Source organism: Zootoca vivipara, chromosome 3 (assembly GCF_965207765.1).
Source record: "Zootoca vivipara chromosome 3, rZooViv2.hap1.1, whole genome shotgun sequence".
Taxonomy (NCBI): Eukaryota; Metazoa; Chordata; class Lepidosauria; order Squamata; family Lacertidae; genus Zootoca; species Zootoca vivipara.
The window spans coordinates 71,212,880-71,356,651 of record NC_142586.1 but is presented as its reverse complement, the minus strand read 5'-3'; the positions used below and the strand labels follow the sequence as shown (position 1 = coordinate 71,356,651).

The window sequence follows — 143,772 nt, the reverse complement described above, 5'->3', positions numbered from 1 at the left end:
GTTCCAAAACCAAGGACCGCTTTCCCATAGAAAGTAATGCAAAACGGATTAATCTGTTCCAGACTTTTAAAAACAACTGCTAAAACATTAACATGAATTTTACTATCTATCTAACAAGACCATTGATCCATAAAATGAAAGCAATAATCAATGTACTGAACTATAAAATAAATAAGACAGTTGTGTAGATGATAAAAATTAAAATTATTATTTTCTTACCTGCACTGATGATAGTCATTGTTTGGATGGGGGGGCTTTTATCCATTTCCGCAGTCACACGATCAATCAATCCGTAGCTGAACTGGGTTCCACACAGTCACAAAAACAAACGAACCAAAAAAAGCCTCAAAAACAAAAAACGCAAAATAAATAGCAAAAACAAAAGCACCAAACTTAATCCGTTCTGGAAGATTGTTTGACTTCTGAAATGTTTGAAAACCAAGACACAGCTGCTTCATATATATATATATATAATTTTTGCATATAATTTCCAAACATCTTATTACATTCATTCATATACAATTTTTTGACTTCCCTCAGCCATGCCTGAAGATTTCCCCTCTTCATCACTTAGTCTTACATTTCATTATCTTCACTATTACTTATAAATACACCATAACTGGATGTGAGGGCGATCTGGCTGCAACATCTGTCACCCCATTGATCGCCAGGGTTGATTCGGCTGATCTGGCTGGCTAGGCGGGTGTCCCCTTCCTCCCTCACCGCTCCATGTGCGGCCCTCCCGAAGCTGCGTGCTCGGTGAAAGAGGACGACCATCCCAGATAGAAGGAGTGTACCGTTCTTTGGTCAAGGGTATACGATAGCTGCGCTCCCCTGCTAGAACCTCCAAACAAGCAAAACTCAATATCCATCCTAAATTTTCCCTGCAATATTTCATATAGTCCTCTTTACAGAACTTTTTGTAGTTCTTCTACTCGTGTGATCTGTTGTTTACAGCTATCTTTCAAATAGTAGGGACAGTGAATGGGATGGCTACCATCCAGTAACATCACCCAGGCACCTCCACTGGCTTCTTCTGCCTGGTGACTTTATCCGCTAGCTTCCATGAGTTTAATTTCTTTATGAGCATCTACCTTTCACACATCACACTCTCACACATAAACCATTTAGCCTTCCACACCTCAATTTCCTTTCACACATCACATTCCCACACCATACACACACCATTTCACTTTTCTCACATCACATTCATGCACGCATGCTTCATTTCACCTGGACCACTTTGGAAACCTCCCATTCACCCAAGGCAAGGTAAAAAAGGTAAAGGACCTCTGGACCGTTAAGTCCAGTCAAAGGCGACTCTGAGGTTGCGGCACTCATCTCGCTTTCAGGTTGTGGGAGCCAGTGTTTGTCCACAGACAGCTTTCCGGGTCATGTGGCCAGCATGACTAAACCGCTTCTGGTGCAATGGAACACCATGACAGAAACCAGAGCACACGGAAACACTGTTTACCTTCCTGCCACAGCGGGACCTATTTATCTACATGCACTGGTATGCTTTCGAACTGCTAGGTTGGCAGGAGCTGGGACAAAGCAATGGGAGCTCACCCTGTCGTGTGGATTCGAACCACCAACCTTCTGATCAGCAAGCCCAAGAGGCTCAATGGTTTAGACCACAGCGCCACCCGCGTCAAACATACACCCACACAAACATACGCCAACTGACAAGAACACCAGCAGGCACATTCACTCATCATTTACTCTCAATTCGTTCATATTTGTACCCCAGTTTCAACCCACAAATATCCACCCGCTTCTGTTGACTGGCTTCCGAAGGTGAGCTTCAACCAATTTGTATCCACAAACACCAGCTTGCTTCAACCATGAGACATCTAGCAGCTTCGGGATGCAAACTCCACTGGCTTCCACCCACCAACATTTGCCAGCTTCTGTTAGGTCCATCACTAGACACCAACCAGCTTCTGACCTTGGATTTCAGCAGCCTTCAAGCCACCGTCCCACTCAGCAAGTGCACTTTCCTTATTATTGCCCCATAGCATCCTGCTGCTGGATGATTGCCTCCTTCCGTTTGCCAATGTGCTTCCTCCAAGTGGAGGAAAACTGGGCACTGCTGAATGTCACAGTGGCTGCCAGCTGTATCCTGCTGGGGAACAGAAAGGGGCTTTCTCCTTGGCCTGCCTTTGTATCCACTCACCTGCCAAGTGCTTTTGTGACATCACAAGCAGCCCTCTGCCGATGGCAACAGCTGGGGAGGCATCATCTTCATCTCTTCAGACCTCACAATTGTGGGTGTACCTTGGGAGCGATTTGATTGTGTGCTTGTTCAATACGTAAAATAACTATGGCCCACTTTTGGACATCATAAAACTGGTGTGGGCGACGTTTTCCAACGCAACGCCTGCATTCCTTGCAGGGAACCGTCCCGAGTCTGTATGCCAGCGTTGGGCAGGGTCAGAGGCATTGGGGAAGTGGAGCAATGAATGTGGCTCTTGTTTTTGTACTGTGGGATCCATTCCAGCTGTGCAAAAGCCAGAGATTTCTACTCCCTCCCTCCCTCATCTCTCAATCCAGTTAAGCAAGAAGTATCACGATTCAAGGAAACTTTCCAACCAGACCAAATTATTCCAGACATAGCTGCCAAGTTATCCCTTTTTTTCAAGGGATTTTCCCTTATGCTGAATAGGCTTCCTCGTGAGAAAAGGGAAAACTTGGCAGCTATGATTCCAGAGTGCAAGGCAAGGCTGGCAAGGGGCCAGGCAGAGATGCGGCAGTGTGGGGGGAGCTGCATTTGGCCCACAGGGTAGAAGTTCTCTACCTCTGTCAAGAATAAAATAACTGTAGCTTGTTCAGGGGGCTGAGAGTTGTTAGGAGACTCTCTTTCCCCTCACAGACTTACATTTCCCAGAGCTCCCTGTGAAGAGGGATTGATTGTTAAGCCACTCTGAGAATGCAGCTGTGTGACCTAACATTTTATTAGGCAAAGTGACATCCGTGCTGATTTTTTCCCCCCAGCTTGAAAGATCAGTTCAGAGCTGTCCATATATGCATGGAAAGACTGGAGTGGCTTTTGCTTACCAGGTGTGCCATGACAGGTGCTGGAGAGGAGCAAGCGTCAGCTTTGAAATCAGTGTTTTGCCTCCCTGAAGATGAAGTTTAAGAGTTTGTCCAGCATTGTATGATGAGAAATATGGATTTTGGCTTCATCACGTCTCTGTGAAACTGAGGTAGTAGAAAGGACACATGTAGCCTGCCAGATGAAAGCCAACAAAAATGATCAAAAGTTTCCCCTTTTTAAATACGTAGTCATAAAGTAAGCCATGGCAGGGTTTTTAAGCATTTGAGAAATATAAGACATACCCCGAAAATAAGCCATACTTCTGCGCCATGGAAACCAACCCCCACAGGCACCTCCACTCACAGAGTCACTCCATGTGGCCGGCACTGCAGGAGCGCGATCAGCTGTGAAGCAGCGCTCCAAGAGCTCCACTTAACAGCTGATCGCACTCCCGCCTTGCTGGCTGCATCCCCGCACTCCACCTTCTCGTCCACCACCGTCCCTGCCACTTCCGTGCTTGCCGCCACCGCTGGGCTCAGTGCTTCTTCCTTGCCTGGCCCGGCCAAGGAGCTTGGAGCGCCCTGCAGCGGCGGGTGGAGCGGCCGAGCCAGCGGCCTCCGCCTGGCCCGGCCAAGGACGCCTGCCGCCCCGCCACCCAGAACCGGTGGCTGCTGCAGCACCAAGCACTCAAAAGAGCCCAGCAGTGCCCTGAGCCAGTGCCCTGAGCCGTAAAAACCGTACCGGTAATAATAAAAAAATAAGACATCTCACCGAAAGTAAGCCACCCTGTGGTTTTTTTGAGGAAAAAAAGTTATAAGATGGTGTCTTAAAAAAGGGACCGATATGCATGTGTAATCTTGACAAAGCAATCTGGGTCAACACATGCCCTGCAAACTCTAGTGCAGTGGTCTATTCATAAGAAGAAAGCAATTATTAATATTCTCCCCTAAATCCAGTTTACAAATCTCCTACCTTCCCACCTCTTTCTTAAAAGCAGCGATTATCATACCTCTCTGTCCCTTCTTCAGCTAGTAAGCAAACAGCTTACACCAAATGCTTGAAGGCAGCAGGTAAAAGTAAAGGTAAAGGACCCCTGGACGGTTAAGTCCAGTCCAAGGCAACGATGGGGTTGCGGTGCTCATCTCGCTTTCAGGCCGAGGGAGCTGGCGTTTGTCCACAGACGGCTTTCCAGGTCATTTGGCCAGCAGGACTAAACCACTTCTGCCACAACGGAACACCGTGACAGAAACCAGAGCGCATGGAAATGCCATTTACGTTCCCGCCACAACAGTATCTATTTATCTACTTGCACTAGTATGCTTTCGAACTGCAAGGTTGGCAGAAGCTGGGACAGAGCAACGGGAGCTCACCTCATCTTGGGGATTCGAACCGCCGACCTTCTGATCAGCAAGCCCAAGAGGCTCAGTGGTTTAGACCACAGCGCCACCTGCAACCCTTTGAAAGCAGCAGCTAGCGCAAGAATCACACTGGTGGTTGGCTGGCTTGTTTTTGTCAGTACGTATGTGATTGTACTAATGCCAGGAAAGAATAAATCCCTTGGCAAAGGGACAGGATCCTTGCATGCCAGACCTATCATCTCCACTGTGGTTATTAGAGGAGACATCTCATTAACAGCTTGTAGTGAGCATCAGTAAACCATGTGCTAGTAAATAATAAATATATGGTGGTTATCTGATATGGCAATTACAAGCCCACAGCTGACAGCGGGGGCTGTGCTGTTCTGGAATATTATCTCCAAGTGCAATCTTTAGCCAGATTTCAATAGCAAAGGTTCTCATTTCCTCAGGCTCCTGGCCTTTACAGCTAATCCCATGTGCCATTCCTTTTAGATCCCCTACACTGTGCTCCCTAATATCATCACCCCATGCAATGGGTGACAAACAGTACACTGAATACAGTGGACTATTTTGTGCAATCTCAGTTATGTATCTTGATACAAATATCTAAACTTCATCCCTTACATGGTCGATTCCAAACTGGGGTCTATATCTAAAAGCAATTAACAGAGAATCCTGTGAGTGTTTATTAAATGGGTAGGCTAACTAAGGCCTGGGGGCCGGATCTGGCCCAATTGCCTTCTAAATCCGGCCTGTGGACGGTCCGGGAATCAGCATGTTTTTACATGAGTAGAATGTGTGCTTTTATTTAAAACAAGCTGGCCCTGGCATGCGTTGCTGTGCGTTAGTCTGTCAAATGGAGGGTAATAGCCTCCCTTCAGATCCCACTGAGCCTCAGAGCCGCCCTGTTTTACAGGTGTTATGTTTAAACGGGTATCCCTGTGAGTCCCCCCACCCTATTCTGATCCATTAGTTATCCCGTCGCCTCTTCACCCCACCCCCCAGTTCATCCCTGTGATTGGGGTCATCCTGTCCTGAACCATGAGGTATTCGGACCCCATTCCCCCCCCCCAGGTAAGTCCCCACCTCCATTCAGTTGGTAATCTATATCATTCCCCCCAGGGGTGTCCGATGGATGAGGTCTCCCGTCCCCTCCTCTCCCAGGTTCGCAGGTCCTCCTTGTGATTCTCCTCCCCCTGTGTTGAGGTGTGAAGTATTCCATTCCCTCTCCCCATGAGTCATTCCCAGCCCCCACCACCACCATGTCCGGTGGTTTGACGTATTGTGTCCTCTCCTCCCCCCATTCCCCGGTTCCCTTTGAGTAACCATGTGTCGACAGTTGTGTCATTGGGCCGTGGGGGTTTCGGTGATGACGTCGGGGTGGTGTGTTTCCCGCGGTGGATATGGCGGGTGTGGCGGGGGAGGGGGAGCTCTCTGTTCTCAGGTTTGTGGGGGTGACTCCGACGGTTGGAAATGGTGTTCTGGCGAGGTTTGTGGTGGAGCTTGGGTGGGGCCATGGTCAGTTGTATCCGCCCCCGGAGACGCAGATTTTTTGGAATAATTCCCAGCTTCCCCGGGTATCTGAGTGGTGGGTTCCGAAATTTGCCGAAAACGGTGGTTTTTTCAACACAGGTATGGCATCTGACCACGGAAAGGGTATGGTGTCAATCTCATAGTGGCAAGTGAGGTTGTGGCCAAAGCTGAGGAGTATTGGTCCAGCGGTTTTTGTGACCATTCATGTGGAACAAGCAGGGTCAGTCTACATTTTTTTATATATAGATGCATCTCTGGGTTATTTGTGGGACATAGGAATTCGTTCACCCCCCCAAAAAAAATATAGTCCAGCCCCCCCCACAAGGTCTGAGGGACAGTGGACCGCCCCCCCCCCCCCGCTGAAAAAGTTTGCTGACCCCTGGTTTATTCAATTCAGTTTGCATTTAAAGTCAAATGTATCAAACTTGTACTAAAACAATATGAGATCTGAAACAAAGTTACCCTTTGCAATTCACTCTTATCTAAATTTTGTGGTGTAACCAATGTTTCAAAAAATGCATAGATTAGGGGAAAGTGAGCATTAAAAACTGCAGCCTTAGTTTTGAGTCAACACAATTAGAAGACAAAAGTGGCAGGCAGCAGGCAGGTAGGAAGTGCAATGCATAGCTGCCAAGTTCTCCCCTTTTTTTAAGGGAAATTCCCTTATGCTGAATAGGCTTCCTCGTGAGAAAAGGGAAAACTTGGCAGCTATGGTGCAATGCTCTTCTGCAACGCAAACACATGCTGCTGGCATCAGACATGTAGGAGAATTCCCAGGAGGACAGGCAAATGATTAAATTGTACACACTGGGGATTCACAGCACATTGAGCAAACCTGCAGTTCGTAACTTGACATGGGGAAAACTGCATCAAAACGCAGTATTTCAGAAAAAGCTTTAAGATACCTGTGGGTCATAGGCATGCTCTCTGTTCGGAATTCGAGTTGCTCCATTCCAACCTCTCTCCATCCAGTTTTCCATGCCACCAACAGCCAGTCAACATTCAGTGGCCACTGAGCACACACTGTGCGCCTTGCACTGTTTTTGGGATGCCCCCCCCTCGAGGTGTAACCCCCCAACCCTGAAAGCGATCGTTTGTACATCTGCAAATCTCAGGGTTCCTACTGTAGTGCTGTTTCGGCAATGTAAGAGCCAGTATTCAGAGAAGTGAGATTGCTTGTTACAGGTGGGTAGCCGTGTTGGTCTGACGTAGTCGAAACAAAAAATAAAAAAATTCCTTCCAGTAGCACCTTAGAGACCAACTAAGTTTGTCATAGGTATGAACTTTCGTGTGCATGTGAGATTGCTGTTATAATTATGATTGTTACGGAGTGCCAACACAGTGCAGCCCAAAGCAGACATTCAAGCTTGTATTCCCCCAGGTGGTTAGCCCAGTCCTCATTATGATGTGAAAGTAAATCAGGATGCTGGAATTTTGCTGAGCTTGATGTATCATGACCAGCCCCTATTTCACTCCAGTCATAAGAAAACTGCAAGCCAAACAATAATGCAACAAAACTCAGCTGGTAGAGCATGAGACTCTTAATTTCAGGGTTGTGGGTTCGAGCCACACATTCGGCAAAACAACTTCGCATTGCAGGGGGTTGGAGCAAATGACCCTTGTAGTCCCTTCCATCTCTAAAATTCTATGATTCTATGAACCTCCTCTGCATTTGGTGAAGGACCATGACACAATGAGAGGGTTTTGAGAAAGAACAGGGCCCTTAGGTAGGCTAGAACCTGCATTATATACAGACAAGAATTATATCACTGTAACTGTTATAGCCCCCCCCCCAAAGAATCATGGGAATTATAGTTTGGTGAGGAGATTTTGCTATTAGAGATTCCTCCCCCCCCCCCATCAGATACTACAATTACCATTTTGCTTAGAAGAGTCTTGGAAAAGAATTATGGTCTGAATACACATGAGCTTAACACCTTGTTGATGCTAAGGAGATCTGGGCCTCATCAGTGCCTGGATGGGGAATTGCCTGTGAACCATCTTTACATCACTATTCCATTATGGAAGAAATGCATTACATGAATAATCAAAAGTTTATAGCAGAGCTTTCCAAACTTTTCATGTTGGTGACACACTTTTTATATGTGCATCATTTCACGACACAGTAATTCACTTCTACTAGCAAACCAAACGTTAAACTAATCCCTTTCCTGCTCCGGGAGGAGCACAGGGAGCGTTCGTGTGACACACTTACACACTGCAGCTGACACACTAATGTGTCATGGCACACAGTTTGGAAAGCTCTGGTCTATAGGGTAGTTAGTCCTCTACTGCTTTATCAGGCACTGAAGTATCAGGTTTCAAGGCAGGCTGATAACCACTCTGTCATCATCATTACATGGAAGTCAGGGAGTTGCTCAATGTTGGTACAATAAAGTGTAAGTCCACACTTACAGGACAAGACTTGGGCACATGGCAAAGGATGTTCACTAGCCTAGTTTGCACATAAGGCTAAACCATAGTTTAGCAAACTATGGTTATACTAAACCATGGCTTAGTGTTATATACACATTCTGCCCAACAACTGAAGTATGGTTTGTTTGCTGCCAACAAACCATGATCTGAAGCTTGTTAATAATAATAATAATAATAATAATAATAATAATAATAATAATTTATACCCCGCCCATCTGGCTGGACTTCCCCAGCCACTCTGGGCGGCTTCCAACAGAACATTAAAATACAATAATTCATCAGCTGTTACAAGCTTCCCTAAACAGGGCTGCCTTCCTTATAAACTTATAAGCTTATAAACTTGATAGCCTTCCTTAACTATGATTTGTTTGGCCACCCTAGTCCAGATGTTCACCAGGTCACGAAGGAAAGTGAGATAAGTGCAGCTGGTTAAAAAAAGGAAAAAAAGAGCGGTTGTTTGTGAGACAATTCATCGCTAACTGTGGCTTGTTAAGCAAACCCTCAGGTTAAACAAACCATGGCTTAGTGTTATGCACAAACCAGATCACTGTATGCAAAGCTCAGCTTCCATTTGTTTAGTGGACAATCCAGCTCCCCAACGTCCACATTTCAGGATTGTGAACCAGCGCATATGGGAATCTTTGAAGTCTTTACTCTAAAGTACTCCCCCTAAGGAAGCAGGAAGTTCCATAAAAGAAATCCAAACACTTAAAACAAAGGTGGTGGCACAAGCTAATCATAAAACTGACATGGTTTGGGTTGTCACCAGCTCTCATTTCCTGTTGCTTCAGCAAGCAAATGGGAAACATTTAATGTTCCTTTTGAGGAGGTTTATATTATTTATGAACTTTGGGATGAACCTCTTGCCAGGCAAGTCTCCTTTCGTAAGCATGGACCATCTCTTCTCTGCTTACTTGCCCTTTCAAGTTGCTTATGTGCCCTTTGAAGTGTTGTCTAAGGACAGTTTTGTTGATGAGCTTCCTACAATATGCTCACTTTTAAATTCCTCGGAATTTTTTCAGCACTTGCTGGGAAGTTGCCATTTCCTCTACGGACACTCCCCCTACCCTGCCCCCGCTCCGTGGTCTCTTGTCTTTGGCTTAAGTGGCTGCTAGTTCTGCAGACACAGGCTTTGTCCAAGTTCTCCTCCCAGCTCTCCCAGTAACCTTTACAGGAAAAAGCATCCCATTAAATGGTAGGTGTTCACTGCTCTCCTGACCACATATTCCAAGATGTTTCCTGCCTATATTTCAGGAGCAGCCTTGAATGTCGCAACCCCCATAGGGGCCATTCTGTCAGTCCAGGCATTTAATTAGCTAATTACAACCTGCTGACATGAATACACCAAATATGGAGTTTGGAGAGCAATTTCTTTTTCTTTTCTTTTCTTTTTTTTGCAGTTCATTTATTATTAACCCCCCAGTAAACATCTGATATGCTCTTCCCTTAGGGGACAGAGTGGTAATTGGTCCCTTGAACACTAAGTTCTCTTACTAATCTGCCTGAGCTGGAACTGAGTGTCGCCATCTGTCCATATTTACACATACACCCCACCGTGCGCTTCACATTCTGGAAAAGAAAGCGAGAGGGGGAGAGAGAATGGAAAGGAGTCTCAGGGAAGTATTTTTAATTCAGTCAGGACCAGCCGCCTTTGTGTAGCACATTTCAAACATATGTGCCCAGACCAGGGGATGGTAGGTATGTAGGTAAGTAGGTAGGTAGATGATATAGATAGATAGATAGATAGATAGATAGATAGATAGATAGATAGATAGATAGATGATAATAAAAATAATAATAATGACCTGGCTATAATGTAGTTTCATTTCCCTTCTCCATTTCTAGTCTTGTGAAACATGTAAGTGAGGAAATGATTAAGTGCCCTTATGGCAGAATCATAGAATTGTAGAGTGGGAAGAGAGCATGCGGGTCATCTAGTGCTTGCCATGCTTTCAAAGGGAAAAGTGGGCCTTGGAAGTGTGACTTGGTCAAGGAGTGAAAATCAGGCAGACAGAATTAAGAGATTCCCATCCCAAATTAAGCCCCTTGGACAATCTGTTTGCACATCACCTACTATCCGATACAGCACAACTGCTTTAGTTCTGAAGGGGGGAGGGGGCAAATTAAAATGTGGACTAGCCAAATCAATAATTCAGAGGGTTGGATGAATAGCATTCAGTTCACTTAATGCTACGCCATTAATCAAGTCACACAATTAAACTATGGCAGCATATTGAATTTTTAAAATTATTATTAAATTGGACCACACAGGTTTTAGGGATTGCCTACCAAGAAGATCAAACCTATCCATTCTTAAGGAAATCAGCCCTGAGGCTCCAATACTTTGGCCATCTCATGAGAAGAGAAGACTCCCTGGAAAAGACCCTGATGTTGGGAAATATGGAGGGCAGAAGGAGAAGGAGACGACAGAGGACAAGATGGTTGGACAGCGTTCTCGAAGCTACGAACATGAGTTTGACCAAACTACGGGAGGCAGTGGAAGACAGGAGTGCCTGGCGTGCTCTGGTCCATGGGGTCACGACTAAACGACTAAACAACAACAACAACCAAGGCGCTGTGGGTTAAACCACTGAGCCTCTTGGGCTTGCCGATCGGAAGGTCGGCGGTTCGAATCCCTGCGATGGGGTGAGCTCCCGTTGCTCGGTCCCTGCTCCTGCCAACCTAGCAGTTCGAAAGCACGTCAAAGTGCAAGTAGATAAATAGGTACCGCTCTGGCAGGAAGGTAAACAGCGTTTCCGTGCACTGCTTTGGTTCGCCAGCTCCCTCGGCCAGTAAAGCGAGATGAGCACCGCAACCCCAGAGTCGTCCGTGAACTAGACCTAATGGTCAGGGGTCCCTTTACATTTTTACCAACCAGAAAGGGAAATGCATAGCCTGATCTTCTTCTTTTTACAGTAGTCTGAACAACAGAAACCAGAAGCTTTTCAAGCATAATGGATATACAGTGGTATTTTCAAACTTAATCCGTTCCGGAAGTCCATTCCAAAACTAAAGCGTTCCAAAAGCAAGGCGGGCATTCCCATAGAAAGTACTATAAGGTAAAATGGATGAATCCATTCCAGACTTTTAAAAACAACCCCTAAAACAGCAATTTAACATGAATTTTACTATCTGACGAGATCATTGATCCATAAAATGAAACTATAAACAATGTACTGCAGTCACACAACCAATCAACCAACCAATCAGTAGATGAACTGGGTTTCACACAGTCACGAAAACAAACAAAAAAAAGCCACAAAAATGCAAAAAAAGAGAGCAAAAACAGACAGACCTCAGTGTAACAGTCAAAACAGAAGTGTGGCACTCAAAACGGAAGTGTGACACTCAAAATGGAAGCATGACACTCAAAACGGAGCATGTTCGGCTTCCAAAAAAAAGTTTGCAAACCAGAACACTTCCAGGTTTGCAGTGTTTGGGTTCCAAGTTGTTTGAGTACGAAGGCGTTTGAGAACCAAGGTATGCAATACATGCTTCTAAAGTCTACCAAGCACATTATTATTAAAAGCATATGAGCCGGTCAAACGGATAATGCTGGCAGCCTTAAGAAGATCCAAGTCTAATATGGGCATTCAACTGCTTCATCTGTTGTCCAGCTTAAGACTCAACCCACATGCAGCACACTCTGTGGTGGGTGGCTAAATAAAATAAAATAAAAGCAGTATTTCTGGGGCTGCCCTCTGGCTTCTCAGGCAATAACTAAGTCCAGGTAAGAGCCAGAAGGAAATCTGGGTGTCACCTGGTCCAACCTGCTTCTCAATGCTAGAACTTCAATACAGGATGCAATCCCCCTGACAGGTGTTCCCATCCAGCCTCTGCTTAAAGGAGACCTCACCACCACCCAAGACAGTCTGTTCTGCTGCTGGGCAACACCTCTTACAATTAGTAAGTTTCCTCCCCAACCCCTAAGTTCACCATCAGAATGTTAACCATTAGGATGCTGCTGATGTGGTAAGTACACTTCTTTGCACAAGCTCAGAGACACTCTCTGATGTTGACAGACTGAGCCTGGCTGACATCAAGCTTTGTGAAAATCTACATAGTCAGATCTTTAGTCTCCAAATAAGAGTCAGTCTGAAATGCTACAGCAATGGCCCTGCTTCTCCACCCGCCTAGCCCTTAATCGTGGGCATGTCACACTGTGTTGCTAGCAGTAGCCCAAAAGTACTTAAGCTGGTTCCATCTCTAATGGAAAAACAAATGTGTGCCCCCCCCGCCAAAGCTATTTCCTGTTGTTCCATTATAATGGTTACATTCAAACAGGTCAGTTTCTGAAAGCTGAGCTCAAGATGGCAAGGGCAGGGCTGTTTTTGTTGATTATATATATATATATATATATATATATATATATATATATATATATGACATGAATTAATTATTTTCTGCCATGCTCGGCTGTATCAATTACCAGATCCTCAATAGGAGAGCTGCCACAGCTCTGTTACCATGTACACAGTAATAGCTCACTCTCCTGTTGTCCCCTTTGATCAGACACAGGTGGATGACAAGCCTAATACTTGTCTGTTGAAATAGGTGCGCATTGTTGTCAGGGTGATTATATCTAATTACGTCCCCGTTAATTATCAAACATGATTAATTATAGCAGAGCCACTTTACTTTGACGGGTGCATCTTCCAGATGTCACACTGCTGCCTGCATGGTACCAATTTCAAAGGGGTTCTTGGTTTTGTTTTCTTTTTGCAGTGTACCCATCGGAGAGAAATACAAGAACGCATGGTAAACAGCAAAACAATTCACTGTTATTCCTTTCTATGTCTCTCCCACCTGTATAAGCCACAGGGGAAGTGAATTTTCTAAGATTAAAAAAATGCAATCAAAGACCCCCTAGGTGAAACTCCTAGGCTGCCAGGATGTTCAGGGGTTTGATTTACACGAAACAGTTCGATGTTCTGCCTGATCAGGACTATTACGTAATCCAAATGTCAGTACATTCCTGCAAGAATAATATTAGGCAAGGTAATGCTGTTACCTAATTTATTTTATCACTAAAAAATATGCCTACTGCAACAGTAATTTTCTGCAAGGTAAGTTTTGCACAACTTGGTTTTCACAATATGTACCCTTTAAGAAGCACCTTTGGCAAGGAACGGGAAGGGAAGGGTAGAGATTCACTAATTAATTGATTAATTCTGGCCACACAACTGAATCATCTGGCAACTGCTTGGCTAGGAAGCAAATTGCAATGTTCACTGAATTTGGGAGAGGGGATTTAATTCTTCAGTTGCTACTGCTGCCTCATTTTATTCCTCCCTACCGCCAGGGTCGTAGGGGGCAGGGGGGTGGGGCGCCCTGGGCTCCACTCTGCAGGGGGCAGCGTGGCGCCCCCTCGCTACTGTGGTGGTGGCGCGACCGCCATCACTGAGGCCCCGATGTTTCTGGCCTTGCCCCTCGCTTCATCCTGGTGGGGCAGAGGCAAGGGGCGGCCAGAGAGCAGCGTGCCGCTCCGCCTCTGCCTGAGTAGTAAGAAGAGAAAGCGCACGGCAAGCTGATCCATAGCGCACTTTGTCTTCTTCCTACTCAGGCGGAGGCGGAGCGGTGAGGGGCGTCAGCGGAGATGCCCCTCACCTCTCCGCCTGAATAGGAAGAAGCACACGTCACGCTATGGAGCGGGTTGCCGGCGGCGGTGCTCCAGCGCCCCCTGGCAACCCGCTCCGTAGTGCAACATGTGCATTGTGTGTCATGATGCGCGAAGCATGCGCACGATGAACGCCCCACCCCCTGGCGGGGTGCCTTCTGGTTTGCCGCCCCGGGCAGCCAGAAGTCTAGCAACGCCGCTGCCTACCGCCTCCTTATACTGTAGATATTGTGTCAGGTGGCTTTCCCCTACAACTGGGGTGCCAATTGCTTGTTCTTTGATCAACAGTTTACCTAGAATCCCATGAACTGTCTACCTATGTTTGTAGTTGTTGTGGTTATGTTTTATGTTAGAACCACCACAGATTGCTCACTTCATTGGTGAAGAAGATGTAGATACAGAGCCTGAAAATCTTAGAATTGTAGAGTTGGAAGGGACCACACGGGTCATCTAGACCAGTGCTCCCCAACCTTTTTATCGCCGCGGACCAGTCAACATTTGATAATTTTACCGCGGCCCACTAAGGGGAGGACGTTGACTGTTTATATTTTAGATTGTTTTGATTTAATAATTTTAATTTAATTGTATTTAAATGTTCCTTGGGCGGCCCGGTATCAATTGATCCACGGACCGGTAGCAGTCCGTGACCCAGGGGTTGAGGACCACTGATCTAGACCAATCCCCTGCAATCCAGGAATTGCCCAATGTAGGGCTCAAACCCACGACTCTAACATCAAGAGTCTCATGCTTTGCTGACTGAAGAGCTCCTAGAAGGAAGTCCAATAACTCATTGGGGTTTATTTGGATAATCCTTGCCCTTCAGTGTTCAACCTGAAGATGCAATTATGGAGATAGAAAGATATAGATACTTTATTTAAAGAAAAGAAATAAGAGCATACTGTATATTTCCTCTTTAAAATCAGTCCTGCAATCTCACCTGGCAGGTGGTACTTACTCTGGTTAAAGGAGGAGTTTGTAGCAGGGGACATTGTGTTTTGGCATTAACTGTTTTTTATAAAGCAAGAAATACAGAACTGAGGCTTAAACCAGCAGCGGATCTTCTTTTTCAGTCCAGGAGCCACATTTTCTTGTGGGCAACCTTTGGGGAGGTGTGTGTGCCACGTGATGAGGGGGAGGGAAGAGGTAAAAATGTACAGAGCAACAGACACAACTTACCTTTGAACAGTAGGCTAGTGTCAGAGATTTCTGCACGCAGGCACACACTATTTATCCCACCAGGGGAGTGAGAGGTATTCCCATAGTTTGGGGACACATTCCAGCTGGGCCAAAACTCTCAAGGAAGTTGTGGAGCAGGACCAACAAGGAGGAAAGTCTTAAGGGCCAGACAGACATCCTTGGAAGCCTGCAATTGGCCTCTGGATGTGAGCTTGGCCTGAACCCTGACTAACTTTGGACATGTGACATTGTGGTGGCGGCCCAAAGGGCCACAATAAATGTGAAAATCCTGGAAATCCTTGAGTGTGCTTCTAATAGAGAAGTTATAGTAACCTGTTGCTTTATGAAACTGATGGTTTTGCAAGTTGCCGCCCCCATTGGGGCAGGAATACAGCTAATACAGTACAGTATGTGAATCACAAAGATACAGCTGAAAGCTAGAACATAAATGGCTACATGGTGCAAATGGCTACATGTAACACATGTTCCCAAGCGCACTAACACAGTGTAACAGAATGGTGGGAATCAGAACTGAATCAGCATAAATTGCCAGCACTTATTGCGCATGTGCATTAAACATGAAATGAGGTAATGATGTACAGTATATGACTGGTGAAAATTGAAATGCTTTGTTTGAAACTTTATAAATACCACTGCCTGAACCATCGGGCGGCGTTGCAGTTTAGCGGAACGATCCGACAGCAACCTATTGCTTTGCAATAAACAACATTGGACTCCTAACTCCTCATGTTTCTGAGTTTTATTGGCATAAACTCAGGACATAAGCCATTTTTGGCTTACAACAACATGACAAACAACACAAGACAGAACAACAAAGCAGCATGGAGGAGGCCTCTTGTTTCTCATCATCAATGTTGTCAATGTTGTCATGAGCACCATTTAATAGTTATCTTCTAACGGAAGATTTGCTGCTAAAGATGGCGCACTAAGGCTGTCTGTACCTTTAAAGCACATTTGAAGTGCATCCCCCCCCCACACACACACCTCAGAGAATTCTGGGCACTGTAGTTTACTCCTCATAGAGTTACATTTCCCAGCAGCCTTTGACAAACCACAGGGCCCAGAATTCTCTGAGGGGGAAGAATGCGCTTCAAACGTGTTTGAAAGCTATAGCATGGGATTCAACTAGAGTCACATCTGCGGAAGGCCTGCACAAGGACTTCTGCTTGCACAGCGGGGCTTCCCCCTTCTCCTCTTATTCCCCCCCCAGCCCAAAAATCGGCTCAGGAGGACCCCAGGAATGGGGGGGGCGGGGGAGAAGGGCATTGTTCCACCTGGCAAGCCTAAATGCTTGTCCTGGCACAATATGTGCCTCAGCACAACGTTGAATTCTTCTCACAACATGCGTGCAGTCTGAGTAACGCATCAAGAGTTAAGGGTTTTTTTTGGTGAGAGTGCTGATTTTCTCCTCCCCTCAGCTTGCACAGCCTACCTGAAGAAATCACACTCCAGCCCCCCCCCCCCCCCGGATAACAGTTTGGAGCACTGGGAAAATGTGATTTCCCCCACAGTGAATAATGTGCAAGCTGCCAGAAAGAGGCTTGCACCACCCTCCACGGCGCGCTGGAGGGGGTGGGGGGACATTTTGCTATTTTGCAACAACCACCGAGCGAGGCTCGCACGCTGCACTACCTGTGCAAATGGCAGTCGACAGCAAAAAGGGCCTTCATTTATTTTCTTCTCGTTTTGGAGAGATGAAAGACACCCAGCTTGCCACTTGCCCATCAGACGCAAAACATGGCACAATGCAGAAAGATGGGGAAGGTGCCAAGTCTGCATTCAGCCTGCCTTTGGCTGGAACAAAGCTGATGCAGATGTGTATGGGGACATAAAGAAGCCAGTGATGATTCCACCGAATTAATCCCCCCCCCGAATGAAAACGGCAACCAAGGAGAAAAGACAAGGCAAATTACCAACGCTAATCACAGTCTCTTGCTTTTGCTTTCTTCCCCTTTCTCTTGTATGATAATTATGATAATTAACAAGCTAACAAGCTCCTAGTAAAAACAGTTCCTGGTTCTCAATGTATAATTAATATTTACGTTCATAACAAGCTTCCATTTATAGTCTACTTAAGAGAGAAATCCCCTCAGAGGATGCACATTACAAATGCTACTCACATGCTTGATGCATTTATTAATTTAGAATGAGAAAAGCTGGCCTGATCTGCCAGTTTTCAGCATTTGAAGAAAACACGAACCCTTTGTATTGATGTCATTGCATTAATGCATTAGCATAGTCAATACATTAATTATTATTATTATTTATTAAATTTCCACACCACCCTTGTCCGAGGATCACAGGGCAGTTTACAATATAAAAACACAAAATATAATAAACACAACAATAACCCCCAAGGCCATTGATTGTTTATTTAGCCAAAGGCCAGGGAGAAGAGGAATGCTTTGGCCTGGCACCTAAAGATATGTAATGAAGGTGCCAGGCGAGCCTCCCTGAGGAGAACATTCCAAGTATGGGGCACCAGTGAAGCTTCTGCCTGGCTTAGGGAGGGAGGTGTGAGGCTCCGATGGGTCCAAGATCCATCCTGTCATCTTCCCCAAGCCCACCTGGCTTTTGGAAGGAGGCCTCCAGCATCCTGTCAGAGCCCTGGCACCTCCTTCGCAAAGTTCGGGAAGCTTCTGACTGGCTTAGGGAGGCGCGATGCTCACATGCATGACATTAGGACACCACAGTGTCACATGCATGACATTAGGACACCACAGTGTCACATGCATGACATTGTCCCCCCCCCCGCCATCGCAAGCTGGTGCCTCTGGCCCTAACTATTCCCCTATGAAAAATTTCACTGCGCACCACTGCTGACACTTCTCTATCCAATAAAAAGAAGTCATCCTAAACAAAAGGAACTCCTAGCTCCTCTTGTCTCTGAGTTTTATTGGCCTAACTCAGAAGAGAAGCCATTTTTGGCTTGCAACAATCCTATCTTTCTAAAACTGAAGTGTGGCAATCCAATGAAGCGGAATGTGGGTGGAGGATCCAGGACCGGCAAAAATAATTTATTCATACACATCTATTGCATTCACTGCCACAAGGTGTGAGGATGGTCACCAACTTGAATTGTGCATACGTTACCAGCTTTAAAACACAGGTAGGTTGTTCTTTTTCTCAATTCAACTGAAGCTTTTTTTTTTTTTAAAAAAAAAAGGGAAATGCAGTATTTCACACAGGACAGATGTGGATTGTGGCTAACCCGGTGTGTACACTGGATGTAGAGTAAATGAGGTGTTTACTCAGCTTTGGAAGGCTTGAAAAGTAGGTTAGACAAGTTCATGGAGGATAAAGTTGTCAGTGTGTACCAGCCGCCCTGGCTGTACTGGTTCCTGGAGATCCGCAGTGATAGAGGGTTATTGTGGTCATGCCCTGCTCGCCGTCATCCCACAGGCACCTATTAGCCCACTGTAGGAAGCAAGACTCTGCATCAGGTTGGGCTTTGTTCAACTCCAGCAGGGCGATTCTCATGTTCTCAAGTGGTTTAAAGCAATAAGGAGAATAATGTCATGGTCAAAATGGAAGGTACAAGTCCTCTTTCTAATGCTGGTTAATAACATTAGGCGAAATATCTTCCTGCGTTAAATGCTGGTATATAAATCTCAGTCTTGTCAGGAGATAAAGGACCAGCTGTTCCTTGACTCCTTCAAAAGCATCAAGAAATCCCCTGCCTATAGTGGGAAAGGTAATCAATAAATCAGCCCATGGCAAGGCCAAGATGCTTTTTCAAGTGTGCTTTTGTGTGCGAGAAAGATGGGATTAACTTTCTTCACCAAGTCAAAGCAATACCTTTGTCTGAACGTAAGCATAATTTGGAAAGTAGATCCATGGAAAAATAACTCAGATCAGATGCAAAGCCCACCTAGTTGTGCTATTCAATGATTTGTCCTTGCTTAGAAAACGACTTTTTAATAAAAAGAAGGTAGAACACTAACGTGCAGATAAATTCTCTGCAATGATTAAAAGGATGTTGAGAAGGGGCAGCAGGTGAACAGATGATAATTTGGCGAGTTATGGTACTGTACACATAGTGGCGCACCGTCCTAGGCAGTTTATCCAGCAGGCTATTGTGTACACAGCAAGCCAAAGAGAGAAACATTAACTAAATTGCAAGATTTGGATCATTTGTCTTATCGGCAGATGGGGGAATAGGTTATCTTTTGAGCGGGGCACACCTGCTCTCCTTTGTAAAACTGTAATCATGCCATTACAGGATGCATTGTGGTTTCTTGTTTAAACATTCTGTGGAACGCGCGCACACACGCACACACAGCATCATGTCAGCACAGGGCAGGGCACACAGTGGTGGTGGGGAAGAAGAGGAATCTCTCTATTTAAGTTTAAGATGGGGTAAGGAAGAAGTAAACATGGTTCATTGTTTGTTTATAGGTTAGCCTTAGGGGTTCCCAAATTGTGGTCCATCAGTTTCATTCAGTTGGTCCGTGGTGGAGTTTTGCTATTTTGAAAAACACTTCAGCATCTAGCATCTAGCCTGATAAACAGGCAGAAAAATGGTTAAGTGTTCCACTGAGATCCTCAGTAATTTTAAAGTTATGAGATGGGCAGGACTTTGGGAAACATTGGGATGGTTTGCAGTCCTAACCACATCTTCCCAGGAGTAGGCCCCATTGAACTCAATAAGACTTACATCTGAGTAGACATGGTTAGGCTAGCTCTGTTTGCCATGGGATGAAAAAGTATGAAGGGAAATGGAACAGCCAAGAGGGGATTTGAAGAAGTGAAGATCTCAATGAGGTTGGGGTTCGTATGGCCATATTCCCCTCTGTGAGGGTTTTTTAATTGAATATACATTCTAATTTATTTAATGGTATACTGAACTCTGATGATGCCTCTGTCTTGTCTGCATGATTGATAGAGAGGCGTGTGTGTGTATTTAGATAGTATCCTGCTATATGAATGCAAAAATTTACATATATATCTCTGCCCACTGGCATGTGATCCCCAGAAGGCTGCCTAGTTGGGAACCTGGCCCTTAGGTGGAAAAAAGGTTACCTGGCAGCAGCTGTCTAGGATTTTAGGAGAAATCCTTTCACAACCCTACATGGGGATGCTGGGGATTGAACCGGGAACCTCAGGTACCCTACCACAGAGTTACAGCCATTCCCTCACTTGTGAATAGGCCTCAGTCCACCACATGGAAAACATTGCCCCTGAAAAAATGTCAGCCTGCCTTCTGGTATTAGCACAATGACTGATGGTTTCGCCGGAGGCCTAGCTCAGGAAGTTATTTCAGAGATGGATACATTTTTATCAATGGTTTTATTTTATTTTTACAGTTATAACCTACCCCCTCCCATTTGCCTAAGGCAGCTTGCAATCAATAAAACAATAAAGTGCACAATAAAAGCCAGACAATGTCATTAGAGAGTAAGAATTCCAACAATATCTACAGCCTTTCCTCTCCCCCCCACTTTTTTTTCTTTTGCTGTTCGAACAGCTGCCTTGAGCATATTGAAATGGCAATGTTGCACTTGTTCTGTATTGAAGTTTGACTATTGGTGCTATTCCGTTTGCTGTAACGCATCTGATGTGCAATTTTCTCCCGGAAAGGCGGTACTGTACATGAATAAATAGGTGACTGGATGGATTGATCTCATTCCCTTTAGAGAAGAGAAGCTTAGAAATGAAGGTCTGATGGTCCAGGCTGTTTTTTTTTAATCTTATAAAATAGCAAAGCTCAGGGTTTCAATTCTCCATCCTTCTAGCTAGGGTTTTCCTGATCAAGGGGCCAAGTGATTAGTCTGAATTCAAATCAGCCTCCGATGGGAAGAGGACTATACAAGTACCTCACTCAATCCTACATCTAGGGAGACAAGGCAGGGGCTGAGCCACATCTGCACATTGTAACCATTACTTATTCTCCCCACACAAGCCATTATTCATCCCATGAAATATACCCCATCCGTATTTTTTTTTTACAACATAGGACTCAAGAGGCCAGAGACATGCCATCAATTTAATGGCTATCACTTCTGTAATTGTCCCTCAGCTGGCTCCCCAGAGATGTTTATCATATATGACAAATAAATGGTTGAGTCTTCAATGTTGGTTCACCCATTTGCCACATCATAATAACATACATAATACACCCAGCACGGAGGCAGAGGCTGACAATCCCAAGGACGTTTATTGTTCAACCTCATTTGCTTGTTCCACCCATTTTCATTTAAAACACGAGGGTGGCATCTTTTAATACACACTATGACTAGCCAAAAGTAAAGTGTTGCTCCAGGTGATGGTGGTGGGAAGACAGAAGCACAGATAAAGCAAAACTGAAGCCTAAAAATTAATGGTGTAAACTGCTCAAAACGGCCTCGGTCCAGTATACCTGAAGGAGCATCTCCACCCCCATTGTTCTACCCGGACACTGAGGTCCAACGCTGAGGGCCTTCTGGCGGTTCCCTCGCTACGAGAAGCCAAGATACAGGGAACCAGGCAGAGGGCCTTCTCGGTAGTGGCACCCACCCTGTGGAACGCCCTCCCACCAGAGGTCAAAGAGAACAACAATTACCAGACCTTTAGAAGGCATCTTAAGGCAGCCCTGTTTAGGGAAGCTTTTAATGTTTGATGGATTTCTGTATTTTAATGTTTTGTTGGAAGCCACCCATAGTGGCTGGGGGAACCCAGCCAGATGGGTGGGGTATAAATAATAAATAATAAATAATAAATAATTATTTATTTATTTATTTATTTATTATTATTATTATTATTATTATTATTATTATTATTAAATGCTTTCACTGGTTTTTTTTCTTTTTGGCTCACGACTCTGAGCTATTCTGAGTCCCACGCTAACCCTGCATGACTTTCATTCATTCTCACAGCCTGCTTGGTCTTCATTTCATTTTACTTTTTAATAGTTTTCAAACATAAGATTCAAGTGCAGTAAAATAGCTCACCGCCGCAGTGAATTGGTCTATCAATCTGTTATTGCTTTTGATTTCATCTGATCTTCTGTACAGCAGATTGAGCAGATCTGCCACCCAAGCTCAAGGTGGTGGCTGGGAGGGCAATGATCTTTATCTGCTAGGACAAGAGGGAGAAATAGGCATGCTTTCTGCAAACCATGGATGATGCGAGCCAGGGCAGTCCATCACAAATACTGCTGCTTAAAAACAAACAAACAAACAAACCAAATACTGCTGCTTGAGGCTAGACACATCACTGTGCAACCACCACATAAGCTTGTTCTTAGGATTCGGCAGTGCTGTAAAGATTAAATAGCACAATTCTGTGCTGATGAACAGCCAGAGATTTTAACTGCACTGAATATACAGCCAGTTTCCTAAAAATAGTATCCACTTGCAAAAATAGGGACCAATTTTTTGCTGCTTTATCTGTTGTGTTTGGGGTTTGGGAATGGAACGAGAAGCGAAAAAGAGCGACTTCGCTAGAATTTTTGAGAGGCTTTGCTGCTTATCTTACTGTGTTTCACCAGGATGTGCGGCTGGTGGGAAGCTGTGGACTGTGGCAGATTTTGGTTTCAAAATCCGGCACCCCTCCACCTCTTACCTTCCATTCTCCTCAATTCACTATGTCATAGTAGCGACGCCCTTCAGCGCTCCCTAGGCTCAGCACCTAGTGCATCAGAACCAGTCGTGCTGCCCTAAATTTGCTTTTGCTGTGGAGGGAGCCTTGGACCTATGCAAGCATTGCAGGGCTTTTTCAAAAACCAAGCAATGGGAAGAGAAAACTCTTGGCCACTTCATAATGTCAAGTGGCAACACCGTGAATATTTCAGACACGCTTCTCCCCTGCACACCATTTTTCCAGGAGGGTTTTGCCATCAAACACCTGAGTGGTTGAAAAATGTTTTGAATTCTTGGCGCAGCTTTGGCAGAAAGGGCTCGTGTGTGGGCTTCACACTTGTTATTTACCACCACACTCTTCCTCAGGAAAATGGTTCCTCAATGAAGGAGAGCAACCAATTATCAAAACAGTGAGTTTATTTGCTTTTTACCTTCTACCTTGGGCACTAGCATGTTGCTTCTCCAGCTGAAGGGGAGGACAAACCCCTAGAGAACACAGGATATCAGCTGAGGAGGAAGATTCAGAATTATTTTTTATACCTGTGGAGGCTTCAAGAGCCTTTAAAAAAAGTGTGGGGTTGCAAAAACCCTGGTGAGATTGCTCAAAGGAGGCATGTAATACTTGCCACAGGACCCTGGATGATGAGGGCTGCTGCTGCACCGTGGAAACGAAGTAGGGGAGAAGGTCTGTGCTGGAGCCAGGTGGAAGAACAGCATGGCTGTGTATTTGCATAGGCTGATATTCAACTGAGTTTTACTCAGAGGCAACCCACTGAAATTAATGGACACAACTAAGTTAGGTTAATTAAGTTCAATAGGCCTGTGCTGAGCAAAGCATAGTTGAATACCACCCATACAAGTTTGACCATGAGGGAGAGAGGAGCTAGACATATATAACTGGGAGCTACCAGATTGCCTGTTTATTGAGCACATCCATCATGGCTTGTCTGCACGGAGATTATACTATGTTGGCTATTTAATGAGCATTTGTTCTGATTTGTTTCCCGGGAGGTTATATGATGTGACGAAGCATTGTCCCACACTTCCCTTCCATGTCACTTCCCTTAACGGAAAAAGGTCTGGTCTTTGGGTGAAAGTAGATTTGTTGCACAAGGCCTTCCAGTCTACTGTAACTGCGCAACCTGAATTTGATTGAATTCCACCAAAAAAACAGCTACCATCTGGAAGCACCCCCAGTTAGGTTTGTTTATTTGGGAATAGGCATGGGGGGAATCTAGCATTTTAAGACAGCCGGGGGGGGGGAGAGAGAAACTGCTTCATAAAGTCTGAGAAACGCTTGATTAGCACTTTGTTAGAAAATGAGATCATCTCAATTAAGTGAATATTAGCAAATCATCTAAGTCAGGTTTACACATTTTATTTATTTCTATTTCACCTTTCCTCTAAATTGCCCATGGTGGTGAACATAGTTCTTCACCCCCTCCCCATTTTATTCACCAAACAACCTTGTAAGGTAGTTTAAGCTGAGAGAATATTGTAGAACATAAATTTCTGGCAGGGGGAAACTAAAATATGTTTGAGAGAGAAGCATGACTTGATTTCTTCCAGCACAAGAAAACAAAAGGAATTGAACATAGTGGTATTCCATTTTAAATTTGCAGGGGAGTGGGAAACATCCCTGTGAGGAAGGTCTATAGAATGTGAAGAAGAATTTGTCACCATTTGGGCAGGAACAGATGCAAAGGTGAAAAACTGTGATGTTATTTAAATTATGCAACATTGCCACCTTGTGCATATTCCTGTTAATTGCAGTTGTACCTTAACAGGCAAGATACAGTACCGTATATATGACAAAGCAGGATTTACGAGGGTAGCTGTCAGCAGATGCTGTAGAAGAGTGAACCTTTCCTTTGGCCGACAGGAATTAAACGAATATTGAATTTTAAAAATACAAAATCAATTTTTAAATATATTAATCAAAGAGTGGAAAAAGCAAAGAGGGACAGCATATGTCATGTTTGCCTTCTGATGGTACTTTGTTTCTCTCATCCACTCCAAAGGCAAGATAAAAAACAAAATCAAGGGAGTTTATTAAGAGAATTTTAAAAATGTGTCTTACACTCCTCTGAGTTGTCAGATTACATTCACGTTATTATAAAATACATTGCAGAGCAAATGAACAGTACCTTGTGAAAAAGGAGGAGTCAGGCTGATTCCCAGTTCTGGCTCGGTTAACATGTTCTTGGTCCACAAAATGTGATTATTCATCCTAATGGGGAAAAAGACACCTCCTGCAGACTGTTGCTGATTGTTAACTTTGGGCAATGTGAACTTGGGACAGGTGTAGAAACAGGTCAGACATGTCCATTAAACTGAAAGCTGCAAATGTCTAATGAGGCATACATTCATTACAAATTAGCCAACTGCACAAGCATTTGCTGCTTCCCTAAGAAAGTTCTGATTTTCAGCAAAGCGTCCTGCGTAAGCTCTGTCGTTTCTTCCCATTTATTTTTCCCCGGGCTTGTGTAAGTCACCAAATTCTCCGTGTACTTCAAGATCAGCTTTAGAAACCTGCGTGGAAGAGGAAATACAATTGTGACACCAAAAAAGAAAGCACTTTTTCAAAAACCATCAGACATTAAAATAGATTGCCAAACAGGTGCTTTCCCTGGAAAAATCCACCACTGCATCGCTTTTGCAGTGGCAGAAAGACAATTCTGAACCACGCTGCCCCCTTCCAGTGGCTGCAATTTGTAAAGGCGGGGAGGAAACACCCAGTCATGTTAAATGCTGTCACGCATTTAAAGCAACATCTTTATTCCAGGTCCTTTGGGAAGCCCGAACAACAACTAAGAGGTGTAGTATCTCAGTAAACCTCTTCTTGCACCAGAATGTTGAGTGGTGTAGTGAAGAGGGCTGAAAGCTCATTCCTCAAATTGCAGCTGATTAAGGAATGTCAAGGATTACAAATCACTAGGTGGAAACAGTCAGATAATAATCAGTGGTTGAAAGGAGCTTTGTGTATTACTTGACTAAAGCTAGAATGTACTCACTTTAGGTACCGTTGATATCCAGGAGCATTCTGTTCACCAGCAGTATGGACATGGATTAGTTCCAGCGTAATCAAGATTAAAATTAGTTGCAAGACCGGAGATAGAAATTTAATACTAGAAGAAAAAAAAAATTGAAAACAAAAGCCTTAGGAACGATCAAGCCAACGAGAAAACATTTTGTTATACTGTTCTTCTTGCTGTTATTAATTCATTGCCCCACGAGGGGTCTCTCCAAGCAGCGTACAGATTTTAAGAGCATAAAGTAAAAAAATGGAATAAAAATCATAAAAGACTCTGTAAAGCAGCAGCAAGCATATAAGTTATACTTTTTATCTGGCGCTGGAAGGATGTTAATGTCAAATACGGTAAATGGATTAAGTGGAGGTTATGTTAGTCTGGAACACCTGGCTCAAGACACTCGGCCAGGAGAGATTTTCTGCTGTTTGCTAACTGGCAATCTCTCTTTTCTCTCCCCTCAGATCTCTGCCTCTTTGTATCCCTTTAGCTACTTTCACTAAGCTTGCCCTCTTATCCTGAACATTTGTGCCTGCCTATCTGCCCTGGAGATACTTTCAGCATCAGTCAGAAACACAGAGCAATACCTGCAGAACACAAGCTTCATTTATTAGCTTATCTCTGTGTTATATAGATTGTGTAAGAATCTAGACTACATCGGTTGCAATTAGGCCCCGTCAAAATCAATGGGACAGGATAGTCATGACTCAAGTCCCACTTTCATTTTCAGTGGGATTAAGCAAGTCTTTGTGATATACATATATATGCACATGTGTATATGAATACAGATCTAGAATACTATAGGCACTTGCTCTGTCTATTCCTCTCTCTCTCTTGTAATACTTGAGATCTGTTTAACAAATGGTTTATTTTGAAAACATTTTCAATTACACGTTCATTCCCATTCCTTCAAAAGTAAAGGGGAAAAACCCACCTCCTTCTCATGCGCAGATAGTTGTGCCTCTGGCGTGATCTCAGCGATTTGTTTGCCCACTGCTTGTACCTGGTTTCACAAGTGGAAATGACTTGACATGACACTTGGTGGCACTGGCTGCTTATCTGACGAAGCACCACAACAATCTCTAGGACAGATCGTGGGCAGAAGAGGACATGAACATGCCTGCTGCAGAGATCAGCCAATAACCTAAATCACAAAATATATATTATGTCTTTAGTGTTCTTTTAGCTGCCATAAAATAGAACTAATGTTCACCATGATTGCCATAAATGCACACTAATTCTAGTGCAAACTACACCCATGGGATATAAAAAGAGGCAAACTGATTGTTTCTTCCAAATTAAATAAATTTGAAGAAATAATCACATTTGCCTCTTTTATAAGAAATGGGTACTGTTTGCCATCGATGCCAGCTAATTCCACCTGCATAATCTATTCCATCTATATAATCAGATAGAATGTTGGGATTTGAATGGCATGCTAAACTGTGGCCAATCTAAAAGGGATATGGGAGCTTCAAATCCCCTCCTTGTGGCTATGCTGTGGAGGAGGAGGAGGGAGGAGGAGCGTGCAAGCTCAGGGACACTGGACTTGTTAAACTGTGGTTTACTGTCATATATGAATGTAGACAAACCATAGTTTGCAATCTTTGTTTGGAGGGATCATTAAAGCTAGTTTGCTGGTCCAGTGGCTATGGCAAACTCTGACAAACCAAGAAGAGTTCTTGTATGCTCTGCATCTGAGGAATGTGCAGGAAAGGACGAAGGATGTGCTTGAAGGACTGGAGAACAGAGCATCTGAACACGGGCATTAATGTTCAAACTTATCTCATGAGGCAGTCCCTATATTTAATAGAAATGGAACTCCAGAGCTGACAAAAAGCATCGCCGAAAAGGTAAGTCATAGGGCTACAGTGTACTTTCAGATTTGACAAAAAGCAGCGAAAGTTTTACAGAACTTACTTCTCAGTTATAACGTCCTCCCCAGGATCACCTAGAAGTCTGATACTGTGAGACAAGTAGGGTTGTAGTTGAGATAAAATATCAGTAGTCGCAAACGTACAAGGAACATCATCATCATCATCTTTTCCTGACCTTAGAAACAAAAGAAAACCAAGATATTAATGATCGTTCTCAGAATCTTATTTGAGAGCTCTTCAAATATGTATTTCTTAGAACAAAAAGAGCTATCAAATAAATAGTAATTCTATTTTTGCATGACCTTAAATAAACCAATCTATTCATGGGTGTGTTATCCTTGGTTATCTCCCAAATTCTAAGATGATGAAATCTTAGACTGTGATGCTGACTGAGGCGGTGGCCTGATGTTATTTTTTAAAGGTTACATAGTCTTGTTGCTTTAACTCACTCAACATTTCCCTACCATGGTCACAGACAGCGGTCTCTTTCAGCATGACAGGTTGGGAGCCCCAAAGGTTCTAAATGATTGGGTGCATTGTCTGTTGACACGATCACTTGCTTTCACAGTGACCTGCCATGAGCTCTCAAGATAAGATGGGACAGACAACCTAAACACATACATATATTCAAACTAACCAAATGTCTTGCTCATCAGTTACCTCCACATTTTAATCCTTGTACTAGAGTCAAGGTCTAGTACTAGCAGTCTAGAATCATGTAAATAGAAAGAAGGGTTTGCAAGAAAGCGTAGACTTAGTAATTTCTCATCTGAAACCCAAACATACACCTCTAACCACAGAAAGGAACAGGCGAAACAGGCATTACCTTCCAATTTCTTGAACTTGCTCTTCAGGCATTATAGGAAGAACAGACCATGAATGAATGCTTTTTATGCACTTCAGTACCTAGAAAGTGATAAAGAGATCTATAAACAATTCCCCTCCCTTCTGACAGAAGTAGATGAAATTTGCAGGCCTATCAGCCGAAAGGGAGAGCTACAGTTTTCACTGCTCTTGCCTCCCATCTGCAACCCCCCCCCCCAATATCCCACATCACCACAAAAGGTCCCCTGATCTTCATGACTGGCTTTTTAGGCGATGTTGAGGCATGTAGTATGAAGAGATCAGAAAGCCTTATTATGAGAGCGTTGGTTCTTAGGATTCAGCCCAACACTTTTATTTGCCACTGACTTTTTAGCAGACCTTACTAACCTGAAGTCACATATGCTATGAGTCCATTCCTGATTAAACTTTTCTGACAGTCTATAACTTTCAATTGGGTTCTTTTGGTGAGTCATGTAGCTCACAAACCTCTTCTGTATGCACATGTTTGAGTCTCCTACTAACTTCAACAGGACGGTCGAAAGTCCATCTTCCCCCAAAGAATCTGGAACTGTAGTTTACCCCTCACAGAGCTCGAATCCCCAGCACTGGGGGAAGCAATGTGCTTTAACTGTATGGCGTGGATGTGGCTATTTTTCAGTCTATTTAAAAGCTCAAGAGAGATAAACTCACTACTGAACGACAAAGATGATGATAAAGGCAACATACCTGTTTCTTAAGTTGGGCTATTGGATGAAATTGGGAACAATAGCAATCTGCACAGCTCATAAGTGGTTTTAGGAATGAGTGTTCCTGGTTTGAAAATAAATTAAAATTCATGGTTAAAACGTAAATATATTTGAATTATTTTCTGTAGATAGTACTGCAATCAATTCCACTGAGGTTATTCAATATATGGAGTAATTTTATTGATCCCAACTGATTATTAATGGTTGTTAAGCTGGTATTGGCTAAATTGTAAAATTTGTATTCCTTTGGCTGTTTTATGTTGAATTGCTGTTTGATATGGGCCAATGGCCGAAATAAAATTTACTTACTAATTCCACTGAGGCTAACTGTGCTGTACTTAACAATGTTAAGGTATTTGGGGTATAAGGAAGCATAGGTTTAACATAAATAGGTCTTGCTGAACCAAAATTGGCCCCTACCTTGACTGCAGCTATGTCACCTTTGGGAAATCTGCACAGAAGGGTAATAGAAAATGCAAGAATCGAATTGGCTATTTCTCTCGGGAAAACATTAAAGCTGCTCTCTCCATGGCTCAGATGATCTCTAACACGTGGGCCTTCTTGGTGGTTCAAGAAATCCCACAGAAATTCCTACAAAAAACAAGTCAAGTAGTGTGAAATGTAAAAAAAGAAAAGAAAAAGCCCTTCTATGAAGGCAAGGTGCCTTTGATACCGGTATGTAGAAAAGCATTTCTAGATCCAATCCAGAGAGGGTGGAAATAAAGCCAGAGCAAACATTTGTTTGCTTCCCTTCTACAAGACCAAAATCCTACTGGAAGTAAAGTTTCCGATATAGATGATTATGAAAATCTGCTCAATAATGAGCATTTTGAAAACTCATTATTTCTCATTGTTCAATTGCTTAGAGCTGCCAGAGACACTTCTAACTCACATGCCAACTTGTTATCTGCAAATGGAGAATGCAACATTAATCCCTTTCACTATTAGGATGCAACATACAAAATCCCTGTTGAATAGTTTCAAAACCAGCAAAGGTGACATCGCTGTCGGTTTTGCTGACTTCATCATTACCATTTAACATTTTTTCCATACTAAAGCATTATAACAATCTTTTAATTCTATCCATGCTGCAAATATTCAGCACTGAACTGCTTGCTTAATAGAGAATGTAAGTTTAGGTACTTGAGTCCTACAGTATTTAAAGAGTTACTTATACCTTAGTGCTGCATGAATTAATGTTATAAAAATTAACATTGTGCTCACCCAAGATAGCCCAGCCGGGTTGGAAGAGTGAGTTGCCTTATTACAAAACACCCACAAGTGCAGTCCTATGCAATGTCAACTCAGAAGCAAGCTCTACCGGCACTTATTACTCAATAAATGAGCCCCGGAAGGCTATGGGCTTTTCATTTCAAATGCAATAAGCCAAAAGCCATCATCTTACCATTGCTGATTCACCAAGAGCTAAAGGAAGCTGATTGGCTTCTTCATTATGCAACTGTTTTGCTAGCATCTAGATATAAAAAATAGATACAAATGTCAAATAACCCAAAACACTAAAGACTGCCAGACTATTTCATTAATATAAAGCTTTATAACTAAGACATATTTATAAGGCATCCTGCATTTTTTAAAAAAACAGGTTTCTTTTTATAATTAGAACATCATTTTCTAAAAAACCATACTACTTCAACCAACCAACTATAGTGTCATGTCAAAAGGTAAAAGGTAAACGACCCCTGGACGGTTAAGTCCAGTCAAAGGCGACTATGGGGTTGTGGCGCTCATCTCACTTTCAGGCCGAGGGAGCCGGCGTTTGTCCACAGACAGCTTTCTGGGTCATGTGGCCAGCAGGACTAAACCACTTCTGGTGCAACGGAGCACCATGACAGAAACCAGAGCACACAGAAACGCTGTTTACCTTCCCGCCACAGCAGTACCTATTTATCTACTTGCACTTTTGGGTGTGCTTTCGAACTGCTAGGTTGGCAGGAGCTGGAACAGAGCTACAGAAGCTCACCCCACCACGGGGATTCGAACCACCAACCTTCTGATTGGCAAGCCCAAGAGGCTCAGTAGTTTAGACCACAGCGCCACCCGCGTCCCTAGTATCATGTCACGTACTCCAATGAACCACATGGTCAACTCACCTCATCGAAAGTGGTATAAAGAGAAGATGACTAGAAAAGAGAAAATAAAAATGTTACTACTGTTTAATTTCTGGAGGGAAAATACAGGTTGGTTTTAATTAAGTCATACTCTGGCCACATTCACACAATAATTTAAAGGGCTATGATACCACTTTAAACAGTTGTAGCTTTCCTCAAAGAATTCTGGGAGCTGTAGTTTGTTAAGGGTGATGAGAGTTGTTGGGAGACCCCTATTCCCCTCCAAGACAATTTCCACAACACTCTAAATAATGAATGAATCAAAATAAAATTGCTCACTATCCCAGCGCTAAGCTGATTTTTACCCTCTATTAAGGGGAAACTGTCGCTCAAGCTAACCAGAATCTGTGCACTGAGGAAGGGAATAGGCAGGGTGTGTGATCTCATCATTCATTCCTGGCTGCCAAACTATGGTTTAGCAAGCTGGGAGCTGTATATTCAAACTGGACCATTATGTAGTACCAGTTAATAACAGAGTCCAGGTAAATATGACGAGGTTTTTTTTAGAAGTGACCAACAAAAGGGGGGGATTACCTCCGCCATCATTGTAAACAATTAAAATTATTATTAGGACTGGAATGACACTTGTAGTTTAACGTTGGACTATGGTTGTAATGGAGATTCAATAGAATTGGATTAATAGAGAAGATGCAGGAAGAAAAAAGTTAACATAGGGACCCACAAAGGGAAGTCCATGGGAAGTTATGGAATTCTCTTTGTGTTTTGGTTGTGTGACAATTGTTTGTAAATTTTAAAATCTGAAAATTAAATGATTTTTTTTAAAAAAAAGAACAAAGAAATGAAGAGAAAAAATTACCTCAGCTGTTATTAGTCTGCTAGGACATTTATTAACTTTTGTGAAAAGCAACCTAAGCCCACTCTCCAGCTGAGGTAGTAACAGTATAACACAGTCTGCATACCTGAAAGAAATATACAGCGAGATTGATTTCCACTACACATTTCTCTTCTTTCATGAAAAACTGAAACATATGAACCTAACGAGCCTCATTTGGACTGGATATTGTTGTCTCAGATATTTGAAATAAAGGCACGAGGCGGGTAAGCAGTATGCAGTCACAGGGATGAGGAGTGAGTGAGTGAGTGAGTGAACAGCAGTGTTTACTCATTTCCACAGCTATTTTATGAGAGGTTCCCAGTCTTTGGGGGGGGGGCACATTTTCCCATAGCAAACGATTAGCGAGACCACCCTTGAGACTTCGTCTTGACAAAATTCCAAATGTGCTCATCAGCCCCCAAAGACTGGGAGCCCCTGCTATAGCCTTTGGTTTCAGAGAGGCCTAGAAGCCTGGGGCCATCCAAGAGGCTGCTTGAGGCAACGGGGAAACTCTTTGACTCTGTCCATGGGCACCTTGGACTTAAAGCTCAAGAGAGCATATTTACATCAAAGTGTTTCAAATGATACCTTGATGGGGCAGACCTTTTTGTGGAAAGCAAGAGCAACTTCCACGACAGTGCTGTAGCACAGTGGTACAGCATTTGCTTCGCAGGTAGGAGGTCCGAGACCCAGTCCGCCTACATCTTTAGGTAGTGCTGAGAAGGGCTCTCCATCGGAAACCCCTGAGAGCTCTCCTTCAGGGCAGTGTAGACATTAGAGAGCTAGGTGGCCCAATGCACCGACTCACTAGCAGGCAGATTCCTATGTTCCTATAGTAGGGTAGTCATGGCTCTTACATATCACATTTGATTGCTTGGGCTACTTGAATGTGGCAACCAATGACATGTTGGAGATTCATTCCCCGTGTGCAGTCATGGGTTTGTTGTCTATCACATGACTGTATATGTGTTTACTTTCCACAGGAATGGGAAGTGACGTAGACAGGATGTTTGCGTTACTGTGTTCCGTGAAGTGGGACTATTGTCCATTGTTCTTTTTCTTTGCTGTCTGATGCTAGAGAGAGAGGGAGCCAGGTTGCAGTGCTCCGAGTGTATTATATAAAAGTAGATTAGCCAAATGCTCTGCTACTGAGTTCTGTCACGCAACTGCGCAAACCTGTGCAGATCCGTGAAGTGTGCTGATGTCAGTTGGCATCAGTCACTGTGATGTTCGGGCTGGAGAAAGCCTTTGAAGCTCCCGAAGGATCTACCAGGGGGGAGTGAACATGCCAGTTGGGCATGTGTCTCTACCAAGGTTCTACTCGAGAGTAGAACATCCTGACATGACAAACAGGCAAACGAAGCCAGCAAATTGAACAGATGATGCCCAGGATCCTAATATAAATAAACCCAGTGCTTTTTTTTTCTAAAAAAAATGTTTAGGGGTACTCTCATTTTTCCTACTTATATTGAAATACTACCCCTCAATGAGGCCAAACTTAGATTCACAAAATGTTTAGGGGTATGCGTACCCCTGCGCCCCCCCACAAAAAAGCACTCAATAAATCTATGCTTAAACTGGTTTTATATATATTTCAAAAAAGAAGACTAGGAAAACATGCTACACTTCTTACCTGCGTTGTCTAAATGACGATAGTGCAGTAATCCAAAAAGGCAACATGGTTCTTAATACAATATTTGATTTGATTACTAATTCATCAGCCAAAGACAGCAATTCATGATTAAGATCTACAAAGAGCAGAAAATAACATGGGGTATAAAACTTTGTCACCTTGGATGGGAGTAACAAGACGTGTTAAATTTGACCTTGGATGAAGAGGAAATATCGTACTGTATGCTGAAGTGAATTTAAGACTGAAAAAAGAAGAAACGGAGACAAACCATTTCTACCTAGATTCCAACCACTAGAGGAAGATCTGTAGCCTAACAGCTCTTCAGTTAACTATGTAGAAACCTTTCAAAGTTAAACAGTGAGCTCTAATACTGCTGCTCAGTGAGGTCCATAGCAAAGAAACGAGAAGCGACAACTTACTGCTGCATTAATGGTGCATATATATTAGTGAAAATAACCTACAAAAAATCCTATTAGTGGAGTCTGCCTATACATATGTATATACTAGGAGGAAAGTGCACTGGAATGCTGCTAATTTTTTTAAAAAACAACCTTTGCAAACTGAAACAGAAATGGAGAACTCAAGAATGGAATAATGAAAAATTGAGAGGAACTGAAATAGACAGATTCATCCATCTGTGGGCTCGGATGGTTCCCAAGCTTGAATGGTCACTAGATCTTAAAAATGCATGCTAGAACAGCATAAATTTTAAACGTCTGAGGTTTTCTTAAATCTGGACAGGACTGTGTCGGGCACACACTGGCATTTTCCTTATAACAGATTTCTTAATACCCAGTACATAACTTGCATCCATAAACCTGGTTTTCCACAAAGACTAAAGTCTCTGGATCTGGGCAAAATGCTTATGAGAAACAGAAAATGTTCAAGAAGCATAATAGGTCCGAGTAAACCTTTACAAATGGTGAGCTGCAACAAACATGCTCACCTGGAAAAACGTGCAGCTCTTTCAAGTTGCTGAAAGACACGTAAGGTCGATGAACTAAAGTAGACCGAGTTTGCTGGAGGTAAGTCTTTAGCAGTTGTCCCAATCCTGCCGTTAAACAAAGCAGCATAGAGGAATATCTAGGCAAATTATGATATACAATAAAATTAGAAACATCCAGAAGAGGCTTTGCCAACCTGGTGCCGCCTCCAGATGTTGATGGACTTCCCTTCGCCCCAGCAAGCACACAGGTTGGCAAAAGCTGATCTAGAAACACACTGTTAAAACATCTCCCAAGCAATAGTGTTTGGGAAGCTTAAAGAGCAAGGCTGCAATCCTGCTCTCAGTTCAGGTGCTTTATATCTTCAATGGGATATGAGCGGTATAATCTTCTGCAGGACAGCAGACTCATATCTAGCATTCTTCCAGTGGTGCAACTGTGTTACTGCTATGACCAGTAAGAAAGAGACAACTCGCCCCACAAAAAACCCCACCCACAAATAAATAACTTGCAGCCTTACTTCACAGGAATTTCCTGGGGTGATGCAAATCCATGCCACAGAAGATTACGAAGATTGAGACCATCCGGAGATCCAACGAACACTCTGAGAACATCCATCTAATTTTAACAAAATATAGGAAACGGATTCAAACTCTGACATAACATCAGTGTCATGGATTGGAGGAGAGAGGCTGCTCCAGACATACAAACAGCTCCAGATTTTTAAGGACCTTGGACAGGCTACTGCTGGTGTGCATGCCGCCCCCATAGAGCCCCATGAGACAAATAGATGCTGTCACTCTGGCCTCCTCCTACTGCAGCATCCAACCTGCATTTGCTCCCACCTGAGCACAAAGGCATGGGGCAACCACCAGTCTCCCTCTTACTTAAGGACTTATATGGCAGTAACAGGGCTGTAATGAGCCGGATTCTGGCCCATCATAGCATTGCCGCCGCTGCGTAACCGTTGCTACTTGCTCAGTGGTGCTGTGACAAGCTGGGCTTGCAACTCATTGCAGTAGGGCCACTCCACTGTTGAAGTGGAAAGCAATTGGGGGGGCAGCAAGGCATCAGCCCTAGGAGGCCCTAGCAAATGTCAGGTGCTGGTGTTGGGTTGCAGCACACCGACAGCTCCAGCCCTCTAAAACCTCTTCACTGGGCACAAAGTGGTAGAAAAGAAGTGCCTCACAGGATCCTAGAAACACCAGTCAAAAGGTCTGGAGCGCTCTGCATTCCATAGTAATTTAAGCAGCAATGATGACACTGAGAGTCTTAAAACTCAAATGGACAAAAATTAAAAGCTTGTGAATAAAAATAAACAAGAGACTCACCACTGATTGCCCGAAGACTGTGGCAAGTTCCTGAGACACAAGCAAGTCTCGCAGGAGAAAAGGGCAGTCTTTGCCAAGTAATAAGAACACCTGAAGATCAAAACAAGAGAACACGTTTTCCCTTCTCAAAACATGCAAAATCAATTTACTTGTTTAAAGCATTGTGCAAAACATTTCTCTCTTTTTTGTTTAAAAGGCAATATGGGGGGGGGGGGAATCAGTCCCTGGCATCTCCAGGCAGGGCTGCGAATATCCCCGGTCTAAAATCTTGGAGAGCCACTGCCAGTCAACACAAACAATACCGAACTAGATGGACCAAGGACCTGACTTGGTCAGAGAAAGGACAAAGGAACTTATGTAAACCTTGATTTTATCTGTCAGGAAAGAAGATGTGAATCCTACCCAAGCATCTCCAGCACTAGTCCAAGATTATTGGACATCAATGGATTAAGAACATACGACTGATGTTCTTGACAAAGGGGCAAGTAATGGAAAAGGGTGGAGGGGACATGTAATGCAATCCTAAGCGGACTTACTAGTTCCACTGAAAATGGTGGAACCTATTCGTAAGTAAAAATGCAATTCTGATGCTCAGGGGTAAAACTGGACAAGCTTTGCCCAGCCCACAAGTAGTGTGGAGCAGGACTGGGTAAGGAGCAATAATACATCGTCATACGTAAAGACAAGGAAGGGTCCATTAAACAGTACTTGGCTGAGGATTTCCCACAGACGTGCTATGTAGTTACCCAGCAGAACCATTAAAAACAAAATCTACAAACCAGGGATCCCAGGTTTTAGTTTTCCATGTCTTGCGGACAGTCAATCAAAATGAAATTCTTGATGAAGTATGCAGGGATTTTCCATAAGCAACCAAGCGTCTATCTTATCTGAACACTCTTTCACACACATGCCCAGACCTCGACTACCGGTGAATGAGTTTAACAATACGGCACAAAATAATAACATCCCATCAATCCGGGCGTATGACATAAAAATTAGCAACAGTAACATTTGCTTAGAGGGCACTATGGAGAAAAGGACCGAACCGAAACTTAGGAATGTTTCTGAACAAAAAAAGGAAGTATCAAACAGATATTAGCACAGGAACATAGAAAGAAAAGCAAGAGGATTTTAACCTCTTAAAACTTATGAGAAGGGCTCCTTTAAGTGAGTTACTTTTTAATAGTCCAGCGTCCTGTTCTCAAAGTGACCAACCATGCACTGTGTGAAGGTGTGTTTTCTTTCACCCGTCCTGAATATCCCAACATTGGATGTCTACAAGTTCTAATGCTACAAGTCCCCAAAGATGAAACCTTTCCTCATAGAGGAGTTGCTCCACCCCCTTGATCATTTGGGCTGCCCTTTCCGGAACCATTCATGGAGGCTCTGCACATGGGCAAGCGAAGGGTATGGGGAGGAAGGGAAATGAGAGGCTAGACATCTCCTCCCTCTGCCCTACCACATCCCCTTTCTTCCGTTGCAGCAATCCTAGTCTATTCTTCAGAGTACCAAGGGAGGGAATGGGGGGAAGGGGCTTGCCCAGCATCTTCCCTCCACCCCTTAGGTTCACAGTTGCTCCTCCTCATCATGACAGCCAATGTCCCAGGCCCCTCTAGCTCCTGCTCCTGGAAGACATAGTGCAATTGGCATGCACCACTGGCAGACACATTGCTGCTCATCCAAGATGGTAGGGTCCCCTGCTCACATAGGCAACAAGTGACATCCTCCACAGATACTTCTACAGGTCTGCCTTAAGCCACAGTTACACTAAACTATGGTTTAAAATGTGAATGTGCACAAAACTGCAGCTTCTTACTCCGCTGCTAGCAGCTAAGGTTTGTTCTTGGCTTATCTGGGGAGAAACAAAGCATGAGCCTAAGCCAAACCATTACTTAGGTGCCAGCAGAATGGCAGGAGCAAGGGAGGAGCCAATCACCTGCGATTTCAGCAGTGTGTACCATCAGGCTACACGTTCACATTTGAACCAGTTTAGTTCAACCATGGTTTAGTGACATGCGAACAAGGTCACAGTAAACCTCTTTAAGCAAGCATCTCACAGCACTTAAATATGGAAACCAGCTGGAAATTATATTCAACCTGCAACCTTAAAACCATCAGAAAAAGAAGGGAGACACTGTTTCTTTGAGTGCAAAAAGACCTCAGTAACCTAAAGCTTGGCAGAGCCAAAGATTTTAGCACTTACATCACCCAAGGCTCGTTCCAAACATGCCGTAAGCTTCATTAAGCTCAGTGCAATGGCTGTAGCATGTGGACTCTTTATAGCGTCAAACGTTTCAAGAAATACCTGCCGTTTGGGAGAAAGGAAAACCAAGGGTAGTCATGTGCCACTTTCCTGCTACACATTTAAAGTGAGAGAACAGAACAACTATATAAACTTACAAATGCAGTTTCGGTTAAGAACAAAAATTCACAAGCATTTATTTATTGCCATTTCAAGTATTATGAAAGGAAAGAGTCTTCCCACTCCATAAATAATAATTTATTTGCATCCTAGTTTAATCTACCCTTTGGAATTCCCATGCCTTTAACACAGTTGACTTTTGGGCACCTACTGAAGACCTTCCTCTTTTAAGAGCCTTTTGAGTCGAGATCTTTCCCAGTCTGCATCTATATTGGAATGTTTTTAAGATGTTATTTACTGCCCTTTGGGAAGGAGGGCAAAATCTAAATTAAATAAATTATCTGTACATCACATGTGGAGAGCTACTAAGTCCTACTACAGCAACACCACAAAAGAGAGTCCAAAAATGCAAGCAACAGTGTTGGTCCAGAGAGAGAGAGGTAAGGGTCTCTATCTAGCTCTCTAGACTTATGTCATACCTCTGAGCAGTTTGTCCACTGGAACCAGATCACAAACCGGTCTTCAAATTGCTCCCTGGTAAGGGATTGTAGATGTAAGTGAAGAGATTCACACAAGGGTCCTAAAGATCTCACACTTTTTACATAATCCACAGTTTGATCTGAAAAACAAAAAAGCAGTGCCTAGTCAAGGAGGGCATCAATAAACTCATATTCTTATGAAGTATAAACATCCAAAAGAAAAGTTTTCCCCTGAATAATTATTCTTTCTAAAGCAGCGTCTGTGTAAAAGGAGGACATATTTGTTTGCTATGGTTATATTAACCCTTAATTCCATTAAATTAGCCCAAAATGATTGCCTGAAAACATGTAAACAAGCTCTAGGATCTGCAGTGCAATCCTCTGCATGTGTTTAATTCAAAAGCAAGTCTCACTGTGTCTAATGGGGACTACAGCACAAAACTGTACTTAGGAATTGCAGCCTTAGCTAACCAATCCACACACCATTTTAACACATACCTGGTTCTCCATACTGTATGTGTTCTGTGATTGTTCTCCAGTGTATCTCACCTTTGTCAGACACAATGCTACTAGTAGAAAGGTTTGCTTTTATCTCAAATCCAGCTTCACAAACCATATAGTGCACTGTAGGGGAAAGGCAAGTGGAGGCTGGATCAACTAGCAGCATCTGAAATGAGAAGTGAGAAATAATGAAAATAATATAAACAACACAACTGCTGTAGTGCTCTCTTAAATAGACCCACAACAGGCACAGCTGCAACACACCGTATAACATCAATATTGTAAATACTGTATATGTTTTTAAAATGTGGCATATGGCCAAAATTGCTGCCTTCAGGGGTGGCTAATTTGCAATCCTCCTGAAGTTGTTGGATCCCAACTCCCATCAGCCCCAGCCAACATGGCAAATAGTCAAAGATCATAGAATCATAGAGTTGGAAGAGACCACAAGGGTCATCCAGTCCAACCCCCTGCCAAGCAGGAAACACCATCAAAGCATTCTTGACATATGCCTGTCAAGCCTCTGCTTAAAGACCTCCAAAGAAGGAGACTCAAAGATGATGAGAGTTGTAATCCAGCAATATGACGGGCCAAAGGTTGGCTATCCTACTTTATACCACATTTATGTACTCTCAAACCTCAGCTACCGAACGCCTCTGTTTTGGAACGTTTTGGCTCCCGAACGCCAAAAACCTGGAAGTGTTCCAGTTTTCGAAGGTCTTTCGGAAGCCAAATGTCTGACACGGCTTCCGCTTGAGTACAGGAAGCTCCTGCAGCCAATCAGAAGCTGCGCCTCGGTTGTCGAACATTTCGGAAGCCGAACGGGCTTCCAGAACGGATTACGTTTGACAACCGAGGTTTGACTGTGTATTCACACGACCACCTTATAGCACAGTGGAGTTGTCATTCTCCCTGGTTTGTTTTACAGCTCTTCCCACTGGCTGTTCCAATTCATTTCTGTCTGTGTACACAGCAGCGGGTGTTGATGGAGCTCAGATCTCTTTACCCTATGCAATTGTTCACAACTTGACTAGAGACTGGATTAGGAACAGCTTAAGAACTGTAGTCAGTCAATCAGTCAGTCAGTATGAAGTTGGTTTGAGGAAGAACACATCAAATAGTAGCATTTTATAACGAAGTACAAGATGCAGATGCATTTTGCGTAACGTGAGCATGGATTAAAAATCCAGCCCTGGAAATGCGGTGAGTCGCATTTGTGACCCTGGTTTGCATCAGCCCTGCAGTGCAGTCCAGTATACCCCTACTTTGCAGGAGTCTCTGCTTTGCTTGGTGTATGAGTGAACACAACCACCTACTATGCTGATCTCCACACGTGTCAGAAGAAAGCAACTCTGCAGGCAGAGGCAGCTACCGGTATATACGCCCTCGCCCCTCAGGTTGACCGCCACAGGTTGCAGCAAGGCTAACGCGAGTTAAATATCCGCCCTCCCGCCCCCTTCCCGGACGGAGGGTGCGACTCTTCACTTTCTAGCTCTACACATTTACCTCCATTCTTTTGAGCTTCTCTCAGTTCCCGGCCGCTTCTGCCGCGGTTGGTGACGTCATCGAGGAAAGGGAAACCCTTCGAGCAACGCTCGTCCTATCAGGCGGTTTGGTCGGAAAGCTTGTGAGCGGCTGCCGCCCTCCGCCCCGCCCCTTTTTGCCTGAGCGAATATGGACAAAGCCATGGGCAAAGCCTTGAAAAGGAAGAGCAGTACCCCTTCTCACCACTCGGGGACGTCGAGGAAGCATAGTGAAGTACTGGGCCGGGTAAGCGGCGGTGAGCGCGGCTGTCCAAAGTGCGCATGCGCCTTGATTGGTTGAGCCTTGGGGCGGGGCAGAACGTTCTCCCCTGCTCCGCACGATGACGATTCCCTGCACTTTCCCTACTGCGATATTTATTGATTGCATTGATTGATCGATTGCATTTTTAAGTCACTTTTCGAACGTAGTTCTCCTCTAACAGCCCTGAGATGCCCAGACTGAGCTTCATGGCTAAGTGGTGATTTGAGTCCTGATAGACCCTACACGCTAACACGTGTTTATTGAGGAGTCAGTGAGGTGCTACGGTAGCTAGCAGTATTGAGATGCCACAGGTTCTGTCTTCCACGCAACGTTGTGCAACTTCCTTATACTGTACAGTACACGGCTGCCTTTAGATGGCTCGGGCGTTGGATAACTCCATACCCTCCAACATTTCCCTGATGAAAATAGGGACGTCCTATGGAAAAGCGGGACATTCCGGGGATCTAATCAGAAACTGGAATGGCTTCTGTAAATACAGGACTGTCCCTGGCAAATTAGGGATGCTTGGAGCGTCTGGGTGTGTATGCAGCCTGAGTCTACCTCTCTGCCTGCTACAAACAAAAGCTCCCCATTGATTTCAGTGTTGGAAACTGGATAAATATGTTGAAGATATATTTATTTAACTAAGATAACTAAAATATGTTGAAGATATATTTATTTAACTAAGAAGTTAAGAGATGACAGTGAAAGCCAAATGGACAATTTTGTTACCTTGCCTTATTTGATAATTCTTATAACCTTATTATTTTGAAGCCTAAAATGTGATAACTGATTCCTAAATTATTTATGGGGTATTCCAGCCTTCACTGATTGGGAGACACAGAGCTTCAAGCCATGAGATTCCAGGTTTTGACCCAGACGATGAGTCTCTTACAGATATGGCAAGACATGAGCTCTTCAAGGCTAGTTTTGCAAAACCAAAATATGCGAACACATACAGAATGGAACCCTATAGAAAATGTGAGGCTCATGTAATAAGGAAGAGAGCTGAAGAGATCTTAAAGGTACAGTTAAGATTTGTTATGGCTCACTAGTTCTGCTTCTAAACTTTATACAGTACACAGTATACAAACTCACTGCTAGCAGTTGCGCAATGCCTCAAAATTTATTTGACCATGCAAACTGGTTTATAATAGACTATTGTTTGCAATAGTAACAGCATCAGTCTCATTTTTAAAATTATGTTAATATGATGCATTTTGATTTTAAGGAACCATTCAAATTGTCTTGGTTTATGTACAAACTTTGTACTCAAAGAGAATATTTACATGAATTTGAAAGCCAGGGCAGGTTACAAAATGCCCTCTTCTGGGCCACCACCACCAGAACTTCTGAGGGCTGTGGAAATACCAAGAGAGTTCCCTCTGCTGATCTTAATACCTGAAAGGGTGCAGGAGGTGGTAGTGGACTTTTCCATTTAAAATAAAAGTCATTGTGCATAGAAATCTGAAGTACACCTTCTAGGAAGAACACTTTGCTTGAGGTAGTTTCACTGACTGAGCTAAACAAAATATTTGAATACTGTGGTTGCAAAAATGTACAAGACTTCTGTTGAATCGAGCCTCCACTTCGTGGAGTGAGGGTGTGAGTGTTCACTTATGAATATTACAAAAAGAAATTGTAAAAATCATTAGCAGGAGAACTATCATTATATATTTTTGTTAAAATGAGTGTAAAACTCCCACAGAGATGTGTTTTATGCGAATACCAGCAACTCTGTGTTTAATTCTCAATAGAGCAAACTTCAAGATTTTACATATGCTGGTCAGAATGGCTCCACGATATGTATAAGCCTCACAGAAGATTTATTAGCAGCTGTCAAGGATTTGAACTATGACCGTTACAAGTATGTGGTCCAAGTATTTCTTGTGGAAAAGACTGGTCAGTCAGTAAATGTGAGTAAAGAAATACTCTTGTTACAACCCCCTCCAAAAACCTAACTGCTTAAGAAATCCTTCATTCCTCTGCACCATAGCTGTGTCGAATAGTGCATCTCAGACGAGAGCTCATCAGGACCACCTGTCTCCTTATGCTACCCATTTAATTGCTCAGGTCTTCTGATGGGGCACCTTTGGTGGTTCCCCCCCCCCTGCCCCCGATGGCTTTTACCAGGCGCTGAGCCTTTAGTGCAGCAGGCCCTGCCTTGTGGGGCTCTTGTCAATAGAGGTTCAGCAGGAGTCATTTTTGCTTGTTTGTAGATGTCTTCTAAAAATTGTATCATTCAGACAGGCCTTTCAGACCCAAGGCTCGTTGCCAACCAGCTCTTACTGATGTGCTTGGCATTTATATTGAAATACTGTGGTTTTTGGTTTGCATACCGCCTTGTAATATTCTATATCTATATGAATGTGTGGTTTGTAAAGAAATAAACAATAAAAATAAGTGTTGTTTTTTTAAATAAAATACATGTTTTTTATAAAATGGCCACCATTTCACCAAAAGCATCAAAGTGATTTACACACACCAAAAACCACCTAAAACATTTAAAACAGATCACCTGTTGATATGCTCTAGTTATATAGAAATATTAAGTTACTTTACTACATTAGTAGCCCAGCATTTAGTTTCCAATAGATGTATCTGGGAGTTTGCATTCAGATGGTGGCCAGTCTCTGCTGCTTGTTCATTAGTAGCCCCCAGGAATTTGTATATATTTTAAGCCATCCCCACATCTTGTAGCGATTCTAGAAATAAATTCCATTCATTACATGTTATATGGAAAAATACTTCCATTGCAGGAGGAAAACATCTCCGTGGTCACATCCACACCATACACATGGTTTCCTGCAGAGATGAACTATAGTTCGCAGGATTCTTTGGGGGAAGCGATGTGATCTAAATGCATGGTGTGGCTGTGACCCACATCCACTCTCTGTACTGTTACTCTTTCCATAAACTTCTATCAATGTGTTTTCCCCCTGCGCTTTTCTAAATTGCCCTAAAGTAACTGTGTGATATGTGCCCTTTCCTTTAGTTAAAGCAGAAGCTATGAGCCAGAGATGCACATTGGATCAGTTCTTCCAGTTAATGTAAGGCCCATTATGGCAAATGATTGTATATGGAAGCCAAGAGATTCATGTATTTTGAGTGCATGTTGCAAAATAATTCCATGAGTCTGTGATCAGAATTTAAGATTGCTTGGGCTATCAAAACTACTTTAGCTTGATTTTGGAAATGCTAATTAATGCCCATCTGCAGGTGAAATGATTCAAGGTCCCTTCTGAAATGGGGCTGCTTGTAATTCACAGATAATTTTGTTAAAAAAAAAAAAAGTCCGTAAAGGAGTTGATCCTTTGTGCAAGATCTCCTGCTACAAGAAAGGTATTTGTTTTCAAATTTTTGTTGAGCTAATTGATCAATTATTTTCTCTTTTCCCCACTCTAGATTGCCAGCAGATGGGTCTGGGATGTTGCAAGGGACACGTGGGTTCAAGCTCAACATGAAACTGAGGATTTTGTTATAATAGCTCTGATCATTGCTTGCTATTATGAGTGACCCATCACAAACAACCACTGTAATAAGAGAACACTCCTGTGGCTCTATACAATCATATGCTATATTTTGCTCAAATAAATGTCATATTGGTTATTTCCCCCCCTAGACATGCTATTTGAGTGACTTTAATTCACAGGAGGGTGTTCCAACAACCTGGATACTAATAGTATTGTTGCATGTCACCCCAATCTCTTGAGTGGTACAAGATTCCAGGGGTTCCATGCGCTTACCCAGGGTTTGGTTTCCTTGGCATGAGAGACAGCGCACACTGTGGTTGTATGATATATAGTTTATTTACAGATTTACAATTTATTTATTTACAACCCGAGCCTAAAATGGAGGGGCTCACAGCATTCACACCCCAAAAGGTCTTGCTTGTCCCATAGTCATAGCCTTGGCTTCCCACAGAAAATAAGCATGGCTGTGTCTCTCTATCTTCTGCCTGCTCCTACGGTGGCTCTCAGCTCACAAACAACTGCCCTGATTATTGTCCTCCTAAGTACAAGCCAGGTGAAGAGGGGGAAAGCCCCCCCCATTTAACCAGAGGGCACAATCACTTATTTTTGTTATACTAACGGTGGTCCTTAAGTGGCAACTACTGTATGCATATTCTCTCACAAAGGAACTTCCTGCCTAGTTCAACCATGGAGTCCTCTGTTAGATTTTACCCCTTGCTGGATCTGGGACCCCAAGAATTAGAAGGGACTCAAGCATCATGCAGACCCCAAACTCACAACAGAATTCTGCACTTTTAATGCTGACTCCTCTTTTGCATAGTTTGTAAACATCTTTTGATTTTTTTAAAAAACTATTTATGTTCTTCATTTGCTTTATTGTGCACTTTGTCGTGAGAAATGGCTGTAACTATCCCATGCACACATACGGTGCAAATCACTATAGTAAACAAGGAGTCTGAAATGGTGCCAAATTAGTCACATATTTAACTAATACAGTGGTACCTCGGTTTATGAACACAATTGGTTCTGGAAGTCTGTTCATAAACTGAAGCGTTCATAAACTGAAGCGAGCTTTCCCATTGAAAATAATGGAAAATGAATTAATCCGTTCCAGACAGTCCGCGGAGTACTTAAACTGAAGCGTTCATAAACTGAAGCGAACTTTCCCATTGAAAGTAATGGAAAGTGGATTAATCCGTTCCAGACGGGTCCACGGAGTACTTAAACTGAAGCGTTCATAAACTGAAGCATGGGTGTAATTGGTTCCGGAAGTCTGTTCATAAACTGAAGCGTTCATAAACTGAAACGAACTTTCCCATTGAAAGTAATGGAAAGTGAATTAATCCGTTCCAGATGGTTCCGCGGCGTTCATAAACCGAAAATTCATAAACCGAGGTGTTCATAAACCGAGGTTCCACTGTATTGCTTTCTAGGCTTATGCTAGAAAACATTTCATAGTTTTTAAGGTGCCACAAACAATACTTTTTGTTGCTTTTGCTGCAACAAAGTAACATGGAAGTATTTCAAAGTTATGCATAGGAATACAGTATGTCATTTAAAAATGTATTTATACAAATGTTTATATACAACTAACTTGGATAGAAACAGTCATTTATGACCGCAATTCGTTCTGGGGAGCTGGTCGCTCCCCGAGTATGCCGTAAATGGAGCGGCTCTTATGTGCGAGCGCGAAGCGCCGATAGAGCGCTTCTGCCCATGCGCGCGCTGTGCAGATTGCTTCTGCGCATCCACGCGCCACGGAACCCGGATGTAAACACTTCCGGGTCCGCGGTGGTTGCAAACCGATCGGTTGCAAACCGTGGCGGTCGTAAACCGAGGTATGACTGTATACAGCAAATATAAAATCGTAAGGACCTGGCCAACCACATAAAAATACCTGGCGACCCTAGAAATAGTCTCTAGAAATATGAACACAAGATTTTCCATGGGGAAAGCATTCCATGTTGTAGGACCGCCCGCACTAAATGCTTGATTTCGCGTTGATACCATGAGTGCCTCATCCACTCTGGAGACAATAAACAGCATTCCTCCTGCATATCTCTATCATTGAGCTGGGATATAAGGGCCAATTTTTGCCACCTGTCCTAAATAACATAAGTAGGTTCCTGAGAAATGAGGGGCTGTCAAAATAGAATTCCCTGCACCGCCTTCTCTCCACCAGCCAGTCCTCCAGAAAAAGCTCCCCCGAAAGTTGGGGGCCCCTTCCAGATGGTGGGGGTCATGGCTGGGTGGGACGTGTGAGAAAGAGGAGGGAACCCCCACCACAGAATTGGGCCATAGGAAGCCAGGCTTGCACGCATGTATTTCTGGATCCTAACTAACAACATCAACAAGAGTTTGGAGAAAAGGGCAGTAAGTGCTAATGAAGCAGTGAAATAAAAATCAATGCAAACATTGGGAAGAGGGAGATCCTAACTATGGGGTTGGACTAGATGACCCTCGCGGTCCTTTCCAACTCTACAATTCTGTGATTCTACGATTCAACTCTGGACCCTGGTCCAGTAACCCTCCACCCCACGGTAGAGGCGGAGAAGGGAGCGCACCTGCTTCACAGACTCCGCCCCCAAGAGCCAAGAGAACGGGGTCGAGACTCGAGGCTGATTTCACGACGGCGGCTGCGCTGCCACCTCCAGGCGGGCAGGTGGCGCTGGCCTTCGACGCGGCAGGACTCCAGGAAAGAAACCGGAGGGGGGGCGGGGACAAAGAGCCTCTCTAGCCGCGCCAGTCCGTCCGTGGCCGGCGGCGGCGGCGGTGTTGGTGATGGCGGCCGTCTTGTCCCCGCGGGTGTGTGACAGCGACCCGGCCACGCCTGGAGCCCAGTCTCTCAAGGTGAGCAGGGCAGCAATAGCAGCAGCAGGAGGAGGCGGTGGCCGTCCTCTCTCAGGCGACTCGGCCTGCTGGGGCGGGAGAATAAATAGATAACGGGCGACCTCCGGCGAGAAACGGCAGGTTGTGAAGGACTCTCGACAGGGACCGGCCGAGCGGCCCTGTGTCCTCGGCCGTCTCCCCGCCCCCGGGCTCATCCTTGAGGAAACGAAAGGAGCCCACGCCCCTGCCGTTACCTTGGAGACGAGTCTCCCAAAAGCCTCCGCGCCCCCAGCCTCCCCTTCCAAGGCGGATGGGCAGGAGCGCTCTCCTTGAAGTTGCCGCTTCACCGCCTCCTTCGCTTTGTGTTTATTTCCCACCTGCCTCCCCACCTGCGAGGAGCGCAGGGCGTCCAGTGGTTCTTGTATCCAAGATCGCATTGGATCCGAAGCTGCTCGGTTTCTGCAAGGTTCCTTCATCATCATCGCGAGCCTTTAGGCTGTACCGCAGGGAGTAAGAGTTGATGCTGAGCGTATGACTACATAACTAGGGATGGGGAACCTGTGATCCTCCGAATGGCGTTGGACTCCCATCATTCCTGACCAGTGCCGGATTTACGTTTGAGCTAAACAAGCTATAGCTTACCCCCCAAAAAAATTTAAAGGAAAAAACAAACTGGATGCACATTTCCAAAATACAGGATAATACCACTCGTAATAGTAACATACATTTTCGACAATGTTTTCCTTTTACTGTCTAGCAGCTTGATCTCTATTTTTGATTTGGTACTACCAAACCCATTCTTCTTGTTATCTTCTTTATATATGTCCTGCAATTGGTGATACTGCAACCAGTTATCTTTCCTCTTAACTCTTCAAATGACTTTAGTTTTATTATCCACTTCTATCAGCAAATTTTTATATGTAGCTCAATCACTTCCCATGTTTTTCTTTACCACAAAAGCTTCCAATGGTGAAAGCCACCATGGAGTTTTGCGTTCTAACAACGTTTTGTATATATTCCAAACCTTATAAATTGATTTCCTTATAGTGTGGTTTAAGAAGCCTCTATGAACTTTAACCTTATCGTACCACAAATAAGCATGCCAACCAAATATGTTATCGTATCCTTCTAAATCCAATACATCTGTATTGTCCAAAAGTATCCAATCCTATAATGCCGGCTCTCTTGGCCAATGAAGCGAGATGAGCACCGCAACCAGAGTCGGTCATGACTGGACCTAATGGTCAGGGGTCCCTTTACCTTTTACTGTACTTTAATCATTGGTTTTGTCTTAGTGAGCTAGCTAGAGAGTGTTTGTTATGGCTTTACAAATGCAGTAAATAAATAAAACAAATAGTCAGATCCTAAACTATTTAAAGCAGAAGCCAGGAAACTTTTCTTCTCTTTTTGCCAATGGCTTCGTTCCAAGGGCGGGGTGGTGGTGGTGGTAATCTGCTAGAAACCTCTTTCTGGTGGTGGGTCCGGCCACCCTGCCTCTCTCCACCATCCCGGCTTCAGGAGCTGCTGCTTCAAATTGCTCAGGGCCATGAAGTTGCAGTTCTCAGTTGAGCTTGCTTCCTGCACATTTCTGTCAGAAAAAGGGAGAGGAATCATCAAGAGACACCCGCAGATTGTGGGCCAGGGAGGAGGGGTTGAGGCTGAGGAGAGGATGCAGACTGGATGGGGATGTATGCCATGGGCAGGTCATTCCTAAGTCTTGATTTAGGGGTCTTAAAATCCAGAATAATTATATTCTAGATCTCTGATGAGTCCTGGGAGCTCTGCTTTTCAACATTTGTCGCTTTGCTCTTAATGTAGGATGATACAGAAGAGAATTCAAATGATGGCAGCCAACCATCAAAAAGACGACGCATGGGCTCAGGGGACAGCTCACGAAGTTGTGAAACTTCAAGTCAGGACCTTAGGTATTATCATGCATTCCGTTTTTTTCTTCTCTAGATGCATACGGTATGTAACCTTTCCCAATATGTTCCAGATCGTTTAAATAGAGAGAGGAAATATATGCCTGACCCTCACTTGCTTACCCTCAAGCTTGTTGGGTAACTCCCCATGAACTAGAGCTCTGAAATTTTGTACTCATGCAGTCAGAGATGGTCACTATAGGAATTTGGAAATAGATTGTAAATACTTTTCTTTCTCAAAAAGGTACACTGGAACTGTGCCTCTTATTATTTAGTTGCCTCACTCTACCTAGAAAGTCAAAATTTGGTTTTTTCTTTTATAAAAAGAAGCAGCATATTATAGGACACAATGACTATCCTGCAAATGGGGCATTTTAACATCTAACAGTTGGAAAAAGTCCATTAAATGAAGGACAGTTTTTAAAATTTATATTCTAAAAATAAAAATTCCACCTGAAGCGTGTCCAGGTGGTTAACAATTTAAACAATCAATCAATCCTATGGAGCAAGTGAAATGGCATGTGGGATATAATGTTAGACTGTGGACTGGATGGGTTATTGGTTTGCTTGGTTTTTTGTTCTTGTTTTTAGTATGCATTTCATTTTTATCTTGTAGTTTTATATTGTGAACTGCTCTGAGATCTATGGGTGAAAGACATATAATTAAATTATTATAAATTTAAGAATTAATTAATTAAACACTGATTGTTTCAAGCTCGATCTTTATGTGTTTAGCTTTAGCTACTTTCCAGCTGAAAACCTGATAGAGTACAAATGGCCACCTGATGAAACTGGAGAATACTATATGCTTCAAGAGCAAGTCAGTGAATACTTGGGTGTGACCTCCTTTAAGCGAAAATATCCAGGTATTAATGTTAGAAATCCTTATGTGAAGTGTTACAAATCAAATGTGTATCCATGAGGATGTATGAATGTGTTTTCATCTAGGACTATGGAGGCTCCTATTATTTTGCTCTTGACTACAGAATTGCTCAGCTTCCTTTGGGAATGTATTATACGAGAATGGCACATTTGGTTTTTGTCTCTTTTTTCATTGATATCTATGAAAACATGTTTTACATTTTAAAATGTTATTTTTGTGATGTTTGTCTGCTGTCTTGAGTGCCTGACTTGAGATACTTTGAATAGATGAGGCTTTTAAGCAATCCTGTTCATTTTTAAAACCCTTTAATAAAAAAGATTCGAGATAATATTTTATTTGTTATTCACAGTAATGAACATTTCAGCTGTTTGGTTTCCGCAGATTGTTGCTGGTAGTCTTGAGCCAGTTACTGTCATTCAACCTCAGGTTCCCTCTGTCAATAAGGGAACAATGAGGACATTCCTCTCAACATGACTGTGAGCATGAAGGATAAGCTGCAACAAAGGAAGCAAAAGTGATTGTACTTCCTGTGCAATTGTGGAATCGCACATCTACTTTATGATCGGATGTGGGAGCACCACAAATTCTTGGAACTTGTGCACTTTGCTGCATAGATGATGTATGAGTCCATGCTTCATACTTTGCAGAAAAAGCACAACAGGTGAATGGGCAAGTCACATCTCTTCCATTGCAACTTGTTTGAATGCCTGCAGCTACTTTTAATTTGAGCAGGGGGCTTTTTACAGCACATTATCATTTTTTTTGTGTATAAGTAGACTTGCTGAAAAGGTGGGCTAGGGAAAGCAGTTGTGACTCCCCCCCCCCCCCCGCCCAACATGCTTCTCAGGTTTGGTAGAGGCAAAAAGCATAATATTCCCTGCATGGGTTATCTTATTATTGTTTCCTGTGACAGAAGCAGTAACTTTCTATTACAAGTACTTGAGTGAAATTTAACTGCAACACAGCTATGTTTATTTTATACTTTTGGAGAGGTTGCAAAAATCCTTTACACTTTCTTTTTTACTACTTTTCCTCCCTTTTCCTGGAGATTTAGAAAGACGAGATCTATCTCACAAAGAGAAACTCTACCTCAGAGAGTTAAATGTCATTACAGAAACACAGTGTACCTTAGGTAAGGACAAAAAGGGCATTTTTTTTCTTTTAAAAAATGGAGTATGTAAACATTTCCAAGAGAGTAAAATGTAGGAGAGATTATTCCATTTTTACCTTTTTAACAATAAACTTGTGAAGATGTGGAAACTGTTACTAAAAAGATTATTACTTCATTGCTCCTTAAAGTAGATTGGGAATAAACTGTGAAAATATGTAATACATTTAGCTGAGCCTTATGATTATATTATTTTTTATTAATTTATATAACTGCTTACGGCCAGTATAGGCTTCAAAGCAGTTTACAAAATATAAAAATCAGTTACGCTAATATCAAATGTTAAAATCCATAATTAAAATAGACAATAAAACAATATAGCAGTTGGAGCAGGAGATGTCAGAACTTGATTCCGAAGTTCTGTGGGGAGAATCATTGTGCAATTGTCACACATACTTTGCACTGCACTGATGCTCTAAGTTAGGATGGCTACAAGTCTTAAAAAAAAAAAACCTAACCCCCCCCCAAACCCCCTTAATTTTGTCTCTTATTTTGTATTGAAATTGCACAAGTTACTTTTTGATGTAACCTAGGTCTCACAGCCCTACGCAGTGATGAAGTAATTGATCTGATGATTAAAGAATACCCGGCGAAACATGCTGAGTACTCTGTCATACTTCAAGAAAAAGAACGCCAACGAATAACTGATCACTATAAAGAGTATTCTGTAAGTTCTGTCTCCAAATTTATTTGTGAAGATGTTTACAATATTGGAACATATTAAATGTCTTTCGGGATAGATAGCTTCTGCAGCTTGTGAACTAATGAAAAAACAACAACCCTGTTTCAGCAAATGCAACAGCAGAACACACAGAAAGTTGAAGCAAGTAAAGTTCCAGAGTACATTAAGAAAGCTGCCAAGAAAGCCGCCGAGTTCAACAGCAACTTAAACCGGGAACGAATGGAAGAAAGAAGGGCCTATTTTGATTTACAGACACATGTAGGATGGTTTAACTTTTTTGCTCAAATGACTATAGGTAGCTTCTTGTTACCTATAGTAAAGATGCCAGATTTTGGGGTGGGGGGGAGGTGTTGGAAAATATAGTATTTTATTGAAACCTCAGTATATATTTTTTGGGAGAGATAATACAGTTGGAAGTTATTTATCCAGTTTTTTCTTGGTTGAGCAGGGAACTGACTTTCTCAGATCTTGCCACTGCCCTCTGGAGTAGTCCAGTAGTCACCACTGGTTTACAACAGTGAAATATTTTGATTGGGTTTTGAATTCCTCCAGACTGAAATCACTGTGAGCTCACCCTCTTTTACTCCTGATACTTTGAGGTGCACAACAAGGTTTTGTCATCCCTATATTGCTTCACTTCCAGTACAATTGCTCCCTTTTTATTTATAAAAATACGAAACTGGAATAATCAGCGTTTCAGGTCACTAATGCATTTTAGCAATATCCATTCTTTATGTTTTATTTTGTATTCCGTTCTGATGGAAAAGATAAGAAAATTTATTTTATTTTAAACATGGGAGCACATAGGAAAACTGCCACTTCAGGTGTGTTTCTTGAGCCTTAATTTTGTACAGAGAGTGTTATTTCCCCTCTCCCTGCCCCCAGCCATAGTGTAAAGCGATTGGGAGTATGGATCTACTTGCCCTAATCCCCTCCTTAGGCTGATTGATGCAATTACAAGGCAAAATTTTGGGATGTGGAATATGCATATGCCATACCATTGTGATCCAGAAAATACATTAATATATCTGTACAAACATGCAGCCCAGGTCACATTACAGTATTTAACATGTACCTGTGGGTGCATGCAATTCTAATGCCTCGCTGTCTGTACAGAATTTTTAATCGGTAGCTGCATGATCCACTCCTTGGGATGTGATCCACTCCTTGGGGTTTAGAAGATCTGGTAATTTTATCCAATCTATTGGAATTGAATCTCAGGTTATATGATGCATTATGCATGAGGGTGAGTTGGCAGTGGAAATTTCATGGTTCCAATGAATCTAGCTAAATGATCATTTGGAAAAGCAAGACCCTGCATAAAATGTAGGAAATGAGCTCTTTATTTTATCTGTTAACAATCCAGGTTATCCAGGTGCCTCAAGGAAAATATAAAATCTTACCTACAGAAAGGACAAAGGTTAGTCCTTATCCAGTGTCTCTCATACCAGGCCAGTTTCAGGAGTACTATAAAAGGTAATTGTAAAAATAACGAAATACATTTGCTCTGATGAATCTGATTGTTTTATTTCTTGAAAGCATTTTATCCTGCTGTTCAGCCAATGGGGAGGAAAGGCTGTAAGAGCAGCTTGCAAATATCAGTGATGAAACTGTCCCTGCCTTTAGGCTTATAATCTAAAAGTCACAACCCAAAAGGAAAAGTCCTTGTGAAAGTGGTGGGGAAAGCAAACAAGCACTAATTTTTTATTGCTTTAGGAAAATGTAGTTTGTAGAAATAAAAACCCCAAATATATATAAGGGAATGACATACTTTTAAAGGGCAAGCTTGGCAAACCTGGCTTAGTTACCTCTCTCTATAAATATAGAATAACAAAATATAAGAATTGCTTTGTTCAGCATGTACTTTAGATTGGATTAAGAGGATCAGGCTTTTAGCAAATGAGAAAACATTCCTGTGTCACTCCAAATAGCATAGCAATGGTGTACTGTATGTAGGGTCCACAGAACATATCCTTTTATATAAAGTGCTTTCACACATTTTACTTGCATGAATTCTGTTATACACGCGGTGGCCATCCTGGGGGTGGTTGCAGTGGAGGAGGGGGAGAGACTAAGGTAGAAAGGAATGAGAGCCTGACAGAGGCAGAAGACATCTGAAAGATGAGCAGGGAAGCAGATGGATGAGGAAGAAGAAACCCTGGCTCCCTTGGTTGTGGAACCACACATAGTGTATACATGGTGTATCAAAAGATCTATATAAATGGTACTGGAAATAATTACTTCTTCACTTCAGATACTCTCCAGATGAGCTTCGATATTTGCCGCTAAATACAGCTCTTTATGAGCCTCCCTTAGATCCAGAGCTACCTGCACTAGATAGTGATGGAGATTCTGATGATGCAGAAGAGCGTGGTGATGAAAAGAGGAAAATCAAAGGCAATTCGGTGAGCTAAAGTAGTGTTTGCCTATGTATGTGTGCTTTCATATATAGCTAGATAGATTAACAGAAACTTCGAAAATACAGAGGATAAATACCCTATTATTATCCAAGTGTTTTATAAGAATAAAGCACTAGAGATTTTTTTGAATTGTATTCTTGTCTATATACCTATTGTTGTTTCTGGTTGAGGTCTAATCAATTAACCTTGTGCCATTCTTAAGACTTGTTAAATGTGATGCCTAGCACTCCATCAACAGAGCGCTGGATTGAAGGGCCAGGCTATTAGTTATTTCATTGGGTACATCTGTGGTGAATAAGTGCCCTATTCTTCAGAGTAAAGAAAGTGAAGTTCTCTTGGCTTTGAAGTTTAGAAAGAGATAAATTTTTCCTTTGTCCACTCCAAGCAAACCAACAACACGATGGTGCTTTTGTTATAGGAGAACTCTTCTGGCAATGTGTCTGAAGGTGAATGCCCCCCCGAAAACCAGGAGGAACCTACTCAGGGAAGACAAAAAACAAGAGAGAAAAACTCTACACCAAGAAAAGAGGGTTCCAAACGATCTGTATCCAAGTCAGTTCCTGGGTACAAGGTAGAAGAAAAAAGCCCCTGACTCAGCTTCTTTACTGACCAGCCTCTCTCCCTGAAACATTTAACTTTGTTTTTTTTCAAAAATATGGAACTTCTGCTTACTATACTTGGCTAGCTGCTCTCCTGTTATGCATTCCTGTTTGCTTCTTTACTTCCTATTGCTTTATTTTACTTGGGGCCTTACTGTTTGTTACCCTGGCTGTGGAGTGGCTTCTATTTTCTATACTTAAATCGGTTCCTAAGCAACTGCAGCATGAAACCCCATTATAAAGGAAGTTTCTCCTCTCGTTTCGCAGGGTGGGGGGGTGTTTTGTTCTTTTATTGTCATTATAAGGTAGATGGTTACATATCAAATATCCCGTTGGGATTTATTTAAAATAACCTTGCTCATGTGTGGACTGGACTGTAAAAATGTTGCAAAAACGTTGCACATATATTTTTTTAACTCTTTACAGGTCAAAAGCATAACTGTTTAGAAAGTGATTTGGTAATAGTAAACTTAACATTTCCCTAGAATGTAGGTTGTTGGGATCCTAGATTTGATTTGAGCAGCACTGCAGTGTTGTTTGCAGGGAGAAATATTCAGTTAACCTTGTAAGAACCCATTTAGACAATACTTTTTCACCCTTACCTCTATGGGCAGTGAGGGTCAGGAGCTGTTCTTGGGACTCACATGTTTCCTCCATACCACTTCTCCTAATTGTGTGAATAATGACTAAACTTGAAGGTCTCCACATTTGAATGTGAACATCTCCCTAACCTTGCCAGTATATCATAGGGTAGGGGAGATTGTGGACTAAAAATGGGATCTCCTGCTGCGGTCACATTGTGTGTTCGATTGGGGGGGGGGTAGAGAGAAAGTATGTGATCCTGAGATTGCTTGTGATATCATTGCACAGAGAGGTGAGTAGGGAAGAGGTATATCTGAACAGGTTCAGAATCTCAGAACCTTATCTTAAACTTGTCATGTTTGAACAGTGATTGTTACATCCAGTTTTGTAATTGTCAATGGATGGATTTCAGTTTAGGATTAAAAGTATTTTTCATATTTCAGTGGAAATTCATGTTTAGTGTTGAGGAAAATAAGAAGCAAGCTATTTGGTTTCCATTGAAACCAATGGGATATTTGCTTTATACTATAGTTGGAAGAAGATAAGGCATGTGGATTGGAAAGGGTACAGGAAGAAAGTTAAGGATGGTAATTCTGAGTTGCCAGCATGATTGTTAAACAATGTCTAGCCTGAGAAGTTGTGTAGCACAAGTAGCCTAATTTTAAGTTCTGCGAACTGTTACCAAACTGCATCATTTATTTTAATTGCTTATTTTTTTCTCCAAAACAAACCATTCACTCTCCAGTTAGCATTGCACAGCTTTTGTTGGAAAAGACCTGCAGGAATATTGTTTTAACAGGATAAATGCATACTTTTAGACTATATTACAGAAATGTTATATGTCATCTATAATCTCATTTCAGGAATTATTTTACATGATGCAAATAAGAGATTTAAACTTTTGCAGAACATGTCTATTTTTACATATTTGCATTGCAAAATGTTTACTTTATTGCAGACTTAAACTCATGCCAGTAATGTAATTTTATGAAATCCAAAGATGAAGCTTGAAAGGCTTAGTAGCATTTTTGAACTTTAAGTATTATGTGAACAAAGTCCATAAGATTCAGCAAATGTTTGGCTAGTCTTTCATTGTGAAGGGATAGCATAAAGAAGTGATTGGTGAGGCTTGTGACTGCTGAAGATACTATATTTTTTCAGTACTTTGATTAAAAATGGATCCCGGTGATTGCTGGTCACTGGTTCAAAAGCATGTTCTAGTAAGTCTAGATGAATCACAGGAAAGCTCTATGCAAGATCTCCTGTCATGAATGCTTATTGAGCTCTCGCTGCTGCCATTCATTTCAATGGTGCTGGTGTTGGAGTCTTTCCTGGTGCATTGGGCCCCAAGAAGACAGCACAAACTACTTTGAAAACACAATGCCAACAACCCACCTACCCACCCCCACAATTTATGGCTATTCTCACTATAGCTTTGACTTCCTCGAATGTAAGGCCAGGATGATTTTAAACACGATAGATTTTATGGAGCTGATTAAAACATGACAGATAGATACGTAACTATAACAGGTATTTCTTTTATACATTATGTGCTGAAAATGGGACTTCAACTATTGTCCCAGGAATATATAATGATTTTATTATGCAACATGCACTACCCATTTATCATCCTTTACCAGTCTTTAAATTACAATATTCACTCTAAAATTCAAGCTTAAGAAGATTTACAATAACCAGACATCCTGTTATTATGCCATGGAAAGCAAATGTTACGAGTTTTTCTCCTTTTAACTTATTTAACGTTTACTATTTTTAAACTATTGAAACGTTTTTTCCTCTTCATGATATACCATTCCTATATAGCCATTAATTTTTACTGCAATTGATGAAGGACTGGCTGTTATAATTGCACATGCAGTATTCTTTTCTCAGAATAAGGGAGATTTGCACATATGTTAAGTTGAGCATGTTGCAAGAGACTGACTTGCCCTTTTCCCCCATCCCAGAATTTTCCAATTTACATTCCGTTGCTATGAAAACAGAAAGAACTTATTTTCTGGCAAAGTAATTTTTGAAAACATGGTGTGCTTGTGAGCTATTTTTGATTTAGCTACAGTTTAGCTGCTGAAATTCCACTGTTCTTGTTCAAGTGTAACATTTCTGGTCCAGGAAACCATGGTTTTGGAGTGGGAGCAGGCGAAGAGTTTGAACTCTCCACCTTCCCCATCCGTCATTTGCCATACTTGGAAATCTTCATGGAAGCTGCAAAGCATTGAAATAAATGCACTTAATTTATTTCTGTGGATTCATTCCAAGTATGACTTGGTCAGATATAATCCCAAGGGGTGATAGTCAACTAAGTTTTACTCAGAGCAACCTTTTGAAATTAATGGACCTAATCTTGTCATGTTCATTAATTTCAATGAGTCTACTCTGAGTAAGATTTAGTTGGATTAAACCCTGGACCAGGGATGCAACATATGAACCAGGCCAGTGTTTTCAATGAAATTTAATCAGCTTGTGTCTGGATTGCAGCCTTTGTCATAAAACCAATTTTGGGAGCAGCAAGTCAGGAACTCTCCCCCCCCCACCTCTTTTGTCCAGTTGAATATGATTAGGAGAACAATATGTCAAACAGTGTTTTCCAGTGTTCCCGCAAAGCCATTTTTATTTTTCCGTTTTCACTTAAAATTGCTTTGAAATGTGAACAGGCTTTCCTTTCTATTTCATTTTGATAGGGGGACACTCCAATGTCTTTGGAGGGTCTTTAACTAGTATGCTGTGACTATTTCATTCCTAGTTTTGTGGAACTAGGACTAGGGGGAAACATTATTAATAACTGCACCTTCACCAGTGTTTTCGCATTTAAGTATCATAGTATTAACTGCACATACCACAGCACAGATCTAGTGAACTCAAAGTTTGTTTTGCTTTGGGTGACTGAAAGAGAGGTTGCTACTGTGTACCACCTCAGTAGAATATACTGGTAAAGAGAATTAGAGAAGTGCACTTGCTGTTTTGTTTTATATTGATATAACTTAAAACACAAACATTATTCATAGAATGTAGCAATACAAGAGGGAGATCACTGCAGGAAAGAGGTTTAATATTTTGTTGGTAGGCGCAGGGTATAAAAAGGTATAAAAGTAGGAGTAGAATAGGTAATAGAAAATTTTTTATATGTATGTTTTCTCTTTCGTGGTATTTATTATTTTGTAGAGACATTTGTGAATGTTAGTCTCCTTTTATCATTCAATTATATTTATGTATAAAACAGGTGGACTATGCTTTTTTAAAAAAATAAATAAGCAAAAAATTATTCATGAATGCTTCTGTCATCTTTTGGAAAACAAGCTGTTTATAAATGCCTTGTGAGTATTTAAACAAACTTCTGGAGGCCAGGCAAGTTAAAGTGCTCTGAAGCCCTAGTTTAATTAGATATTCAAATATTCTAGGAAATCAGACTAAGGCTTATTAGTATGTACTTCTCTGCGGTTTAGAAATTATTAGGAAATACTGGGTTAAAATTTTTAAAAATCAGGGTTAAGGTTTGATTTTTCACCTTTATTTTGCTTATACAGTAAGTTCTAAAAAACCTATTTTTCTGCATTTGATAAGCAAAGTTTTTATAAACCAGTACTTTTCATTATTTAACAGCAATCAGAACATCTCAAATCTATGCTGCTTCTCTCAGCATAACCAAAACATTACTGACAGGGATGTGTATGTAGCAAGGGTAGCTGTTAACATTTCATTGTCTGTATGTTTAGAAAACTAGCATGAGAGACCATTCCACATTTATTTGTTTAAAGCTCCTCCTCCTTTCCTTATTGGCTTTGCAAAGTTCTACCTGCTCACACTTCTCTTTCAAAGCTGGGGATATGTTCAGATGTTTTGGTGCTTGTTTTGCTAAGCAAATATGGTTCTTCTTCAAAGCGAAAACTTCTAGTGATACCAAATAAGCAAGTTCACACTTGGAGGTTCCCATTCTGCTAGCATAACATGACAAAGTGTTTCAGGTACAGATACATACAGTATCTCTTAATGCCAGCAGAAGCTGCCCTTGTATGTAGACAAAAATTAATACTGTATGCAAACTCAATTACATAAGGGATAGAATTGATATCTACCCTGTTCAAGGGTGGTATGAGCTAGAGTTCCATCTCTTTGTCACATAAGGACAAAGAATAACACGGGACAGTGTTTTGCACATTGAAAGTGCAGACAGTTGTCAGGACAAACCAAACTGGCTGCAGTCATAGCTGCCAAGTTATCCCTTTTTTTAAGGGAAATTCCCTTATGCTGAATAGGCTTCCTCGTGAGAAAAGGGAAAACTTGGCAGCTATGGCTGCAGTCTGTGGGACTAAGCTGGCTATATATTTAAAACCTGCTCTCTATTTCTGATCTTAAATTTGCTAGAGACGGGGTCAGATTTTGTTTCACATGGCCACAGCTAAGTGTCCAATTGCAGTTTGCTTCATTTTGGCATTGGCTTCAACTGATAAACACAAGATAACCTAGCAGGCTTCAATCAGCAAGACTCAGCTGTGCTGGGAAACATTTCTGCCTATGGCTTTGCTGAAGTTCAAGGCAGATTCAAGATCTGCCTTTCAGGAGCAAAAATAGTAGGCTGTCTGGGTCATTTGTTTGAGTTGATGTTAAGACAGCACCTTTATACTACAGTACTATGAATTATTCTATACTGTATAGTGAATCATCACTGATCTTAATAACATTGTTGCTGGTGGCTCTTTGCAAGACTTTAGCGTTAAGGCAACACACAACACTTACGAACTGCTAATTAATTTAGTTCAGAATGTTTTGCCAAATCTCTTTGTAGAAGGTAAAAAGCATTATATATGATTTAGTGCATATATTTTATATTTATAGTTCAAATAATATGAATTGCATTTCAAGAGGCTTTCCCACGTTACTGATTTTCATGTATAGGCTATAGACAAACCGTAATATTATTAGAAGTTATCCACATTTTTCTTTGTAAAATTCATATTCATTGTGTAATTTGATCATTTGATTGTCATTTTTAAATGAAAGAGTTTGAATTACATACGCTTTCTTTGGCTGGGATACATTTTGTAAACTATACATGTACATGCTTTGAAGAGTTAGTTTGTTGATTTCTGTTCCCAGTATAATCAATGCTTGCCAATTTTTAATCATTCCCTTTGATCCACACCACTCACAAAGTTCATTAATTTATAAAGGTTAAAATAAGTACATTTTTTAAAAAACAAAACAAAAGCCTGTTCTCAATTCTTCTGGAATGAATTTATAGCCCTCTTCTACCCTTCCAGCCAAAGGCCATTCCAAATGCTATATGTGGAATTTGTCTGAAGGGTAAGGAGTCCAACAAGAAAGGGAAGGCTGAAGCACTTATACACTGCTCCCAGTGTGATAACAGTGGTAAGTAACAGAATCTGCTTTGAATAAATCTCTAAATATTTAAAGTGATGACCCATTTTAAAGAACAACCTAATGCTTTTGCAAAATTTTTTTAAAAAAAGTTAATTTAGAATATCTGACATGCTGAAATGAACTCAAAATGTTCTATGAAATAAACTATTTTAATTATTCTCATTAAATATGCTTCATTTGACCATTCTAGTAATGATACTGGTTTTGATCTAGGGCACCCATCCTGTCTGGATATGTCTGCAGAGCTTGTTGCAATAATTAAGACCTACCCTTGGCAATGTATGGAGTGTAAAACATGCATTATATGTGGGCAACCTCACCATGAGGAAGAAATGATGTTCTGTGATGTGTGTGACCGTGGCTATCATACGTTTTGTGTGGGGCTTGGTGCTATTCCAACAGGTAATTATATAAATTACTCTTGTTCAGAGATTGAACCAAGATCCAAGATTAAAGAAGCACAATCTTGCTTCACTCCTTTCAGAAAGCTCAGATCTCAACATTTTGTATGTTACTTGTATCTATTTAGTGAAATCTTGGAGGCAGCTATTTCTTACACACTTCATTTACTCTCTCAATTCTTGTTCATAAAAAGTGTTTGCAATTTAGGATTTAACAGTATAATAAACATTGAAAAAAGTAAAAAGATTGTAGATGGGAAGTCGGATGTCAGAAACTTAACTAGAGAGAAGCTGACATCTGATGAAAATTATTCTCAATGGGTTTTGCAGTGCAGTTGTTCCATTGAACTGACACCTTCTCTTCCCCCACCCCTCCAATCCCACACCCAGTGTGTAATTTAAGTTTATGTGACTTTAATCAAGTATAAATGTCAGTGTTGTGAGCCACTGAAAGCTTTTCTGAAGGTAAGAAGCACAAACAGGTTTTTGAAGTTAGCGAAAAATGTAGGTGGTTCTTTATCAAACAGCATATGTTATACCCATTCAGGAATGTAATTATACTTTACAAACTGTTTTGTTCATTGGACAAAGGACATTAAAGCTAACCCAATCCCACTGTGCCTCATTCACTATTTTGCTCTTTTCCTATAGCACATTGAATGAGTCCCTACCTAAGTTTACCTAGGGAAAATAATCAAGTAGGGTACTGCTGTCCCTACTTTCAAGCTTACTTAAGGAAATGAACAATAGTGTGCTGTTTCAATCTTAGAGGGAATCATTCTCAGTGCTGGAGTATGAATATTAAGTGATGCACTGACATTTAAGTAAACAAACTGAAGAGGCCCAGCACATACTTCTTGAACAATTCACATGACTTGAGTGTCACCGGTATATCCAACCTTGAATAGCTTTCAACATATTATATAAAGAATTGAGAAGCAAGCACAGTTTCTTCCCACCATTGCGTCTGTTTACCTGCCTGTGGGGAAGGGGGAAAAAATCTTCAAGGGTCCCTGAAATTTAAGTTGCATGAAATTGAGAAATAACAGCCAAATTAAAAGCAAGTTTGCTTGAAACCAAGTCCCACATCAATCATTGGGACACAGTCCCAAGAAAGTGGGCATTTGATTGCAATCTTATTAACATTTGTGTCCTTCCGTACTCTGCTCCCCAAAAGCACTTGAAGTGAGTGACGTTTTTATAGTAGCAGATGTTTGCTCTACTTTTAACTGAAAACTCTAATTTTGTAGGTCGCTGGATTTGTGACTGTTGCGAAAGACAACCTCCAATACCCAGAGGCAGAGGAAGAAGAGGGAAGAACAGCAAAGAAGGCTAAAATCAATATTTACACTCTATATATAACTGCCCCAAAACAAGTGCTAAACTTGGTGCTATTTTACCTACCACTCTGTATAAGGAAAAATACCACTCAAAATGTTTTTCACCAAATAAAGTTTTTAATTTTAGGAGGACAGGGAAGGATACATTCTATTCCAGTAGCTTTGCTTGAAAATCCCATTTAGAGGGAAAGTGCCCTGGTGAAATTCTGTAAATCTATCAATTGTTTCATGGATACAGTGCTGCTGCATAGCAGTCATTGCACAACAGACTTTATTTATTGCATAGCAATCACTTGTGTTCTCTGTCTAGCTCAAAGAAAATGACTGAATCACTAGTTGGCAATTACTGTTTTCTGATGGGAGTTGCCTTTAAGCAGAGTACTAATGCCTGACAAGGAAAAAAAATCCATCAAGTGGTACAAATCTCATATGATATAATGAATTTAGGTTTACAGCAAGAAATCATGTAGACCTTATATTGGTCATGCCAAATTATGTCTCTTAAGTCAATGCTTCTCCCATCAAACCACAAGAAAAGGAGGATAATTCATATTTTCTTTTTTAGGATGTTATATCATATCATATGAAAGCAACCTTAGTTAAATGGCTTTCATGCTCCAAAAGCTGCTAGCCTTTAAAAATGGTATTTGCTCCTAGTGTATTCATACAGTTAAAATATTTATAATTGAAATGTGCTGAAATACTGTATGGAGATTAGTCTTTTTACTATTCTTAAAATCTTTGTATAGAAAATCAGTTTTATTCAAAGTCACAGTGAACTGTAATACTCATATTTGACCCTGATCAGTTAAGAGAAAACTTATACAAATACTGTGCCTGTTGCAGTGTACCTGTGGGAAAAGTTTACAATACAAAAATAGTTATGGCTTTATTTCCCCCTCCCTGGCAAAGAAAGTATCAGTTAGTACTAATGCTCACATAATAGCATTCATTCATTTGTCTATATTGTTCACATGTGAAGACCAGTTGTCTAGCTCTGAATCTAAAACAGAATTTCAAGTATTAATTTTAATATTCCAATTAGTATAGTCCAGAAGACTGATTCTTCATCCTGAGACTCATCTTCTCTTGCATGAAACTGCTTCTGGTTCAAATCTGTGTCTTCTGGATTGTAGGAGCCACCACCAAATGGAGATTCTACAACTGTTTGATCATAGTACACTTTCATTTCAAATTCACTTTCCAGATGAGAGGGATGGCCATAAATCCCTATTCCCACTGGACGGCGGAAGTGCGCTGGCACATAAACGACATCTTGACCGCAAGTTACTGACTGCAATTCATAATCATCAAAACTGGGGTGAAGGGTCACATCAGATATGTACAAGTCTGCATCCCCTTTTAAACTCTGCATCTGAAGCACTATCTTCCCTTCGTGATTTAACCTTAAGTAGCTGTAGTTTCCAGCACCAATCTGACCTTGAACCACATGAAGGAGAATCCATTCTTCAGGTATGTCTTCTTCCTCATTATAAGCACTCGCTATTAGAAGTCCTTGAAAAGCAAGCAGTATTACTAGGACCCTCTTGCAGTAGACTGCCATAACACCTGTGTTGGATATAGAAAAATCTTGTTCTGTCACTTGAAATTATACTGTCAAATACTGTAATAAGATTCCATTTCTCCAAGAGTAGCTATGAATATTTGTAGACAGTCAACATACTGTCTCATTGTAAGTAGCTGTAATAATTTGTGCTCTCTTAGCAATCACTACTACTCTCACATAACAGTTTGCACAGGTACACCAATGCAAGACAGTTGGTAAAGTTAAGGTAATCCAAATGGCACAGAGAGTCAAGCTACACATAATGCAGATATACTAAATACAACACAGTGAGCAATCTTAACTGCAGCCAGCCTGCACACCTCATCCAAAGCCCTGCCACTCATGGAAAGGTAGTGGTAGCAAAAGCAGGAAAAACCCTGCTATGCCAGCCAGAAGCATGCATAGCAACCAGGCCTGATACTGTAAAGTAATGGCAGTGGGTGTGGTTCAGAATTCATTGGATTCTAGGCTGGCTCAGCCTTCCCCCACTGCCCCACAACGCAGCCTCTGCATTAACTGTGACGCTACCATGAGTGCAGAGAATACTACACAAGATATTGATCAGGTTTTGCATTGGTGTCATAGATAGACTAGTCCTACATAAAGGCTAAAACCCATTAAATTCTGAACAGCAAAAAGACATGCCAATGTTATAAGAAGCACAAAAATTGGGAAATAAGGACACAGGCCAGAATACAAGAAGTATACAACAGCTTCAAGAAGAGACAAAATTGCCTTTCATCATGAAGTCCCAGCCAGGCGGTTTATGAAAACGCCCCAAGTCATACAATAAATCCACAAAACTAACCAATAACACAGTTAACAAAACAGCAGCACAGGGCAGCAGCATAGTAGGTGGGAAGTCCTCCACTTGGCTAAAAGGACCAAAAATCCAAAAGCATATAATAATGATGCTACAAGACACCTTGGTAATGAAGTTATTCCGCAACCTGGAGGCTAGACCTGACCAGGTCGATGTGGGAGCTGGCAGGCACTCTTTCAGATCTTTGGGGCCCAAGTCAATTACGGCTTTTCAACAGCAGCACATGCAGTGGGTAGGAGCTGTCATTCTGACACCAGTGTTGTTGCTGCTTATCCGGACAGGAACCCCTCGCGGTCACCCCCCAACCCTGTCCAGAGAAGCAGCGGCAACACCGGTTGTCAGTGGCAGCTCCGCAACTCTGCCCCACCGCACGTGCCGCTGCATCCATGTTTTGCCACCTTCAACTGGGCACGACAACCTGTGCAAATCTTCCCCGAGACCGGTGAAGTCCGGGACGCCCACCTGCAGACTCGCTTTCCCTGGAAAGAGTTGCATGCATCCAGTCTCGAAAGAGAAGCAGAGACAGCGGTGCTTCGCCCCCACCTGTGGAACTCTGCACACAAATCTATCCGAACTTTCCGAGAAGGAATTCGGGGTGTGGGGGGCAGGCTGGGGGAGGGACGAGAGAGAGAAAGAAGGCATTGTGGGCGGGAACTTCAAGGGGCGGGGAGAACGTGGAGCTCACTTTTGAGCGAATACTTTTGCCCCCCCCGCCTCCCTCGCAACCTGCCTCCCTCACATATCTCTCGGGGGGTCGGGAGGAAGAGCCTCCCCTTCTACCTCGGCCTTTACCTACCCCAGAAGCAGCAGGGTGGAGGGGGGGAGAGGGGAAAGAAAACGAAAAGCTTCCCCTCCCCCTACACTCAGGTGCTGCTGCAAAAAGTGCCAAGCTGAGGAAGGGGAAGCCCACCAACTGCTGAAGCGTCCGCCCCACCGCCTACCTCCCGACCCGAGCCCGCCGCCGAGCCCGCGCTCACCCTAGCGCCGCACCCCAGCTCACTCTGCTCGCCCACCGCCCACCATCGAAGAGGCCGCCGGAGCCTCTGACAGAGTGTCGAGCGCAGCTCCGCCCGCCTGCCCGCGATGTAACACCGCGAGATTTGAAGCTGGAAGCTCCCCGGCCTATTTCTAGTCTTGCTGGTTTTCGTTCAGCCGAGGCTGGCAAGTGGGGCGGGGCAAGTGAGGGGCGGCAGGTAGGCGGGGGAAGGGGAGCGACGTTGCCTTTTGCTGTCGCCATGGCAACCGGACTCCGAAGGGATGCAGCGTGGTTGGATTCAGCTGTGCGGAACTCTCAAAAATACTGTATTTGAAACCTTGAGAATAGCCCGTGCGCTGTGTGTTTTGTTTATTTATAAAAGTATACGCCGCTATTAGTAACAATGAAAGTGGATCTAAAACAGTGGTTTTCCATGTTGCAGCTCTGCAACTGTACATACCCCCCTTTGCCGTGGAACTAATGAACTCACTTTCCTTAATTTTAAAAAGTTTGACATACGAGTGGGTAAGAAATTTACCGGTAGCAGTACGATGGGTATTTCTAATTTGTTCTCACTGTGTATATAAAATGATACAGTGTTGAGTTCATCTGGGCATACATACTCCCCCCCCCCCCCAAAAAGGTGAATAGGATTGCAGCCATGGTCGAAAGTCGGCCTCTTAATGCCTCTCCCTCTCCGGCGCGGGAGATGCAAAATGTGCAGGAGCCTTGCTACAAGGGGCGGGCAGGCGGGTACGCGCGCGTGTGGTCATGGTCACCCCGGTAATCTCCGTTAATTTGACAACTTCAGAGCAGGACGAAGCGAAGGCGGCGGCTGGAATTGGCCTCGCGGCCTCGCCGTAGGCGTCACTGTAACCTAGGAAACCGGACTGTTCCCCGCACTCGACCGTTCGCTGGGGAAGGATTAGAAGAACAACCTTCTCCCTGGCCCCTCACTTCCGAGGGCAGGCGGGTGTCTCTCTCCACGGCAGCCGCGGACGGCGAAGAAAGGCGGACAAAGGCCGTGGCCGGCTGGTGGTGCTGAGGCTGAGGCGGACTTGAGTCCCAATTTCTCCTTCTCCGCTAATCGCCTGTGCCCCGCCCCCTTGCTCTCCGAGAAGAAAATCACTGAACGTCCCTCTCGCGGCGCCTTGGCTGACGTAAGTATTCCTGTGGGAGGAGGCCACGCCCCCTACAGTCTCGTGGCGGAATTCAGCAACAGCCAAGTGCCAGAGCTTCAGAGCACAGTTTGAGTTCGGACACTTTGCAGGGGAGCCTCCGCTCCCGTTTCCTCCACAGCAGGAGGGCCATGGGCTGCTCCACCTCAGGAAAAGGGGCCGCTGCTACCACCACCTCCCCGAGGGCTTCCCCCTTCCATTTCTCACACCACGAGCCACGGTGAAGGACTCCGCGGCCAGGTTGAAAAGGACGCCAGAATCCCCAAGTATTTGCTCGAGCCTTTTCGGCTCTGTATTATCTGTCGACACTAGACAGTGCCGGATTTACATATACGCTAAGCAAGCTGTAGCTTAGGGCCCCACTCTCTTGCCCCCCCCATTTTTTTAAAGGAAAAAACACCTGGATGTACATTTCCAAAATATAAGATAAAAACAAATAAAACCTACATACAGCAACAGTGTTTTGTGTTGTGTAGGCTCCTATGATGTAACTAATGCTAGTCTGCTAGTCTGCTCCCTAAAATATCACTGGTTTGCTCATTTCTATATATAGGGTGCCTACATTCTGCATGGACTGGTTGCATGGCAACATGTGCAAATGACTTTAGATACCTATGAGGTCCATAAATTACCATATAGCATATATTCAACACAAAAAACAGCGACAATTTGTTGTTGACAAAGGACAGCTGGACATATAAATGGCCCCATTAGGGCCTCATCAAACCTAAATCCAGCCCCGCACTTAGTCTTAGACCTTTCCTTCAAGGAGCTCTGGGGTTGTCCCTACAACAACCCCATGAGGTAGGTTAGGCTGAGAAACTGACTGGTGCAAGTTCAACCTGGCCTGTGAACTTCATGGCTGAGTGGAGAATTTGAACTCAAGTCTGCGAGGCCTTAGTCTCTCTCAGCGGCAGTCTCTTGCTGTACAGCAGTACTGCCCAATGGAGGCAGCCGGCGATTCCTCTTGCTTCGCGCTCCCATATAGAATCATAGAGTTGGAAGAGACCACAAGGGCCATCCAGTTCAACCCCCTGCCAAGCAGGAAACACCATCAAAGCATTCCTGACAGATGAAGGAGAAAAACAAAACAAAGTGAAAACTGGTAATAATTTATCTCAGCATTATAAAATGCAGAGTCTTTTTCTTATTTAGGACCTCTGGATGTGAGGAGATACTTGTGGAGCCCTGATTGAAAACCACTGACCTGGGGTGAGTGCAGCTGTGGTGCCCCCTAGTTCCCATCATCCCAGACCATTGACCATGCTGACTGGAGATAATGGGAGTTGGAACCATTCAGCTGCAAACTAGACAGATGGAGAGAGAAGGAGGCCCCTTTCCCGCACTCTGTTTCTGCTGCTGAAATTCCTTATGTTACGGCACAGTGATCTGCAAATCCCTTGCCAGCACTTCCGGAGAAAATCCTCCCCCTGCTCACACACTTGTCTGTTGGAGACTCACCGGCCACCCTGGGAAGCAAATATTGTTCTGTCCTCCCATGCAAAGCTGATGCCAAAATAATTTAGTACAGCATTGCACTGAACAAGCTTGGATTCTTGTAGGACACTGGCACTGAAGATAAAATTTAAAAAGACTGAATTCTTTTACATGTAAGAGAATTGTTGCCTGTCTGGCAACACTGATTGAAATCCTTTGTTGTCAGCTTTTGCTATGTTGTTGCCAACAAGGGACTTGAAACTGTCTAATCCTCTTTGCTTTTTAGAAGTTTAATCATCAGCAGTTCTCTTTTTTCAGTTACCCCCATCTTTGGCAACAAAGCTCAACTTGTCCACATTTTGTTTCAAAATATAAAATGGGCAAAAATGGAATGTGCAACTGAAGTTCCAACATTTTATGTTCATCCAGTTGTGTATAATTGGATGACTATGGTCTTTCAAGAAAGGAAAACAAACCAGAAAACCAAACAGTCATGGTGATGTGGTAGTCCTAAACATTGCACTCTTGGAAATGGATAAAGTTTGACTGTCTTGAGACATCACAGTACTTTAACTGGAACTGGTAAGCTGCAGTATCTGATGTAAAGATTTGCATTGTAAATTATCAGCTAATCAGCAGCACCTGCAAACCCTGATCTGAAGACAAACACTTCATTTGCCTATATGGTTTGAAATCAAATTGGGCAAAATGTCATTTGTTTTGGGGGGTTTTGCAGACCAGGTTGAAATAGGTGGGTGCATTGGAGCACTCCTTGCTACTGGGTCTCCCTTGCTGATGACTGAGCAACTTTGCTGGCAGAACTGGGCACAGGATACCTAAATCCTCCCAAAGCTAACCCCCCTCCCCCAGCACATGGCAGATGAAGGGCCTGAATTCTTCTCTGCAAAGTCATGCCTATGCATTCTGTGAGGCTTTGCTTTTGTCTTACTCTTACATATTTATTATCCTTTAATAAAAGGTAAAGGTAAAGGGGCCCCTGACCATCAGGTCCAGTCTTGTCCGACTCTGGGGTTGTGGCACTCATCTCGCTCTATAGGCCGAGGGAGCCGGCGTTTGTCTGCAGACAGCTTCCGGGTCATGTGGCCAGCATGACAAAGCTGCTTCTGGCGAACCAGAGCAGCACACGGAAACGCCGTTTACCTTCCCGCCGGAGCGGTCCCTATTTATCTACTTGCACTTTGATGTGCTTTCGAAATGCTAGGTGGGCAGGAGCTGGGACCGAGCAACGGGAGCTCACCCTGTTGCAGGGATTCGAACCACCAACCTTCTGATCAGCAAGCCCTAGACTCTGTGGTTTAACCCACAGCACCACCTGGGTCCCTGTCCTTTAATAAGGGGGTCAATAATTTTGTGATCATTTAGCCATGTTGTCCTTCTATTAAATATCATAAATATTTTACTTCAACATAATAAATATTTTAAAATATTATAAATGTAGCTGCTATCTAATAATGAATGAGACATTTCTAATTAAATGCTAATTTGGTGTCTATTTCAGCTGTCCAATGGAAAGCCCTGTGGACCTCTGTTTTGCTGAAGAAGGATGTAGCAGCAGCATTGTTCTTGAAAAACAAGTTTTTAGATCCAAAGTGCCAGAATCACATGTCCAGCTTGCTTGTAGCATGCATTACTGTGCTTTTCCTTTGAATGGGAATGAGCTTTGTATTTTGAATACTACTGATGATCCTGACCGCCAGGTTAAAAACTTAGTTCTTTCTTGTAAGATGTATATTAACAACAACAACAACAATGTTCCAAAGAATGAAATCCACCATGCAGTGCTCCTGTGCAAAATCTTTGAAAATGAATGAAAACTGTGCTTGCGAGACAATATAGCAGGCATAGGCAAACTCGGCCCTCCAGATGTTTTGGGACTATAATTCCCATCATCCCTGACCACTGGTCCTGTTAGCTAGGGATGATGGGAGTTGTAGTCCCAAAACATATGCAGGGCCGAGTTTACCGGTACCTATGCCTGCAATATAGTATATGAGCCAGAAGGGGTGGTCACTACCATCTGGGGTGAAAAAGCAAGGGCAGCCTTTATTTGATAGCCATATTTGATACTAATAAAATTAGCAGCCATGTTGGTCCTCAGTAATGAGTAGCTTTCCCTGAAAAAGCTAAGCCTTTAAAAGTGGGCAGATATTTGCTAGTTGGTTATTAGACTGGAGGTATTTTAGCTGTATGTTTATATTTTTGTATATGTTTGAAATGTTTGTATTTAAATTCTATAAATCTCTCTGAGATCAATAGATAGTTTGTATAACTAAAATGAATATTTTGAAAGAAACTGATTGATTAGCTGCATATAATTTATCTATTTCAAATTACCAAATACTCTTTTGTCAGCCATTACACTTACTAGGTCATCACCATTCAATTACTGCATTGGCATTTGGGAGCAAAGACAATCCACTCCTCATTTGCTCTGCTTCACGTGACTACGTAATAGTGTGGAATCTGGATGAATGCATGAAAAAGGTTTTACAAGGTGAACACTTTGTGATAAAAATTCAGTGGGCGGGATTCTCCTAACCAGCCTCGATTTATGCTTGTGAAATGGAGTTTATCAAGAGAGGAGATTCCATGGTTGTAGGAGATGCTGAGTGAAGGTTTTTTTTAAAAAGATATATATATATTTATTGATTTTAAAAAAATATAATGGAAAAACATAAAAAACACAGAGTATACACAACATAACAAAATGCCAACATAGCAATAAAAAAGAAAAGATATCCAATCAATCTTACATTATAAATCTTTGTCAACTTCCTCCATTCCCTCTCAACTGCGTTTCATCATATTACTTCCTTAGTACTTTCCAAATCTTTATTACAATCTTTTTTATATTTAATAATTATCTAAATCTTTTAATACTTTTAATATCTTATCAATACTATAACTCTCTTATACTTATCTCAAAATACAATCCTATTCTACTAAATCTTAAAATTCAATACAATAATACCACTTAACTAAATCTTAATACATAATGAACTTAACTAACAATCTTCTACAACCTCCTTTTACTTCCAAATCTTTTGCTTAAAAACTACTAATCTTACAATTCTTTTCTAAATAAACTTTAAATTTCTTTCAATCTTTTCCCACTGATTCTTCCCCCTGGTCCCGGAGTCTCCCAGTAAGCTCGGACAGTTCCATGAATTCTATCAGCTTCATCTGCCAGTCATCCACTGTGGGTATATCTTCAGTTTTCCAATTCCTTGCTAATACAATTCTAGCTGCTGTTGTGGCATACAGAAAAAACGTAATATCTTTCTTGGGTAATTCCTCTCTAATTATCCCAAGTAAAAAAAGCTTCTGGTTTCTTAACAAACGTGTTTTTCAACACTTTCTTCAATTCATTATAAATCTTATCCCAGAAGCTCTTTACTTGGGGGCATGTCCACCACATATGGTAAAAGGTTCCTTCCACATTCTTACATTTCCAGCATTTGTTATCCTGTTTATGATAAATCTTAGCTAGCTTTACCGGTGTAAGATACCATCTATACATAATCTTCATCATATTTTCTTTCAATGCATTACACGCAGTAAACTTCATATTCTTCTTCCACAACCTTTCCCAATCTTCTATCATTATACCGTGTTTCTCATATTATAAGTCATGTCTTATAATTTTTTTTACTCAAGAAAATAAGCCTATGGCTTATTTTCGGGGGGTGTCTTTTATTTTTTTAAAAAATTACAGTATGGTACCTCCCCTGTCGCGGCTCGGCGCCCGGAACTGGCTGCTGCTGCGCTGCTGGGCGCGTTGTCGGCGCTTCAGCAGGGCACGCTGCTGGGTCCCGCCGGGTCGGGGCTTCACGCGGCGCGCGCTGAGGCTCTTGCCGGATCCCGGCTCGGAGCAGCGCGCGCTGCGGCTCTTGCTGCGTCCCACCGCCGGGTTGGGGCTTGGAGCAGCGCCAGCGCCAAGCGCCAACCCAGCAGCGGGACCGGCGGGACCTGCAGCGCGCGCTGCTCCAAGCCCTGATGCGGCGGCGGGACGCAGCAAGAGCCGCAGCACGCTCAAGCTCGGGGCGTTTTTCACTCACTCCTGCTTGGCGCCGAGCTCCCAGCAAGACTCACCGCCGCTGCTGCCTCCGCGCACAGCAGTTCAAAGCTCCAGTGGGGCAGCCTCTTTGCAAAGGAGCTCCGGGAGGGACCAGCGAGTGGCAGCCGCGGCGGCCAATGAAGGCTCGGCCGGGTGTTTTTTGTTGTTGTAGCTGCGTCCCGCTGCGTCCCTCCTCTTCCTGTCGCGGCTCGGCGCCCGGAACTGGCTGCTGCTGCGCACGTTGTCGGCGCTTCAGCAGGGCACGCTGCTGGGTCCCGCCGGGTCGGGGCTCCACGCGGCGCGCGCTGAGGCTCTTGCCGGGTCCCGCCGCCGGGTCGGGGCTTGGAGCAGCGCGCGCTGCGGCTCTTGCCAGTCCCGCCGCCGGGTCGGGGCTTGGAGCAGCACGCACTGCGGCTCTTGCCAGTCCCGCCGCCGGGTCAGCGCTTGGCGCGGTGCATGCTGCTGGACATTTTGGAGGGGCAGCAGCAGCCGGTTCCGGGCGCTGACAGGCATCTTCCTCTTCCATGGCGCCATCCAGACCTGCTCCCACCACTACGGCTTATTTTTGGGGTATGTCTTATATTTCTTCAACTCAGGAAAATCCTGCCATGGCTTATTTTGTAGGGATGACTTAAAATATGAGAAACACGGTATTATGCCCTACATCTTTTGCCCAATCAATCATCACAGATTTTGTCTGCTCATCCTTAGTATGCCACTTCAACAATAGATTATACATCTTTGAAAGATTCTTAGCTTTAGATTCTAACAATTCTGTTTCCAATTTAGATTTTTCAATTTGAAAACCTACTTTTCTATCCAATTTATACACTTCATTTATGCTGAGTGAAGGTTTTGTTGAGCTTTACACTTCTAATTTCCATTAGTTTTGTCTTTTGCTGTATTTCAGAAGGGGGGAAAAAGAACAATGGTACAGAGGTGTTTTTGTATGTTTTTGACTGTAATTCTGTCCATTTACTTGAGAGTAGGTACACACACAGTGGAACATCGGTTTATGAACACCTCGGTTTACGAATTTTCGGTTTACGAACGCCGCGGACCCATCTGGAACGGATTAATTCACTTTCCATTACTTTCAATGGGAAAGTTCGCTTCAGTTTATGAACGCTCCAGTTTATTAACAGACTTCCGGAACCAATTACACCCATGCTTCGGGTTAAGTACGCTTCAGGTTGAGTACTCCGCGGACCCGTCTGGAATGGATTAATCCACTTTCCATTACTTTCAATGGGAAAGTTCGCTTCAGTTTATGAACGCTTCAGTTTATGAACAGACTTCCGGAACCAATTGTGTTCATAAACTGGGGTACCACTGTGTGTGTGTGTGTGTGTGTGTGTGCTATTAAAAACAAGTAGCTTTCATATAACTATTGAAGTTTTAGTTTTCTGAAATAGTCATAATAATTTAGCGTTTTGTTTCAAATATTGCAGGGGTAATGCCAGAAGGCATTGTTATTGGAACACTTTTGGGAATGGTGCTTTATGTTCGATTTAGTCCAGATGATGAGACAGTTGCAGTATGTGCTGGCAATCGGATATACATGCTAAATGCAAAGGTGAGAGCCTATGTTGTCAAACATACCACAGTGCGATATTGAAATATAGCTATCTTTGCCATCAAAGAAGTAGAAATCATTTGAAAGCAAGTTGTACTCTGGTCCATCAAGTAACTGTATTTTTCACAAGTGATGGACAAGTACATTACTTAACTTCTCACATTTATTGGGATCAAACACTACCAATTTTATTTTGAAATTTTATCTGTTTTTCTTCTGGGATCGATTGCAGGATGAAGCTATACTTGCTGAATTGGAGGGCCACCTGGCTCCAGTGACTGCTGCTGAGTTTTGTCCTTGGGAAAAAAATAGACTTATATCAGTTTCTGAAGATAGAAGTTTTAAGGCAAGGAAATCCTCTCTTTGGTTTTTTTAAAAATATTTTTATTTTGGCTCAGGCTATGAAGCTTAGTATAATGTTAAGACAAAAGAAGCACTCAAATATTAAACCATATAGTGCTAATATGCTTTATTTTCCAAAAAGAATATTCTAATTAGAAGAAGGAAAATAAAGACTGGGTATACTATATAATCTTCACATCTGCTTTCCATGATCAGATATGAAAACTGAACGCTACTGTTCAGTCATAATTAATTTTTCTGCATTGCTTGGTCTTTGGGGTTCTGTTCCCATTCCATGGAGTCAACAGAAAAATCAAATGGTTTTATTTATTTATAAAGTATTACATTGGTTACATTCATTATTATATAAACTGAAATTTATACATTACCATGTTTTTCCCCAAAAGGTATGGGACTATTGTACTGGACTGTTAATATATCAGTCAGCAGTAATAACAGGTATGCTTTTAAAAATAATGAATCAATATCAACCAGCCTCTTTTTCATATAGAATAATATTTGACATAAGAGATGAGCATTTTAATCCATTCCAATATTAGTATTTGGACAAAACAACAGTAAATTGTTAGAACAACACAATGCAATATACATTCAGTTCCATATCATTACCCCCATTCTCCATGCACCAATAATTGTACTTAGTTGCCATGACCCAGAGTCTTCACGTATATTTTTGTGCATATGTATAATTTCTCCATTCCAAAGTGGCATCCTGTTAATTTCAGCGGAGGCTGCAGATCTCAAAGGAAATCACCCAATTGGATCTGCTACCTACATAGCAATGGACAGATGTTGCAGCTATGTGTGCTATGGAGTTCCTGTATCCATAAAATATCATTATATTGGGATGCAAAATTATATTGAGTACTAATTGTTTTTTGTTTCTGTGTTTTACTGCTGTATTGATTTGATGGTGAGGGTTTTCAGTTTAGGCCCACTGGTTCCTTATTTCTTTTTCTTTCCCATCTTTTGTTTCTTGTCTGCCTCCTTTTCTCCAGCATTTCCTCTTCTGAGTCTCTTCATTGATGAAGAAAATAAACAGATTATCACTGGATGTGCAGATGGACAGGTAAGAAGCATTCTGGGAATTTGACATGTTGTAATTTTAGTTTTATACCCCTGTTTTCACCTACATCCTTATGTTCATGCCTCCTCTCACCTCCTTTTGTGCAACCTACTTTGCACACACATGATACGTTTCTGCATCTTCCTCCCCACACACATTTTAAGTACTAAGCACCATTTCCAACTTCTGCACCCCTGCTTTACTCAAACATTTGCTGTTATTTAAAGCTGCCATTTTACTGTGTGCCCCTCCATCCCTGCTTTACTCAAATCTCTGCTGTTTAAAACTGCCATTTCTCTCTCTTCCTCTACACCCCAGCTTTACTTAAACTTCTGCTGTTTGTCCCTCCCCTTTTGCTCCTATGCCATGGCCATTGCTGTTGTACAACCTAATTTCTCTTTCCTCTCTGCTCTCCTCCCCAGACATTATGCAAATCCTAGATTGTGATGAGGCATTACAAATCCTCCAATGGGGTCTGCGCAATGTATATGGGAATAAATCTAGTACAGATCAAAGATTTGTTTGCCTGAAAAAAAGTTGGTTGCCAAAATACCATTTCCTAAACAAATTGGAGAATATGGAAATTTATGTTTGAGATGAACTTTATTATATTTATAGGATTTGGTATTTGGCCACATCACTGAATTAAGATGATAATACCAGAAACATTTACTTATTAGAAGAGAAATGCAGAAAGCTAGCTTATAGTTTTATTCTCTCTTTCAGCTTTGGATCTTCAGCTTGATTAGTGGGCATCAGTATCGCTGTGTGGTACATATAAATATAAAGAAAGAAAGAGAGAAGTTTTACAACAAAAAAAGGAAATCCAAACAATTGGGTAACATGCTTCTGGAAAACATTTTAAAATATTACTAGTTAGCAAATGATGTGGGTAAAATGTATTTTTCATATAGATACTTTTTATGAATCTGGATTAACTTTATATCCAGATGCCATATGAATTGATAACATAGGGACACAAATCAAGAGGGCCTCCGAAACAGAGAGCTCAGAAAGACTGATCTTGAAGGAGGCCTTTACTTATAATGTGAATATGTGTGAACTTTGTCAGCTCCAAAGATGTCACATTCAATTGACAGTATGATACCATCTCCTGCTGTGTGCTGTGATAGATAGTACTACGCAGAAATTGTCTTATACTAGTTGAGAATTGTATTATCGAAGCTAATTTGGAGCTGTGTTTTGCTAGCACAAGTTTCCCAGGCTAGACAGCTCTGCCAGATGAGTTATATAGCAGCAGTGCATAGCTATGAACTCAGCTTATTGCTTCTAGCTTTCATTAAATGTCTTAAGCAACTTGTTTCTGGTTTAATAGGCATTGTCTGTTTTCCCTAGATGAGATTCAGAATCCTTCTAAGGTGTATACTTCAAATGATTTAAGGAAAGAAGAAACAGTTGAAACTACCTTTCCAGTTCTCAGAATTGAACTCTGTGACAAATCGATAAATGTAGGTGATGAAGAACACAGGTAAGTGCACTAAGTTATCATTCACTGTTTGATATAGTTTGTTATGTAAAAGATAATAATAATAATAATAATAATAATAATAATAATAAAATCATATAAAAGTATTTTGTGTAGGTAATATTTTATAGTAGGTGATGACTTTTTAATGCTGTATTACAGCCTTGCTGTAATAACTTGAAGGCATTGTATGGAGGACATGCATGCCATTTTAAGAAAGCGTAGTGTCAAACCCTTGAATAAGCAAATTACAAATAAAATTTCACACTGAAAGCATCATAACTCCTAACCATCATAACTCCGAACCCATCTTCATGTCAGTGTTCATTTATATCTGTGCAGCTGATGAGCCACATAAAACCACTCTGTTTCCCCCTAACCTCCCTCCCTCATCATCTTGACACTGCACCTTTCTTTTTAATCATAAACATACCTTAAAGTGCAGGCTATAGCTTAGTAGTAGTAGAACATCTGCTTTGTATGCAGCAGGTCCTAGGTTCAATCATCAATATCTTGAGATAGGATTGGGAGATACCCTTTCTGAAATCCTAAATGTTCCTAATTGAAAGAAAGAACATTATCCAGCTCACATCATGAGTTATCTGTATAAAAGCTATGAAACTTTAAAATACCTCATTGTATCTGTAATGAAGAGAATGTCAGATTTTTTAAAATAAAAAATTAGATACTCTACTTCTCTTTTTATTTTCCAATTAGTTTGCCTACTGTGAATGCCCAATGCTTGTGGATAGGAAGCTCTACTGGTTTATTCATAATTAACATGGCAAATTTTGAGTTGGAAGCTGTTTTACATTACAGAGGTATGATAATTTATTATTACAGCTTGGTGTGATTTACATATGGAAAGTCCCTTACTGCATAAGCGGAGTTCCATTTGCACAACAGATATTCTCCTTTCTCTGCTCCCTCTGTGTGCTTCTCAAAGTCTGCCCCTTTGGAGCAGATTTTGCTGATGGGCAGAGAGCTGCAGGGGACAGGAAAGGAGGGAGAAGTTCTGTTGCACAAACGTCAACCCAAGACTCATTGTTCATGTGTTTCTGTTTCTACTAGCTAGTTAGAATTACAGAGGTGTGCTTGTCTGCTAGCAGGTTTGACTTGTTATTGCACTGGAAGTTTATGCGTTGGTATTAGGTTGATTAAATCAGTGGAATTATATTGACTTACCATACATATGATGAAAGCCTTGTAGCCAGTATTTAATTTAATGTGGAACTTTTCTATATTAGCAAAGGAAAAAAATGTTTTATAACATTGGGTGTTTTGTGTGTAAAGATTTCAGTGCCCTAAGCATTCAGTTTGCTGGATCATGTGCTTTAATGAGGAAGGCAATCAATGGCAAGGTGAGTACAGTATTTAAATTATTTTTAAATATTAACTTTTTTATTGTTTATAGCACAGTTTATTCTTCCTTGAAACTGAAAATTTAGAGGGACCTTAAATTTGGGGAGAAAGCTAACCTCACATTTGTGGTACACTTTTAGATAAGGTTATGATGTCTCTCCAAAGAATATTTTTTTTTTTGAGAATGTAGTGGGCAGTGATGGAGAATATAGCAGTAGTGATGCAATTCTTCACAGAAGTCATGAAAAAAATCCCACACTGAAATACTAATAAAAAAAGAATTATGCTGTTGGTTTATATCACTAGCTCTGTTGTGTTAGCGCTCATCAGCTACAGTTCTCCCAGACCTAAGGCATAAATATTTTCCAATTTTGCTATCCAAAGTATCTGGGATTCTCTGCCTTTGAGCATTATTTAGCTGTCAATTCACAGTTTTCCTATTTGAATTAGTCTATACCACAAGTTTGTATATGTAGAGCAACTTCGAGCTTTCTTGTTCATACCAGTAGGTATTCCCTTTTGTGTTTGTCCCTGCCTTCTCATTTGTTGATTTTATTATGCTAATAATAAATAAAAGTACCAACAGGGCATGCATGTATATAGTTGCGCATGGATCTTTATTTTTTATCTTTTAGAAAACACTTCCCCAACCAAGAAATGTGCAAAAGTACACAGTCAGACAATTGTGAATTTGCTTGTGCAGTTTTCTAGTTTTGTGCAAATACGAAGGATAAAAATTAAAATATGTATAAGGCTACAGTCTTCCATTCAGGAGTGCCCTGGAAATAGGGGTACACATGGAAAAGAAAAGAAAGAATTGAGGAAGTAGTAGGCTTGGGTTGGCTTGAAAAAGGGAGTAGTAGACAGCGGGGACTGAGCCATCCACCCAGAAACATTGAAACAAATAGTATGTGACCTCAAATTTGTTGCTCAGTTCCCCCAGTTCATCAGATTATCCCCATATCAGGTAAACCTCAGTTTACAGGGGGAAAGCATCAAGATTGGTGCTGTTGGAGAGTAATGTCATGTGGACTATGCAGATTAAATGTGAAGGCAAACAGCTGCAAACACACAGTGAACTCTGGTGTAGACAAGTCACATCAACTTCATTGGACTGGTCATGTTGTGTGGATGCCTGATTATCATCTTCCAAAGCAACTACTCTATTCTGAACTTAAAAATGGAAAGCATAATGCTGGTGGTCAACAAAAGAGGTTTAAAGACTGTCTCAAGGCAAATCTAAAAAATGTAGTATAAACACTGACAAATGGGAAACACTGGCCTGCGAGCGCTCCATTTGGAGAACAGCCTTTACCAAAGGTGTCATGGGCCTTAAAGACGCTCGAACTCAGGACGCAAGGGAGAAACGTGTAAGAGGAAGGCACGCTTGGCAAATCCACACCGTGATCAACTCCTGTTTGGAAACCAATGTCCCCACTGTGGAAGGACATGTGGACCTAGAATTGGCCTCCACAGTCACTTACGGACTCATTGTTAAAACCGTGTTTATGGAAGACAATCTTACTCGGCTACGAGTGATCGCCAAAGAGAGAAGAGACAAGTCCCAAGTAAAATGAATGCAGAGCTTCATACACACATTCATGGCGCTGAAATAGCCCATGTCTTACTAATTCTAATGGCTTGGATCCAAAGGTCTCCTGTGTGAGGATTCCTGATTTCCACTAATTTCCCCACCCTTCTGCAGCCCTGCACACTGCACCCCACATTGTCCCAAAGGGTTTCCCACCCCTAAGGAGTGAATTTTAGAGGTGTTGAGGGGGATGCACAGAAAGGGGAGATGGGAAAGTCCTGTTCCATGAGCCGAACTCTGCCCCCAGACACTAGGATACAAACCACTGATTACTGTTTACTATGTTGGCATTATTTTGGTTTGAAGGGAGAAATGCTTCATGGACATGTCTCTGCAGGTGTTCTGTTTGCTAACTTCAATGTTTGAGAATAGAATTGCCTTACTGGAGATTAATGTTGCGGCCCTGTTGAGATCCCAGCAGAGTGAACTCCATTTAAGTGGAAGTGAGAAAGGCCTGTCTGTAGTTGCCAGGTAATGAATCATTAAGTCACTTGGTTTTATTTGAATCTCTACCAGTTCCACCATACAGCTAGCATCTGTCACAAGTTAGAAGATAAACTGTTAGATATAGGGTACATTCAGATGGGGGGGAGGGTTGTAGCATTAGTGCTTCTGTCCCAGATGCTAATGTTCCTTTTACATGGCATTACCTGTTGCATAATGAAAATGTGACTTTTTGATTGATATACCACCATGTTGTGCTAATTTTAAATGGTGGGAAAGGATGGGATACCCGAATACTGCCCCAGATTTTATCAAGTGAAATTACAACTCAAAACTCCTGTGATTTTCTGGGTGGATGGGTTGTAATCATCAGCTTCAAGTACAGTGGTACCTCTACTTACGATTAACTCTACTTATGAATGTTTCTACTTATGAATGGAGCTCCGTCCACCATCTTGGATGCGGTTTAGATAGGATTTTTTCTACTTACAAATTTTTAGATAAGGTTGCTTCGACTTATTTTTTCTCCCAATGCATTCCTATGGGATTTGACTTACATTTTTTTTCGACTTACGAATGTGCATTCAGAATGCATTAAATTCGTAAGTAGAGGTACCACTGTATTGATTTTCAAGCTCATGAGAGGAGCTGATTTTTTTGGGAAATCAGTGTTTCTAGCAGTGCCCCAAAGTCACTAGTACTGCTCTTTCATAAACGGTTTTTATATATGAGTCTTCTGATTTGTTTGATTTTGTTGTTGTTGTTGTTGTTGTTGTTGTTGTTGTGTTATTGTTGTTAACCCACTTTTACTCTAAGATCCCAGTGTGGGTTACAATAATTAAAGCCCAGTGTTAAATACCATTTAAAACAGCCTACAATTTCCAAATCACGGTGGGTCCTAAAAATGTACATCTCCCGTAACCAAAGCCCGGGTAAAGAAGTGTGTCTCTTCTTAGATGCTCTCTTCTGCCAACCTCTCCTTTGTACCCGAAGAAAGAAAAAAGCCAACTTGTAAGTAAAAAAGGTAAGCTTGGTAAACTTTCAACCAGTTTGGCACTTATTGATAAATAGCTATTCTTTGGCGTGCTAAAGAGTCGGCGTCACGAAGAGTCGGACACGACTAAATGACTAAACAACAACATTCTTTATTTGGGGTGAAGAAGCATCCAAAACAGATGGGTTAAGACCTAGTACCACCTGGGAATACAGCTGACATCAGACTAGGTATCTGGGGTGGTGACCAGTCATCTTTTGTTTCTTTTTCTGGGTTTATGTTATTCTTTCTGTTCTGTTTTTATTGCTGACTTTGTTAGCTGGTTTGAGGTTTTTGAACTGAAGAATTGGATTAAATATTAATTTATAAATAAATGTTTTGGTAGAAGATATTCCCAGGTAAGTTGATGTAAGATCAGAATATTCCACTATATCCAGCAATAATTTCTGGATGCAAGATCATGTACATGTGGAGTTCTACTTGATGCAAGATTTTCCCTAGTCATTGATGGTAAAAAGGGTAAAGGGACCCCTGACCGTTAGGTCCAGTTGTGACCGACTCTGGGGTTGCGGTGCTCATATCATGTTATTGGCCGAGGGAGCCAGCGTACAGCTTCCAGGTCATGTGGCCACCATGACAAAGCCGCTTCTGGCGAACCAGAGCAGCGCACAGAAATGCCGTTTACCTTCCCGCCGGAGTGGTACCTATTTATCTACTTGCACCTTGACGTGCTTTCAAACTGCTAGATTGGCAGGAGCTGGGACCGAGCAACGGGAGCTCACCCTGTCGTGGAGATTCAAACCGCCGACCTTCTGATCGGCAAGCCCTAGGCTCTGTGGTTTAACCCACAGCACCACCCGTGTCCCATTGATGGTACCTGGCTCTAATACTTCCTCCATCTTGAGATCAGGCTGACCCACACATTATTTTTGCTCAGTTGACACCTTAAAACCTATTTGTTCATGTAGGCTTCTGGAACATTGTGGGAAGGGCATTTTATGTATAATATAATGCTGCCATTATACGGTATGATATTTTGTGGGGTTTTTTGTATTATTTTATTAGTCACTGTGGACATTAGAGGAAGGGCGGTGTATAAGAAATCAAATAATATTAATGCTCTCTCCACTGGAGACAAAATAAATATGTATGGGAAACATTCCCCTCCGTTGAAGCAGTGAGAGAGGCCACACAAACAGGGACTGTAGATTTGCATTACTCCATCTCTGGAACTCAGGCCTGTTGCACAGAGCATCCTGTTTATTCAGTTTAAAAATAATTCTGTTTTTAAAAGACAGAATTATATAGCAAAAGTTCAACATTTTAAAAGCTGAAACAAAGTAACCTGAACTTCCGGGGTATTCATATTTGTAACTACCGTATGTGTTTGTTAATCGTATTTATTTATTGTTCCTTAATTGTAATTATAACTATTTATTTATTTATATATTTTTTAACTCAGGTACAAAAAGCCCAATAAAAGACCAGCCACTGGTCTTCCATAATAAAATTAAGTCCTCAGGTTACACATCAGCGCCACAGTGAGTACATATTATGTCAGTATAATTATTTTTAGTGTTTTGAGATCGATTTTTAAATTTTATTGTAGAAAGAGAAGCTGCATGACTGTCACAGCATATTTGACATATGGAAAATGTAATGTAAAATGGGCTAAAGAGTAAAAAAAATATTAGCTTGACAATATTAAAACTAAGGTTTAAAGAAATGCTTGTTCGGGAAACTAGCACATTCACAAATAAATTAAAATTGTAAGTCTAAAATTATGGAATTTTAGCAAAATCTGCATCGCTTGGACTACAAGTATCACTATTTTCATAATTTATTTGGATTTCTTAGTAATGGGGTGGGGCCAGGAAATACAGAGTTCACTGAAACCTTTCTGTCAGCTACTGGAAATCTCTGACTTCTGAGATTTCAGCAGGCATTATCTATACACTTTTAAGCATAGCTTTGCAGCCATAAAGGCTAGAAACCTTTTTTTTAAAAAAAATGAAAGTTGAGATTCTGTGCCCATTATTACTTCCTGCACTCTTCCTGCATCCCTTAAGAATCACAGCATGGCTATATATGCATTGGTGGCTACATGTGTATTGCCCACCTGCTTGTCTGTGTAACTTAGATTTTGATATTCCAATACTGAGGCAGTTATTTCTCATGGCTTATTTAATGGGTTTGCATGCAAGAATTCCCTTCCTCTGAAAGAAGGAAGAGAACTTTTGGATTTAGCTCACTGTTGTAACAGTAACACCCAAATGTTACAATCATTTTGTAAACCATAGAAAATGAAGTTACTGGACGTTTACTCACTTGTCTCTAGTGAGCTAGGAAAACATGGTACCCTAGCTGATGTATTTGCACTCTTACAAACCTATGCATTAAATTCAAAGAGACATTTATTGTCGGGTCTTGTTTGGCCCTATGAACTATTGCCCACTGTTTTCCACTGCAGAATGACCATGTTCTCTCCAAAGACCAATGCAAAGCAAAACAATCTGGAACTGAAGTGCAAGAGAAATTGCAAACGGTAAGCAATAAAACTGATATGTCTAAACAAATGCATTAATGACACTGAAGCAGAACTAGTATTATCCTGCATTTACACAGTGTGTGTGTGTGGGGGGGAATTCAAAATAAAAGAGGCATGAAAATTACTTTAGCAGTATGTAACTTCTATTACACCAACATTTGTCAATGAGAAGATATTGTAAATTTAATTGTAATACCTTTAAGTGTACATCACAATTTGTACTTTTATCTTTTTAAATGTTCTCCTGTTTCTTTACCGTTGAAGACGGAATAAAGAAGAATATCCACATGTCAACTTTCCTCCAAACAAATCTGAGAGACAGATTATCGTAGCTGATAAGCCAACTCCTATATGCTGCATTCAGTATTCAGGTATCGAAAAATGTTCATGCATTACGTTAGATGTCTGCAGCATTCACCTGTTAAACATCATTTTTATGTACATAGGGCTCATTAAGGTTCATTCAGACAGCAAGCCTGCCTTGATTTTCAGCATTGACCACACAATCCTATACATGTCTACACAGAAATAAGTCCCATTCACTTCTGAGGAATTCTTTAAATGCAGCGTATATATAACTACAATTTTTTTCTAATGATTTGTTATATCCATGGTTTAGAATTATCAGATTAAGTTCCTATACCCCTTATTCTTACAGGGGATGGAGAGTTGTTGGCTTGTGGCTTGGCTGACAAAACCTTGCTGGCATTCAATTCAAATCTTACAGGAACACCAACAGTTTATTCAGGTAAATTAATTCCAGCCTTTTTCAGTCTTAGGTCTTCTATTTACTTCCTATCAGTGCAAGATACGGCATTTTAAGCAACTGCTACCTGCAAAGCATTTTTACTATGCTACCTGTTTTTAGCGCTAGTATTGTATATTATTGCTATGATTTCTTTTTCATTTTAGAACCTTGAAGCCCACCATGCTTGGTTTCATTTCCACTAATTTGCCTATTTTGTCTTATATTGCTAAACCTGACTGGAAGGTTGAATTTTCTTCTGTTTGTTTTCAGGGGTTGATTAAATCCCTGAAAAGGTTTGAAGGGAGCTTACAGGGGCTGTGGAAGCAGAGTTTCCTTGGAGGTGTGGGCTGCTCTCTCTCTCTCTCTCTCTCTCTCTCTCTCTCTCTCTCTCTCTCTCTCTCTCTCTCTTTAATATAATTTTTAAAATTGATTTTTGCACAAATTTTCCAATGTAACAATTCCAAAGCAACATAACAGATCTTTGGCTAGCACAGCCTAAGAATTCCTTCAACCCCTTCAAATGGTTTTCTAGATTTCTTTCTGATTTTGCATTTTATTACGATGCTTATTGCTATAAATCTAATCTTACACCAGCTAACCTTCATGCTTTTCACAATAATTTATAAAGTCCTTACAAAACTTTTTGTCACCCTACAAGCGATGTTAAGTAATTACAATTGTCGTTCCGATACAATGTAAATTTCTTCCAGTCCTTTAGGAAAATCTGGTCCTGCTGGTTTCGAATTTTCCCTGTTAGTCTCGCCAGCTCGGCAGCAGCAGAGCTGCTCTCAGTGCCTGCCTACCAGCGACTACGAAACCCTCTGCCGCCTCCTCCTGTCATTCCAAACCCCGGGGATAGTGCCTTGTCTAAGGCAACCTATGGGGAAATTGTGCCCTCCCCCCAAAAGCTGCCAGTAGAGTCACCACCTTAACCAAGAATGCCTTGGAATGACACCACTTCCACGGGATCCTGGGGAGAGTGATAACGGCTGTTGGTTAGCAATGCCCTGAAGGAGGTCTCGCATTGCTTTCAGTAGGTTTACCCTGTCTCAAAAATCCCCCCTTGAAAACTCACTGAAACAAGGGGGGTATTTCAGCTTGACCCTGTGTTACACTCGCGAGACTCAAACTCATCATTCATAGCTAATGGAGTTTGGTTGTGACAAAAATGGAGAATCAGCGTATAAATTTATAAGTGAAATGTATATTGCAAATTTAAATTCAGTGCACTAGGGGGCAGTCTAGGACTTTAAAATACTGTCTCTTTAACAGTAATAGTTTTCACCTTTGAAAATAATAGGTGCTGAGTTATGACAAAGGGATGTTTGATTGGCTCTTTTAACACTGTGAATTTGTTTACAGTTTACAATATAGGATTGAAAAATGAAGTGGCCACACTGAACTCAAGTTGCTAAATTAATGTTCTACAATACCAGTCTTCCCTTTGTAAAGAGAGAAGTTTATTTCTTCCATAAGTGTTGATGAAGCGTTGATGCAGTTCAGTTACAACTCTGATTTGTATGTGAAGCACAATAAAGGGGCATCATTTAAAGATGATATTGTCTTAACACTGTAGCAACAACAGGTTTAGACTAACTATGCTTTTATACAGGTAGGTAACCGTGTTGGTCTGGATCGAAGTAAAATAAAAAAATCCTTCAGTAGCACCTTAAAGACCAACTAAATTTTTATTTTGGTATGAGCTTTCGTGTGCATGCACACTTCTTCAGATACAGTGAAATGGAAGTTTCCAGGTACTTATGTAGAGAAGGGGTGGGGAGGGGTGGGGAGGGGGAGGGGGGATCACTCAGAAGGGTGGTGGAAATGGGTGATTGACTGACTGATAGCTGTTGATGACCGCAAACGACTGCAAATGGTTTTGCATGAAAAAGCAAGGGTTGAGATGGCTGAAGATCGCTTATCATGTATAATGAGATAAGAATCCGATATCTCTGTTCAAACCAGGTCCCTCCATGGTTTTGAGCTTGGTGATAAGTTGCAATTCAGCAACTTCTCTTTCCAGTCTATTTCTGAAATTCTTTTGTAGTAAGACAGCTACTTTGAGATCTTGTATAGAATGTCCTGGGAGATTGAAGTGTTCTCCTACTGGTTTTTCTGTCTTCTGGTTCCTGATGTCAGATTTATGTCCATTTATCCTTTGGCGTAGGGTTTGGCCTGTTTGTCCAATATAGAGAGCTGAAGGGCACTGTTGGCATTTGATGGCATACACAATGTTAGAGGATGAGCAATTAAATAGTCCTGAGATGGTATGTTGGATGTTGTTGGGGCCAGTAATGGTGTTGTCTGGGTGTATGTGGCAGCAAAGTTGGCATCTGGGTTTATTGCAGGCTCTGGTACCAGTGTCCATGTTAAGTCTGGTGGTTGTATTATTGTGGGTGAGGAGTTGTTTAAGATTGGGTGGCTGTCTGTAGGCAATGAAAGGTCTTCCTCCCAGAGCTTGAGAAAGGGAGCTGTCATTGTCCAGGAGAGGCTGTAGATCTCTGATGATGCGTTGTACTGTTTTAACTTGGGAGCTGTATGTGATGACTAGTGGTGTTCTGTTATTTTCTTTTTTGGGTCTGTCTTGCAGCAGGTTCTCCCTAGGTATCAGTCTGGCTCTGTTGATCTGTTGTTTAACTTCATCAGGTGGATATTTTAGTTCTAAAAAGGTTTGCTGTAGATCTCTTAGGTGAGATTCTCTGTCTGTAGAGTTGGAACAGATACGGTTGTAACGTAGGGCCTGGCTGTATACGATGGATTGTTTGGTATGTTTGGGATGGTAGCTAGAAGCATGTAGATATGTTTGTCGGTCAGTTGGTTTTCTGTATAAGGTGGTGTCTATACGTCCATCCTGTATTTTTATAGTAGTGTCCAAAAAATGTATTTCTTGCATAGATTGGTTCATTGTTAGGTTGATGGTGGGGTGAAAGTCATTGAATGTCTGGTGGAAGGTTTCCAGGGTCTGTTGTCCATGTGTCCAGATAATAAAGATATCGTCAATGTATCGTAGGTACAAGAGAGGTTTGAGTGGGTAGGAGTCTAGGAAACGATGTTCTAAGTCTGCCATGAAGATGTTGGCATACTGTGGGGCCATGCGGGTGCCCATGGCTGTGCCGCTGATCTGGAGGAACAGGTCATCACCAAACTCTGCCACTATGTCCTTACCCACAACCACTTCAAATTTGGTGATGACCTGTTCCTCCAGATCAGCGGCACAGCCATGGGCACCCGCATGGCCCCACAGTATGCCAACATCTTCATGGCAGACTTAGAACATCGTTTCCTAGACTCCTACCCACTCAAACCTCTCTTGTACCTACGATACATTGACGATATCTTTATTATCTGGACACATGGACAACAGACCCTGGAAACCTTCCACCAGACATTCAATGACTTTCACCCCACCATCAACCTAACAATGAACCAATCTATGCAAGAAATACATTTTTTGGACACTACTATAAAAATACAGGATGGACGTATAGACACCACCTTATACAGAAAACCAACTGACCGACAAACATATCTACATGCTTCTAGCTACCATCCCAAACATACCAAACAATCCATCGTATACAGCCAGGCCCTACGTTACAACCGTATCTGTTCCAACTCTACAGACAGAGAATCTCACCTAAGAGATCTACAGCAAACCTTTTTAGAACTAAAATATCCACCTGATGAAGTTAAACAACAGATCAACAGAGCCAGACTGATACCTAGGGAGAACCTGCTGCAAGACAGACCCAAAAAAGAAAATAACAGAACACCACTAGTCATCACATACAGCTCCCAAGTTAAAACAGTACAACGCATCATCAGAGATCTACAGCCTCTCCTGGACAATGACAGCTCCCTTTCTCAAGCTCTGGGAGGAAGACCTTTCATTGCCTACAGACAGCCACCCAATCTTAAACAACTCCTCACCCACAATAATACAACCACCAGACTTAACATGGACACTGGTACCAGAGCCTGCAATAAACCCAGATGCCAACTTTGCTGCCACATACACCCAGACAACACCATTACTGGCCCCAACAACATCCAACATACCATCTCAGGACTATTTAATTGCTCATCCTCTAACATTGTGTATGCCATCAAATGCCAACAGTGCCCTTCAGCTCTCTATATTGGACAAACAGGCCAAACCCTACGCCAAAGGATAAATGGACATAAATCTGACATCAGGAACCAGAAGACAGAAAAACCAGTAGGAGAACACTTCAATCTCCCAGGACATTCTATACAAGATCTCAAAGTAGCTGTCTTACTACAAAAGAATTTCAGAAATAGACTGGAAAGAGAAGTTGCTGAATTGCAACTTATCACCAAGCTCAAAACCATGGAGGGACCTGGTTTGAACAGAGATATCGGATTCTTATCTCATTATACATGATAAGCGATCTTCAGCCATCTCAACCCTTGCTTTTTCATGCAAAACCATTTGCAGTCGTTTGCGGTCATCAACAGCTATCAGTCAGTCAATCACCCATTTCCACCACCCTTCTGAGTGATCCCCCCTCCCCCTCCCCACCCCTCCCCACCCCTTCTCTACATAAGTACCTGGAAACTTCCATTTCACTGTATCTGAAGAAGTGTGCATGCACACGAAAGCTCATACCAAAATAAAAATTTAGTTGGTCTTTAAGGTGCTACTGAAGGATTTTTTTATTATGCTTTTATACTGCTGCTACCAACTTGCAGTATATTTATATCAGAATGCCTGGCTAAAACAAACTGTTGTTGTTGTTTAGTCGTTTAGTCGTGTCCGACTCTTCGTGACCCCATGGACCATAGCACGCCAGGCACTCCTGTCTTGCACTGCCTCCTGCAGTTTGGTCAAACTCATGTTCGTAGCTTCGAGAACACTGTCCAACCATCTCGTCCTCTGTCGTCCCCTTCTCCTTGTGCCCTCAATCTTTCCCAACATCAGGGTCTTTTCCAAGGATTCTTCTCTTCTCATGAGGTGGCCAAAGTATTGGAGCCTCAGCTTCACGATCTGTCCTTCCAGGGTGCACTCAGGGCTGATTTCCTTAAGAATTGTAGTCGGACTACAAACTGACTACAAACGGACTACAAACTGTAGTCGGAGGCAATCTTTATACCTGAAATAAAATTTAGGGAATGTATTCCTGTTCATCATGGTAAAATTCCCACTGCACTGTATATTCTGTTAAACATACCGGTATTACTGAAATGTATAAACTAAAACATTCAGAGACTTATCTGATTCTAAACCTAGACTTCTGAAAAAACAAGAACAAGTGTGTCACAAATCTCATACTTTTGCTATATGTATTTATATCTCTGCCTCAGAATTTTTCATAATAATAAATTGTTGTTAAATAGAGCCAGAGCAGCTGTGGGCAGGTGGGCAGAATCAGGCTATTCTTGTTTCTTTCCCCAGATTCCAGGCTGTAGAGATGCTCTAAGTGGGGTTGGGAAATTCAATTTTCTTGGTTTCTCAGGTGTCACATTTTCCATAAGAATGGCTGACATTACTGGGAAAGTGTGGGATGTGTAATTGCCTTGAGAAATTTTTCATAAAGGGCAAACAAAAAACATTTGTTTATGTGTGGTAATACTTTTTTCAGTATAAACCAGCTCAGACTGCAATTGCATAAATGGAAAAAATACATAGATACTAGCTATTTAACTTCAGTTTCCATGCCTGTTAAACCAGGCATCCTAGTGGATTCAGAAAGAAGCATTATGACATTGCATATTTTACTGATTGCATTCCAGTACTAGAAATTGATTTCCCTAGATAATGGGAAATTTATATAAATATTTGGTTAACGGCATGTTGTGATCAGTCTCAGAGTTGTTAATGGCCTCTCCTCTGCACAAGCATGTTTTGTCCAAACAAAGTTCTACAAGACAGACAGTATCAGGACATGAGAATTAACAAAATGAAGAATGAGCAAGTCATCTCTTCTCACTAAAATATTTAGCTTACAGGGGAAAATGTAGCCTGTATGTGGCCTGAGGATACCTAAGCCTATAGGGAGGAGGAATTCAAGGTTGAGGGTGAAATTGTACACTGCAACAAAAAGAAAGGGGATTCATTGGTAAGGCTGATGAATCCCGTCTTTGCCCTTACTGCTCTGGTGAACAATTTCTGTAATTGACAGTTTTGAAGCAGTTTAGTTGTCCAGGATGGGAATTTTGACAAATAAGGGAGATGGCTAACTCCACATTGATTCCAGTTCTCCCTAAGTCCACCTCAGCGGGAAGAAGAATAGGTATCTTATTAGTTTAATAGAAAATCCATTATTTTCCTTTGCGGACTGAAATTTTTATTTAATTATTTTAAACCCCTCTTTGTATCTCTACATACATTCATACATTATTATATATAAGAATTCTCATATATCAAGTGATCTTTCTGGGGGGAAAAAGTCTTCTGATTTATTAGGAATGTATGACAGACCTGTTTTCCAAAAACACTTTTCCTTTCTTTTTTTTAGGGCATGATGGTGCTGTTAACTCAGTTGGTTGGAGCCATGACAACAACTGGCTTGTTTCATCTTCTGAAGACAGAACATTAAGGATCTGGTCAGTCAGCAGTGCAGAACCTGCTTTATGTCTGGTAATAAACACCTCCTGCAAGTTAGATAGATTTGGGGTACTGTTCTCTCTGATGCCTGCACCCCAAAATCATACCAATTGTATCTGTTTGGAATATATTTCCAAATACCACCTTAGTAATTGTGAAAAAGAATTCTAGGATAGTTTAACATTTCCAGTTATCAATACTGATGGCACTGAAATTATCAAGCACATAAAACTGTGTGTGCTGTAATTCATGAGCACTTGAGTGCCACCCCCCCCTCGAAGTTTTCTGGCATTTCAAAGTGGTTGCTAAATTGTTACACATGCTCCACTTCCATCATGGGTCATTGCCTGGAATGGGGAAAGAGGTGTGTATGTGAGGGTGTAGTCTACATACAAAGGTAAATTTTAGATTTTTAAAGATTTGTCCATGTTTGCTTCTGATCCCACCCAATGCTCGCTTGTGGCTCCATAAAAGTTGCCAAGAAGGGAACGTAGCCCTCATGCTGAAAAAGGGTTCTCCTCATCTAATATAGAGAATGCTAAGAAGAAGAAGAAGAAATGGATTATGTGTGTCAAAGAGGTTGAGGAGAGATTGCTTTTGGATTGGCATTCAGGACATTGTAATTTTTGTGATGTAATGTTATTGTGGGAAAGAGGACTGAAGTCAGACTAGATTTTTTTGTAAATGACTGGATTTTCAGAGTGACATTGTATTTTCTTAGGGCTTTGGGCCTTGACTAATTTAATAGTAATTATAAAGAAATGGACAACAGTGTAAGATGAATCAAGATTTGTAATTTAGAGAAAATTAACAAAGGAAGTAATCTGACAGTGTGCCATAAAGAAACCATCTGTATTTTTCTGACTGAAAATTATACAGCATACATAGTTAATTATATATATTTTACTTTTAGGGAAAGGAAATGTTTCATAAATCCATTCGATCAGCACAGTTTTATTACATGGATACATTTATATTGTTGTCTTGTGGAGCAGAGTTTCACATGTTAAGATGCTACCTTGATACCAGCAAGGATGAGATGAAACGGTAGGTAAAGTCTTACGATTCTTAGAAATATCAAGTATTCTTTAGATCCTGTAAGACACCTAAACAAAGTAATGAAAGAGGAAAAAATAAAACTGCAGCCCTATGGAATGTGCAGAATGTGCTATGGAATAGAGTGCGACTTTTTAATAAACATGCATCAGATTTTGCTATTAATGTTACATCTTCTATCAGAAAATAAAAATAGGAATATTGTTAGCATGAAAATTGCCTCTGGTCACATTCAATTCTATTGTAGTTGATCGAATTGTCCCTCAGATTTAATTCTGCCCAACACTGTTTTGGAATCATTACTGTCTTTTTGGCATCTTTTGCTAAAGTATTATTCTATGTTATTTCTAGGGCTGCAAACTGCAGTACAAGCCTATGCATCTTTACTCAAAAGTAAACCCTGCTGTGTTCAATGGGGCATACTTCTAGGTGTATAGGGTTGCAGCCTTGATCAGTTTGATCAACAAAAGTTATCGTTTAGGATGGGGGAACCTTTTTCAACTCTAGGGTCACATTCCCATCTTGGGGCCACATGCCAGTAATGAGTGAGGCCAGAGGCAAAAGTGGGTGGATCATCAATGAATACAAACTTTACCTTTGCACAGTGGATGAGTTTCTACGCACAGCCTCACACACCTCAGTGCCTTCCATCTAGAAGAGCAAGGACACATTCCAGGCATGCAGAAACAGTTGAGGCTGTGAAGCTAGGCTGGTGAAAGATGTGGTCTGCAGAAGGAGGTGTGGCCTGGAGAGAATCCCAAGGGCCAGAAAAAGAGAACTGGAGGGCTGCATTTGAGTGCTGGGTCTGAGGTTTCCCACCCTGCTTTAGTTGATGATTTGATCAATTGTAATCATGCGGCTGAGAGTTCTGGGAACACATGTCTGTTTTTGAGGCTAATTTTGTGTTGCTGTGTTAGTGTAACAAGGAATGAAAAAGAAGGTATTAAAGATGGACTTGCCTTTCATCAGTGAACATTACCTTATAATGTAAAAAACAAAAGCAATCTCACAGCTCCTTAATGTATTGATTTCTTCCAAACAGTTTTCAGGCAAATGCTTAATCAGATAAAATTATTTAATCATTAGACAGTAATGAAACAGTTTTCATCAGGGTATAGATCCATTAGCAGTTGGATGTGAGGAATTTTAAATATACAAACAAATTAATACACACATATATCAACCAAAGTTACACAAGTTTAAATCTCATTGATTTCAGATGTCTAATACCGGTATGTTTATTTGGGGGGATTATGCTATTAATGAAGACAGGAGTGCCTGGCGTGCTATGGTCCATGGGGTCACGAAGAGTCGGACACGACTAAACGACTAAACAACAACAAATGCTATTAATAAATACTAGGATCACATTTTTTTCTTTCACTTAACAGATCAACTTATTTCATTGCCTGTGCTTAGTTCCTTTACTGGATTTAATTCAGTGTTGAATGCCAAACAAACAATAGCACACAGACACAGAAGGAGAGAGGAGGGGAATTAAAACACCCACAAATTTTCCTGACAGCCAAGTTTGATATAAGTAAAGAAACACAAAAGAAAAAGTTTAATTTGTCTTGATGTTTTGTTTGTGGCTTTCTTTATTTCAATATCTCGCTAGTTTTGCTTGTTATGTACCATTGTGCTATTACTCCAATTTCAATTCTTCACTCAGTTCTTTGATGAGTCAGATTTGGAAAAATGCTTGTATGGAAAAGATTCAGTGCAACTATAGACAGAAACATCAGGAATGTGTTAGATCTCTTAAGTAGAAGAACATGTTAACACAGTCTAAATTATCCACTCACTTCTTCCTTCCCTCCTTAAAAACAGTGAACTGTGGTGTTTGATCTGTGATGCCATATTCACACATGCAAGTTTGCTGCATTTGGACCAAGAGTTCAAGCATTTCTTCCTTCTTTTCCCAATAATAGGAATAGACAGAAATACAAAAGAAAATTAACTGATGCAGTGCTTTGAGATATACCCTAGATTTAAATTTTATAACAAAAATTTATGCAAAATATTTTACATAGATATCTTTTACTTTCTGTTTGTAAGTATAAGAACTGATTATAAGACACCTGTTAAAAATTTCATTGTTTATTTCATTGTTTTTATTATTTGGTGTTATTTATATATTTCTGTAGATACCGAAATAAGAGCATTTGTAAATCAGTACAGAAATTCCCCATGGCATCTACAGTGGAAATCACCAGCCTTTCAGCAGTAAATGAATTCTATTCTTGTATCCTCTTATCAATTATTACCTATGTTCAGCATTCAGTCGGAAGCATTTCATTTAGAACAATTGGCATTAGCCTCTTCACACGATTACTAAGCTGCTACATGTGTTTTAATCATTGTTGATTTTAATAAGTTTTGAATGTTTTTTTAAATATGTCTTTTATTGATAAATTTTAATGTTTTATATTTTTCTGTAAACTGCTTTGCGGTTTTATTACAATCAGTTGGTATATCAATTTTGTTAAGTATAAATAAATAAAATTAGTCCCATTTAGTTCAGTGGAACTTATGCACAAGCAAGCATGCGTAGGTTTATAGCCTTAGCTAACTTCAGTTCTTTAATATAATGATATGTTAGTTTTTATCTTTTAATATCACAAAGAGCGAAGCCATTAGCTTTACTATACTGCTATTATCATGCTGTAAAATCATTAGTGGTATAAATTTGGAAACATGCATTATGATGAAGCAGCTTGGTCATTGGTCCTATTTCTACCAGTGTGTTGAACACCTGCTTAATTTATTTAAATGTAGTGTGCATTTTCCTTGCATATGAAAGAGATGTACATACATATACACAGATTAACAGAACTTTAACTTACAGAGATAACAGATATTGTACTGGCAGCTGGTAGCAACCGAGCACTAGAAGTCTTTGACCTCAATGTGGGTTGTAGTGCAGCAGTGATAGCGGATGTTCATTCTAGATCAGTTCACCAGATTTGCCAAAACAAGGTAAGCTTAAGATCTCTTAATAATTTTAATTAAAGCTTATATGAGCATGAAAGACTCCTGTTCATAATGGCACTCCCTTTCATGGAGAGATTTAGAATCTTACATGTCTGATAAACTGGATAGGGAAGCATCAAGCTCTACTTCTCAACCCACATCGTTCGCTAGTCTGTTGCTACAGTAGTTCATCTGAATTACTCTCCACTGTGATGACCATAATTATGAAAAAGAAAAGCAACACCATGACTCAGAATGGGGAATGTTTTGTGAGTTGGAGAACTGGTGCTGACTTGCATATTCTGTTTGAATATGGGTAGCCAGGCATATAGTGACATAGCTAGTGTTGTGTTGTATGAGTTGGCATCTGCTTTGCCAAATATTCTGTTGTAGATACCCAAAGGTCAGAGGCATAAGCAGCGTCGCGACATGTTTTACACATATCTTCCACTACATTAAGAATTAAATAAGGATAGTTTTTAGTGCCTATTGATTGTGGTGCAGATATCCCATTTATGAATGCTCAAATGATTATGTGTGCGCATTGAGGGATAATATGCTGAAAAATTAAGAGTGCAGTTCAAGTGCTGAAAGCCAGTGGTAGGAAGTGAGAGGCCTCAAAACACGGCGTTTCAGGCAGGCCACCAGCAGCTTTAAATCTGCTGGATCCAAAGCTCACCAGCTATGCCAGCCTTGGGTTGTCATAGTGAAGCAGAATGCGCCCCCCCCCCCAATTAACCATGGTTGGTGTGAGGTAATGGGGCTTGGGATACAGTGATGTATCTGCTGCTCCACTCTATTTCACTTCACTACTGCACTGCCCTAGTTAGGATTGTTTGGGTAAACCGCTCTGGCGGGAAGGTAAACGGCGTTTCCGTGCGCTGCTCTGGTTCGCCAGAAGCAGCTTAGTCATGCTGGCCACATGACCCGGAAGCTGTACGCCAGCTCCCTCGGCCAGTAAAGCGAGATGAGTGGCGCAACCCCAGAGTCGTTCACGACTGGATCTAATGCTCAGGGGTCCCTTTACCATTTACTGCACTGCTCTCGTTAGGATTGATTGGGTAAACTGCTTTGGAAATCCCTTTCAGATGTACCACTGTGGAGGCTGTTGTGTTCTGCTGTTTACACACATCTGGCACACATCTGCTTGACTGGATTTCAGCCACCATCTTCAGTCCCTTGAGATGTAACTCATACCACACCATGCTTAGTTGGCATGCTTTACTTCAGTATGCTTCTTACAAGTAACTTGAAAACATTGATTTGTACCCTGCTATTTATATTTGCTTGGAAGTAAATTTCAGTTAAGCATATTTCTAAATATTTGATGCTTAGATCACAATCTTAGTTAAAAGATTTTTTAAATGCTGGGTTGGCATCATTAGAGCTAAAACAACATTGCTATTATAAAAAATGGTCTGTCAGCAGTTCCATTTTAATCCCAATTTTCTTCTTGTATTTATAAAACGAATATAAAAATTCACTCTTGGCTAAAGCTTGGTAGTCAGAAGGGGGAAATGTTCCCAAATTTAATCTAAATAGATTCCACCTTCTAAGTTTCAGTAGTGCAAAACAGTTCTTGTGGTTTCCGATATTTCTTGTTAATCTATAAATCAAGGTTTTGAAAGCTTATTATTCTGTAATCCAGACTTTATTTTTTATTTCAATGACGTGAAAATAGATCATTCTCTTAGATGTCTGCTACAGAGATAATTTTAACAGAACAAACTCCATTAAAAAGTTGCATAAGCAGTCACATTGAGGAAAGTAAGTCCAAACAGCAGCTTTCTGCTGCTGTTGCAACCCATGTCTCCTGCTCCCGTCACATTAGTGGTATGCAAGTGAGTACGCAGGTTCAGAACAGTTTGACATGCTGGGTAAAGTTTGGCTTGGCAAGGACATATTGTGGAACCACATCCTGGTTTACCTGTGGTATTAGTAGGAAGCATTATCCTCATCAATTTGAGCTGGTTGTCCTTAACTTTTCCTTGTTTAGTTGCTTCACTGGTTATGCTTTCTCCACGGTTAAGAAACTGCAAGCTTTTTTAATGTTTGGAGTTCTCTTAATATATGTCCCGTTTCAGGTTATAAACATAGAACCTGTTCAGCAAGATGGCACATGGAAGGGAGAGGGAGAACTCATTTTTGCAAGGTTTCCAAATATTACACACGACTGAGGTGTAGGGAAAATGTATGAAGTTGCCCTGAGGGTCACTTCACACTTCACTGTGGCTATGCCAGATTTCCTGCAGGAAAGTGTGAAAGGAAGATGCATATTTGTTCAACTTGACACTTGTGTACTGATATTTATGTGTCTGCCTTTATGGTTTATGGTTATTTTTTTACACTCTTTCCCAGTCTGCATCTGCATTAGAATTGTTTTTGGAGATTTTAATTGTTGTTGTTTTTTGCTTTTGTGCTTGCTGCCCTGGGCTCCTTTGGAATGATAGGATAGATATTTAATCATAATAAGAGTTAAAAAAATACTAGGAAATAATGGAATAAATCTGCACAGTCATAGACATTGTTTACATTGTGAATCAGCACTTCGGGTCCTACTTATGGTAATACTAGATATAGGATCGAATGAACTTTTATGCTTGTAGTTCAGTTTGCAATATGCAATGGAATTTGCATGGGGCCATTGGTAATCCTGTGTAAAATGCTCTTAAATGTAAAGGTAAAGGGACCCCTGACCATTAAGTCCAGTCACAGACCACTCTGGGGTTACGCGCTCATCTCGCTTTACTGGCCGAGGGAGCCGGCATTTGTCTGTAGACAGCTTCCGGGTCATGTGGCCAGCATGACTAAGCTGCTTCTGGCGAACCAGAGCAGCACACAGAAACGCCGTTTACCTTCCTGCTGGAGCGGTACCTATTTATCTACTTGCACTTTGACGTACTTTCGAACTGCTAGGTTGGCAGGAGCAATGACTGAACAACGGGAGCTCACCCCATCACAGGTATTTGAACTGCCGACCTTCTGATCAGCAAGCCCTAGGCTCTGTGGTTTAGACCGCAGCGCCACCCACGCTCTTGGCATCTCATTAATGGTGGTTGCCAGCTTCTGCGATACATAGAACATAAGTTGTGGTGTTCAATCACTGGAGAGTAAAGTTAATGTATTACATGGCTGCCTAATATATTTACTTGAGATGTTTTGGACTACAACTCCCATCAGCCCCAGACAGCATCAGTCCCAGACAGCATGGCCAATGATAGTGTAAGTTGTATTTTAAAACACCTGGACAGCACTAGGTTGGGGAAGGTTGTTCTAGAGAAACAAGCCTGTAGGGAAAAGCTTCATAGGAAATAGAATGGTATTGCAAAAGCTATAGCAGCTTGGTGAGCTGCTTATGTGCAAGATTCTGATATAAGTGTCTAATGAAAGAAATGAAAAGAAGACCTCCCTATTAACACTTATTCAGAAACAATTATACACAAAGATGTCAACTTACTTTTTATATTGACTTGCTATGTCCATAGACCCTGATTTAACCTTGGACTTGAAGTAATTTACAGTCATGGTGGTAATTTCTTCTAAACAAAGGGTTGCTTCTCCACTTCAATCCTGGGCAGATGACACAGAATTCACTGCATTTTATAATTTGCCAAGTTGTTTCAGCAATATATACAAGAGGTTTGGGGATTAAAGACACGTTGTGATATTGTAGTTGTTCCTCATGCCCTGTTTTGTCTTCCTGCTGTGCTTAAGCTCATTGGTTAAGCTACAGACAGCAGTCCGTCCTCAGTTCTGAATGTCTTTTCTTTTGTGGTTTTAAAGCAGTTCCTTAGAATGACTTTAGCATAGGTTTTGTGGTTTTCTGAGAGCCTGGTCTGGTATAACACTTAACTTACTAAACTTCTGCAGTATTATTTGTAATACATGGATGCTTTGACTTCTTCTGGCTTTTCTTTTTCCTCTGTCAGCAAAGTGACTTCAAGTTATTTAAGTAGAGCACATTTTGAAGCTGTGGACACACACTCATATGGGGAGAGAAATTGGAGCTTGTTTTTATGGAAAATGGAAGATTACAATCCTAAATCAACTTTTGCCGTTTTGTAACATACATTAAAACTTTTAAGTAAAATGCTTAGTGGTAAAACTCGATGGCCACACTCCAGCAAGTCCCTTCAGATGGAAAAGCTTTGGAAGGCTGCTGTTAGAGGAATAAAAAAGATGAAATCCCACCGAAAGCAAAAGTGATATTTTTCTGGATCATAGCCTATAATAACTACATGTTGATGAGATAGATGAGATGCTGACCTTTACATCATATTAGTATAAGTCAGACAATCTCTTTTATGTAAAATTATCAGAGCAGCCTGAAGTTAATAAATCATTCATTTTTAATACAACATGATGTCCCAATTTTCCTTTTATAGTATCATTACGTATAAAATCCATAATTGTTTTATTGTTGGGCACAAAGGCCATGATCCAGCACAATTGTAAAGTGCACTCTTAAGCTTGTTGTTATCGGTGGGCTTAAGCATACATCAGTCTCTGTTGGACTAGGGATACCAACAGAATTTCTTTGGTTCAGTATCCTTCTGGTAGGAAAATAGGTGGTAAGGGGACACCTAGCTACTTTAAATGAATGAAAACTTCCAGGGCTTGATGAGCTACACCCAAGGGTACTAAAGGAGCTTGCAGATGTAATCCCAGAGCATCTGTCTATAATTTTTGAGATTTCTTGGAGAACAGGTGATGTCCTTGCAGACTGGAGGTGAGTAAATGTTGTCCCCATCTTCAGAAAAAAAGGAGGGGGGAGTAGATCCAGGTAACTACTGACCAGTCGGCTTGATGTCAATACCAGGAAACATCCTAGAACAGATAATTAAATAAGCGGTCTGTGAGAACTTAGAAAAGTATGTTTTGATTACTAAGACACAGCATGGGTTTCTCAAAAACAAGTCATACCAGACGATTCTCTTTTTTTTAAAAAAAATTCAAGCTTGGTGGATCAGGGAAATGCTGTGGACGTAGTATACAGTACCTTGATTTCAGTTTGGCTTTTGACAAAGTCCTCCATGATTTTCTTGTGGAGTAGCTGGTAAAATGTGGGCTGGATGAGGTAACTGTTACGTGGATTTGTAGCTGGTTGACTGACCAAACCCAAAGAGTGGTTCCTCATCATCCTGGAAGAAAGTGACAAGTGGGGTGCTGCAGGGATTTGTCCTGGGCCAACAACTTCGAGGAAATAATTGAGGGGTGCTCATCCACTTTTCAGATGACACCAAACTAGGAGGTTGCTAATGCTGCAGGAGACAGAATGTCTAGAGGGCTGTCATGTGTACGATGGAGCAAGCTTGTTTTCTCTTGCTCTGGTCGTGGACTCTCCTTCCTTGGAGGTTTTAAAGCAGAACTTGGATGGCCATTGGTTATGAATGCTTTAGCTGAGATTCCTGTGTTGTAGGACGTCCCTTCCAACTCCACAATTCCATGATTCTATAATCCTCCAATGCTGCTTATGTATATATGGATCACAGCTAACAGCTTGCACAATACTATTCAATGTCTCTGAGGCTGAACAGGAATATAAATCTAGGTTTCCCAGTTCAAAGCCCTACATTAGCCAAGGAATCACACTGTCTCTTAAATTAAAGTAACTATCATAAATATAATTGCTGGCTCTTCCTTACCAGTCACTTAGAGGTAGTCATTTCATCATGCTACAGCAGACAGAGAGAAGGGAAGACAGCTCCTCCTCCTGTCTGTGCTGAGACCAGCTGCCTTTGAGTCTACCTTAATTGTCATTTAGTAGCAACCATTCCATCAGGCTACCTGAACTGTTAACTTCCCAGTTGCTCATTATAGAAACTATTACTAGGAATTGGTACCTAAGTTTGCTTTTTTCCTCTTCCCTACTCGTCCCCCTCTCTCTTTTGCGTTGTGTCTTTTAGATTGTAAATATGAGAGCAGGAAGTGCCTTGTTTTTACTAGTTATGTAAGCCACTCTAAGAGCCGTTTTGGCTGAACAACAGGATAAAAATGCTCTAAATAAATAAATAAAATGTAACTAAATATTAGCAATTGCCACAAACTATTTGAGGTTCTCTGTCTGAAGTTGTGCATGTTGATGCATATTTGTAACCTCATTCTAAAAATGTGCATATACCTTTAGCGGGAAATGGTAGTATAGTTTTAGTTCTCGTGTTAAGGACTAAGTTGCATTGATTGTAACTATGTTAGAGACAAGCATTTGACTCTTATCCATGTTAAGCATGGAATCTTCTGCAGAAAAATAATAAAAAGCTTTTATTGTCCTAGCTGTGACTTTCACACTAAGTATTATCTTATGCACCAAAATGCATATGGCTGGAATATGAATTCAGCAGTAGCTTTGAGTGTCAGATAATATCTAATGCAGGGGTAGTCAACCTTTTTTATACCTACCACCCACTAATGCATCTTTCTTGATGGTAAAAATTCCTTACCGCCCACCAGTGCTCGATGGAAGGAGGATTCAGCTTGTGCCGTAGAACCCCCTACTGCTCACCTAGAATCCTGAAATGCCCACTAGTGGGTGGTAGGGACCAGGTTGACAACCCTTGATCTAATGTATGCCGAAGAATTGAGACACCAGTTTGCCATCTTGGAATAATTATGCACAGAGTAAGATATGCTATCTTATCTATCCTTCCACTGATGAAAGTGCAGGATATTATTTATGCAGAGATAACTTAGTCTGCTGCTGAAACCAAACATCATCCAGTAAAGAGCCTTACAATTACTTCGAAATAACATTGATTCCAAAGCAGTTGAAGATGCAGCTGCCATTGTGCTGAATATACCTTTCAGATGATTAATAGAGCAACAATGCCTGGTGAATGAGGACAGCTTCTTTCACTACAGGGATCTGAAACACATATACCCATCTCTATTTTATGAAGAGAATCTTGGAGGTTGCTTTTCATGATGATTTTTGACACAGAAAAGGTTCATGGAGAGGAGTAGCCTTGCAAATCTGTGTTTTAGTTGTGATCCCTGCATTGCAGGGAGTTGCATTAGATGACCCTTGGAGTTCCTTCAAACTCTACGGTCCTATGATTCTTTGAAATCTGGAGCTAATTTGGGGCAATAACATTTAATAACAGCCCTTTGGGAAGACCTTTGGCAGGAACTATTATTTTGACTAACTTGGGAGAGAGCTATTCAGTTGGTTAGAGCTTGGTGCTGATAATGGCAAGGTTGCAGGTTTGATCCCCGTATGGGACAACTGCATATTCCTGCATTGCAGGGGGTTGGACTAGATGATCCTTCCAACTTTCCAATTTTATTTGTTAGAGGACAAGGGCATGAAAGAGGAACTTTGCCTGTGGTATTCAAAGGAGTGGTAACGCCTCCTTGAACTGGAGGGCCCCTTAAACTGGCAAATAGTACTTGCTTGTAACCTTTTAAATGTGTTTTTAAATGGTTTTTATATATTCATTATAAATATTTCATACTTTAATGAAAAAAGCATTTAAGGGAAAATGCAAATATATGTATAGTAAATTTAAATAATGATGAATTCTGACAAATCAAAAAGTGCCTTCTCCATGATAAAAGAAAGATTTGTGGCACCTTAAAATACTAACTGATTTATTATGGCATAAGCTTACATGGATTACAGTCCACTTCATAAGAAGCATGAAGTGTTATCCTAAGTTGCAGGTACATATATACCCTGTTTCTCATATTTTAAGACATACCCATAAAATAAGCCATAGCAGGATTTTTAAGCATTCAAGGAATATAAGCCATACCCCGAAAATAAGACATAGTGATAGGCGCAGCAGCAATGCTGGCCGCGGCAGGAGGAGGAGGAAAAAAATAAGACATCCCTTGAAAATAAGCCATAGTGTGTTTTTTGAGGAAAAAATAAATATAAGACATGTCTTATAATATGAGAAACACGGTACATATGAAGGGGCAGGAATTGTAGGCAGTGAGGTCAGGAGGAAGTCCACTTACCTTAATTGGTGGGTGGTTTAGCAGCCAGACCATGGGCCCCATGGTGATCTGGCAGGGGCCAGGGTTTGGTTGGCCGCCTCCTGACAATTTGCTGTATACCACTTGCGAGGTTTTTTAAATTTATATTGTATTTATTTATATTTATGTATTATATATTATGTTATTACAACCTGTTTTGCAGGTAATTTTAAAGGCTGGGTTGAATATCTGTTGACTAAAGATTAGAACATTTCCCAGTTATTTACATCAGCAATTGTGAGAACTAGATATTTTGCTCAGAGTGGATCTATTGAAATTAATGGATCTAACTTAGTCATGTCCATTCATTTCAATGGGGTTTCACCAGTAAAATTGAGTTGAATACCCAGGTGGCGCTGTGGTTAAACCACTGAGCCTAGGGCTTGCTGATCAGAAGGTCGGCGGTTCGAATCCCTGTGACGGGGTGAGCTCCCGTTGCTTGGTCCCAGCTCCTGCCAACCTAGCAGTTCGAAAGCACGTCAAAATGCAAGTAGATAAATAGGAACCGCTACAGCAGGAAGGTAAACGGCTTTTCCATGTGCTGCTCTGGTTTGCCAGAAGCGGCTTTGTCATGCTGGCCACATGACCTGGAAGCTGTACGCCGGCTCCCTTGGCCAATAATGCGAGATGAGCGTGCAACCCCAGAGTCGGTCACGACTGGACCTAATGGTCAGGGGTCCCTTTACCTTTACCTTTACCACCTAAGAACCCTGACAATTTAAATAGCAATCCTGCATATACTTGCCTGGAAGTATGCCCTGTTGAACTCGTATCTGATGAAGTGTGCATGCACACGAAAGCTCATATCAAAATTAAAACTTAGTTGGTCTTTAAGGTGCTACTGAAGGAATTTTTTTTATCCCGTTGAACTCAGTGAGACTTCCTTCTGAGTAGACACAAATAGAATTGCACTGTAAATGAGATCAATAGGAATTCATAGAATATTTGTATGAAATGGCTATAAACTATTAATGGCAAGGGCTCAGAGTTACTACTTTGTAAGAAAACACAACATTGGTAATACCGGATCTTATTTCTTCTAATATTTATATGACCTTTACCAGGAAGGAAAATATCCCTTTGTCAATGCCAACTACAGTATTGGAAGACATCTCAATTCTCATTGCCAATACTTTCCACATTTGGTATACTGGGAACAACCTCTTAGTTTCTTCCTAATAATTTTCCTACCAACACTTTACTTCAGCATTGTCTGTGTTTTAGCTTCTGTTAATGTGAATGCATTTGTTTATTTTGCTTGTGACATAATACCTCTAATTTGGTGATTCAAGCAACTAGCCTTCTCAGAAGCTGTTGCTGCAGTAAGTGAAAGTTGTTGCAAACAAGTGAAATTGTTCAGCCTTTGCTAAGATGTCTATACAATTTTTAGTGCAATTTCCTTAATGGATATAATCTCTTGCATAGGATTCAGCAATTTTAAACTAATGTTTTGCAGGGATCAGCTTTTAGCAGTCAGCAATATGAAGCTTACAATCTTTTCTTAACAACAGCCATTGGTGATGGTATCAAGCTCTGGGATTTGAGAACACTGAGGTAACAACAGTTTATTTGTCTGAGCCTGTGTGCAAATGCTAACTGTGACAAAAGTGGTTGGATTGTCACTAGGCACTATGAATCTAGGATAATCTCTGTTTTTGTGAACAGTGAAGCCCATTTTTTCTCCTCATGTTCAATTTATATATTTCTTTTTCCATCATGTTTATGTGAATTCTTTTTAACATTTACGTGTATGCATATGCCTAGATATGTACTGAAGATTCTGCAAATTTATGTTTTGTATAGAATAACAGTTACAGTCCAAAGCACCAGTAGACTCTATAGTATATAGAATCAGATTCTATTTTTACCCTAAATCATCCTTTTCCAACCTGAAGCCTTCCAACCTGAAGTTTTGGACTACAGCTTCCATCTGTCCTGACCATTGACCATGCCGGTTGGAGCTAATGGAGTCCAAAACATCTAGAGCAGGCACCCCCAAACTGTGGCCCTCCAGATGTTTTGGCCTACAACTCCCATGATCCCTAGCTAACAGGACCAGTGGTCAGGGAAGATGGGAATTGTAGTCCAAAACATCTGGAGGGTCGAAGTTTGGGGATGCCTGATCTAGAGGATGCTAGATTGAGGAAGGCTGCTGGGCAGAGCAATCCCAACCAGTCAATTATTCCAGAAGTCAGATGTGTTAGTATATGTTCTTTGTAAATTTAAACTGCATCCTAATGACTCCTCACCATTTGGGAGAGATTAGGTTGTGGCATATCCTGCTACCCCACACGCCTGATTGAATTGATCTTCAGCTGGTGTAAGTGACTTACCCTGGTATATCTACTTACACTGGCTGAGAGAAAACCTTGTTGCCATAAGGTCAGAAGGCAAAAGTTATGCCAGTGTAAAGGGCAAACACAGTGCTTGTTAAGAGTGGGAAATGAGAGTGTCACAGCCAGGGAGGGTTATGCTGCATCCTAACTCCATTCATTGGTTCCACCCACAGAGTTCGGTGTACACCATAAAAAATGCAAGTATAACTGACATTTAAGCCATGAGTGTCAATGGAAGGCCAGAAAATGAAGATTTACACTCCTCCCCCACAGCCAGGAGCAGTTAAGATGCAGCTTAATTTACACAAGAGGTGTTGGTGTATATATGTTACATTTCTTCAACATTTTAAAAAAATCTGTTTTCCTGTTTTAAATTGCCCTGTGGTTTATGCAGTGGGCAATATATAAATAACTTAAATAAGTAAATAAACCTGCATCTTGGTAGATTAGGATTGCTCTGCCCAAATGCAGGAACATTTTTTTAATACAGGTGCACGTAACCAGGGAGATGGTTTAAGTCACATTTTAAAATGTATATACTGTATATTTAAAAGCACATGTGGAGGTGAATCCTATTCTAAAGCAACAGAACTTGGGAATTAAGTAATGAAACACACCCTTTTAATCTTGAAAATCTATTTCATTTTATCTGACTTGAAAAGCATTTCATATGCAAATCAGAGCAGAAGAACAGGAAAAACATATATGGGGAGAACAGTATAAATTATTGAATTGTAGAGTATGTAGAAGTGAAGTGTGTTTGAAAAACTGCTTTGGAAGAATGTGGTGGCCAGCTTAATATCAGTTGATTTTTTGGTTATTGTTTTATAATTTAATCTTATCTTTTTTTAGAGTGTTTGTAAAAACGTGCCAAACTATAAAGTTTTATTACCCCTACCAAATGTCAAAAAGTAATAAAATGAGATACTTTGGGGGTTGGACTCTGTTACATCCTTATGTTTTTGCAATCAACTGGTCTAACTACAATTCATGAAAAATGAAAAATTGGAAAGTTTTTCACAGGTCACTTATCTGCTGCCTCCTTTTCAAACATTAATTTAAGTAAAGCAGTTGAATGGTAAAATAGTTAAAAGTAAAATCTGGGTAAGCAGTTTAACTGTATTGTAGCTAATGGCCTTGCTGTATGATGTGTTATTAATGTTGTCAGGTCTTTTTTATAAGAGTCTTTCTTTCCGCTCCTGTTTTTTGTTTTCTACTCCCTTATTTCTGTTTCCACACTGTCTATTTCAGCGGCATTAGTTGATTTGATGTGATGTCATAGTGAGTTTGTGTTAGTTGGTGGGCTATATCCCCAGCAGTCATTGACTTAGTGGGCTTAATATCCACTGTATGCTTAGAGGGCTTGTAGAGACTTTAGACCCTGATTTATAATTCTATAAATTCTGTGGGCCTTCAATGTGAAAATACTGATCTCCACTAGCCCATCTTTAGTGTACTGTTGAATGAAATATTCAGAGGTTGTGAACCTTCTTCTAATGCATGATTAATCATAGAAGCAATTTGTTTATTTTTTTTAAAGAAGTAGTACTTTATTTATTTAATTAAACCCTTTCTGAAGGTGTGAACGTCATTACAAAGGTCATAGTAGCCGCTGTCACCCCTGTGGAATCGCTGTTTCTCCTTGTGGACAATTCATTGCCTGTGGATCTGAAGATAAATGTGTATGTATTAGTAGTTTATTTCTAGTGTATATATGCTATTGTAAATACAGAAAGTTTTGTGACCTCTTATAGCTTTTTAATCTTACAGGAATTTGGAATTGTTGGCCTTTTAATTGTTTCTTTTCTTTTTTTACCTGAACTAAATTCCATCACATCTGTGTGTTTATTTGGATTTTGGAACTTGTTGTATATTTCACAAGTTAGCTATACTATTTTATTATTTCATGGAGAGGATGCATCTGTTTATATGAAACTACACCTATGTCTGGTAAATCCAGGTGTGAGTCTGGAGAGTAGGTAGAAAGATGAAGACCAGGACTAAGGGAAATTGAAATTTGAATATTGTGAAAACATAGGCTGCCATTTCAGCTTTCCATGCAGGGAATGGGGAAAGAAAGTTTTAAGCAAGTTTTGAAAGCTTTTCCCTAGATACAGTATATACAAGACTATAGTGTAAAAAATAAAATGAAAAACAGCACATTAAAAGATAAGATGTTGTGGTTTAGGCTATACATGTTCTTGAGGAGTAATTACATGTGCTCTGAAGTATGGGAAGGGGCTGGGATACCCCTATGAGGAAACTGAGCCTGGCAAGATATCTATTTTAGTATTTATGTAATTAGGAGGAATGTTCTGTGGTTTTCCTCAGTATATTTGGGGAACAATAATACAATTGAGGATGCTCCTCAAGGTGGTGATGGCTGATAATTCACTTCTACCTCTTTTCGGCTGGAGCATGCCCTGCATCCTGAGTTTTGCCTCTTGTAATTACTGTTTGCCAACCCAGATTAAGTGGGAATAGCCTCCTGTTCACCCAATATGGATTTTATTATGTGATTCTGTGCAGAAGGGTCTCCCTCCCATCTCCCCATCAATTCTGTTGGCCAACAGTGATATTATTATTGACTCTAAATAGTGGAATCTAGAAACAAATCTGTTATATAAGCTTCCTCTTTCCTGTTAAGTTTGCAACGATTGTTTTTGTGACATACGTAGTTCCATTTAGAGAGTTTAGTGCTTCACCTCTTCTTTTTAAGGAATGTGTAATGAATATGAAGCCAAAAGAAGCAATAAAAGTAGGGTTATTAATCATAAACTGCCTTCCACAGGTGTTGGAAGGGGAAGAATATGTGTTTGCTGCACTGCTTAAAAACAAAATGGAAACCATATTCCCTCTTGATTCAAGGACATGTTACTGTAAACAAGAGTTTCAGGTGCTTAGCCTCCTGTTTCCTCCTTGTAAAAATAGGTTGGGGAGCTATAAACTAAGAGTTCTCCATTCTCCAAACCATTCCTGAGGAAGCCTCACCGCTCTACCACCCGTTCACTTTGGGAGGCTACAGGGGGCTGCAGCTAAGAAGAGGGGTGTAAAAGTGCTCTTCTATTTGCAGTTTGTTGAACCCAAGCTATTATTTTAATTCTACTGTAGTGTTGTAGCCTTAGCTCTATGAATGTTGTGAATTATAAAAGTACCATAAAAGAATTCAGGAAACTAAGTGTTTCATGGGGAGGAGGGTTGGAGAATAAAATTACAGCAGAATCCTAACCGTGCCTACACAGAAGTAAGCCCTACTGAATTCGATGGGGCCGACTCCCAAGATAAGTCTAGTTAGAATTGCCACCTCAGTTGCTAGTTGGTTTAGTTAATTATATGCCACCTTTCTCTAAGGTGAAAGTATACATAGGATTCCCAGGTGTTCCACCATCTGAGCACTGACCAAACTCAGACCTATTTAACTTTACCATGGTAGTTCTTCTTCTTCTTCATTTCATTTATAAATTGCTTCCTGAAGTGATTTACTGTTGTCTCATGCCTTCAGACCATACTCTGGGAGTTAAGTTGACAGTGTGCTTGTGTCTGGTTCCAAAATTTACACACACTTAAATAATGGATAGGAGCATTCTGGATGACCTTCACCTTGTCCTGGGACCTGAGAGGTCATCCATGACATGCATAGTGATGTTAAATTCTCGAGAATATTCTCACCTCACGCAGACTGTTAATATCCTATTTTTTTGGCCAGAGGAATGAGAATTATTAACATTACAGAGAATAAAAGTAATGCTTGGAAGAAGCCAAAAAGAACAAATATGTCCAGCATGAAGTACAAATGTGTATCATGAACACTGAAAACTGGGATATGAAAGTAGGCTATACAGTGGTACCTCTACTTACGAATAACTCTACTTACGAACGGAGCTCCGTCCGCCATCTTGGATGCTGTTTAGATAGGATTTTCCTAATTACGAACTTTTAGATAGGGTTGCTTTGACTTACGAATTTTTTCTCCCAATGCATTCCTATGGGATTCGACTTACAATTTTTTTCGACTTAAGAATGTGCGTTCGGAACGCATTGAATTCGTAAGTAGAGGTACCACTGTACTTCTGAAAAGTATGCCTTGTTTCTTGATTGTTTCATTGGAGGTTTAGGCCAGAATAGTACCGGTATATGATAACGGTGGCTTAAAATACTGGTTGTCACCAAACACCTGTAAAAGGGGGGCTTAGGGATTATTTCAAGTGGGAAAATGGCAGGCCAAGGAGGAGTGCTGAACCTTTTCTTTGCTTGCTGCTTTTCCTCTGGCAGTGTCATGGTGACCCCTGAATTCCTTGAGGACCCTGGCCTTCCAGTGACCCAAGATTTGGCTGAGCAAGGCTTTGGGAATGGCTCCCCACCAGGTTGACTTCTAGGAGATGCCCTGGAAGGACCTTCAGGATAGCTTCCTGACCCACCTCTGGCAGATGAGTCCCCAGTCAAGTCAAGGGAAGGTTGAGGCATCCCCCTCCAAAATAGTGCTAGGAGGCATCCCCCTCCAAAATGGTGCTAGGAGTCATCCCCCTCCAAAATGGTGCTAGGAGTCATCCCCCTCCAAAATGGTGCTAGGAGGTCCAAGCCCAGGCAGCTGTTGGTCAACAGAGTACACACCTGAGAGTCTAGTTTCACTGCTTGACTCTTGAGTAAAGGACTTCTTGAGAGTAATGGCAATCCTCAGGAGAAAGGGCTTTTAGAACAGACTCGACTATGTGCATCTGGTGTTGGTTATGTAACATTCCTTCAGCTCTTGCTCCTGGAATCTTCTGACTGTCTCCTAGCTGCCAACCTCTAGATCTTGTGCTTGACCTCTGCTTTATACTGCTCGGTGCTATCATGTTTTGGACCTGAGTCTGCAGCAGACCCTGTTGTGCAGTCTTGCCCTACTCCAGCTTAAGGACTAAAACCTACACTGGCTGAAGTCGGAAAGGCAGACTGTTTCCTCTGCTGCTTTGACAACCTTCTGTTTTCCAATTGAAATCACACATGATTTACATTATCATAGAATCATAGAATTGGAAGAGACCACAAGGGCCATCCAGTCCAACCCCCTGCCAAGCAGGAAACACCATAAAAGCATTCTTGACATATGCCTGTCAAGCCTCTGCTTAAAGACCTCCAAACATTAGTTTGACAGGAACCAGTGTTTGAAGAACTGCCACTGTAATGCAGTTAGGATTGGAGATGGTATAATCCTTAACCATTGTTAAGGCCAGGGATGAGAATTGATTCCACGGAGATAAGTGGCATGTGATTCCATAACCTGCTTCTGATCCCTTAACCATGATGTAAGCATTGGGGTGCTGCATTCTGTTGGTAGGTCAATAGAATTATTAAACAAAATTCCATGTTCGTTGTCTGAGAATCAGCTGACTGGGTTGAAGTTGCCATTTAGTTTCTCCTAAAGTGACATGTTTTTGTATTGCACAAGTGAAACATTTAAGAAAGTGCTTCAATAACACTGAAGCAGTGCTTCAGTAACATTTTCTGACTGTGTGTATGTTTTTCCAAAATTCATAGTTAACATGCCCATTGATCATCCTCTAAGGCAGTGATGGCCAAACTTGGCCCTCCAGCTGTTTTGGGACTACAGTTCCCATCATCCCTGCCCACTGGTCCTGTTAGCTAGGGATGATGGGAGCTGTAGTCCCAAAACAGCTGGAGGGCCAAATTTGGCCATCACTGCTCTAAGGTTTCTGACTGCACATGCAGAGAGGAGCTGCAAGCCTGTATTCAGCGATACACAGTGTCATTCTGTGTGTTTACCCCATCTTCAGCCTCTTGTTACAATGTTATAGAATATTAAACTAGAAAATGGATGGTAACTGGACACATCTTCAACGTATGTAATATTATAGTGTCCCTGCTCAGCTCACAGAGCTGGTGTATTTCATTATCTATCTATCTATAGAATTTATATCTAGGTGCTTCTTTTTTGTAGCCCTAATATAATGACACTAGCAAATTCTCCTTTGAACCTAATTGCTTTTGAAAATGTGCTGAGAAAAATCTGTACATTTCCAATAAAAGGAAACAGAAGTAGGTGTGAGGTTACATACTCAGGAAGGCCATATGGATGTGAATAGTAGAAGTAAACTATTTTTACTTCTAGCTGAACTGGAGCAAAGATGAAAAGGAAATATCAGTAGTTTCTGAATCAGTCATTTTTATTATTAGGAATAGGGTTAAATATGAAAAAGTGAATTTACTTTGGCTTTAGTAAATTAGATTTATATGCACATGTGAATTTTCACTATTTGTCCATTTCCTTCATGGCTCTTTTCCTCTCTTTATAACTTGACGTTTTAAGGAAATGTGTAACTTCTACCACTAAATTCACATACCTGATGGATTTTCAGAGTAACTGCTTTTCATTTAGTATTTTCCAGAAAATTTAGTATTTCAGAATTTCTTACTGGTTAGTAATGATTGTAGAACAACATGTGATTTTATCATTGGTTGTAAATCACTTTGAGAGGTCTTTTTTTTTTAAGCAGGAAGCGATACATAAATTTCATAAACCTAAACCTAACTAATCAAGAGGTGGGGTCAGAAAACTACTGAGTGGAAACCAAGAGGAAGGAGAGCCTCATGATCTTACTAGTGGTTATCTGTTGTGTATAGCCCAAACAACCCCATGTTGGTGGAATTTCACAAGGCCTTTGAAAAGGCTGGGCTTCACAAGCCTTTGAAAAGGCTTTGCACTTATCCATGAAAGGTACTAATAGTGCTCTATCAGCTTATCTTGGTGAAAATCATGTCATTGTAAAAAAAAAAAAAGATGGAAAAGCAGTTTAATATTTTTGTTACTTGAGATATTACTAACATTACAGTTATATTTATATATTGTAAATATAATAATAATACATTTTATTTATACCCCACCCTCCCCATCCAAGACCGGGCTCAGGGCAGCTAACACCGAACACAAAACCATTAATTAAAATACAGCTTAAAAACAAGATTAAATGCATTAAAATTAAAATGCAGCCTCATCGGAAAAAGGGGGAGCGGATCAAGTTGATTCCAGGCCAAAGGCCAGGTGGAACAACTCTGTCTTACAGGCCCTGCGGAAAGAAATCAAATCCCGCAGGGCCCTGGTCTCATGAGATAGAGCGTTACACCAGGCTGGAGCCAATGTTGAAAAGGCCCTGGCTCTGGTTGAGGCTAATTGTGACTTCCTTAGGGCCTGGGATCTCTAAGGTGTTGGTATTTATGGTCCTTAAGGTCCTCCGCGGGGCATATTGGGAGAAGCGATCCTGTAGGTACGGGGGTCCTAGGCCGTGAAGGGCTTTAAAGGTCAAAACCAGCACCTCAAATCCTGTACTCCACTGGGAGCCAGTGCAGCTGGAAAAGCACTGGATGAGTATTGTATATTGTAACCTAAAGTGTGATAAAAATGAGTCTGTAAATACTTTTCATTCTGACCAGACTTAAATTTGATTCAGTGATTGAAATTTATATAATGATTTTATTTTACACTACTGAACCCTGCTTCTTCTTGTTTTTTCAAAATGCAGGACACATTAGGTGCTTCTGACAGCTTTAATTGTGTGTTATTTCTTTCAGGCATATATATATGAGATGCATGCAAGCACTTATTCCCATAAGTTGACTGGACACACAGAATCTGTCATCAATGTGGCTTTTAACCCTTCATCTCCTCAGGTATTTTTCTTTGTTTCTCATTTATGAATTTTAATTTCTAATTGCTTTCAGTATTAATCAGATACTGATTTTCCTCCACTGCTTTCCCTTATGCCATCGTATTTTCTGTTATTAATATCATTAAGGGTCAATTATATTTGCCTTAGATATTAATGTTTGTGTAATGACTTTTCTACTGAAGTGCGTCTTTCTCCAATTTTATATTCATTTAGCTGTCAGGTAAAAACCACACCTTTTGTCAGGTTTTAAGAGGCTAAGTTATGTCATTTTCATGGTGCAGCTAATTACATTATTTATATATCTAATCGGATTTATTTTGAATGCTTTGCACCACTGTGTCCCTATTCCTCCCAGTAAGCAACAATGACTACTTGCCAGGAAGCTAACACACCAGCTCCATTCCACCCAGCACACCACTTCTGGTGACTTACAACATTTCTGAAAATACAGTCATTTCAAAATTTAATATAACTGATTATTTGTAAGAAATGTGACTGTATTTCAGATAAAGTTACAGTCATACCTTGGAAGTTGAGCGGAATCTGTTCTGGAAGTCCATTCGATTTCCAAAACTTTTGAAAACCAAATCGTGGCTTCTGATTGGCTGCAACCAATCAGAAGCCCCAGAAGCCCTATAGGACATCCGGGTTTGTGGCGTTCGGGAGCCAAAATGTCCGAGTTCCAGGGCGTTCAGGATCCAAGGTACGACTGTACTTTAATTGAATAAATCCTGACTGATTACCAAGTAGGCATTGTAATATGAATGTTTTAAAGGGACTGTTTCATTGTGTATTTTAATTAATTAAATTAATTTATTAAGAATCTTTATATTGTATAAACTTGTGTAACTCTTTTAAAGCTTGTAAACTGCTTAGAAGCCTATTTTAGAATTAATTGATAAATAAATAAATGTAACAATATTTGTCATTAGGGAAAGCATATTTGAATCTTGCTGTCACTTAAATGGGCCATTTTAGCTAGTATAACTTTGGAAACCCCCCTTTCAGTTACAGTTGCACTTCAGTTACAAACAGAGGATGTTTTATATTGAATTTTGCTGTGGAGGTACCTACCCACTGGCTAATAGGGAAAATTACATCCAATACAAGTTTCATAGACAGCAGAATTTTTAGGGCTGAAATCATCAGAATTTATTTATAATTGGATACAAGTACTATTGGATAGGTCTAAAAATACGAGTTACTGAATTTTTACTGGCTACTAGGAAAAGCCAGTTTTCCCTGGTGACAACATCTGGAGAACTCAAGTTTAGAAGAAAGACATATATGAAAACATTGTTCTTCTCTGGTTCATTGCCACCTGTTCACTTAATCATCAGTAGTATGTAATTTTCCACAAGTAAGCTATGTTTTGTAGTGATAGGGGAAAATCGTTTTTCTTTTCATCATTCACCAAATTTTGGCTTTGACTTGGCATTAAATTAGGTTATTCCTCTTGGGCTTGCTGTGGGCTTTCCATCATGTGAAAGATTACAAGAGTCTTTATTAAAAGACAAGCATCCTGATTCTCAAAGTTGTATTGTGATTGCAATAGTGCATTAGTTGTGAGGCAGAAAGCTCTTAAAGACATAGATTTACATGCGGTCTCTTCACAGCTGACCTAAATTGGGTAGATTGGAGATATGGAATCTCTAAGTCACCTTTACGATATAATGGTTTCCAAGAAGTAGAATTTATCAAGTAGAAATGGAGTACCATTTTGCATGTGGCAAGTAGAGAGACGGAAGTAAAAGGAAGCATTGCTGTTTATAATAGAAAACACAGGGAAGGACAGGGGTGAAAACAGCATTAATTGAAATGTCCTCCTAATATAAGAGAAGTAGCCAAGACACATTTTGAGACATACAGATTCACCCATTTTTTTTTTTTAAAAAAAAATTAGGAATGTGCATTGCATTTAGACAAATTCCGAATCCTGAGCTGAATTGGATTGATAAGACAGTATTTAGGAGCTGCATGACCTGAAGCAGGATCTCTCTGAATTGCCACAATTAAAATCAGGGACCCCTGAAGCAATTCAGGCCAGTTCAGAGATTTCAGTGTTTAAAAAACTACACGCAGTGTTGAAATGTTTCTTCCCAAGCTTGTCATATAAGAAAAGACGAGGGGGGTGAGAGGGAGAGCTGGGGTGTTTAGCTGTGTAACTGACAGATCTAGCTTTTAATCAGGTAGAATGATTTTACCAGGACTCTCAAATAAAAATGCTTTAATGTTGTTATCTTGGGTGTATACGCTTGACATTTTGTCTCAGCGGCTTTAAGCATGCTAAGATATCAGTAGCAATAACTAAAGTATAATAAACATTTATATTTTGACTAGACAGCATGGAATAATTTAAATCATCTTATTTATTAAAGGAAATATGATGAGAAGACTAGATGATGTAAAAATTGAATACTGCTTCTTTCAGAAATAACTGAATAATGGCATCATTGCTTACTAATAATGGCATCATTTATGTCACCACAAAATCTTTCCCTTTGTCATTGTTATTGCAACCTTTCTGGATGAGACTTATTTAAGCTGCAACAAAATCAAGGGCAATATGACATCAATAGTGTGTGCCATTTGGAGTCTTTCAACCATATCTGTATTGAGTAAATCTTTGTACATGGTGGATTTATTAGTTCCAGCGGCATTAAGTCATGTAACACAGTGATTTAGAACATTGAGTTTGTTCCTTTTCACTTTTATTAGCAAACAATTTGTGAACGTTCTCCGAAGTCAATTACTGTCTGTATTTTTCAAATGAAGGAGATTGCAGATATTAACTTCTGCTTCATTCTTTTTCAGTGCTATTGTTCCTACTTTTAAAATATTTTTATGACACATTGTATGATCCTCAGAAAGATGTGCCTCTTGTAAGGGGAAATTGGATGGGTGCTAATCATTTCCCCAAGCCAATCTGAGGTTTCAGAAAAATGTCCCTAACAGCCCTTGTTATTACTGAAAACCCTTTTTGCCCCCCCCACCCCCAATACTCTTCTTCACTTCTCTTTATTTCCCCGTGTCAGTCCATGGGAGAAACGAGAGAAGGAAGATTTCTTTTCTCTCCTTTCTCTCTTTTACCTCTGTTACCGGGTTCCACTAGGTGGTAGTGCACTATGGCACAAAGCCTTGGGTATTATGGGAGATTTAGTTATCTTGACCCCTTCATGGATCAATGCCTTGTCGTGGCGAAGGGGCTTGAATAACTCAGAGAAGCTATGAGCTATGCCATGTAGGGCCACCCAAGATGGACAGGTCATAGTGGAGAGTTTTGACTAAACGTGATCCACCTGGAGAAGGAACTGGCAAGCCACTCCAGTAACCCTGCCAAGAAAACTCCATGGACAAAGACAACAGGCATATAAAAGTTATGACGCTGGAAGATGAGCCCCTCAGGTCGGAAGGCGTCCAACATGCTACTGAGGAAGAGCGGAGGACAAGTACAAGTAGATTCAGAGCTGATGAAGCGGCTGGGCCAAAGCCGAAAGGACGCTCAGTTGCGGATATGCCTGGAAGCGAAAGGAAAGTCCGATGCTGTAAAGAAAAATATTGCATAGGAACCTGGAATGTAAGAACCATGAATGGAGGAAAGCTGGATGTGGTCAAAAATGAGATGACAAGAATAAATATCGACATCCTGGGCATCAGTGAACTAAAATGGAAGGGAATGGGCGAATTCAGTTCGGATGACTATCATATCTACTACTGTGGGCAAGAATCCCGTAGTAGAAATGGAGTGGCCCTCATAGTCAACAAAAGAGTGGCAAAAGCTGTAATGGGATGCAATCTCAAAAATGACAGAATGATCTCGATACGAATCCAAGGCAGACCTTTTAACATCACAGTAATCCAAGTTTATGCACCAACTACCAGTGCTGAAGAAAGTGAAATTGACCAATTCTATGAAGACCTACAACACCTTCTAGAAATGACACCAAAGAAGGATGTTCTTCTCATTACAGGGGATTGGAATGCTAAAGTAGGGAATCAAGAGATAAAAGGAACAACTGGCAAGTTTGGCCTTGGAGTTCAAAATGAAGCAGGGCAAAGGCTAATAGAGTTCTGTCAAGAGAACAAGCTGGTCATCACAAACACTCTCTTCCAACAACACAAGAGACGACTCTACACATGGATATCACCAAATGGGCAGCATCGAAATCAGATTGATTATATTCTCTGCAGCCAAAGATGGAGAAGCTCTATACAGTCAGCAAAAACAAGACCTGGAGCTGACTGTAACTCAGATCATCAGCTTCTTATAGCAAAATTCCAGCTTAAACTGAAGAAAGTAGGAAAAACCACTGGGCCAGTAAGATACAATCTGAATCAAATCCCTTATGAATACACAGTGGAAGTGAGGAACAGGTTTAAGGATTTAGATTTGGTGGACAGAGTGCCTGAAGAACTATGGATGGAGGCTCGTAACATTATACAGGAGGCAGCAACGAAAACCATCCCAAGGAAAAGGAAATGCAAGAAAGCAAAATGGCTGTCCAACGAGGCCTTACAAATAGCGGAGGAGAGGAGGCAAGCAAAATGCAAGGGAGATAGGGAAAGATACAGGAAACTGAATGCAGATTTCCAAAAAACAGCAAGGAGAGACAAGAGGGTCTTCTTAAATGAGCAATGCAAAGAAATAGAGGAAAACAATAGAATGGGGAAAACCAGAGATCTGTTCAAGAAAATTGGAGATATGAAAGGAACATTTCGTACAAAGATTACCATAATCAAGGACAAAAGTGGTAAGGACCTAACAGAAGCAGAAGACATCAAGAAGAGGTGGCAAGAATACACAGAGGAATTATACCAGAAAGATATGGAGGTCTCGTACACCCCAGGTAGTGTGGTTGCTGACCTTGAGCCAGACATCTTGGAGAGTGAAGTCAAATGGGCCTTAGAAAGCACTGCTAATAACAAGGCCAGTGGAAGTGATGATATTCCAGCTGAACTATTTAAAATTTTAAAAGATGATGCTGTTAAGGTGCTACACCCAATATGCCAGCAAGTTTGGAAGACTCAGCAATGGCCAGAGGATTGGAGAAGATCAGTCTACATCCCAATTCCAAAGAAGGGCAGTGCCAAAGAATGTTCCAACTACCGCACAATTGCGCTCATTTCACACGCTAGCAAGGTTATGCTTAAGATTCTACAAGGCAGGCTTAGGCAGTATGTGGACCGAGAACTCCCAGAAGTGCAAGCTGGATTTCGAAAGGGCAGAGGAACCAGAGACCAAATAGCAAAAATGCGCTGGATTATGGAGAAAGCTAGAGAGTTCCAGAAAAACGTCTACTTCTGCTTCATTGACTATGCAAAAGCCTTTGACTGTGTCGACCACAGCAAACTATGGCAAGTTCTTAAAGAAATGGGAGTGCCTGATCACCTCATCTGTCTCCTGAGAAATCTCTATGTGGGACAAGAAGCTACAGTTAGAACTGGATATGGAACAACTGATTGGTTCAAAATTGGGAAAGGAGTACGACAAGGTTGTATATTGTCTCCCTGCTTATTTAACTTATATGCAGAATTCATCATGCGAAAGGCTGGACTAGATGAATCCCAAGCCGGAATTAAGATTGCCGGAAGAAATATCAACAACCTCAGATATGCAGATGACACAACCTTGATGGCAGAAAATGAGGAGGAATTAAAGAACCTTTTAATGAGGGTGAAAGAGGAGAGCGCAAAATATGGTCTGAAGCTCAACATCAAAAAAACCAAGATCATGGCCACTGGTCCCTTCACCTCCTGGCAAATAGAAGGGGAAGAAATGGAGGCAGTGAGAGATTTTACTTTCTTGGGCTCCTTGATCACTGCAGATGGTGACAGCAGTCACAAAATTAAAAGACGCCTGCTTCTTGGGAGAAAAGCAATGACAAACCTAGCAAGCATCTTAAAAAGCAGAGACATCACCTTGCCGACAAAGGTCCGTATAGTTAAAGCTATGGTTTTCCCAGTAGTGATGTATGGAAGTGAGAGCTGAACCATAAAGAAGGCTGATCGCCGAAGAATTGATGCTTTTGAATTATGGTGCTGGAGGAGACTCTTGAGAGTCCCATGGACTGCAAGAAGATCAAACCTATCCATTCTTAAGGAAATCAGCCCTGAGTGCTCCCTGGAAGGACAGATCGTGAAGCTGAGGCTCCAATACTTTGGCCACCTCATGAGAAGAGAAGAATCCTTGGAAAAGACCCTGATGTTGGGAAAGATTGAGGGCACTAGGAGAAGGGGACGACAGAGGACAAGATGGTTGGACAGTGTTCTCGAAGCTACGAACATGAGTTTGACCAAATTGCGGGAGGCAGTGCAAGACAGGAGTGCCTGGCGTGCTATGGTCCATGGGGTCACGAAGAGTCGGATACGACTAAACGACTAAACAACAAGTTATCTTGAAATCTCCTGCAACTTGCTGTAGCTCTCAGGAGAACTACTGCTCCCTTGTTCCCTTGGTATTTGTTCTGTGGCAAATAGCTACCTAGAGCAGGCATCCCCAAACTGCGGCCCTCCAGATGTTTGGGCCTACAACTCCCATGATCCCTAGCTAACAGGACCAGTGGTCAAGGATGTTGGGAATTGTAGTCCAAAACATCTGGAGTTTGGGGATGCCTGACCTAGAGCACCACAAAGAGAGAGGGAAGAGGGAAACCCTCCCTTATCTACCCTCCCACAATCACCACTTGACAGGAAGCAAAGAGAAGTAGGGCAGACGTTTGAAGGGCTAACAGGGAAGGCTTTTGTTGCTGGTGAAGGATGATGCGGAAAGAACTAGACACGAATCTCCACCTTGGATTTGCATCTGAGCTGGAGAAGAATGCAAGGGTTTAAAAAAAAAATACTTCTTGTTTGAAGCAGGCTTCTGTGAATCCCAAAGTTCATACCTGAGCTTGGCTTGGAAGAACTTTACTTGATCTCTAGACATCATATAATGAACTTAATTGAAGATCTAACAACTGGGCAAAGTTACAATGTAGTAGATAGGAAAATAGAGGGGCCTTGAAGCAAATTCTCATCTCTAGAATATATTATTTATGTGCAGCTTGCGAGACAGCACACATATAATTTTTGCATGCAATATCCTACCTTGAAAATAAACATCAGGAAGCAGTTTTCCTTTCAAATCTTATAAAAATGAAATCATTCAATATAAAAGCATTGATGCCAAACCCTGCTGCATCTTTCTAAAAACAGTTGGGTTGGCTGTTTTATTCTCAAGCTAGCTTGTACTTTTATTGGAGAGAATCAGCTCTTAACAGTTTTGAAATGTTGTGTTTTCTTTTCTGCCAGATGTTCTAACTTAATATCCCAGTTATAACATAATAGCAAATAAGAGGGGGAAAGTGCAGTACAATCGTGTGTATGTGTACTTGGAAATATGTTCCTCTTTGTGCCATCAAATTTATGCCCAGAGAGGCATACAGATTTACAGATTTTAAATTGAAGTCTTTTAAAACCAACTATGACCATATAGATGACAATGGACAAAATTCTACATAGTCATAAACATTTTAAGATAAATTTAGGGTACAACATGTTCCTTCTATCCAAGATCAGCTCATGCAGATAGAATGCCACTTTAAGCCACAATTAATAAACACATTCTTTCAGCATAAATTCATTACAACCTTCTTAGGTTGCATTTCTTCATCTAGCATCTCTGAGCGTTCCCACTTTTGATGTATCTGTTCTTTTAGCCCGACAGAGCTAGTAGTAGGTAACTAGTTGTGTGTGTGGTTAAGATTAGGCAATAGGAAATAGCACAGGAGGAAAAGACTAAACACACCCCACCTCTGGTGCTACTACCCCCAATTAAAGTAGCAGACCCAGGAGTGATCTCCCATGTCCCATCTAGCTGTAGCCTAAAATTTCCTTATGGGAACCTCAAATCAGGTATTTCAATATATGCAAAGATTCTGCCTGGAGTTTGAAAGATGGCAGGAATTCTTTGAAAGAACCTTATGTTAAAGTGTTTCAGGGAACAAAAGAATGACACCTGTTGTATTTTGCCCTTCTTGGTGATTCTTAAAGGGATAGAAGCCTTTGGTTATGCTACATCATATCAACTGTCCTAATTCCATGTCTACAAATGTTATTTATATCCATCCATCCAACAGCATTTTTTTTTGTGACATAACACTGTGAAGTAGATCAGGCAGGTAGCGAGATTTCTAAAACTATCAAGTAAGCTTCATAAGCAAATGCAGATTTAAGTTTTGTGCCCCACCAGAGACGTATTTATGGGAGGGCAAACGGGACAATTGGCCACGGCAGTAAATTTGAGGGGGTGGCATTTGCAACACCAACAGGGTGCCTGAACTCTTATCTTCCATTTAAGAAGATTAAATAAATAAATGAATGCATAAGCTTAATTCCATCCCCCTATACTCATTTTCTATGAAATGAATAGCCTGACCCTGTTTATAAACACTGTTACAAAATCTTTTGAATAAATACATTTTTGTGGTTATATTAAAATAAAAGAAACTTAATTGAAACAATGATGATTTTGTTAGAATATTTTGTACTATTCCAGGCACCAAAAATCTGTTTGAAAACAATGTCAACAGATCATAAAATGCTCAATAAAAACATGTGTTCTTATAGTCATAAACATTTCTGCTAAGCATTTTCCCAGCCATCCTTGCAAGATTTTGCTCTCACCTTTTGGTACTCATAGAAAATGACAGGTAGTCAATGGAATATTCCTTCACTGAAGAGCTGAATCAAATTTTATAGAAAAATCTCTGTATAAAAAAGCTAGCCAGCTGTCTGGAAGACAGATATAAAGATTACATGGCCATCTGGATAGGGAAAGGGTTACTGAAAGTAGGAAAGTTTCAAACCTGCTGATCTAATGGATGAAAGTCTGAGGCTGTAACTGTATGCACACTTATTTGGGAATACGTCTTATTAAGCTCATTTGGCTTACGAGTAGACATGTATAGAACTGTAGTATTAATTTGAATTGAGTTTTTAGATTCTATGTCTTTATGAAAAACCTTCATTGTGAGATTACTGTCCAAGCTTTTTGTCAGGCTACTTTTATGTCTTAAAATGCAATTTTAGAACCGGTAGGGACTGGCACAGCACTTGCACAGATTTTTGGACTATTATTCTTTTTATTAGTATCTCCTTCCTGGTCACTTTCTTTTAAAGCAGTTCATTAGTTACTTTCTGTCCCCTCACTGTGGCTGGTGGTCAAAGTCAGTGTGGCTGAAATATGAAAGTAGGTATGGTGAGACCTGCAGTTTTCAAGCCTGTGTTTCAGATGACTCACCAGCTATTCGTACTCTTTTAAATCATTTTCTACTATTCATTATGATATTAAATTCAGTAAAATAAACTTAGCTTCATGTTTAAGGAATGTGAGTGGTGGTGTGTTGGTGGCAGTCTCTGGGCTGCACTGTGTTGCACTTCCAGTCTGACCAGATGTAAACATGGCTGGGCCAGATGTAGAGCACTGGAGTGGTATAATAATAATAATAATAATAATAATAATAATAATAATAATAATAATAATAATAATTTATTATTTATACCCCACCCATCTGGCCGGGTTCCCGCAGCTACTCTGGGCGGCTTCCAACAAAACATTAAAATACAGAAATCCATCAAACATTAAAAGCTTCCCTAAACAGGGCTGCCTTGAGATGCCTTCTAAAGGTCTGGTAATTGTTGTTCTCTTTGACCTCTGGTGGGAAGGCATTCCACAGGGTGGGTGCCACTACCGAGAAGGCCCTCTGCCTGGTTCCCTGTAACTTGGTAGAAGCTCAGGGAACACATTCCCATGTACACTGTGGCAATTTAAGAAATGGCCATCAGTTTTTGGGGAGAAGAGCGGCTTGGACCACTACAGGGGATGGAGAGAGAGCTTTGTTGAGAGCTGAGGGGCTTGAAGTGCTACAAAGGAAGGAAAGGAAGGGAGAGATCAGTGAAGAAAGTCAGAAGCAACAGGTGACCTGCTGAGCAGGGGAAGTACAGTCTGAGCACTGAAAAGCCGTGTTAAAGAAGATCTAGAGGAGAATTTGAATGAGAGCTGTAACTTCTGACTCCCTGGGGAACCAAGGAGCCACCAGAAGGATCCTGAAGAAAGTGTTTGTTCATTCTAACACCACTGGCCTTGATTAGATAGTATTTGGAAGTGGGCTGAGTTAGAAATTCTGAAGTAATTTTAGATGTCACCTATCTTAGGGGCTGTTGACCCAGGAATATACTTGTGGGAATTATATGACAGCTATGTTTTCCTTTTGCAAAATCAGTATATTGATTTTGTACCGCCTCCTGCCTGTACAAAAAACTGGACTTCTTTGCAATTTTGCATTTTTTGTTTGTTTGAGACAACATACTGAATTTCTTATTGTGAATGTTCATTGTGTTACAGTATGGCGTACTACGCCATTGGCGTAGTGAACATTGTTGTGATACTTGAAGTAGAGATGTAGAGTGAAAAAACCTTTAAAAATTGCAACCAATCTTGGGCCAATCCTCAAAAAGTGTTGTAGATATCCCCTCGCGTGTCATTCCTTCCACCTGCCCTTCCTTCAAACAAAAGAAAGAAAGAGAAGGGGAGAAAGAGAAGGAAAAGCATAAACTTGCAGAATTGAGGTTTATCTAGCATTTGAGTGATCCTAAGGTCTTGGACATATAAGATACGTTGCTGGCTTTGATATGACATTCTATGCTGAAAACCTTCATTTTCTGTTGGGATCATTTTCACTGCTGCATAATTCCATGAAAATGGCAACCTGCAGACTCATTTTTCATATTCATATATAATTTCCCAAAGTTTCATGATATGGCAACAGTTTTTCAAAATGGCATTTTACATGTGAATAAAAGATCCAGAAGTATGACATACAAAGTGATTCAAAATTTATTTAGTCCCCCCTGCCCAGTGTTTAGTTAAATACCTCTTCAAGAAAATAGATAATAAATTAATGACCTTTTATTGAGTTGATAGTTTTGCTTTTTCCTTTGGCACATAGAGGATTTTTTTTATTTTAGGAACAAAATCAAACACGCTTAGGACAACAAAACCTACTTTGGTTCAGCATGTTACGTAGGTCACAAAAACACATGCTCCCTGCCCCTTCAACAAACGAAAATAAAAATCTGAAACGTTTTAACTTTTTCTTTTTTGAATTTGTTATCATTAAAAAAACTGTTGAGATGTTGGCTGAGATTTTTTTTTACATGTAACAGTTCTTTTGACAAACATAGCACCAAAATGTGCAACTTATTTTTTTACAAACAAACGAACCTTACTGAAGTGTCATTTGCTTCACACCAAACCTTTTGTAAAGTCATAAAACTTGTTTCTTTAGCTCATCCCCCCAGTCCACAAAAAACAACTTGTAGTAAGAGAACTAATTAGAAGAGAAGATGCTTCTGAAAAGAAGAATGATATTGGAGCTCCTAGCAGAAAGATGGGGGCTGTGGAAACTACTGACATTGTACAGTGTTTCTGTAGAAGGGATGATATGTATCTTGCCAGCTGTCAGGAAAAAGAAAGAAACTAAAACTATGAAAAACAGAAAAAAAGGGGAAAGAAGAAAGTACAAAAACAACTCCTGGTATACAGGTTGAAAGTAGAACATGACATATATAGTAATGAGCATCCCCAAACCCCTTTGGGATTTCAGAAGTTTGTGAACTACATCCAGAGGCAGTTGAGTTAATCTCTAGTATGGATCATCAGGTTTTCTACTGTGTTTATTGTGAGAACTTAAGTCGTCTTTTGGCAGCATGCAAATTTGAAGACAGAACAAAGAAAATTAAAGAACTGATTGAATTGATTGTGTGCGATAAAAACTCAGCAGACTGTAGGATGCAGAGATTCCAAAGTTGCAACTTGGATAAGCTGTGCAGCATTGAAGAGAAGATTTTTGTAAATCAGTGGAATGAACATAAACTGGAGCTGCAGTCTGTTACCTGGAGTGAAATAGAACAAATGCTGTTTTAGTCAAACGAGAAAAATATCGAAGCATGCATACAATATATGTAGACAAGCAAAAGAGCTTCAGCGCCAAAAGGAAAAAATTGCGGCAAAGTGAACTGATTCTGCAAACTGACTTTGCAGAGAATGAAGTAATGCAGGCTCATTGGACTGCAGAACAAGGAACTTCTGTAATAATATTAAATATTACACTGCTGTGATTTATTAGAGGCAAGTCACTGGCAAAGAAGTGCAGGTGCAGATGTATGCTGTCCTTGATGCAACTGAGCATTTCTCTTTCACTGAAATTCTTCCAGATTTCAATGCAAAACATGGCATTGAAATTAGACTCATAATTGTCTTTGGACTGATGGTGCTGCTGCCCACTTTAAGAACAGGTATTCCACAGTGACTTCATCATTTACAAATCCTGGAACTTACATGATGGAGCTATCAAAAGAATAGTTTGGGACAGAGTTTTGAGAGGGCAGGCAGTGGTGCACAATGGATTTGATTTCCCCCCTTAAACTTGGAAAAACTTAAAGCATGTCATTTGCTTGTCATTGAGGAAAACATAGAGGAATAGAAAAAGACCTCAATGAGATGTTTGAAATGTAAATCCCATGAAAGGCATACAATCAGCAGAATGTGTTGTCAACATGGAGTATGCCTTTACCAAAACACAGTAGATCAGGCATAGGCAAACTCGGCCCTCCAGATGTTTTGGGACTACAACTCCCATCATCCCTGACCACTGGTCCTGTTAGCTAGGGATGGTAGTCGCAAAACATTTGGAGGGCCGAGTTTGCCTATGCCTGCAGTAGATTATGCCCCAATGGGAAATGTGAGTATCCTGAAAGAAAGCACAGAATCAGAAACAGCCACTGAAGTACAGTACTGGCTTCAGTTGGCAACTTTGTTATTGTTGCATTTGAGACGAGGAAATTGAAGAGAAAATGATAAATGTTGTGGTGAAAAGAAAACAAATCATTAGGGTGTTGCCACAGGCAAGTATGAATTCAAGTAGCTACTACCTTGCAATTTATGAATGTCTAGTTAAGTGTCATATGCACAGGGTCTTGAGTTGGAGTCCTTTTATTTGTATTTATCTGTCAATGAATGATTATGTTGGTCACATTGTGTTGCTAACAGGTCATTCACTCATGCTAGTGTACTGCAGCAATTCAGGCAATTTGCAGCACAATTGTATGCAGTTACTTCTACTTAGAAGTAAATCCCACTGTGTTCAATGGGACATACCTCTGAGTAAGTGTTTATAGGATTACAGTCTTTCTTGGTTTTTCTCCTATTTAATTGTGAACTCTCAGAAACTCTTAGATCTAGGCTCATTTTATATATGAATATTTGGCCTAATGTTTGTGAATAATGACTCAACATCAAAACCTTTTGTTTATACTGCAGAATATGATACTCTCTGCAGTGAAGAAAACTGCTGGTCTGGCAGACATGCTTGGCTTTTCCTCACTAACTTACCAAGACTTGCATAAACTTCAATAGCCTTGTTTAGCATGCATCCTTTTGAAATTAAAGGGCAATGGATTACAACTGGGAGACTTGTACATATATCATATGTATAGAATTAGAATGTTAGCTTAACTTTTTGGACTACAGCCCCCATTATCCCTAGCTAGCACAACCAGTGGTCAGGGATGATGGGAATTGTCCAAAAACAGCTGGAGATCCAAGTTTGGAAAGCCTTGTTCCAGTTTATAATTCCCAGCTACTTAGTTAATCAGACTTTCTAGTTGTACTTCTATTGGGTATTTTGGTTTCTCGCTCCTGCTCCTTTAGAATCAGAGGGCGTCCAGTAAAGGTCTGGGAGTCTCCTGACAGACCCTGAATATCTGGACCCTGGGTTTTGGATACCAGTCCTTGACAGTCACAGCCAAGAGTGCCCTTTGCACCTACCGGTATGTCTAGGCATCAGCTGTGTAGTTTCCTAAAAGATAATCTTCTTTGAGGTTTCAAAACTGTTATATTATGACACTTTCTCTAAATTTCCTTCAGTAGCAGCTTAAAGACCAACTAAGTTTTTATTTTGGTATGAGCTTTCGTGTGCATGCACACTTCTTCAGATATAGTTGAAACAGAAGAGTCAGACCCTTATATATATATACAGAGAGTGGTGGGGGTGGGTGGGAATGGGTGATGGGCTGATAGGAGTGGTAAACCTGTTGATGGCTGTTAACGACTGATGATGACTGCAATTGGTCCTGCGGGGAAAAAGCAAGGGCTGAGGCGCTAAAGAAAGCTTGATCATGCATAAGATAAGAATCCTACGTCTTTGTTCATCCCAGGTGGTTCCATGGTTATAAGCTTGGTAATGAGTTCCAATTCAGAAACTTCTCTTTACAGTCTGTTTCTGAAATTTTTCTGTAATAAAACAGCTGTTTTGAGATCTTGTATAGAATGTCCTGGGAGATTGAAGTGTTCTCCTACTGGTTTCTCTGTCTTGTGGTTCCTGATGTCAGATTTATGTCCATTTTATTATTATTATTATTTTGCTTCGACTCAGACCAACACGGCTACCTACCTGTATCTAAATTTCCTGTTGGCCATGATTGTTCATTAGCAGGACCAAATGAGTTTCAGTTGCCAAATTAATCCTGAAACCCTACTGGAAATAGTCTCCTCATTAACAGAACTGGGGCCACACACAGAGATGCTGACTGTTCTAATAGGTTCATTCTGTGTCTCCCAGCAAGCTTGTCACTTAGGAAAGAGAAGGATCGAGGATTTCATTGGTTGGCTGAAAAGTTTTAAGTCTTCTTCACAACCTGAAGCTGTACTAATTGAGACTTTTTCACACAACTGCAATCGATAGATGCTAAGAGTTGTATATACAGCTCCAAGGCATCTATTATACAAAAGGCAGTTTGGAATAATTATAGCTCAGCACTGCTAAACATAGTTTGTTTTTTCTTCCTGGAACAGTACCCTTTCTTCATAAATTCAATATTTTTGTGGGCTGTATATGATGATAGTTTGGCTGCTGACTCTGCCATGATTTTCAAAATATTTTCCCTTAAGGAAGGTGGATGGCTCAGTAATAACATGATTTTTTATGATGTGGGCACAATGAGGCAGACAGAAACATCTAAGAATATATGTCCAGCAGCAGTAACATCTATGTGAACTCACACATTAGAAATATAAACTGCAGAAACATATGTAGCATAGTTATTTGTTCATTCACTTAATCTTTAAGCCATTTTTTCCAGTAAGAACCCCAGGTGAGTGTAGCAAATCCAGTGAAACGAACATAAATTAATTTAAGACAACTTAGTGACTCCATCCAGAAGAGTGGAACCACCATGTCCTAGAAAAATTGTACCACCCACCATCAGCTTCTCATCTTGTCCAGATTAGTCTTCTTGGGTACAACAGCATTCTCCTGATCTGTGATTCCTAGCAACTGGCATTCAGAGCCTGCCTACTGTCTCTGACAGTGGAGCACAGCCCTCCTGGCTAGTAGCCACCTATAGCTCTCTCCTCCTCCATGAATTTCTCTAATCCTCTTTTAAAGCCATCTAGGTTGGTTTGGGATGGGAAAAGCAGTTACTAACATGCTTCTCTATCCACTTGCACTAGTTTGGTTGTTTTCAGAGGACTTTATGGCAAAAACACTTTCCTTGAATTTTTCTTCCCCCCCCCAATGCCTTCACACCTCAGCACTAGGTAATCATAAAAGCATACCAACATGAGTAGATAAATAGTTACCACTGAGACAGAAAGGTAAATGGTGTTTCCTTGTGCTCTGGCTTCCGTAGGTTGTCTCATTGAGCCAGCAGCAGTTTAGTCATGCTGGCCACGTGACCCAGAAAGCTGTCTGTGGACAAACGGCGGCTCCCTTGGCCTGAAAGCGAAGATGAGCCCCACACCCCATAGTCAAATTTGACTGTACTTAACCATCCAGGGATTCTTTACCTTACTTTACCATACTAGGTAATTACCCCACAAATATGGGAAGGCATATTTCAGGGTAGATCAATCCTACTGTAAGGGAAGGGTAGAGTCCAAGGCAAAGGAATCACCATATCCAAACTCTGCCAGGCTTACATGGGCCAAAGCAAAATCATGGGCAGGGGCAGATCTTGCCTGGATATTTACAATAATCTCTCTTTTGATTTTCAAATTTTCCTGCCATTGGGTCCTATGGGAGGGAAATTCACTACTCCATATCCATGACTGGTACATAGTTTTTTGCTGTTTTGCGGGTGTGCCAATGGCACAAGGGGGCTTTGGGCCTTGCAGATCTAAGGCCTCCTTCAATTCCCTGGCATGCCTCTTTTTCCTTCCTTATACATCTGACATTAGAAGAGGGATGGCTGTAGAGTTTCTGTGGTCACAACAAGGAGGCCTCCAGTGGTGGACTTCCCCCTTTTTGGACAGAGGGGAAGATCCACTGTATCCTATGGCCCCTTGAATGCCTGTTAAGCAACTATGTATTTGGATATCCACCTATTTTTATATAAGTGACAAAGTTTAGCCATATAAAGCCATATATATTTGTCCCCATCTGCTGTTTGGTATAAGTTATTTCAGACCTTAAGGTCTGAAAACATACAGTGAGCTATATTAAGGAGATTATGCATTTTTTTAATTGTTTGCTTAGCATGGGACTGAATCGTTTTGATTACTTTGGAAGCATAGCAAAATTCCATTTTTGTTGCTTGACTGCTAGAGATGACACTGCTTTCATTGATGGTGTTCATTTATTTTTGTAAGACAGCAAAAATGCTAGTGCTGCTTATAACAGGCTCTGTGTCTTCCTTGGCTAACATATGAAGTCATTCTTAGTGGTTTACAGGAGCACATTTTGCTTGACAATTTAGGGGTGCTGTTCTAACATTATTCACCCTCAAGCTGTCAAGTGCTCTATAATATGTTAGTCATATGTGAATCTTAGCTTGTTGTCAAATGGCTGAAAGGATTTTAGTTGATTAATAATTCTTACTTTGAAATGAATAATAACTCAAAATATATTTGCGTTTTACTCAAATTACAATATTTGTTGTATTTTTCACGCTGAAAGAAATATAGTTTACAATATACTAACAATAGCTATCACTCATTCTTAGATGGAAATGACATCTTTAGTATTTTTCTTTGATATTATCGTAACAAAAATAGTTGAGCTGGCTTTTTTGAGAAGTAAGCAGTTATAATTTCAGTCTTTATGCTGGCCCAGCACATTCATTTCCAACAGTGTGCACACATAGAGTACATCCATTTGGTGCCTATTCCCCCATCCTTTCAAGATTCTATCCCATTTTACAGATATACAGATAAGGGCATAAATTAGCAAGTTCATTTGAAAATCCAAGTCAGATCAAGCTTCAGGAGCAAGAGGCCCGGTATTTTGGTCTAACCACCATTTCACCCAGCTTTTCAGCAGAATTATGCTTTCTTAGAATTTTCTCGAGCTTATGTAAGTCTTGAGCAAAAGCATAAAACTAATTTTTCTTCACGTTAGTGCAGTTTATTGTGGTTTGCTGTACCAATCTCACTCTATCTCAATATGCACTTTTCAATCTATATTTTCACCAAGTGGCAGTTTCAGAATCCAAATGTCTGTCATCATACATTGAAGAAAGTTTCAGCTTTAATAGATGCCGCTAAAAGGCAACCGCTAAGTATCACTAGGATTTGCAAAAAGCGTCCAGAAAAGTAGTCTGATGTCTGATCATAAAAATGTTTCTATTCAGCAAGAATACCTCTGTCTGATGGAACTGTCTCAAAGTTTTGCTAAGGTCTGATCCTGATTTGCCACATTCTTTCTAAATGAAAACTGCCTCAAAATATGATTTGCGTAGTAGCCCTGCGTCTGGAATTACATATAATCACAAACGTCCTTACTGTTTAAGCAATTAAGTCATAACAATTTTAGAATGACACAAAAGTTGGATCTCAAGGAGTTCACCATTTATCTAGGTTTCATCTGTTATCCAGGCAAAGGCTATCAAGGGACAGAATTTGTGAAAGTTTGAAATTATATATCATCTCTGTAGCCTCCCCTTCTTAGAAATAATTTCCCCCAGTTTTTCTCATTACTTGGGAGATAATATCAGGCTGAGAATGAGGTTATATTAACAGCGTGAGAAAACAGTGCTGTCTTACCAAAAGAGAAGACATATTAGAGTTCTTTTAAGCTCATCTTGTTTTTTAAGAATTTTTTATTTGAGTCCATATTCTTTCAGCGATGTGAATTTTGAATACATATTATAGACTCACAAATGGCTATTACAAATGTGAGTGGCAAACCATTATACATTTTCATTGTTTCCATTACATATTTTTAAACTCCTTGCACCACAAGTCAGAACGGGAGAATCACAATTATTGTGTAGTACAGGGGAAGGCATATTTCTGTGGTGAGAAAAAATTAGAGTGGGCAAAATACCTGAAGTAATTTACATACCTCAAGATGTCTGTTAGGTTACACTTATATGAATGTATATACCACACAAGAAGCTTACTGATCATAACAGAAGATAGCATAGCAAGCAAATTATGATGACTGCATTAACCACAATGTCCTCTGGAGCCTAATTTATGCTAGCTGGGAGATGGCAATTGGTTATGGTGATGAGAAAAATATTGTGATAGGAAATGACTTAAGCTGCAATCAGCCCACTTACCAGGAACCAAGCCCATCAAATTTATTAGGACTTAAAGGTAGGCATGGTTAGACTTGCAGTGTTAGATGCTAACGTAAGTTATCTTAAGAAAGTTCATGGAAAGTTTCCTGCCCCCCGCTTGCAGTCATCTGTGCCCCCCTGCAAATCTCTCTCGAGAATTGGAGGCCCTCCTGAACAATGGGGGATGTCAAATTAGCCCCTTATCACAGGAGCCTCCATCATGTACTGGTTTGAGAGCAGTACATCAATAGGACTATAGCATCTAGATCAAGGGAAGCAATAGTACCACTGTATTCTGCTCTGGTCAGACCTCACCTGGAATACTGTGTCCAGTTCTGGGCAGCACAGTTCAAGAAGGATACTGACAAGCTGGAACGTGTCCAGAAGAGGGCAACCAAAATGGTCAAAGGCCTGGAAACGATGCCTTTTGAGGAACGGCTTAGGGAGCTGGGTATGTTTAGCCTGGAGAAGAGAAGGTTAAGGGGTGATATTATAGCCATGTTCAAATATATAAAAGGATGTCATATAGAGGAGGGAGAAAGGTTGTTTTCTGCTGCTCCAGAGAAACGGAAGAACTTCCTGACAGTAAGAGCTGTTCGGCAGTGGAATTTGCTGCCAAGGAGGGTGGTGGAGTCTCTTTCTTTGGAGATCTTTAAACAGAGGCTTGACAGCCATATGTTAAGAATGCTTTGATGGTGTTTCCTGCTTGGCAAGGGGTTGGACTGGATGGCCCTTGTGGTCTCTTCCAACTCTATGATTCTATGATTCACATTTTTCCTCCCAAGCCTTTTTATGTTGGAGGCTTTTTATGGGAGGCACAGGTGTCTGCAGGGGTAAAAAGCAGGTGAGAAACATTAACTTTCTTAAGTAAATTTATCTTGAGATCCAAGCCACTGCTTATTCTGAATGGGTAGCTGTGTTAAGCTGTAGCAAAAATTGTCAAGAAGTCCCAAGGCATCTTTAAAACCAACAGACTTATTATAGCTGGGGACACCTTTGTCAGATGCATAGCCTACTCTCAATTTGCAGATATGCTTGTGCATGTATATCTCGGGGGAAAGTGAGTTGAATAACCAATGAGCATAACAACCAGCCATTGGGTGTGCATTCACCATGCATCATGGAGAACGTATACATAAACTATCTGCAAAGAGGGAATTATGCACATTTCCCAGCCAATGCTTTCCAAGAGGCCTGGGGGAAGTTGTATACTCCCCAGGCAATACGTATAATCTTCACCGATTCTGGAGAATACTAGGTTGGCATTCAGTGTTGCACTAAGGCAGTGGTTTTCAACCAGTGTGCTGTGGCACCCTGGGGTGCCTTAAATGATAGTCAGGGGTGCCACAGGCAATACTGGTCTCTGTCCCTCTTTCCTTCCCTCCCTGCTCTGATGCCCTCTTGTGTCTCTGCCTCCCGAAAGCTTGCATAGCTGTTTGTTGCAGCGGCCTCAGCTACAAGCTCCCCAGGCAAATGGTCCTCTGGGGCTGGCCAGGGGGTGCTAGTTGCCAAGAGTTGACGCAGCTTCAGAGTAAGGAAGTAAGCAGGCATGGGAGTCCAGCCAGCCAGTCCGCCAACCCTTGCTGTTGGGAATGGACAGACAAGCACAGGGGCAGTGTGAAGAGGCACCTGTCTTTGGGCTGGGGGGGGTGGAGTGGGCAGCTCTGAGACCAGGGGTAGCAACAGTGTCTGCCCAGAGGACTCCCAAGGAGAGGGGAGAGGAGAGGAGGCTCAAAGAAAAAGGGTTTGAAAAAGGGTGAGAGCCTGTCAGCTCTGCAGGCAAAGAGTGACATAACTGGGCTCCTGAGCCCCACAGGGAGCTGTGGACTTAAAAAGGTTGAAAACCTCTGCACTAAGGTGATCATTCTGTCAGCACAAGCATTTCTGCTTCCCAGATGGAACAGTTTCTCCCCCCCCCCAATGCTTTTTTGTGGGTTCCCTCACCACCACCCCGAAGCCATTTTGGGGGTGCATGGGGAGAGAAAGGAAAGCCCTGTTCTGCTGGTGGAACTTGCTGTGTTGCTTCTTCTAGCACAGGCATCCCCAAACTTTGGCCCTCCAGATGTTTTGGACTACAATTCCCATCTTCCCCGACCACTGGTCCTGTTAGCTAGGGATCATGGGAGTTGTAGGCCAGAACATCTGGAGGGCCGCAGTTTGGGGATGCCTGTTCTAGCACAACTATTTAGTTGAATCTGGCCCATAATATCTTGACTACATTTTATGCATTCTCCAGGCAATACAAGTATTCATAATCTCCAAGAGACATCAGGTAGCATACATATCTGAACCGAGTTTTCTACATTCTCTAGGCATTATGCATAATCTTTGGAACAGGTTTCCTGTAGAGCAGGCATCCGCAAACTTCGGCCCTCCAGATGTTTTGGACTGCAATTCCCATCTTCCCCGACCACTGGTCCTGTTAGCTAGGGATCATGGGAGTTGTAGGCAAAAACATCTGGAGGGCCGCAGTTTGGGAATGCCTGCTGTAGAGTGTCTGAGAGCTGAAATAAATAAATAAATAAATAAATAAATAGTTAAAAGGAGATACTTTTTCCTTTCAAAGAAATCACCCTGCTCTCATGCACTATACTAGCAATACCTTCCAGGGTCTCTGACTCCCTAGAATACTGGACAGTTGGCAGCAAGAACACACACACACCCTCAGCCACCTCATATCTTTAAAGTTTAAACACACAATTTCCATAGCCCAAATTATTTCAAAAATTACTTTCTACCACCACCATATTTTATTGGATTGGCCTTAGATACAACTCAATATCATCTGCAATGCATGAAAGTGATTCTTTGAACAAAAAGAAGACATAAATGAACCAAAGGAAATAATATATAGCATAAAGAAAGCAGGAAGCTTGAGAAATATCGAAAAGAAATGAAGCATTAACCAAAACTCTTAACAGAGCAGTTACTCACAGAATGCCATTCCATAATGGAGCTGAAATGGTTATTAGATAGTTATGGGGATGATGCAGCCAGCTATCAGATATTTTCAGTGGTCTCCTTCACAAGGAATGTTCCACATATCACCCACCATTGCTAATCCTCCACCTCCCACTGTAAATAATAACAATAATACTAATACTACTACTAATAATAATTTTATTTATACCCTGCCCTCCCCGGCCAGGATCGGGCTCAGGGCAGCTAACATCAAAGTATGATACATTAAAAACATAAACAATTAAAATCCATCTTAAAATCAAATTTGGAGCAGAATAAAATTAGATGGCAACCCATCTTGCTCCTCTCTCTGCTTATTTATGCCTTGTTCCCTCTTTCCTCTGCCATCTCCAGTAGGGCAAGCAGTTCAGCCCTCACCCATTCAAGGAAATGCAGAGAACAGTCTCGTTTACATCTGGAGCTGTGCAGGTGCACATTGAAACGCAGCATCCCCTGCTCCAAAACAAATAGGAGCATCGTTAATATTCCCATTCAGTGGGTAGAAAGTTGAGCGTAAACTTCCTTCCCACAGATCCACTGGAACATCTTAAGATGGAGCAGGGGAGGAAGGTAGAGGAGAAGGGCCTAAGTGGTTCTGCGGGAGAAAGTCACTTCCACCCAAACAGCAATTCTGCAGTGTGCTGCTTCTTCATGTGATGTAAATAGTAGTAGTAAAATGCGGTAATTCAAGCTAGTATGAGAATTTTTGGACTGGTGAGTTGGAAGTAGTGTTATCAACATTAGCAGGGGTGAGCATCATGATGCAAGAAGCAATAATACAGTTATATATTAAAAGTCCACTCATCTCTCAGGCTTCTTGTTTGAGTTACAGGTAGGTAACCGTGTTGGTCTGCTGTAGTCGAAACAAAACAAAAAAAATCCTTCCAGTAGCACCTTAGTTGGTCTCTAAGGTGCTACTGGAAGGATTTTTTTTATTTTGCTTCTTGTTTGGGCATAGAGGTAGCTGAACAAAACAAGAGTATTCTTCAATAGTTGTAGGGTAGAAAGGAGAGATACAGGAAAGTGAGTTAAATAAAAACCTTTATGCACCACTCTGCCACTCCCTTTTTGCAACTGTGTTTGTATGCATTTCCTTTATGTTTGGATTTTCAGCAGAGGGCACTATATCATAATGAATATCATGGAGCTATAATGGCCATTACTATAACTGATGGGTGAGATGCAAGCCTCCATAAGCTTTTTTAAAAAAACAACAACATCCAGAAATATGAGAAACAATGCACTTTTTCCTGAAGTAAATTTCACAACTTTGTTCTTATGTGCCCTGTGCAAAGATGGAGTTTAAAATGAAAGTATTATAAATGATACTGCACATTCTGTAATTCAAGATGCATCATTCAGAGCATGAGACTTTGTCTAACGGCCGCAAATAGGACTCATGCTTTCTTTGTCAGGTCTCAGATGCTGCAATAGAAGCAGGCGTTTTCAGTTGTGGTCCACAAGCCCCATGCCCTTAAAATGCACCCGGTGACTTTTCGTTGCAGCTATTTTATTGTTTTGTGAAAAACGTTAATAAAAAACTCATTGCAAATTATGCACCCATTGACTGTGAACAGCTAAAATCAGAAACAACTGAGAGCTCAACATCTGTGCAACAACTGATGTGACGGTTGGAGCTCCTGAGCCTGTACTGATTTGTAAAAGAGCAGGGTGCCACTGGCACAGGATTCCAACTTCTGGCCAGGCTTATGTTCAGCTGTGAGACATAACAGCATTAGCCTCTAACAAATATTGCATAATACAGTGCCATGTGCAATCCAGATAACCCTGGGGCTTCCCCAAGCTTGGCTGCTTAAAATGACCTGCAAGTGTGTTGGGGGTGGAGAGGGCTACATCAGCACAAGCACATTTATTTACCCATCATTTATTTACTCCCATTGCTTTTGTGTTCTGCTTTTCATTAGCCTCATGGGACATTGAAAACTAATTTTTTCCACTTGATGTTGCTACTGCCGTTAATTCTAGAAAACAGACATGTAGAAGTGTTATCCGTTTCCTTCCTCTTTTTTTTACCATAATATTTGAACTGAAATGTGAATTAATTCAAAATGTACTCAGACTCATTTTCTCAACCCTTTGTGTAACAGTGCCAATGTATGGAGTGAAAAATACAAAAGAATTAGAATTGGCTTTTTAGTAACTTTCATGATCCATTTACAGGTAGGTAGCCGTGTTGGTCTGAGTCGAAACAAAATAAAAAAAAATCCTTCAGTAGCACCTTAAAGACCAACTAAGTTTTTATTTTGGTATGAGCTTTCGTGTGCATGCACACTTCGTCAGATACACTGAAACAGAATCCACCAGACCCTTATGTATATTCAGAGGGTGGGGGGGGTGATGGGAATGGGTGATGGGCTGATAGGAGTGGTAGACCTGTTGATGACTGTTAACGACTGTTAATGACTGCAATTGGTCTTGTGGGGAGGGAGCAAGGGCTGAGGTGCTAAGGAAAGCTTGATCATGTATAATGAGATAAGAATCCTATGTCTTTGTTCATTCCAGGTGGCTCCGTGGTTTTAAGCTTGCTAATGAGTTGCAGCTGTTTTATTACAGAAGAAATTCAGAAACAGACTGGAAAGAGAAGTTGCTGAATTGCAACTCATTGCACATGAAAGCTCATACCAAAATAAAAACTTAGTTGGTGTTTAAGGTGCTACTGAAGGAATTTTTTTTATTTTGTTTCATGATCCATGCAAGTGCATGCCAATTAATTGTTCCAAAGACATACAGTATTTAGGAATTTGCTTCATTGTACTGTTTCCCCCCCTTCTTTTATAATTGCTAGCAATAAAAAAAATTCTTCAGGCTTTTAAAATTGATTTTCTATTGTTTCCATTTTGAAGGTTCTCAGCTTATAAGTACTTATATGGCAAACAGCAGCAGCAACAACAACCCCCAACCAATCTCCCCAACCCCCAACATATAGCATAACATTTGGTTCATTTATATGTCAGAAATCACCTAAATACTATGGGGAGATGGAGTGGAGGGCTGCAGGGGAAGCGGAAATAGGAGAAAATAACCTCCTCTTCTAGTAGTGTTCACTCCGTTGGATCAAAAGCTGTTCTGCAAGCAGAAGGGCAGCACTGGATTTCTAACTCATCACGGTTCTTTATCTTGGTTGTAATAATTGGCATTTATACCATAGGAACCAACTAAAATGAATTCTGAATAAAAATAGACTTCCCAAGCAAACATGGACATAATACATGAGAAGTAAATTCCAGACGCCTTTTAAATTTTTATAATGAGATTTAATAAGGTAACTAGGCCCTTGGTCAACCATTATTCAACACAAAGCATTCTATGCCAATCATGTGTTTTCTGTTTTGAATTACAGCTCACCACAGCCACCCTGGATGGCAAACTGCAATTGTTCCTACCGGATTGTCAGCCTTGACTTCCTTGGCTCGGCTACTTTAAGAATAAGGCTCCCCGACAGAAAGGAGATATTTGGTTACTGGGCAAGTTACACACTTTTCTGTTTTAAATATATGCTTCCAGATTATGTCTGCCCTGGAATTTGCTCCAAGCTCTACTCTGCTGGAAAGACATTTTGTATAAGGGTACAGAGTCCTTTCTGCCACTGTCCTTGCAGAGCATTATCACATTCAGGCTACCTTGGACTACAATTTTGGAAGTGCTACAGAATGGGTAGATGTATAACATTATGTTGTTTCCCATTATTAATAGCTCAGGCCATCCTAGTGCAGTTTGTCTGGAACCATCAAGTAAGATTTAAGAAAGCTGGTGTCTAGCAGCATATATACACTTTTTGTTGTAGTTTGGTGGGATTTCAGTAGTTATCTCCACAACCAGACATTTAACAAATAAACCTTTGTACCATTCTTGGTTAAAGCCTTATGCCCAATAATAAAGTGATATTCAAGTCATTTGTGTCCTTGCCTGAACTTGAGGGGAAATATGAGGTTCTGAGCATTATTGAGACATACAAGTGAAGGTTTACTATAGTTCAGACACCAGCGGATATGATACCAAACATCTTTCAAGACTAAATGTTATGCAGTCCTTTTCTCCTTGTCATGTATAAAGACTTTGGAAGACAAATCACACTGGATTTCTGGCTTCTTAAGAACCAGTACGGAAAATGTGGTTTGCACTATTTCGCAACTGGTTGCTAAATATGTCACTGCAGTATATTCAACTTTTACATGAATTCTTTAATCTAATTTTGAAGAGCATTTTGAGGATGATCTTTAAAGAGCTGTGCACACTGAGTTGGGTCTGACTAAGTCATACTCAGAGTAGATCCAATGAAATAAATGCCATTCTTTAAACTGTTTCCAAAAAAGAAAACCCAATTCTAATAAGAATGTCAATACCAGTCATAGCTGTCAAGTTCTCCCCTTTTTTAAGGGAAATTCCCTTACGCTGAATAGGCTTCCTCACGAGAAAAGGGAAAACTTGACAGCTATGATACCAGTAAGAAGTCCAACTTATCCAAAAGTCATCTTGTTCAGTCCATCTTTATTTCACTGGGACAATATTGTGAATGTGCTTAAATATCCCACTGGAAAAAAATGTAACTTTGAAAAGTATTTCTTTTTGGTAGAATTGAATGCATGGTTTCTGCATTCTTTGCAAATTACTTTGACCCCACTTTGGACCCCACTTATCCAGATCAGTTCACTATCGATGTATGTGTTATATACACACTAGTGTTATAATTCCATTGGTGCAAACCATTTGAAAATTATGCTTAATTCTATATTGGTTAAATGCTGGCAGTTGTGCGGCTAGTTTGGGGAAGGTTCAAGAGCCCAAATGTGTAACTCCCAGTGACAACAGTGGGGTAACTAGATGGCATTATTATACCCCGGCCACCTGACTGGGTTGTCCCAGCTGCTCTGGGCGGCTGGTATTTTGGTAGTCCCAATCATGCTGCTTGTTCTGGAAAGCAAGGGTATTAAACTTGGTTCCTAAAGTTTCTATTGATATCAGCGACTATGGGGCAGAAAAACACGTTGTGACAAAATAACGAGACAGTTATTGCACACCAGTGTTTGAACCATTGCATAATAACCAAAGGAACATTTGGTTGCTACATTTTTTTACATCCAGGAAACTGTCAGAATGATTTGTCATGAAGTTCTTATCATCGGACGCTCACTCTAGGATTGGTATCCGTCAGCTGTTCCTCTTACAGCTGGGAATGCTTGTCAAGTGGCAGGCTTCACTGTTTTGAGACAAATCAATAGTCTATAGTAGCTCAGCAGAGCAATGCAGATACAGGGTAGACAGAGCTGGTTTTTCTCAAGAGAGTTGTAAAAGCATATTACTGATAATGTAAAACAAGTAGCTGAGGAGCTATGTAATAGTGACTCATTCAGAATCACACAATCTAATGATTCTGACCCTTTATGTACACCGATCAAAGTCAAACATCTGGTTCTGTGCTTTAGATAATTTGTGACCTATCTTTGTTGAAAGAGCAGTTTCCAGTCATATTATTGGTCTGCTATACTAGGCTTATTCGGTGTTACATTAAAAATGCCCACATGTCTTTGAATTCTGCTGAGAAGGGAAGTTTTTAGTTCACTTAAAGGTGAACTTTTGGCTTTGGAACTTCCTCTGTGGACAATATGAACCTTTCTTGTGCTTGCTGATCGCACAAGGGCAATCTGGTGTGAATTTACATTCAGCCAAATGCACGATTGTGGCCCCTTTCCCTTTAAAGTGGAATAGCAATTGTGGATATAGACTACACAGGTTCAATACACAGGTTGGATCCAGAGTTTGTTTTCGCAGGTGGTAGTATCCTCTGAGAAGCGTTCCACTCAGGATGCTTCTGTCAGTGGAAAGGATAGGAGAGGTGATTTTTGCCAATTTCTTCTTTCCTCTGCCAACTCCACTTCCTCTGCTGTTCTGGAGAAAGCAAACCTTGGATCCAACCCTTATTGATTGCACGAACAGTTGAGTAGAGCCAGGGCATCTGAAAAAAATTCTCGTCTCTTATGGGGTGGGTTGTTGACAGGTTTTGGTCTACCCATAATCATCATAGCTGCCAAGTTCTCCCCTTTTTTAAGGAAAATTCCCTTATGCTGAATAGGCTTCCTCGCGAGAAAAGGGAAAACTTGGCAGCTATGTCCAGATGCCCCTGCCATCAGATATTTAGGCAGGTGGTGACCGAAGACAGGACCTTTTTTTGGTTGTGGAAAGAGGTGTTGTGCCTATGCTACTTTCCACCAGATCCCAAATAATAAATTTCCTGGCTGCTTTTTCTTTAGTTGAGTTTTACACTCATTGATTGTATTCCTTTTTTGCTGTATGGTGGTTGTTTTTATAAAGAAATGTTTTATGACTTGATGACTTGTCAATTTACATTTTGAATGTTTTCTTGGATAATTAATAGGAAAGTTGGGATATAAATGTACGAACATATAAAATATAATAAGAAGGAGAATTTAGCTTGTGTGCCACTACACTCTATATGTGATTGTTGCTGACAGCGAACCAGCTGTAAATCGTTACTTTTAATGCCACCTTGAAGTTCATCAATGAATCTTTTTCATGCATTATGGCTGCTTTGGTCCCTGTAAGATGGGAGAGAGATTGGTGCATTGTCTAAAGCGGGGAGGTGTTCCCTGGCTTCAGGAAATGGCAAGGGATTCCCATACCCAGTTTCTGGCTAAAATGGGGGAAGCAAAGAGACAATCCTGCTCCACTGGTAGCTTTCCATTTTTGAGAGGAAATGTTGCTAAGCTCCAGGAAAATCAAGCAACCATCCAGATCAGGTCCTGGAAAAAGAAGGGGAGCTTTAGTCCTGCTAGTATTGCTGAAGATGAATGACTTTCTCTGTTTCCCAATGCTGAACATTGGCATACCCTAGAACACAGAAAATTGAAATTTACATTAAGTACACATTTAACTTTTTTTTCATTATAACTACAACCAAAAGCACAAACTCCATTGTTTTAGAACAGTTCAGGTCATGCTGTTTCAAAGTAAATTAATACAGCAAAAGGTACCGGTAGATGGAGTGGAGTTTTCAGCAATGGTAATACTGGCTGGGGGGGGGGGGGAGATTACCAATGGGGAAGAAATTTGGTTCAGCCAATTTACACTTTCCAAATTGAAAACACAAATAAAAACACAGCTATCCTTCAGAACTCATTTCTCCAAATTTTATGATGCAATCCTCCAGCAAAAAGAAAACATAGAAAAAGTGCGTATTAGGGATGGCATATACAGAAACAATATATAAATGAAATCAACATACAAAATACATTAGGGGCAATTGCTTGTAAAATGTGTATATTAGGCTATTTCGTCTATGAAATTAAGGTATATATTAGGAGAAATATGCACTAAAATGCTGACAAATTTTTGTGATGACTTTTTCATATAAAAAAATCACAAACTGATGCAGAAATTTGGTAAACTGGATTTAAGTGAAAGTGAAAGCTGAAGAAAAAATAATGGATAGGTTCACCTATCCTGAGTGTTAAGCCCTGTTTCTTCTTTTGAATATAAGCGTGTTAGAAGCAAGTACCTATGTCTGCCTGTGAAATATTCAGTAGTATCCAATGTGGTGGGCAAAGCTGCCGAGCTGCACTTCTGACACCAGCGTTGCTATACTTGCCTGGATGGGGCTGAGATGGGGCAGAGCACCAGCAAGGAGACAACCCATTCCAGCACTCGCACGAACTGCAGCTCTGCTCCTCCACCATACTGGACACTACTAGAAATACTGGATGATGCACAATTGCCTTTTCCACAGATATTGTGCATTGACTAACCTTGTGTATCTATTTGATAATAAGCACAAATAAAACTCAAGGGAAAGTACTCAGCCATCATGAACCAACAATTTATTGCATAACTGGCAATTAACTGACAGCAGCTTATTTTTCTGGCTCCTGGGAAGGCTTGTTTCTTAAATATGGTAGCTTTGCAGTAGTCACTGTGGTTCTGTAATGAAATGTTTTCCGAGGAAAGCTTGAGATGATTTGCATGTTGCACTAATAATTTGTTTCGTGTCTCCTTCCTTTCCTATACTTATTCAGAGCCACTGGTGGTATGGCTCTAGCTGCAGCGTTCAAACATTTGACTTCTATCACTGGAATTTTGCTTTGCTAAGGTCTGATCCTGATTGAAAATCATATCAATTTATGACCGAGAAATATGTGACAATGGCAGACCTGCCTCTTTCAAAGATAGCCTGCGGAAGTCAGACATCAAATTAGTAGTAGTAGTAGAGGTCCAGTTTTAAGGACAAAAGGCAGTGCAAAGTTATTGTTGTTTTTTAAAAATACACAATGTTGAAAGTTGCTTAAGGACAATAGTAGCTTTTCACCTATGGACTGGCATTTTTCTCATCATTCAGTGGAAGTTGCTGCTCATTGGGACCATTAGCATGGAATGCAAGGGTACCAACTATAGGAGGAGCCAGAACAAATAACTGGCAGAGCCCAAGCCAATGACAGGCAGAGCTGGTTTTGTTCCCACA

The 143,772-nt window shown here is 41.1% G+C and overlaps 5 protein-coding genes across 27 annotated transcripts; 3 read left to right on the top strand and 2 right to left on the bottom strand.

Annotated features, from left to right (window-relative positions):
* Positions 1–24,764: 24,764 nt before the first annotated feature.
* Positions 24,765–41,045, bottom strand: ERMARD (ER membrane associated RNA degradation). Of its 5 annotated transcripts, none has more exons than XR_015949058.1 (18): positions 40,935–41,045; positions 39,426–39,594; positions 38,928–39,067; positions 38,290–38,391; positions 36,087–36,176; positions 35,276–35,373; positions 34,758–34,894; positions 33,812–33,926; positions 32,161–32,263; positions 31,326–31,355; positions 30,620–30,688; positions 29,635–29,805; positions 29,195–29,278; positions 28,470–28,549; positions 27,687–27,818; positions 26,701–26,848; positions 25,752–25,865; positions 24,765–25,269 (listed from the first exon to the last, which is right to left on the bottom strand). XR_015949058.1 is itself a non-coding variant. In XM_035108514.3 (18 exons), the coding sequence occupies exons 1-18, from the start codon at positions 40,938–40,940 to the stop codon at positions 25,107–25,109; spliced, it is 2,013 nt and encodes a 670-aa protein (XP_034964405.1). In that variant the 5' UTR covers positions 40,941–41,045; the 3' UTR covers positions 24,765–25,106. The 5 variants fall into 5 exon arrangements, 4 of the variants coding, with proteins under 4 accessions (XP_034964405.1, XP_088522528.1, XP_034964406.1 ...); XM_035108514.3 differs by having other exon boundaries at positions 26,701–26,910; XM_088666402.1 differs by having other exon boundaries at positions 26,701–26,910; positions 39,477–39,594.
* A 28-nt stretch (positions 41,046–41,073) lies between these two features.
* DYNLT2 (dynein light chain Tctex-type 2) lies at positions 41,074–44,834 on the top strand. Its single transcript, XM_035111261.2, has 4 exons — positions 41,074–41,198; positions 42,035–42,238; positions 42,971–43,129; positions 44,619–44,834. Exons 1-4 carry the CDS (start codon positions 41,103–41,105, stop codon positions 44,727–44,729), a joined length of 570 nt encoding a protein of 189 aa, XP_034967152.2. The 5' UTR covers positions 41,074–41,102; the 3' UTR covers positions 44,730–44,834.
* A 2,611-nt stretch (positions 44,835–47,445) lies between these two features.
* PHF10 (PHD finger protein 10) lies at positions 47,446–63,041 on the top strand. Of its 5 annotated transcripts, none has more exons than XM_035108520.3 (12): positions 47,446–47,536; positions 49,334–49,440; positions 50,173–50,303; positions 51,375–51,452; positions 52,022–52,155; positions 52,279–52,428; positions 53,537–53,646; positions 54,425–54,575; positions 55,009–55,161; positions 61,048–61,156; positions 61,382–61,570; positions 62,820–63,041. In XM_035108520.3, the coding sequence occupies exons 1-12, from the start codon at positions 47,468–47,470 to the stop codon at positions 62,903–62,905; spliced, it is 1,467 nt and encodes a 488-aa protein (XP_034964411.1). In that variant the 5' UTR covers positions 47,446–47,467; the 3' UTR covers positions 62,906–63,041. The 5 variants fall into 5 exon arrangements, with proteins under 5 accessions (XP_034964411.1, XP_034964410.1, XP_088522530.1 ...); XM_035108519.3 differs by having other exon boundaries at positions 51,369–51,452; XM_088666404.1 differs by having other exon boundaries at positions 49,334–49,483.
* Positions 63,005–66,381, bottom strand: C3H6orf120 (chromosome 3 C6orf120 homolog). 5 transcript variants are annotated; one of them, XM_088666406.1, is made up of 3 exons: positions 66,277–66,381; positions 65,762–65,908; positions 63,005–64,478 (listed from the first exon to the last, which is right to left on the bottom strand). In XM_088666406.1, the coding sequence occupies exons 2-3, from the start codon at positions 65,796–65,798 to the stop codon at positions 63,913–63,915; spliced, it is 603 nt and encodes a 200-aa protein (XP_088522532.1). In that variant the 5' UTR covers positions 65,799–65,908; positions 66,277–66,381; the 3' UTR covers positions 63,005–63,912. The 5 variants fall into 5 exon arrangements, with proteins under 5 accessions (XP_088522532.1, XP_088522533.1, XP_088522534.1 ...); XM_088666407.1 differs by having other exon boundaries at positions 65,762–65,873; XM_088666408.1 differs by lacking the exon at positions 65,762–65,908 and having other exon boundaries at positions 66,241–66,381.
* A 705-nt stretch (positions 66,382–67,086) lies between these two features.
* On the top strand, positions 67,087–139,195 carry WDR27 (WD repeat domain 27). Of its 11 annotated transcripts, none has more exons than XR_015949056.1 (27): positions 67,087–67,435; positions 68,609–68,665; positions 69,209–69,472; positions 70,410–70,608; positions 71,264–71,405; positions 74,420–74,544; positions 74,777–74,890; positions 75,294–75,345; positions 75,906–75,976; positions 76,700–76,811; positions 77,330–77,462; positions 78,177–78,280; positions 78,753–78,820; positions 80,750–80,883; positions 81,813–81,880; positions 83,313–83,391; positions 84,321–84,395; positions 84,663–84,769; positions 85,057–85,146; positions 91,626–91,747; positions 92,628–92,761; positions 94,918–94,996; positions 95,619–95,749; positions 105,177–105,274; positions 107,636–107,738; positions 113,623–113,721; positions 138,643–139,195. XR_015949056.1 is itself a non-coding variant. In XM_088666394.1 (27 exons), exons 4-27 carry the CDS (start codon positions 70,417–70,419, stop codon positions 138,700–138,702), a joined length of 2,502 nt encoding a protein of 833 aa, XP_088522520.1. In that variant the 5' UTR covers positions 67,087–67,435; positions 68,609–68,665; positions 69,209–69,472; positions 70,410–70,416; the 3' UTR covers positions 138,703–139,195. The 11 variants fall into 11 exon arrangements, 7 of the variants coding, with proteins under 7 accessions (XP_088522520.1, XP_088522523.1, XP_088522526.1 ...); XM_088666394.1 differs by having other exon boundaries at positions 94,918–95,015; positions 95,628–95,749; XM_088666395.1 differs by lacking the exon at positions 67,087–67,435 and adding an exon at positions 67,472–67,719 and having other exon boundaries at positions 94,918–95,015; positions 95,628–95,749.
* The last annotated feature ends 4,577 nt before the right edge of the window (positions 139,196–143,772 follow it).

Excerpts from the sequence above, each read along its gene's own strand:
- C3H6orf120 (XM_088666406.1), bottom strand. The coding sequence starts at position 65,798 with ATGCATGCAACTCTTTCCAGGGAAAGCGAGTCTGCAG. Across the intron at positions 64,479-65,761 it reads CAGGGAAAGCGAGTCTGCAG|GTGTTATGGCAGTCTACTGC; the intron begins GTGGGCGTCCCG and ends TATCCAACACAG.
- PHF10 (XM_035108519.3), top strand. The coding sequence starts at position 47,468 with ATGGCGGCCGTCTTGTCCCCGCGGGTGTGTGACAGCGACCCGGCCACG. Across the intron at positions 52,429-53,536 it reads ATTTTGATTTACAGACACAT|GTTATCCAGGTGCCTCAAGG; the intron begins GTAGGATGGTTT and ends TTAACAATCCAG. Across the intron at positions 55,162-61,047 it reads AGTCAGTTCCTGGGTACAAG|CCAAAGGCCATTCCAAATGC; the intron begins GTAGAAGAAAAA and ends CTACCCTTCCAG.
- DYNLT2 (XM_035111261.2), top strand. The coding sequence starts at position 41,103 with ATGGACAAAGCCATGGGCAAAGCCTTGAAAAGGAAGAGCAGTACCCCT. Across the intron at positions 41,199-42,034 it reads ATAGTGAAGTACTGGGCCGG|CCTTCACTGATTGGGAGACA; the intron begins GTAAGCGGCGGT and ends GGGGTATTCCAG. Across the intron at positions 43,130-44,618 it reads AGACTGGTCAGTCAGTAAAT|ATTGCCAGCAGATGGGTCTG; the intron begins GTGAGTAAAGAA and ends TCCCCACTCTAG.
- ERMARD (XM_035108514.3), bottom strand. Across the intron at positions 36,177-38,289 it reads TGGAACGAGCCTTGGGTGAT|GTGTTCTTATTACTTGGCAA; the intron begins GTAAGTGCTAAA and ends TTTGATCTTCAG. Across the intron at positions 25,270-25,751 it reads GGATATCAACGGTACCTAAA|GTTTCTAAAGCTGATCTTGA; the intron begins GTGAGTACATTC and ends TCTTCCACGCAG.
- WDR27 (XM_088666394.1), top strand. The coding sequence starts at position 70,417 with ATGGAAAGCCCTGTGGACCTCTGTTTTGCTGAAGAAGGATGTAGCAGC. Across the intron at positions 80,884-81,812 it reads GGCCTGTCTGTAGTTGCCAG|ATGCTCTCTTCTGCCAACCT; the intron begins GTAATGAATCAT and ends GTCTCTTCTTAG. Across the intron at positions 81,881-83,312 it reads CCAACTTGTAAGTAAAAAAG|GTACAAAAAGCCCAATAAAA; the intron begins GTAAGCTTGGTA and ends TTTTTAACTCAG.